Raw genomic sequence first — 144179 nt, 5'->3', positions numbered from 1 at the left:
TAACTCCTGTTGGTGGAGACAATGAGGAAGACGATGATAAGACTCAAATACCTGATTGGAGCGACAACTTTAGTTTTTTGTCAGGGCAGGAACAGGTTGGCTCTGAGGACGACGGGTGTGATAACGCACAGGGTGATGATGATGAGGTCGGAGATCCCACTTACTGTCAACCCACAGTCAGCCAAGAGATGAGGTCAGCAGAGGAGGTGGAGGAAGATGCTAGTGACGACGAGGTCAGGTTGCGCCTTCCTGGACAGAGACGTAGTACTGGAAGCACGTCAACAACTGCATTCTCAAACACAACTCTTCCTCTCACCACAAGTCGTGGTGGTTCTTCAGGTCGCATGGGTGCTAAGCCTTGCATAGCCTGGGCATTTTTTCAGATCGATAAAGATGACCCAACTCGTGTTATCTGTAACATTTGTCAGCAAAAGCTAAGTAGAGGCCAAAAAATACATAGTTTGAGTACTTCATGCATGAACCGGCACATGGACATGAAGCATAAGCTGCAGTGGGAAGCTCAGTGTGCTACAATGCGGCCTAGCCGGCCGGGCCAACCACCGTCTGCCATATCTTGTGCATCCGCGGCCTCTTCATCCTCTGTGACTGGGGGGACAGCAGTCACACCTGTTTTGGGGCGCAGACCTGCCACCTCTTTACCCGCAACAGCCAGCGTGATTGGCAGGTCATCATTTTCTTTGGAGGTGGTAACACCAGCTGGTCTTGAGCGCTGTCCGACATCGATAGCACCACCTTTGGATCAAGGCAACCTAACATGTCCGCCTGCATCTTCCTCACAGACCGGCAGTTTGCCGGGGACACCCTTATCAACCCCGTCTAAGCACAATAGCCAGCCCTCGGTCCCTCAGATGTGGACAAGTAAAAGACCATTTCCTCCTAGCCATGAGAAAGCTAAGAGGTTGAATTTCACCATCTGCAAGCTCTTGGCTACAGAAATGCTGCCTTTCCGCCTGGTGGACACAGAGGATTTTCAAGACCTTATGTCCGTCGCAGTGCCCCAGTACCAGATGCCCAGTCGGCACTACTTCTCAAAGAAAGGTGTGCCTGCGCTCCACCAGCATGTCGCACACAACATCACCGCTTCTTTGAGAAACTCTGTGTGTGACAGGGTGCATTTCACCACAGACACTTGGACGAGTAGGCATGGACAGGGGCGTTACATGTCGCTGACTGGGCACTGGGTAACTATGGTGACAGCAGGACAAGGGGCTGCTGTCCAAGTCTTGCCGTCCCCACGAGTTGTGCGTCAATCCTCTTTATGTCAAAGTTCCTCCACTGCTTCTGCCTCCTCAACCTCCTCTCGGTCTTCCACCTGCACCCAAAGCCTGTCTGGTCATGCCACAAGCTTTCTAACTGCGCAGAAGGGATCCTGCACACCTCCTTACTATGCTGGCAGTAGGGCTCAACGTCATCAGGCGGTTTTTACATTGAAATGTCTGGGAAATGTGAGTCACACAGCTGAGGAGTTGTGGTCAGCTCTGGAGAACCAATTTCATGAATGGTTGTCTCCACTGGACCTGAAACCAGGGAAGGCCGTGTGCGACAATGCTGCAAACCTGGGTGCGGCCCTTCGCCGGGGCAATGTCACACACGTGCCTTGTATGGCTCACGTGTTGAACCTGGTTGTCCAGCAATTTTTAGCCCACTATCCCAGACTAGATGGCCTTCTGCAGAGGGCACGGTCGCTGTGTGCTCACTTCCGCCGTTCGCATCCCGCAGCTCAGCGACTTAGATCTCTACAGAAGTCGTTGGGCCTGCCACTTCACCGGCTAAAATGCGATGTGCCTACCCGGTGGAATTCAACTCTGCACATGTTGCAGCGACTGTGGCAGCACCGACAAGCCCTGGTGCAATACGTTCTGACGTATAGCCTGGGCCAACGAGATTCAGAGGTGGGGCAAATCACGCTGGAGGAGTGGTCTCAGATCAGGGACCTATGCACCCTTCTGCACAGTTTTGAAATGGCGACGAAGATGTTTAGTGCTGACGATGCCATTATCAGCATGACTATTCCGGTGATTTACATGCTGGAGCACATGTTAAACAGAATTCGGAGTCAGGTGGTGGCACAAGAGGAGGTGGAGGAAGTAGAGGAGGAGGAGTTGTATGCGGAAGGGCTAACATCTGCAAGGTCCAGACGGTCGGCAGCACCAAGGCGGCAGGCATGTGAGGGTGGGGGAGATGATTTTACCAGGGCGCATGGTAGCAGCCAAACTAGTGAGGAAGGTGCAGGAGCCCAGGAAGAAGTGGAGGACGAACTGATGGAAGACTCATCAGATGAGGGAGACCTTGATCACATTTCTGTTGTGCGAGGTTGGGGGGAAAGGACAGAGGAAGGAAGCATGATTGTTACCTCGCCACCAACACAACAGGGACTTGGTGCTCCTGGATGCGCAACACACATGAGTGCCTTCTTGCTGCACTACCTGCAACATGACCCTCGAATTGTGAGAATTAGAAATAATCCTGACTACTGGGTTGCCACACTGTTAGATCCCCGGTACAAAAGTAAATTTGCAGAAATTATTCCTGCCATAGAAAGGGATGCACGCATGCAGGAGTATCAGCAGAGACTGTTGCAGAATCTTACATGTGCTTTTCCACAAAATACCAGTGGTGCACGTAGTGAATCTCACAGTTCCAACTTGCCAACCGTGGGACCGTCAAGTGTTCAGCACTCAAACCGTAACAGAACCACAGTATCTGCTGGTAACATCAATTTTGCGGAATCATTTCACCACTTTTTTAGCCCATCCTTTGCAAGGCCACAGGAGACAAGAAGTCTGACACATAGTCAACGCCTAGAGACGATGGTACAGGAGTATCTCCAAGTAAACATTGAAGCCACGACTGTGTCACTGGACCCTTGCTCTTTTTGGGCTTCCAATCTGGATAAATGGCCGGAGCTAGCCACTTACGCCTTGGAGATCTTGTCATGCCCCGCAGCCAGCGTTCTGTCTGAACGTGTGTTCAGCGCTGCTGGTGGTGTGCTGACAGATAAGCGCACGCGGCTCTCCACTGATAATGTAGACAGACTCACTTTCATAAAGATGAACAAATCATGGATCCGAAACGACTTTTCTTCCCCTGTGTCATCCTGGGGAGAGTAAAAGCTTGATGATTGGTTAAAATCACCCTACCAACCGTTTTAAGCTTTCAAATTACTAATCATGTTTATCTGTATCTTGACTGGAAAATAATTTGGGCTTTGTAGCAGTGTGCAGCACTGATCCTATTAGGCCATCTATAATAAGCTTCACCAGATTTAAAATTAAAAATAATTTTTAGCTGCATCTAGCCCGGAAAATAATTTTGGGGCTCCGAGATGCGCAAGACACATAAGTGCCTTCTTGCTGCACTACCTGCAGCATGACCCTCATATTGTCAGAATTCGAAGTAATCATGACTACTGGGTTGCCACACTCTTAGATCCCCCAAACTTTTCGATCAACCTTTTCATTTTAATAAAGACCAAAAAAATGGTCATTTTTGAAATTATAAGCATTAGCAGGTTGTTAGAAACTGAAATCAAACAGTTTTCAACTCAAAACTTTATTCTAGGTGATGTTACATTTTCACATAGGACCCCTTGTTCGAAAGGAGCTTCTGAACTCTCTCGTCCATTGAATTTGTCAGGTTTTGGATGGTTTCTGCTTCAATTGTTTTGCATGAGGACAGAATACCCTCCCAGAGCTGTTGCTTAGATGTGAACTGCCTCCCGCCATCATAGACACTCCTTTTAATGATGCTCCAAAGGTTCTGAATGGGGTAGAGGTCAGGGGAGCATGGGGGTCACACCATAAGTTTGTCCCCTTTTATGCCCATATCAGCCAGAGATGCAGATGTTTTATGTGCAGCATGAGATGGTGCATTATCATGCAGAAAAATGATCTTGCTGTGAAATACACGGTTCTTCTTCTTGAACCATGGCAGGAAGTGCTGTTTGAGAAAATCCACATACATTATGGAGTTCATCTTTAGCGCCTTCAGGGATCCTAAAGGGGCCGACAATCTCTCTCCCCATGATGCCAGCCCAAAACATTACTCCACCTCCTCCTTGTTGGCGCTGTAGCCGTGTTTGCGTGGGGTGTCCATCAACCAGCCATCCTCCACTCCATTCATCTGGACCATCGAGCGCTGCACGGCACTCATCCGTGAACAAAACAGTTTTGAAATCAGTCTTCATGTAATGTTTGGCCCACTGGAGCCGTTTCTGCTTGTGTGAAGTGGATAGAGGAGGTCGACAGGATGGCGTATGCACAGCTGCAAACCTCTGAAGGACCCTGCATCTTGTTGTTCGGGGGACGTTGGAGGCACAAGCAGCTTCAAAAACTTGTCTGCTGCTATGACAAGGCTTTTTTGCCGCTGCTCTTTCAACCTGACGTAATTGCCTGTAGGAAAGAGTCCTCAATTTGCCCTTATCAGCACGCACACGTGTGTACTGTGAATCAGCTACATACTTCTTGATTGCCAAGACACTTCATCCTGATCATCGCACAATGTTGATTGTAGTCATGCCTTGACCTAAACACTTCACAATTTGTTGCTTCTCAGCAGCCGACACATCCTTTTTCTTTCCCATTTTGGCAGAAAATGTAGGCTGCTTAATAATGTGAGAGAGCCTTCTTAAGTAGTCTTGCCTTTTATTGGACACACCTGCCAAACTAATTAGCACAGGTGTCTGCAATTGCTTACAGTGATATAAAGAGCCCTGACACACATCACCATCAATGAGTTTAACTGACAAACAAACAAATTCTTCCCTTATCACTCCTAAACACTTTTTGCATAATAATTTGGAACGCGGTGTACATGTGCTTTTCCACAAAACACCAGTGGTTCACGTAGTGAATCTTACAGTTCTAACTTGCCAACCGTGGTCTGTATGGAATTGTTCAATAAAGGGCCCAAAATTAAGATAACATAGATGGGAGAGGTCTCTATGAATAGGAATTCCTAAGTATTTGATACCCTGTGAGGGCCAGGCAAAGGGAAAGTTGGACTGGATGGAATCCTATATGGATTTAGGGAGGGAGACATCGAGGGCCTCAGACTTCGCTGCATTGATTTTAAAATTTTACCATGTAACAAAGTGATCTATTTCAGCCATAACAGCAGGGATGGATATATGTGATTGAGTGATATATACTAGGACATCATCAGCAAATAGAGAGCACTTGTACTCGGTGCCTCCCACCTCAATCCACCTAATATTGGGGTTATGGCGAATTGATGAGAGCAGGTGCTCCGTCACTAGGATGTATAAGAGAGGGGACAGAGGACATCCCTGCCTTGTCCCATTGGTGATTGTGAAAGGTGATGAAAATGTTCTGACGCACCCCCTGGGCCTTGGGACACCCGGAGCCGGACCCTTTTTGGTGGATGCTGGTGGTTGTAGTCTTCGTGGCGGCGATCCGGTTCCGTGGCTCAGGGCGGTCAAACCAGTGGCGGAACTATTTATGTGGTTTTGATGTTTAAATGTCCGACTACGCCACCCGTGGATTGCGGTCAGAGTGAACCGCCGCTACAGGGCAGACCGCTAAGGCTGGTGTTGTGGGTGCAGCAGAGCGTAGCATAACTCCCCACGGGAGGAGTATAGCCTCAGGGCAGTGTATGCGGAGGATGGGGGTGATGGTGCAGGGCAGCAGCAGTAACGACACGGAGTCAGTGATGCAGTTCAGGGCCTTTACTCACAGTTCTTATTATCCAGACCACGTCTGCAGGTAACGGCTGCCCACGTCGTACTGTGCTCACCAGGTGAGGGGCTCAGACAACTCCCAGATAACTTTGGAGCGCTTCACAGGACCCCCTTTGTGTGTCCTTTGTCTGGCCTTTCTTACCAACACTTCTGTCCGGCTGCCTCGGGCCTCCTCTTGGTAAACTTGGCGCCAGTTTCCCTGAACCTATGTGGTGCCTTCCTAGTGGGTGGAGCAAGGGGCTGCGCCACATAAAATGTCAGAGCCTCCGGTTTCTAGCTGAGGGTCGTTTCCTGCATCCACTAGTTCGGGGACCGGTCTCCCCCTTTGGCCTGACCCCTCCACGCAGGTGGATTCGGGCGTGCGGTGGCGACTCGCCCGTCCGCACCCCTGGGATCCCTTCATTCCTCGTTCCTGGAGCCTTCTCCGCTCCTCTTCCTTCCTTCTCCCTCTTGCAGGCCTGGGCCTCTGTTACTAGGCCCGCCTCCGGAGCAGAGCTCATGCAGAGCCCCTGCTCCCTGCCACTTCTGCTCAGACTTCTCTGCACTGAACTAAGATGGTGTCCACCTTTTATACTCCCTTCTCAATGCACCCAGGAACTGCTTCCTCCCTGCTCCTGCACTGCAGGGTTCCCCTTCCTCAGTGTTCCCTCCCCCCACTCCAGCCAGGGACAGGGACTGTCGTGCCCATCTCAGGGGCATATTGGTCGCCCTGCCCCACGGCAATGTGGTGTAATGCATGCAGGTGTCGGGTCCTGATCCACACTCCATCCTTATCTGAGAGTGAGATATCACACCTCTGGGTGAGGTGCAATACGTCTGTAGCAACCGAGCCCTCGGTGCTACAGTTCCATTTATCTTCAGCCTAGGTGACGTATTGTGATACAGGGCCGTGATTTTGGCTATAAAAGGGTCCCCTAGACCCCTAACCCAAGCTTTTTAAGAGAATCATATATGGCGTGCCAGGAGACTCTATGGAATGCTTTCTCAGCATCCAACGAGAGTATCTACTTACAAATTTTTAACTGCATCTAGCCCAGGAAATACTTTGTGCCTAGTAGCAGTGTCTGCTAGTCAGCGGATTATCCCGGCTGTTAAGCAAGCTACACCACCTGTAGTTTGGACACTTAATTTTTTCAAAGGAAATGCTTCGGGACCACGGGATACTCAGTGAAGAGCATCAGGAGGCACCCCAAGGCATAGGGGCTGGGACTGGCACTAGGATGCCTTGCGGTGGACAGCCGAGCTCGATCCTTATAAAAGCTTTTTAACTGCAGCAGCTTTAGTGGATGCTACTGGAGCTGGAATTACGCGGCTGCTGGCATGAGACTTGCCCTCCAATAGATCCTTGTAAATGGATTTAAAGTGTATTCATTCAAATTAGAGGGACAATTTAAATTAAAAAGCTTAGAGCTGCCTCCACCACAGGGGGGCTCTCTCGACCCACCAGCGGACAGGCACCAGTATTGGGAGAGGGGGGCTGGCCGTCAGGGTTCACCGCGGCTCTGGCACAAACCCGGCGACACGGAGGTGGCACGGGCAGGAGCGGACTGGCCGTCTCGGCTTCTCACTTTTTGGATTTTAGAAGGGCATGACATGCCTATATCTGTGTCTCCCCCTCCTTTTACTCCTCCACCTCTTTTCTTTTCGCATGACTATATGTACTTGTCACTTTTCCATGTGTTAGTTGTGTCTTCTGAGCAGTTTGTCAGCTTTTGGACACCTTTGAAGGTGTTTTCTATGTGTTTCTATGTGTTTTTGTTTGCCTGCCATTGGTTTTAACGGTGTTCGAAGGTGTTCGACGAACAGTTCGACGAACAGTTCGGCGAACACACGGGTGTTCGACGAACCGAACCGAACTCGAACACTACGGGGGTGGCTCAACACTACTCTCCATTACTAACCTGGGCTTGATGTCAGCTGGCATTATAAGCTGACATCAACCCCAACCCTATTACCCCCTGCCACCGCACCAGGGCAGCGTGGAAGAGCGAGGCTAAGTGCCAGAATTGGCGCATCCTATGGATGCGCCATTTCTGGGGCGGCTGAGGGCTGGTGTTTCTAGCCTGGGAGGGGGCCAATATTCATGGCTCCCTTCCTGGGCTATTAATATCAGCCCCCAGCTGTCTGCCTAGCCTTTGCTAGCTATTAAATTAGGGGGGACCCCACGTCATTTTTTTGGGGGGGTCCTCTATTTTAATAGCTAGTAAAGGCTAGGTATTTAGCTGGGGGCTGATATTAGTAGCCTGGGAAGCTCCGTGGGTATTACCCCCTTCCCAGGCTTCAAACATCTGCCCCAGCTGTCTGCTTAACCTCCGCTAGAGACTAAAATTACGGGGAACCCCACGCCAATTTTTTTTAATAATAAATCCTTTATTTTAATACTAAATGACAAGTACAGTAACCAACACTGTCACTGTACTTATTATATATGTGACTGGCATGTTTCTATCTATCTAATCTATGTGTGAAGCTCTATTCTGTCTGTTATAAATTGTCGGGTACAGATGCTGAATTGCCGGCCGGCTTTTTTAAAGAGACGGTGCATGAAAACACTATTGTTTTTTTTAATAAATCCTTTGCAGTAAATGACAAGTACAGTAAGCAACACTGTCACAGTACTTCATATATATGTGACTGACATATTTCTATCTATCTAATCTATGTGTGAAGCTCTATTCTGTCTGTTATAAATTGTCGGGTACCGCTGCTGAATTGCCGGCCGGCTTTTTTAAAGAGACGGTGCATGAAAACACTATTATATTTTTTAATAAATCCTTTACACTAAATGACAAGTACAGTAAGCAACACTGTCACTGTACTTCGTATATATGTGGCTGACATGTTTCTATCTATCTAATCTATGTGTGATTCTCTATTCCTTCTATTCTAAATTGTTGGGTACAGATGCTGAATTGCCGGCCGGCTTTTTTAAAGAGACGGTGCATGAAAACACTATTATTTTTTTAAATAAATTCTTTGCAGTAAATGACAAGTACAGTAAGCAACACTGTCACAGTACTTCATATATATGTGACTGACATGTTTCTATCTATCTAATCTATGTGTGAAGCTCTATTCTGTCTGTTATAAATTGTCGGGTACCGCTGCTCAATTGCCGGCCGGCTTTTTTAAAGAGACGGTGCACGAAAACACTATTATATTTTTTAATAAATCCTTTACACTAAATGACAAGTACAGTAAGCAACACTGTCACTGTACTTCATATATATGTGACTGACATGTTTCTATCTATCTAATCTATGTGTGATGCTCTATTCCTTCATGTCTAAATTGTCGGGTACCGGTGTATGCCGCTGCTGAATTGCCGGCCGGCTTTTTTAAAGAAAGCGTCTTCTGAGCAGTTTGTCAGCTTTTGGACACCTTTGAAGGTGTTTTCTATGTGTTCCTATGTGTTTTTGTTTGCCTGCCATTGGTTTTAACGGTGTTCGACGGTGTTCTAAGGTGTTCGACGAACAGTTCGACGAACAGTTCCTCGAACATCCCGGTGTTCGACGAACCGAACCCGAACACTACGGGGGTGGCTCAACACTACTTATAATGCCAGCTGACATCAAGCCCAGGTTAGTAATGGAGAGGCGTCTATAAGACACCCCCATTACTAACCCCGTAGTCAAAGTTAAAAAAACACAAACACCCAGAATAAAGTCCTTTAATTGAAATAAAGACACAATTCTTTATTGTTCTAAATTAAACCATACTTACAATCACGCCCATTCCAGCTGAAGCCAACGATCCCCTGCAATAAAAGAAAAATAATAAAGCAACATAATCCTTACCTTTCCATGGTTCCCACGACAGCTTCAGCTCTGCTACATCGAGATGACAGGCTGGACCACAGCAGAAAGCTGCCATCCAGCCTGTCATCCCGCAGACACTGAGAAGCGCAGGCTTGCTTGCGCTCCTCAGCGTCTCTCTGTGACGGCATCCAGATGAGCCGAGTTCATGTCCAATGAACTCGGCACACCTCATGCACGTCACTGACAGCGTGGGAAAATTCTCACGCTGAAGCGCTGAGTGCAGGAGAATTCTCCCACGCTGTCAGTGACGTGCATGAGGTGAGCTCATGTCCAATGAACTCAGTTCACCTCTTGCACGTCACTGACAGCGTGGGAAAATTCTCCTGTACTCAGCGCTTCAGCGTGAGAATTCTCCCACGCTGAAGCGCTGAGTGCAGGAGAATTTTCCCACGCTGTCAGTGATGTGCATGAGGTGAGCCGAGTTCATTGGACATTAACTCGGCTCATCTGGATGCCCTCACAGAGAGACACTGTGGAGCGCAAGCAAGCCTGCGCTTCACAGTGTCTTCGGGATGACAGGCTGGATGGCAGCGTTCTGCTGCGGTCCAGCCTGTCATCTCGATGTAGCAGAGCTGAAGCTGTCATGGGAACCATGGAAAGGTAAGGATGATGTTGGTTTATTATTTTTCTTTTATTTCAGGAGATCGTTGGCTTCAGCTGGAATGGGCGTGACGGTAAGTATGGTTTAATTTAGAACAATAAAGAATTGTGTGTTTATTTCAATTAAAGGACTTTATTCTGGGTGTTGTTTTTTTTTTAAATACTTTACTAGAAATTCATGGTGGTCATGTCTAATATTGGTGTGACCCCATGAATTTCGGGCTTAGGGCCAGCTGATAATGCCAAGCTGGCCCTAACCCCTTTATTACCCAGTGAGCCATCGCACCAGGGCCCTGGATGAGTTGGGTACAGCGCCAGAAGATGGCGCTTCTATGAACGCGCCATTTTCCGGGGTGGCTGCGGACTGCAATTTGCAGCGGGGGTAGCCCCGAAAGCTTGGTCCTCCCTGCGCTGCGGATTCCAGCCCCCAGCTGCCTAGTTGTACCTGGCTGGACACAAAAGCAGGGCGAAGCCCCACGTCAATTTTCTTTAAATTATTTCATGAAATAATTAAGAAAAAAAGGGCTTCCCTACATTGTTGTGTCCGGCCAGGTACAAATAGGCAGCTGTTGGTTGGGGGCAGCCCGGTCCTGCCTGCTGTACCTGGCTGGACCCAAATATAGTGCGAAGCCCCACCTCAATTTTTTTTAAATTATTTCATGAAATAATTAAAAAAAAAAGGTTTTCCCTATATTGTTGTGTCCGGCCAGGTACAAATAGGCAGCCGGTGGTTGGGGGCAGCCCGTTCCTGGCTGCTGCACCTGACTGGACACAAGTATAGTGCGAAGCCCCACGTCAATTTTTTTTTAATTATTTCTTGAATTTCCTGAAGTAATTTAAAAAAATTGAAGTGGGGCTTCGCACTATATTTGTGTCCAGCCAGGTACAGCAGGCAGGAACGGGCTGCCCCCAACCACCAGCTGCCTATTTGTACCTGGCCGGACACAACAATATAAGGAAGGCCTTTTTTTCTTAATTATTTCATGAATTTCCTTAAATAATTAAAAAAAATTGAAGTGGGGCTTCGCACTATATTTGTGTCCAGCCAGGTACAGCAGGCAGGAACGGGCTGCCCCCAACCACCAGCTGCCTATTTGTACCTGGCCGGACACAACAATATAGGGAAGGCCTTTTTTTCTTAATTATTTCATGAATTTCTTTAAATAATTAAAAAAAATTGACGTGGGGCTTCGCACTATATTTGTGTCCAGCCAGGTACAGCAGGCAGGAACGGGCTGCCCCCAACCACCAGCTGCCTATTTGTACCTGGCCGGACAGAACAATATAGAGAAGGCCTTTTTTTCTTAATTATTTCATGAATTTCATGAAATAATTAAAAAAAAAATACGTGGGGCTTCGCCCTATTTTTGTGTCCAGCCAGGTATAACTAGGCAGCTGGGGGCTGGAATCTGCAGCGCAGGGAGGCCCAAGCTTTCTGGGCCCCCCCCCCCGCTGCAAATTGCAGTCCGCAGCCACCCCGGAAAATGGCGCGTTCATAGAAGCGCCATCTTCTGGCCCTGTACCCAACTCATCCAGGGCCCTGGTGCGGTGGCTCGCTGGTAATAAAGGGGTTAGGGCCAGCTTGGTATTATCAGCTGGCCCTAAGCCCAAAATTCATGGGGTCACGCCAGTATTAGACATGACCGCCATGAATTTCTAGTAAAGTATTTAAAAAAAACACAACACCCAGAATAAAGTCCTTTAATTGAAATAAACACACAATTCTTTATTGTTCTAAATTAAACCATACTTACCATTAGTGTTGAGCCACCCCCGTAGTGTTCGAGTTCGGTTCGGTTCGTCGAACACCCGTGTGTTCGCCGAACTGTTCGTCGAACTGTTCGTCGAACACCTTCGAACACCGTTAAAACCAATGGCAGGCAAACAAAAACACATAGAAACACATAGAAAACACCTTCAAAGGTGTCCAAAAGCTGACAAACTGCTCAGAAGACACAACTAACACATGGAAAAGTGACAAGTACATATAGTCATGCGAAAAGAAAAGAGGTGGAGGAGTAAAAGGAGGGGGAGACACAGATATAGGCATGTCATGCCCTTCTAAAATCCAAAAAGTGAGAAGCCGAGACGGCCAGTCCGCTCCTGCCCGTGCCACCTCCGTGTCGCCGGGTTTGTGCCAGAGCCGCGGTGAACCCTGACGGCCAGCCCCCCTCTCCCAATACTGGTGCCTGTCCGCTGGTGGGTCGAGAGAGCCCCCCTGTGGTGGAGGCAGCTCTAAGCTTTTTAATTTAAATTGTCCCTCTAATTTGAATGAATACACTTTAAATCCATTTACAAGGATCTATTGGAGGGCAAGTCTCATGCCAGCAGCCGCGTAATTCCAGCTCCAGTAGCGTCCACTAAAGCTGCTGCAGTTAAAAAGCTTTTATAAGGATCGAGCTCGGCTGTCCACCGCAAGGCATCCTAGTGCCAGTCCCAGCCCCTATGCCTTGGGGTGCCTCCTGATGCTCTTCACTAAGTATCCCGTGGTCCCGAAGCATTTCCTTTGAAAAAATTAAGTGTCCAAACTACAGGTGGTGTAGCTTGCTTAACAGCCGGGATAATCCGCTGACTAGCAGACACTGCTACTAGGCACAAAGTATTTCCTGGGCTAGATGCAGTTAAAAATTTGTAAGTAGATACTCTCGTTGGATGCTGAGAAAGCATTCCATAGAGTCTCCTGGCACGCCATATATGATTCTCTTAAAAAGCTTGGGGTAGGGGTCTAGGGGACCCTTTTATAGCCAAAATCACGGCCCTGTATCACAATACGTCACCTAGGCTGAAGATAAATGGAACTGTAGCACCGAGGGCTCGGTTGCTACAGACGTATTGCACCTCACCCAGAGGTGTGATATCTCACTCTCAGATAAGGATGGAGTGTGGATCAGGACCCGACACCTGCATGCATTACACCACATTGCCGTGGGGCAGGGCGACCAATATGCCCCTGAGATGGGCACGACAGTCCCTGTCCCTGGCTGGAGTGGGGGGAGGGAACACTGAGGAAGGGGAACCCTGCAGTGCAGGAGCAGGGAGGAAGCAGTTCCTGGGTGCATTGAGAAGGGAGTATAAAAGGTGGGCACCATCTTAGTTCAGTGCAGAGAAGTCTGAGCAGAAGTGGCAGGGAGCAGGGGCTCTGCATGAGCTCTGCTCCGGAGGCGGGCCTAGTAACAGAGGCCCAGGCCTGCAAGAGGGAGAAGGAAGGAAGAGGAGCGGAGAAGGCTCCAGGAACGAGGAATGAAGGGATCCCAGGGGTGCGGACGGGCGAGTCGCCACCGCACGCCCGAATCCACCTGCGTGGAGGGGTCAGGCCAAAGGGGGAGACCGGTCCCCGAACTAGTGGAGGCAGGAAACGACCCTCAGCTAGAAACCGGAGGCTCTGACATTTTATGTGGCGCAGCCCCTTGCTCCACCCGCTAGGAAGGCACCACATAGGGTCAGGGAAACTGGCGCCAAGTTTACCAAGAGGAGGCCCGAGGCAGCCGGACAGAAGTTTTGGTAAGAAAGGCCAGACAAAGGACACACAAAGGGGGTCCTGTGAAGCGCTCCAAAGTTATCTGGGAGTTGTCTGAGCCCCTCACCTGGTGAGCACAGTACGACGTGGGCAGCCGTTACCTGCAGACGTGGTCTGGATAATAAGAACTGTGAGTAAAGGCCCTGAACTGCATCACTGACTCCGTGTCATTACTGCTGCTGCCCTGCACCATCACCCCCATCCTCCGCATACACTGCCCTGAGGCTATACTCCTCCCGTGGGGAGTTATGCTACGCTCTGCTGCACCCACAACACCAGCCTTAGCGGTCTGCCCTGTAGCGGCGGTTCACTCTGACCGCAATCCACGGGTGGCGTAGTCGGACATTTAAACATCAAAACCACATAAATAGTTCCGCCACTGGTTTGACCGCCCTGAGCCACGGAACCGGATCGCCGCCACGAAGACTACAACCACCAGCATCCACCAAAAAGGGTCCGGCTCCGGGTGTCCCAAGGCCCAGGGGGTGCGTCAGAACATTTTCATCACCTTTCACAATCACCAATGGGACAAGGCAGGGATGTCCTCTGTCCCCTCTCTTATACATCCTAGTGACGGAGCACCTGCTCTCATCAATTCGCCATAACCCCAATATTAGGTGGATTGAGGTGGGAGGCACCGAGTACAAGTGCTCTCTATTTGCTGATGATGTCCTAGTATATATCACTCAATCACATATATCCATCCCTGCTGTTATGGCTGAAATAGATCACTTTGTTACATGGTAAAATTTTAAAATCAATGCAGCGAAGTTTGAGGCCCTCGATGTCTCCCTCCCTAAATCCATATAGGATTCCATCCAGTCCAACTTTCCCTTTGCCTGGCCCTCACAGGGTATCAAATACTTAGGAATTCCTATTCATAGAGACCTCTCCCATCTATGTTATCTTAATTTTGGGCCCTTTATTGAACAATTCCATACAGACCACGGTTGGCAAGTTAGAACTGTAAGATTCACTACGTGAACCACTGGTGTTTTGTGGAAAAGCACATGTACACCGCGTTCCAAATTATTATGCAAAAAGTGTTTAGGAGTGATAAGGGAAGAATTTGTTTGTTTGTCAGTTAAACTCATTGATGGTGATGTGTGTCAGGGCTCTTTATATCACTGTAAGCAATTGCAGACACCTGTGCTAATTAGTTTGGCAGGTGTGTCCAATGAAAGGCAAGACTACTTAAGAAGGCTCTCTCACATTATTAAGCAGCCTACATTTTCTGCCAAAATGGGAAAGAAAAAGGATGTGTCGGCTGCTGAGAAGCAACAAATTGTGGAGTGTTTAGGTCAAGGCATGACTACAATCAACATTGTGCGATGATCAGGATGAAGTGTCTTGGCAATCAAGAAGTATGTAGCTGATTCACAGTACACACGTGTGCGTGCTGATAAGGGCAAATTGAGGACTCTTTCCTACAGGCAATTACGTCAGGTTGAAACAGCAGCGGCAAAAAAGCCTTGTCATAGCAGCAGACAAGTTTTTGAAGCTGCTTGTGCCTCCAACGTCCCCCGAACAACAAGATGCAGGGTCCTTCAGAGGTTTGCAGCTGTGCATATGCCATCCTGTCGACCTCCTCTATCCACTTCACACAAGCAGAAACGGCTCCAGTGGGCCAAACATTACATGAAGACTGATTTCAAAACTGTTTTGTTCACGGATGAGTGCCGTGCAGCGCTCGATGGTCCAGATGAATGGAGTGGAGGATGGCTGGTTGATGGACACCCCACGCAAACACGGCTACAGCGCCAACAAGGAGGAGGTGGAGTAATGTTTTGGGCTGGAATCATGGGGAGAGAGATTGTCGGCCCCTTTAGGATCCCTGAAGGCGCTAAAGATGAACTCCATAATGTATGTGGATTTTCTCAAACAGCACTTCCTGCCATGGTTCAAGAACAAGAACCGTGTATTTCACAGCAAGATCATTTTTCTGCATGATAATGCACCATCTCATGCTGCACATAAAACATCTGCATCTCTGGCTGATATGGGCATAAAAGGGGACAAACTTATGGTGTGACCCCCATGCTCCCCTGACCTCTATCCCATTCAGAACCTTTGGAGCATCATTAAAAGGAGTGTCTATGATGGCGGGAGGCAGTTCACATCTAAGCAACAGCTCTGGGAGGGTATTCTGTCCTCATGCAAAACAATTGAAGCAGAAACCATCCAAAACCTGACAAATTCAATGGACGAGAGAGTTCAGAAGCTCCTTTCGAACAAGGGGTCCTATGTGAAAATGTAACATCACCTAGAATAAAGTTTTGAGTTGAAAACTGTTTGATTTCAGTTTCTAACAACCTGCTAATGCTTATAATTTCAAAAATGACCATTTTTTTGGTCTTTATTAAAATGAAAAGGTTGATCGAAAAGTTTGGGGGATCTAAGAGTGTGGCAACCCAGTAGTCATGATTACTTCGAATTATGACAATATGAGGGTCATGCTGCAGGTAGTGCAGCAAGAAGGCACTTATGTGTCTTGCGCATCTCGGAGCCCCAAAATTATTTTCCGGGCTAGATGCAGCTAAAAATTATTTTTAATTTTAAATCTGGTGAAGCTTATTATAGATGGCCTAATAGGATCAGTGCTGCACACTGCTACAAAGCCCAAATTATTTTCCAGTCAAGATACAGATAAACATGATTAGTAATTTGAAAGCTTAAAACGGTTGGTAGGGTGATTTTAACCAATCATCAAGCTTTTACTCTCCCCAGGATGACACAGGGGTAGAAAAGTCGTTTCGGATCCATGATTTGTTCATCTTTATGAACGTGAGTCTGTCTACATTATCAGTGGAGAGCCGCGTGCGCTTATCTGTCAGCACACCACCAGCAGCGCTGAACACACGTTCAGACAGAACGCTGGCTGCGGGGCATGACAAGATCTCCAAGGCGTAAGTGGCTAGCTCCGGCCATTTATCCAGATTGGAAGCCCAAAAAGAGCAAGGGTCCAGTGACACAGTCGTGGCTTCAATGTTTACTTGGAGATACTCCTGTACCATCGTCTCTAGGCGTTGACTATGTGTCAGACTTCTTGTCTCCTGTGGCCTTGCAAAGGATGGGCTAAAAAAGTGGTGAAATGATTCCGCAAAATTGATGTTACCAGCAGATACTGTGGTTCTGTTACGGTTTGAGTGCTGAACACTTGACGGTCCCACGGTTGGCAAGTTGGAACTGTGAGATTCACTACGTGCACCACTGGTATTTTGTGGAAAAGCACATGTAAGATTCTGCAACAGTCTCTGCTGATACTCCTGCACGCGTGCATCGCTTTCTATGGCAGGAATAATTTCTGCAAATTTACTTTTGTACCGGGGATCTAACAGTGTGGTAACCCAGTAGTCAGGATTATTTCTAATTCTCACAATTCGAGGGTCATGTTGCAGGTAGTGCAGCAAGAAGGCACTCATGTGTGTTGCGCATCCAGGAGCACCAAGTCCCTGTTGTGTTGGTGGCGAGGTAGCAATCATGCTTCCTTCCTCTGTCCTCTCCCCCCAACCTCGCACAACAGAAATGTGATCAAGGTCTCCCTCATCTGATGAGTCTTCCATCAGTTCGTCCTCCACTTCTTCCTGGGCTCCTGCACCTTCCTCACTAGTTTGGCTGCTACCATGCGCCCTGGTAAAATCATCTCCCCCACCCTCACATGCCTGCCGCCTTGGTGCTGCCGACCGTCTGGACCTTGCAGATGTTAGCCCTTCCGCATACAACTCCTCCTCCCCTACTTCCTCCACCTCCTCTTGTGCCACCACCTGACTCCGAATTCTGTTTAACATGTGCTCCAGCATGTAAATCACCGGAATAGTCATGCTGATAATGGCATCGTCAGCACTAAACATCTTCGTCGCCATTTCAAAACTGTGCAGAAGGGTGCATAGGTCCCTGATCTGAGACCACTCCTCCAGCGTGATTTGCCCCACCTCTGAATCTCGTTGGCCCAGGCTATACGTCAGAACGTATTGCACCAGGGCTTGTCGGTGCTGCCACAGTCGCTGCAACATGTGCAGAGTTGAATTCCACCGGGTAGGCACATCGCATTTTAGCCGGTGAAGTGGCAGGCCCAACGACTTCTGTAGAGATGTAAGTCGCTGAGCTGCGGGATGCGAACGGCGGAAGTGAGCACACAGCGACCGTGCCCTCTGCAGAAGGCCATCTAGTCTGGGATAGTGGGCTAAAAATTGCTGGACAACCAGGTTCAACACGTGAGCCATACAAGGCACGTGTGTGACATTGCCCCGGCGAAGGGCCGCACCCAGGTTTGCAGCATTGTCGCACACGGCCTTCCCTGGTTTCAGGTCCAGTGGAGACAACCATTCATGAAATTGGTTCTCCAGAGCTGACCACAACTCCTCAGCTGTGTGACTCACATTTCCCAGACATTTCAATGTAAAAACCGCCTGATGACGTTGAGCCCTACTGCCAGCATAGTAAGGAGGTGTGCAGGATCCCTTCTGCGCAGTTAGAAAGCTTGTGGCATGACCAGACAGGCTTTGGGTGCAGGTGGAAGACCGAGAGGAGGTTGAGGAGGCAGAAGCAGTGGAGGAAAAATGACATAAAGAGGATTGACGCACAACTCGTGGGGACGGCAAGACTTGGACAGCAGCCCCTTGTCCTGCTGTCACCATAGTTACCCAGTGCCCAGTCAGCGACATGTAACGCCCCTGTCCATGCCTACTCGTCCAAGTGTCTGTGGTGAAATGCACCCTGTCACACACAGAGTTTCTCAAAGAAGCGGTGATGTTGTGTGCGACATGCTGGTGGAGCGCAGGCACACCTTTCTTTGAGAAGTAGTGCCGACTGGGCATCTGGTACTGGGGCACTGCGACGGACATAAGGTCTCGAAAATCCTCTGTGTCCACCAGGCGGAAAGGCAGCATTTCTGTAGCCAAGAGCTTGCAGATGGTGAAATTCAACCTCTTAGCTTTCTCATGGCTAGGAGGAAATGGTCTTTTACTTGTCCACATCTGAGGGACCGAGGGCTGGCTATTGTGCTTAGACGGGGTTGATAAGGGTGTCCCCGGCAAACTGCCGGTCTGTGAGGAAGATGCAGGCGGACATGTTAGGTTGCCTTGATCCAAAGGTGGTGCTATCGATGTCGGACAGCGCTCAAGACCAGCTGGTGTTACCACCTCCAAAGAAAATTATGACCTGCCAATCACGCTGGCTGTTGCGGGTAAAGAGGTGGCAGGTCTGCGCCCCAAAACAGGTGTGACTGCTGTCCCCCCAGTCACAGAGGATGAAGAGGCCGCGGATGCACAAGATATGGCAGACGGTGGTTGGCCCGGCCGGCTAGACCGCATTGTAGCACACTGAGCTTCCCACTGCAACTTATGCTTCATGTCCATGTGCCGGTTCATGCATGAAGTACTCAAACTATGTATTTTTTGGCCTCTACTTAGCTTTTGCTGACAAATGTTACAGATAACACGAGTTGGGTCATCTTTATCGATCTGAAAAAATGCCCAGGCTATGCAAGGCTTAGCACCCATGCGACCTGAAGAGCCACCACGACTTGTGGTGAGAGGCAGAGTTGTGTTTGAGGATGCAGTTGTTGACGTGCTTCCAGTACTACGTCTCTGTCCAGGAAGGCGCAACCTGACCTCGTCGTCACTAGCATCTTCCTCCACCTCCTCTGCTGACCTCATCTCTTGGCTGACTGTGGGTTGACAGTAAGTGGGATCTCCGACCTCATCATCATCACCCTGTGCGTTATCACACCCGTCGTCCTCAGAGCCAACCTGTTCCTGCCCTGACAAAAAACTAAAGTTGTCGCTAAAATCAGGTATTTGAGTCTTATCATCGTCTTCCTCATTGTCTCCACCAACAGGAGTTACAGTTTGGGAATGAGGGTCTACATTATGGTCAGAACCTTCTGCGTCTGGTCCTGGATCCGACTCATAAAGATTCTGGGCATCAGTGCAGATCATTTACTCATCTGGATTCACAGAAGCGCTGGAGTCGACCTCTGATTCCCAGGCTATAGTATGAGTAAACAGCTCTGCAGACTCAACCATCTGTTCTACCTCATACTCAGACGGGCAGCTGGAGATTTGGGAGCTGTGAGGAAGCAAGTGCGATTTGGGTGACACCTTTGAGGACTGGAGTATTTGTGATGTTGAAGTTGATGTGGAGGAGAGCCCACTTAAAGGAGCACTTGATATCCGTTGAAGCACCTGCTGTTTTTGTGCCTCATCTGGAATTTGTAGCGATTGGCGTGGCCGTAAGAAAGGGATCTTATCACATTGTCCGCTAAAACAAGTAGACATTTTAGTTTGGCTGGAAGATGGTCTTTCTTCTGCACCTACCCCACGGACACAACCTTTTTTCCCCTTCCCAACACGCCTATTCCCCTTTCCACCAGCAGCAGGCCTTTTTCCACTCATTTTGGTGGTTAACTAATTCACAACTCTGGAGTTGTTTGCACAAAAAAACAATGGATGGTAACCGAGCAGAGCTGAGTGGCCAAACTGTGGTATTAGGCCAAAACTATTGGCTGGGTTAGATGCAGAAAAAAATTATTTTTAATTTGCAACCTGATGGAGGTCAGTATAGATGGACTAATAGACCAAGTCCCACACACCGCTAGAAGCCCAAATATTTTTTCAGAGCTAGATGCAGAAATTTTTTTTATTCAATTTGCAACCTGATGGAGGTCAGTATAGATGGACTAATAGACCAAGTCCCACACACTGCTAGAAGCCCAAATATTTTTTCAGAGCTAGGGGCAGAAAAAAATTATTTTTAATTTGCAACCTGATGGAGGTCAGTATAGATGGACTAATAGACCAAGTCCCACACACTGCTAGAAGCCCAAATATTTTTTCAGAGCTAGATGCAGAAAAAAATTATTTTTAATTTGCAACCTGATGGAGGTCAGTATAGATGGACTAATAGACCAAGTCCCACACACCGCTAGAAGCCCAAATATTTTTTCAGAGCTAGATGCAGAAAAAAATTATATTCAATTTGCAACCTGCTGGAGGTCAGTATAGAAGGACTAATAGAACAAGTCCCACACACTGCTAGAAGCCCAAATATTTTTTCAGAGCTAAATGAAGAAAAAAATTATTTTTAATTTGCAACCTGATGGAGGTCAGTATAGATGGACTAATAGAATGATGCTATGCCCAAAAGATTTTACTTCACTAGGTGCAGTAAAAAAATTGGTATTCTATACACAGGTGGTATATCTTGCAACACAGATAGGCTACTCCACTGACTAACACACTCTGCAATAGGCCAAAAAGGATTAGCTTTGCTAGATTCAGCCAAATGCTGTGAAAAAAACTTGCACAGCACTGGCACAGACCTGCCTGGCAAAAACTGATAGGAACTGATGTAACCTAGTCCTGAAAAGGACTCCAATTACAATTAGTCTTTACTCCCACAATCTATCTATTTAAGAGCACAGACCTGCCTGATAAAAGTCATAGGAAATGCTGTAACCTAGTCCTTAAAAGGACTGCAATCACAACTATTCCCTACTCCCAAGCTATCTGTATATTTGTGCGAAAATTGGCTTGAAATTAACAAGGTATAGCGCACACAGCAACAGCGGTGCCGTCTAACACGCAGCTGCAGCAGTGAGAAAATGGTGGCGACGGGGAAAATGGCTTGGTCTTATAGGGCAAGGACATGTGACATACACTGACAATCACACATGCCCTTGCTTGTGTGAAAAAAAGCACTTCGCTCCGTGTGTGCGCTGCTGATAGGCTGACAGATTGCACCTCCCCACTGCAAATGCGGGAAAGAGAAAAAAAAATGGAGATCTTCATTGTTCCTGCAGAGATCCATCCCCTGCCCCTCCCCCCGCCCCGCTGTACACTCAAACTGCGTATTAACATTAATTTTCATCATTACTGAGAAAAAATCCAGTTATGATTTTGGTGCACGAACAGTTATCGAACATAACCTCGAACAGCCGAATTTTTCTCAAATTGTTCGTGTTCGCCGACCGGCTCGAACACCGCCCAAAACAGCTCGAATTTGAGATTGGCGAACAGTTCGAGTAGAACAACGCTCATCTCTACTTACCATCACGTCCATTCCAGCTGAAGCCAACGATCTCCTGAAATAAAAGAAAAATAATAAACCAACATCATCCTTACCTTTCCATGGTTCCCATGACAGCTTAAGCTCTGCTACATCGAGATGACTGGCTGGACCGCAGCAGAACGCTGCCATCCAGCCTGTCATCCCGCAGACACTGAGAAGCGCTGGCATGCTTGCGCTCCTCAGTGTCTCTCTGTGACGGCATCCAGATGAGCCGAGGTCATGTCCAATGAACTCGGCTCACCTCATGCACGTCACTGACAGCGTGGGAAAATTCTCATCTGAAGCGCTGAGTGCAGGAGAATTCTCCCACGCTGTCAGTGACGTGCATGAGGTGAGCTCATGTCCAATGAACTCAACTCACCTCATGCACGTCACTGACAGCGTGGGAAAATTCTCCTGCACTCAGCGCTTCAGCGTGAGAATTCTCCCACGCTGTAAGTGACGTGCATGAGGTGAGCTGAGATCATTGGACATGAACTCACCTCATGCACGTCACTGACAGCGTGGGAAAATTCTCACGCTGAAGCGCTGAGTGCAGGAGAATTTTCCCACGCTGTCAGTGACATGCATGAGGTGAGCTGAGTTCATTGGACATGAGCTCACCTCATGCACGTCACTGACAGCGTGGGAGAATTCTCCTGCACTCAGGGCTTCAGCGTGAGAATTTTCCCACGCTGTCAGTGACGTGCATGAGGTGAGTTCATGTCCAATGATCTCAGCTCACCTCATGCACGTCACTGACAGCGGGGGAAAATTCTCCTGCACTCAGCGCTTCAGCGTGAGAATTCTCCCACGCTGAAGCGCTGAGTGCAGGAGAATTTTCCCACGCTGTCAGTGACGTGCATGAGGTGAGCCGAGTTCATTGGACATGACCTCGGCTCATCTGGATGCCGTCACAGCGAGACACTGAGGAGCGAAGCAAGCCTGCTCTTCTCAGTGTCTGTGGGTTGACAGGCTGGATGGCAGCGTTCTGCTGCGGTCCAGCCTGTCATCTCGATGTAGCAGAGCTGGAGCTGTCCTGGGAACCATCAAAAGGTAAGGATGAGGTTGCTTTATTAATTTTCTTTTATTGCAGGAGATCGTTGGCTTCAGCTGGAATGGGTGTGATGGTAAGTATGGTTTAATTTAGAACAATAAAGAATTGTGTGTTTATTTCAATTAAAGGACTTTATTCTGGGTGTTGTGTTTTCTTTTAACTTTCACTATGGGGTTAGTAATGGGGGTGTCTTATAGACTCCTCTCCATTATTAACCTTGGCTTGATGTCAGCTGGCATTATAAGCTGACATCAACCCCAACCCTATTACCCCACTGCCACCGCTACAGGGCAGTGGGAAGAGCGAGGCTAAGTGCCAGAATTGGCGCATCCTATGGATGCGCCATTTCTGGGGCGGCTGACGGCTGGTGTTTCTAGCCTGGGAGGGGGCCAATATTCATGGCACCCTTCCTGGGCTATTACTATCAGCCCCCAGCTGTCTGCCTAGCCTTTGCTAGCTATTAAATTAGGGGGGACCCCACGTCATTTTTTTGGGGGGTCCCCCATTTTAATAGCTAGTAAAGGCTAGGTATTCAGCTGGGGGCTGATATTAGTAGCCTGGGAAGCTCCGTGGGTATTACCCCCTTCCCAGGCTTCAAATACCTGCCCCAGCCGTCTGCTTAACCTCCGCTAGAGACTAAAATTACGGGGAATCCCACGCTAATTTTTTTTTTAATAAATCCTTTATTTTAACACTAAATGACAAGTACAGTAACCAACACTATCACTGTACTTATTATATATCTGACTGACATGTTTCTATCTATCTAATCTATGTGTGATTCTCTATTCTTTCTGTTCTAAATTGTCGAGTACAGATGCTGAATTGCCAGCCGGCTTTTTTAAAGAGACAGTGCATGAAAACACTATTATTTTTTTAAATAAATCCTTTACACTAAATGACAAGTACAGTAAGCAACACTGTCACTGTACTTCATATATATGTGACTGACATGTTTCTATCTATCTAATCTATGTGTGAAGCTCTATTCTTTCTGTTATAAATTGTCGGGTACCGCTGCTGAATTGCCGGCCGGCTTTTTTAAAGAGACGGTGCATGAAAACACTAATATTTTTTTTAATAAATCCTTTACACTAAATGACAAGTGCAGTAACCAACACTGTCACTGTGCTTCTTATATGTGTGACTGACATGTTTATATCTATCTAATCTATGTGTGATGCTCTATTCCTTCTTGTCTAAATTGTTGGGTACCGGTGTATGCCGCTGCTGAATTGCCGGCCGGCTTTTTTAAAGAGAGTGTCTTCTGAGCAGTTTGTCAGCTTTTGGACACCTTTGAAGGTGTTTTCTATGTGTTTTTGTTTGCCTGCCATTGGTTTTAACGGTGTTCGACGGTGTTCTAAGGTGTTCGACTAACAGTTCGACGAACAGTTCCTCGAACATCCCGGTGTTCGACGAACCGAACCCGAACACTATGGGGGTGGCTCAACACTATTCATAAATGAGATTGCGAAGCTTCCCGGCATTCCCTCCGATGTTTTGTCTGATCGTGGGACCCAGTTTGTTTCCAAGTTCTGGAAGGCATTCTGTTCTCGACTGGGGGTGCAGCTGTCCTTTTCCTCTGCCTTCCACCCTCAGTCGAATGGTCAGACCGAGCGTGTCATTCAGAACCTGGAGACATACCTCAGGTGTTTTTTCTCTGAAAATCAAGAGGAGTGGGCATCCTACTTACTACTGGCAGAATTTGCCATCAATAATCATCGTCAAGAATCCACTGGCAGGTCATAGTTTTTCAGTGCATACGGTTATCATCCTCAGTTTGGTACCTTCAGTGGGGGAGAAGCTTCAGGAGTTCCTGAGGAGGAACGGTTTGCTTCATTGCTCTCCTCAGTATGGGAGAGTGTTCTGTGTAATTTAAAGACCATGAAAGACAGGTATAAACTTATGGCTGACAGAAAACGCTTTCCAGGTCCGGACCTTAATTTGAAAGACTTAGTATGGTTGTCTACCAGGAATATAAGATTGAAAGTTCCTTCTTGGAAGCTGGGACCTAGGTTTATTGGTCTCTATAAAATAACCGCCGTCATTAACCCAGCAGCGTTTTGTCTTGAACTTCCTCAGGCCCTTAAGGTCCACAATGTGTTCCACAGGTCCTTAATTAAAAGGTATGTGGAACCTCTCGAACCCTCACCCACACCACTACCCTCAGTTATGGTTGATGGTAATCTGGAGTTCCAGATTTCGAGGATTGTAGATTCTCATTTCCAACGTCATTCTCTACAATACTTGCTGCACTGGAAAGGCTATGGTCCAGAGGAGAGGATGTGGGTTTCAGAGTCAGAGGTGAACGCTCCTAGACTGGTTCCCTCATTCCACACCTCTTTTCCTGAGAAATCCGGTCCTGAGTGTCCGGAGGCCACTCGTAGAGGGGGTGGTACTGTCAGAGGTGACAGCCATTCGCCCTGCAGTGGGTTGCAGGAGATCTCTACTTTTGGCATTGCAGACAGGTTCTTAGATAAGAGGCTGTCTTTAGGACCAAGTGGCTACCTCTCTCTTGCTACTTAGCTCTCTGGCTTGGGTGTATATGACGCGCCCCCTGGGCCAGTGCTGTTAGGGATACCCGGAGCCGGATCAGATGGGGGTTGTAGTCTCCGAGTGGCTGTGACCCGGTCCGTGCCCAGGGTGTCAAACTCAGTGTGTGGCAGTCCTTATAGATGTTACTAGATGTTCTTTTATGTCGACTACGCCACCCGTTGATTTGCGGTCACTACGGCCGCCGCTGCAGCAGGGTCCGCTGAGGCTGGTGATGTGAGTGCAGCTTAGGTAGTATAACCCCCAACGGGAGGGGTATAGCCTCAGGGGGTCAGCCGTGGAGGATGGTGGTTGTGAAGGTGCAGCAAGGAGACTCAGAGGCATAAAATGCAGTTCCAGGGTTTTACTTACTGGTGTTGCTCGGGTCACTGTGTACAGCAGTGACCACCCAAGCCGTGCTGCGTCCACCAGGTCCTGGACTCGGTCAACTCCCAGGCAACTCCGGAGTGTGGTCCTGAGCTCCTTTCTGTCTCTCCCTTCTTCTGGCCGTTCCCACCAGGGATCCACCTAAGTCCGGCTCCCTCGGGCCTCTTGTTGGTCAAGCCTCCTCTGGGCTCCCTGACCCTATTCTTGGTCTGCCTTCCGGGTGGATTTAGTGGGTGATCGTGGCAGATCCTGCCCACGACCTCCGGTTCCTGGCTAAGGTGTGCTGTAGCCTCTGCCAGCTTGGGATCCGGTACCCTGTTGCCGACCTTTCACCCTTTTGTCCTTATTTTGGGATCTTGGGGTCCCCTCTGCGCCTCTGGGTCTCTCTTCCTTCTCCTCTGCTCTGCTTCTCAGGCTCTCAGACAGACTGTCTGACTGACTGACTGTGGCTGACTGACTGACTCTGATCTAAGATGGTGCCCACCTTATATACTCCCTCTATGTGTGAGCTCAGGTGACCAGCACCCAATGAGCTCCTAGCTTTACCCAGGCTGCTCCCCCTATCTGCCCCTACACTACTGGGATGTTCCACCCCCCTCCCACTCCAGCCAGGAACAGACACTGTCGTACCTGCACATTTCTCTAGTGGGAGTACCATCGGTCTGTTCCCCGGAAATGGGATGTGTGTAGTGCATGCAGCTAACTGAGCTCAGTTCCACACTCCATCCTTACCCGGGAGTGGAATACCACACCTCTGGGTTGAGGTGCAATACCCCTGTAGCAGCCGAATCCTCAGGGTGCTACATTCTCCCCTGGTAAATCACAGCACGTCCTCGGGCTGTAAGATATAAAAAACATCCAAAACATACAATTTTTTTTTTTTCATAAACATCATAAACATATAAAACAATATATATATATCATAAAACTTTTCATATAAAACTCCTCATTAGAAACATTCTTGTTCCTCCGGCCACGGTGCAACTTGTGACCGGGTAAAGTGCGACAGTCTCTTTTGGAAGAAAACAGTTTCCTATAAAACCGGTAGGGGGCGCCTTAAAAAGCGCAACTATATACAAGGGGAATATGGCCGCTCTCAGTCCTCGGCCAGGTATTAGGAAAGGAATGACCGCTCTCAGTCCTCGGTCAGTGGGAATAGGGACACACGGGATTCAGTTCAATTGGCTGGTCCCAACGGGGACTATATTTTAACTAGAACAGTTCTTATACCCTGACGGGTAACTATGTACAGTCTCTCTCTACCATACTTCAACGACGGCGTCCTCCTGCTCCTTCTTGTTGGTTGGTTTCAGTTTCAGACCCGTCCGGGTCCTCTTGCTCCTCCTCACACCGCAGCTCCTCCTCCGTCAGGCGATGTACATGGAGTGTGTAGGGTCCTTTGGCACACTTGTGCCGGGTGAAGGTGACCTCGTCCCCTACATACAGGTCACGACCTCTGTGTCCCTCCGGCAGATGGCTTTCTACGTCTCTGCGGGTTACAAAGACGTCGCCGGGGGTCTGATGGTCTATAATGAAGCCCCATCCGTGCTGCATGTTGAATTTTATCACAGTCCCGGTGGAAGGGGGACCATGAGCTGCACGGGGATTCCTCCTGGTCCGGCTCTTCTGCTCCGCGCTCCTTATCTGCGCTTGCTGTTCCCGGACCCGCCTCTCTCTCCGCTCCCTCTCGAAGACCTCGAGCTGCTGCCGGCAGCACTCTGCACGCTCCGCTGCGGCCGCCCGAGTCTCTTGAGTGAACCCCATGAGGTCTTCTCCGGTGGGGTCCCACTCGAACTGTGCCTCCTCCAGCGGGGGCGAGGTCCTCTTTACGGGCTTCGGAGCCGGAATCAGGGGCTCGCACATGGGCCTTGCTCTCTGGAGTTCCAGCTGAATGTACTCCTGGGGCCATATGAAGGGCTGCCCATCCGGGCACGTATGCTGGGCAAATAGATTTTCACCCAGGTGCGGCACTCTAGATGTTGAGGGCGCGTTGATGGTAGTGGCGCCCGGGTCGACCAGGCCTTGCGACCAGGCTTGGGGCACCCTAAAGGCAAAGGGCACCGTAAGAACGGCGGCGCCCGTGGTTACTCGGCCCTGCGGCCAGGCCGGTGGCTCCGCGGAGGTAGGGGGCGCTGTTGGTATTGCGGCGCCCGGAGGTACTAGGCCTTGCGACCAGGCCGGTGGTATTTCCTGCTTGGCCACGCTCGAGGTCGAGGCATGTGACGTCACAGGGGTCGCGGCCGCGGTTTCCGGTTGAGGCCTAGTCTGCGGCGGTGACGATGCAGCGACGGGCACGGCAGGGGGAATTTCGGGCTCTGCGACGGGGAGCTGGGGCAGGCACGCGGTTTCCCGGCTCGGGGTAGAGACGTCCCCTTTACCTGCCTCCGTCCGTTCAGCTCCCTTCTCGGCGCCATCTCCTGCCTTCATTCCTCCTGCGCCATCCTCAGAGGCGGTCTGTCTCCTCGTCTCAGGTGGCGTGCTCCGCTGACGGGTGCCGGTCTGCTGGGCCATCTCTCGGCTCCACTCCGCCAACGTCTCTCGCTGTACCAGGGCCATCCTCCATGCGAGGCCCTCCAACGCGGTCTGTGCACACTCCCGGTCTCGGGGGAGCTGTGCTAGGATCTCCAGCAGGCCTTCTGGAGTGGCGACCTGCAACAGGCTCCTGACCACTGGGTCGGTGCTGCCTGACTCTCCCTCCATCTCCGGGTAGGCTCTCTCTGGACTCTCTTCCAGACGTCTTGTCTCCGGGTGCGCTCTCTCCAGACTCCTCCAGGCGACACCCATCTTTGCTCCTTTGTTCTGTCTCCGCCCACATTGAGGGTGGTCCCGGGGCAACTTAGTGATTGTCAGTTCCAGGGGCCGTTCTCTCACGCTGATGGACACTTCCAGCATCACAGTCTCTGTTGGTGGGCGCGGTTTCCGCTTTTGGCGCCATTCTTCGACCTGGCCCACGATGGGAGGTGGCCTTTTGCCACCCTCTGGCACGCCCATAATGGCGTCCGCTCTGCCAAGGCGGGAAATCCTTGGAAATGGCGGGAATCGTCTCCCAGTGGCGGGAAACTCCATGGATGGCGGGAAAAAGCTGCAAATGGCGGATAACCGGCGGGAAACGACCTGTGATGGGGCCCGATGGCGGGGACCCTCAGGAACCGGCGGGAGACTTCTTTTTGAGGTAACGGTGAACTTCTCTTCAGGCACGCAGTACCCGGTTGTTGCGGGCACGTAATCCTGCCGACTACGCCAAAGTTGACGTGCCCCCTGGGCCAGTGCTGTTAGGGATACCCGGAGCCGGATCAGATGGGGGTTGTAGTCTCCGAGTGGCTGTGACCCGGTCCGTGCCCAGGGTGTCAAACTCAGTGTGTGGCAGTCCTTATAGATGTTACTAGATGTTCTTTTATGTCGACTACGCCACCCGTTGATTTGCGGTCACTACGGCCGCCGCTGCAGCAGGGTCCGCTGAGGCTGGTGATGTGAGTGCAGCTTAGGTAGTATAACCCCCAACGGGAGGGGTATAGCCTCAGGGGGTCAGCCGTGGAGGATGGTGGTTGTGAAGGTGCAGCAAGGAGTCTCAGAGGCATAAAATGCAGTTTCAGGGTTTTACTTACTGGTGTTGCTCGGGTCACTGTGTACAGCAGTGACCACCCAAGCCGTGCTGCGTCCACCAGGTCCTGGACTCGGTCAACTCCCAGGCAACTCCGGAGTGTGGTCCTGAGCTCCTTTCTGTCTCTCCCTTCTTCTGGCCGTTCCCACCAGGGATCCACCTAAGTCCGGCTCCCTCGGGCCTCTTGTTGGTCAAGCCTCCTCTGGGCTCCCTGACCCTATTCTTGGTCTGCCTTCCGGGTGGATTTAGTGGGTGATCATGGCAGATCCTGCCCACGACCTCCGGTTCCTGGCTAAGGTGTGCTGTAGCCTCTGCCAGCTTGGGATCCGGTACCCTGTTGCCGACCCTTCACCCTTTTGTCCTTATTTTGGGATCTTGGGGTCCCCTCTGCGCCTCTGGGTCTCTCTTCCTTCTCCTCTGCTCTGCTTCTCAGGCTCTCAGACAGACTGTCTGACTGACTGACTGTGGCTGACTGACTGACCCTGATCTAAGATGGTGCCCACCTTATATACTCCCTCTATGTGTGAGCTCAGGTGACCAGCACCCAATGAGCTCCTAGCTTTACCCAGGCTGCTCCCCCTATCTGCCCCTACACTACTGGGCTGTTCCACCCCCCTCCCACTCCAGCCAGGAACAGACACTGTCGTACCTGCACATTTCTCTAGTGGGAGTACCATCGGTCTGTTCCCCGGAAATGGGATGTGTGTAGTGCATGCAGCTAACTGAGCTCAGTTCCACACTCCATCCTTACCCGGGAGTGGAATACCACACCTCTGGGTTGAGGTGCAATACCCCTGTAGCAGCCGAATCCTCAGGGTGCTACATATACATACCTGGTGTGTCTGAGAGGGAGTTGCCAGCTATATTCATTTCTACTTGTGAGGCTTATCAGGAGCAGTACTTCATCCTCTCTGGAGCTTGAGGCCGTGTGCATATTTGGACTCATCTAAAGCTAACCAATTTCCCCCTGCTTTGTCTTTCCTTGTTGTCTATCATGTTTAGTGGAGGTTGACTAGTGCTCATCTCCTTCCATCCTAGCCATAGCCATACGCCAGGGAAAATAGGGCGAGTCACGTGTGCGCCGATTGCTGAAGAGGCAATATAGGGACGATAGTTGAGACAGGGTGACGCTAGACCAGACTAGGAGGTCTCCACTTCCCCCTTTCCCTAGTGTCTGGGTTCCCTTTTCCCTCTGTGTTGCCATAACACCTGGCGTGACACATGCATTACTTACAGTAGGATGCGTTATTTTCCATGGTCTCCTAAAATGTCATGAATATCAGGACTGTTCCAGGCCTCTATTCCTCTTGTGGAGTTTTAGTGTTTGTCTACTTTGGCTTAACTTCAAAGCTTCAATAATTGTAGTTCTTCATCTTTATCTCCCTTCTGTGATTCCCGCTGGCATAATCTTTGCAATTCTGATGTCATTACAGATGGATATCTAAATCTTTCAAGCAGGAGAGGCTTATCAGATTGTCCAGCTGATGTTCCATTTCATCCGATGAGTCTTTAGATGCATTTGTCATCGAACAATAAAAAAAACGAAGAACCTTTTTGAGAACTTCCAAGGATGCCATCTTGGTTTTGGTTCAAATCACATGGGAAGCCATTTTGATCAGCATCTCAACTATGATTTTTAATAGTCAAAAGCCTGAGGGCATATTGAGCAATGACTCAGGTTTGGAATTTAATTAATTCAGGTCTCAAAACTTCTTTATATGGTAGAAAAAAATTATACTTCTGGGCTGCACCTGAATTCAATAATACTTGTTTGTGCAGTTTGTTTTCCTGATGTCCATCTTTATGATTCTATGATGTAATGTAATTTTTCTTTTGTCATATCATCTAGTGATGAATGAATCTGCCAAAATTTGGATTTGGCAGTTTGTTTGAATTTGGCAAGGAAATGTAATTGTCATAAAACTTATTTGCCGAAAATTGAATGTTCCTTATGTTCTGTGGTCTCTCCAGATCTCAAAGTATAATAACTGTAAGGTGTAAAAAAAAAAAAAAAAACTCACAGCAACTTACCATCTAGTTCACCGTTTTTCTGGCTTTTTCTGTCAGTATCTCACCAGAAATCTTTCTCCAGTTGGGAATGAATGGTTAAGAATTATACTAGTGGGTATTGCCACTCTCCGTACTACCCATGCCCAGTTTTGTTGCATGAACACTTTGATATACAGTATATTAATTATTTATGCATTTTAAACAAAAAAAACTAAAAATTTAATTTGGCTTCTAAATTTTTCATTTTAGGATTAATGATGAGCGAGCACTAAAATGCTCGGGTACTGACTCCCATGTCACTGCTGTTAACAACATTGTCAGAGTATTGCACCACTTTTATGGACTCACAATAAAACATACAAAAACAAAACCAAAATGGATTTTCCTGGAAAATATATTAAGGAACATCCTTTGCAGGGTAATGACTTGTATAGAAGGCAAAATAAATAACCAAAACCAAAAATACTCCTCCACACCTTGGGCTATGTTCAAACGTTGCGTTTTTGATGCATTTTTGCACTGTTGCATTGCTTTCAACCAAGACAAATGCATTCACCAGGAAATGTAATTTTAACATTTTACAAACTTATCTGGCCATGTGGTGTGTGACACATCATCAGACACATGCATACAGTGCTGAAAAGACATGGGAAGAGCATGGGGAAGACCACTGGAAGCATCTCTGACTTCCAGGTCACTGCCTAAAAGTGTGCCCATCATAAGTGATCCTTGGCACATGCGAAGATGCCTCCCGCCAGCCACCTGTCGTTGCAGACTTGCAACAATCACCATCCACGTCCTTGTCCCACTGCAGCGTCCAGCCACCCACCCGCCCACAGGCTGCAATACTATACTGCCAAATTTTTGACAGCTGCTTGCAGTTGAACTGTGGCCTATTAAGCTCGTGGAGGCGGAAGCTTTTCACAACCTCATGCCGGCGGCCGGATGTCCTTACTCAGTCCCCAGCTGACACTATATTGCCCGGTATCACCTCCGCCTTCCACAAGCACGGGTCCCACAACATTACCCGTGCCCTCCCCAGTGCACTTACTGGGAAGGACCGCCTAACCACAAACACATGGACAGGTGAATGTGGCCAGGGATGGTACGGAGCCAGTCCACAACTTTTTTTTGCTGACATTTGTATTTAGCTCGGTGAAAGGACTGGCATAGAGGGAAACCCTATCTACCCTGCATGTCATTTCTCACAGGAAGTCCTGCAATGCAGCTTGTTGCAGAAGCAATGGCAGCCGGTCCAACATCAACTCGCCCTTGTCGTTGGTGGTTTGACACACACACAAACATCTCTCTTTGCGCATTTAATTTCTTGAATACAGAGTTGGACAATGGCCTGATCTGTAATGCGGTTTGAGAAATAACATGCATAAGCATGGCCGATCCACATTAAAAAAGCAGCCATAGAGTGTCCGGGAACCTTTCCACACACTTTTCTTAGCCAGGATGGTCCCACCAGAGAATCCTCTGGTGTGCCTTGGCTTCTACCTCAGGAGAGTTCATGATAGCGCTAACTTTGCAGCTGCTATGGGGCTCTTGAGCGTGGGAGAAAGGTTAGCCTTCAGAATCAAATCCTCTGGTGGGCACAATGTTTTTCATTCTTAAACAGCTTCTCAGTGGGAGTTGTATTTCACGACAGCCATATTCTTTAGCTCGGAGAAAGGACTGGCATAGAGGGAAACCGTATCTACCCCGGCTGTCATTTCTCCGTCACCAGGTTCTGCCCATTGTCACACACGACCATGCCTGGCTGTATGTTCAGAGGTGAGAGCCACAGATCAGGCTGCTGTGTTACAGCTTTCAACAACACTGCAGTGCTGGGCGGTTTGTCAATTAAGCATTAAGCATGTTATCTTCACCACAGCCTGATGCCGCTTGGCCAAGGCAGTGCTGCAGTGCTGTCAGCTTGTGACTGATGTGGTCATTTCGGAGATGGAGGAGGAGGTGCATGAGCTGAAAAATGCGATTGCATTGTTGTTAAATTGGTGACGCTGTTTTTTATACTAAAGAAAGATCCTATTGTTCTGTTTTTTTTTAAGTTTTTTTTTAAGACAAATGCATTCACCGGGAAATGTCATTTTAACATTTTACAACCTTAGCTGGCAATGTGGTGTGTGACACATCATCAGACACTTCCTGTTTTATTTATGATGGATTGACTCTGAAAGTCATAAAGCCTATTTTTATAGGGACATCAGACGGCCCTTACTATTCTTAAAAGGCCAGCAGTCGGCCCTAGCTATTGTTAGAGAGCCATCAGCCGGCTATGCTTTGTTGTTCCCATTATTAACAAGTGGGTCTCCTATTAATTATTGTGTATCCAGTGACTGCAAAGGCTGCCAAAAATTTGGATGCAACCCAATACCCCTTTGAAGAGACATAGAGGAGGGTCACAGTAAAAAAAATGTTCCCATTATAAAGGAGCTGGTCTCCTATTAGTGGTAATGCCCATGCTGTGACTGCAAGGGCTGCCAAAATTTGGGAAAAACCCCACTAAGAATTTAAAAACACAGAGAGCAGTAACAAGGTACAACATGCTCCCATTAGAAAGGAGAGGGTCTGCTATACAGTTATAGGGTATGCAGTGAGTCCAAAGGCTGACAATTTTAGGAAAAACCCCACTAAGAATTTAAAGACACACAGAGTAGGGCCACAGTAACAAAGTATGACATGTTCCAATTAGAAAGGAGAGAGTCTGCTATACAGCTATAATGTATGCAGTGAGTCCAACGGCTGACAATTTTAGGAAAAACCCCACTAAGAATTTAAAAACACATGGAGCAGGGCCAAAGAAACAAGGTACGACATGTTCCCATTAGAAAGGAGGGGGTCTGCTATACAGTTATAGGGTATGCAGTGAGTCCAACGGCTGACCAATTTTAGGATAAACCCCACTAAGAATTTAAAGACACAAAGAGCAGGGCCACAGTAACGACAAATTCTCATTAGAAAGGAGAGAGTCTCCCATAGTGTTGGCCTATGCAGTGAATGCAAGGGCTGTCAAAAATTTGAAGGCATTTCAATGCCCCTTGGAAGAGACGTGGAGGAGGGCCTCATAAAAAAATGTTCCCATTAGAAAGGTGCGGGCCTCCTATACTTGTAATGCCCATGCAGTAAGTGTATGGGCTAACAAGCATTTACCCCTGGGGGGGTATACATGAACATACTGTATAAAAAATTTTTTTACAGGCATCATAAACATCCTTTAAAAAAATTAGGTGGGTGTTGCATCACGTACCACGGTCATCCTGGTGATATGGTGGTGGAGGATGAGGAGAAGGAGGAGGACAAGAGCAAATAGCCAAAATCAGGAAGCATATACCCATATGTGAGTGTGAAAAGATGCATGGGAATACACCTCTCAAGAAAAGACACTGGATTGGAGTTTATGTTTCGCTGCTATCATTTGGTGGTGTTGAGATGTCTGGCCCAATCCAGTCCTTGTTCATTTTTATAAGAGTCAGCCTGTCAGAATTTTCAGTTGACAGGCAGATGCGAATCTCAGTCATAATTCCACCAGCGGCACTAAAAACCCACTCTGATAAAACACTGGCGGCAGGGCAGGCCAGGACCTCCAAGGCATAGAGAGCCAGTTCATTCCACGTATCCAGCTTGGATACCTAATAATTATAAGGCACAGCGGAATCACGGAGGACATAAGTACGGTCGGCAAGGTACTCCCTCAGCATCTTCCCAAACTTTGCACTCCTTGTGAGAGTACCCCACGCCTCAGGGCCTGTCCGATGGGAGGGTCTGAGAAAACTCTCCCAGAATTTTGACAGTGTTCCCCTGCCTCTGCTGGATTGAAGTTGTGTCTCTCTCACCTGTACTCCTTGGTTGTCCAACGAAGTGTGACCGCTGTCACCAGCGTTTTCAGATGGGAATTTTTTTAATAGTTCCGCATCAAGGGCCTTCTGGTACAGCCCCATTTTTGTAGACCTGTCCGCCTCAGGAATAAGAAATATAAAGTTCTCCTTGTATCATGGGTCTAGAAGTGTCACAAACCAGTAATGGCTGTCACCCAAAATTTTGAGAACGCGAGGGTCATGGGAAAGGCAGCGTAGCATAAACTCAGCCATGCGTGCCAGACTGCTAACAGGCAAGACTTCCGTGTCCTCACCAAGAGGATGACTTACCATGCTCTCCTACTCCTCCTCCTCCTCCTCCTCTCTGTTATCTGGCCATCCACGCTAAACAGATGGTATGACAGCTGTGCAGGTAGTACCCTCTATAGTGCATGAAACTAGCTCCTGTCCTTCCTCCTCCTCCTCTTCCTCATTGTCACCCAATCCACGTTGGGATGAGATGAGGCTTGGCTGTGTGTAATCACCCTGTATGGTTCCTTGCTCCATCTCATCGTGCTCTGCCAGCAATGCATCCTCTTTGATTGTGAGCAGAGAGCGTTTCAGAAGACAGAGAAGGGGGATGGTGACGCTAATTATGGCATCATCGCCGCTCACCATCTTGGTGGAGTCTTCAAAGTTTTGGAGGATGGTACATATGTCCGACATCTATGTCCACTCCTGAGTAGAGATGAGCGGTGTTCGACTCGAACTGTTCGCCAATCTCAAATTCGAGCTGTTTTCTGCGGTGTTCAAGCAGTTCGGCAAACACGAACGATTTGAAAAAAATTCGGCTGTTCAAGGTTATGTTCGATAACTGTTCGTGCACGAAAATCATAACTGGATTTTATCTCAGTAATGCTGAAAATTAATGTTAATATGCAGTTTGAGTTTACAGCGGGGCGTTGGGAGGGGCAGGGGATGGATCTCTGCAGAAATAATAAAGATATCCATTTTTTTTTCTCTTTCCTGCATTTACAGTGGGGAGGTGCAATCTGTCAGCCTATCAGCAGCGCACACATGGAGCGAACTGCTTTTTTCACACAAGCAAGGGCATGTGTCATTGGCAGTGTATGTCACATGTCCTTGCCCTATAAGACCCAGCCATTGTCCCCGTCGCCACCATTTTCTCACTGCTGCAGCTGCATGTTAGACGGCACCGCTGTTGCTGTGTGCGCTCTACTTTGTTAATTTCAAGCCAATTTTCTCACAAATCTACAGATAGCTTGGGAGTAGGGAAGAGTTGTTATTGCAGTCCTTTTAAGGACTAGGTTACATCATTTCCTACGACTTTTATCAGGCAGGTCTGTGCTCTTAAATAGATAGGTTGTGGGAGTAAAGACTAATTGTAATTGCAGTCCTTTTCAGGGCTTGGTTACATCAGTTCCTATCACTTTTTGCCAGGCAGGTCTGTGCCAGTGCTGTGCAAGTTTTTTTCACAGCATTTGGCTAAATCTAGCAAAGCAAATCCTTTTTGGCCTATTGCAGAGTGTGTTAGTCAGTGGAGAAGCCTATCTGTGTTGCAAGCTACACCACCTGTGTATAGAATACAAATTTTTTTACTGCACCTAGTGAAGTAAAACCTTTTGGGCATAGCATCATTCTATTAGTCCATCTATACTGACCTCCATCAGGTTGCAAATTCAATCTAATTTTTTCTGCATCTAGCTCTGAAAAAATATTTAGGCTTCTAGCAGTGTGTGGGACTTGGTCTATTAGTCCATCTATACTAACCTCCAATAGGTTGCAAATTAAAAATAATTTTTATCTGCATCTAGCTCTGAAAAAATATTTAGGCTTCTAGTAGTGTGTGGGGCTTGGTCTATTAGTCCATCTATACTGACCTCCATCAGGTTGCAAATTCAATATAATATTTTTCTGCATCTAGCTCTGAAAAAATATTTAGGCTTCTAGAAGTGTGTGGGACATGGTCTATTAGTCCATCTATATTAACCTCCACCAGGTTGCAAATTAAAAATAATTTTTATCTGCATCTAGCTCTGAAAAAATATTTGGGCTTGTAGCAGTGTGTGGTACTCATTGTATTAGGCCATCTATACCAAGCTCCACCAGCTTTGAAATTAATAATAATTTTTAGCTGCATCTAGCCCTGAAAATAATTTTTCTTCCCAATAGTGGTAGCAATAGAAATATGGGGCGCGCCCCTGGCTAACAAAAATATACGCTTCATAACAAAAAACACCAGCCTAGCGCACTGCATTAATAAGATGGCATCATCGTCTCTCCCAGTGCAAGGCCTACTACGCAGGCTAGCATTCCTGTGCCTAAAACACAATGTATGGGTCCGCGCTAGCCACTATGCTGAGGGGTCTAAAGCTGCTGCTATCGCTTTATAACAATTCAATTGGCAGATTTTCACAGAGCTCTTCCCCAACGTCCACCCATCGAGCAACAGTTGCCCACCCTCCCTATGGGATCTAGTGGCGAATAGTTGATGCCATTAATCAGAGCGTCAGTTGCCCTGTCGACGTGGCAAGCATACGGTAAGGCATGTGAAGAGTGGACTCGACTAGTAGCAGGCAGACGGGTTGACCAATGTGAACAAGCCAGATCACAAGTCACCATAGAATTTCTCCACCAGCTAATGATGAGGGGCATATCAGGGGCATCAGCGCAGCGGTGTCTGACCGGAGTAGCATTTCACTTCCAACTACTGAATTGGGGAGATGTGACAAAGATTCATCATCAGACAATCAATAAAAGGGTGGAAAAGGGGTCAGCCAAGTCAGGAGTGTAGACGTCCCGTCCCGTGTCACTAAAACTGATTTCTCACATCATATCCCTAACACCATTAACATGACACTCAATTTGAAGCAACACTACTGTCTACTGCATTTGTGATCGCCTTCTTCGGGGCGCTATGCATAAGCGAATTAGTCCCTCAGTCCAAAATTACCACCAGTGGAGGCTTATTACACCAGGACGTAGTCATAGCCAATAATGCAATACGTCTACGCATACGCCAATCGAAAACGGTTCCAGAAGGCAGGGGCACTTGGGTACTTCTACAACCCACAAACGGTACATTGAGTTGTTTAACAATAGTAAAAACATATCTAACCATCAGATCACAAAGTAATTTCTTCCTATCACACATTGATGGAACGCCATTATCAAGATACCAGTTCCAAGCTATATTTAATAAATGCATAACAGCGGCAGGGAACGACCCCAAAGATAACGGGACACACTCATTCCGCATAGGCACGGCCATGGAAGCAGCAAGAGCAGGACTGTCAGAAACGGAAGTTCAGAGGATAGGGAGATGGCGATCCACGTGTTTGGCAAGATACATAAGACCGGACTTGTTATCCTAACGTGGTTTGCTTCTTTTACAGGTGACGCTAAGCCAACAGTGTGGGTGATAGGCCACTCATATATATATTGGGCAGAAAAAAGGGCAAAATTAGAGTTTCATAACACATTTTTCGACTGGAGAGGTATTAGAGGCCTGCTATGGCCACAGGTACTAATGGAGGTAATCAAGGTAGGGCGAGAGGCAAGAGGTCTGGTCATCTTAGTTATACAGGCCGGGGGAAACAACCATTGTCATCACAAGAGCGCATAACTAATGGGAATAATGAAACTAGAAACTGAGCGCTTCAGAGAATTTTTCACAAAACTAGCTATAGTATGGTCAGAGATTGTGCCAATAGCGGTATGGCAAGGTACGCGAGACATCACGGCCATCGAACGGACAAGGCGGGTAATAAATATTCGGATGGCAAAATTTAGAAGTGACAGAGGCGGTGTAGTGATACGACACCGACAACAGAAAGGAGATAAAGCAGGCCTCATACGGCCCGACGGTGTTCACTTAATGGATATTGGACTGGACATATTCCTGTCAGGACTCCAGGACGGAGTGGAACAAGCGTTAAGAGTGATGGGTGGGGGTCAGAGTCCTGCATACGAGTACGCAGGATCCTCCGTGGCCTGGAAATAGAAAGGACATGTTGGAGAGTTACACTTGTTGTCCAACTTGCCGGAGTGGAGACCCAGGGCATGCTGCAACAAGCTGAATTATTTTAGAAATAAAATGCCTTTCTAATGGAATGAGTATAAAGAGTTAATAAAGCTGTGACCGATCCTCACCCATCCAGTTGTAAGAGTTACATTATTGTATTGTCAAGGAAAGGGGAGCGGTAGGGGGGCTGAACGTCTGGGTTTGGTTGGGGTTCCCCACAGTCTGCCTAGGCTAGATGCATTTAAAAATTCTTATTAGATACACAGGCGGTGCAGCTTGCTCCGCAGCTGGGCTACTATGCCCAAGGTATTGCCTAGGCTAGATGCAGTTAAAAATTCTACGCTGACTAGCAGACACTGAAGATTTGGAGCAGACCTCTGAGTAAACAGCTCTTCAGACTCAACCATCTGTGTTACCCCAAGCCATAGTGTATATAGTTTCTTACAGTTAAAAGGGGGGGGGAGCGACCCAACCCACCTGGAATTGACGATGCCAACGTCACGTAAGACACAGCAAGGGGACTCCAAAAAGAGTCTCCATTTTTTCCCAAAATTGTGGCACAGACACCACTTAACCCTAGAACGCATACCTGGGGCCTCGCAGGCCCGCCCTGTTAATTATTTTCTATTTTCTGCAAGATTACTTTAGTTAGAATTTTGAAACTCTAGGTATTCTTCATTTATATAGTTGTTTGTCATTTGAGTTTGAGTTATTCCATGTTATTTGCACAAGGGCCTAAAAGGCCCCAGATATATGAAAGTGTAGATTTTTATGGTCATGCGTTCTAGGGTTAAGTGGCATCAATTGCCCCACAGTTGCTTAAAACGGTTGGTGAGGTGATTTTACCAAATCCTCAAGCTTTTAGTCTCTCAAGGATAACACAGGGGTAGAAAAGTCCTTGCGAATCCATGATTTGTTCATCTTTATGAACATGAGTCCGTCTACATTCTCAGTGGACAGCCTTGTGTGCTTATCTGTCAGCACACCACCAGTACCGCTGAACACACTTTTAGAGAGAACGCTGGCTGCAGGGCATGACAAGATCTCCAAGGCGTGAGTGGCGAGATCCGGCCATTTTTCCAGATTGGAATCCCAAAATGAGCAAGGGTCCAGTGACACAGTCATGGCTTCGATGTTCACTTTGAGATACTCCTGTACCATCCTCTCTAGGCGTTGACTATGTGTCAGACTTCTTGTCTCCTGTGGCCTTGCAAAGGATGGTCTAAAAAAGTGGTGAAACGATTCCACAAAATTGCTGTTACCAGCAGATACTGTGTTACTGTTACGGTTTGAGTGATGAAGACTCGACACTCCCATGGTTGGCAAGTTAGAACTGTGAGATTCACTACGTGCACCACTGGTGTTTTGTGGAAAAGCACATGTAAGATTCTGCAACATCGTCTGCAGATACTCCTGCATGCGTCAATCCCTTTTTATGGCAGGAATTATTTCAGCAAATTTACTTTTGTACCGGGGATCTAAGAGTGTGGTAACCCAGTAGTCAAGATTACTTCGAATTCTGACAATCCGAGGGTCATGTTGCAGGTAGTGCAGCAAGAAGACACTCATGTATCTTGCGCATCCAGGAGGACCAAGTTCTTGTTGTGTTGGTAGCGAGGTAAGAATCATGTTTCCTTCCTCTGCCCTCTCCCCCCAACCTCACACAACAGAAATGTGATCAAGGTCTCCCTCATCCGATGAGTCTTCCATGCCCATCGCCAGTTCGTCCTCCACTTCTTCCTCGGCTCCTGCACCTTCCTCAACAGTTTGGCTGCTACCATGCGCCCTGGTTAATCCCTCTCCCCCACCCTCCCATGCCTGCCAGCTTGGTGCTGCCGACCTTCTGGACCTTCGAGATGTTATCCCTTCCGCATACTACTCCTCCTCTACTTCCTCCACCTCCTCTTGTCCCACCACCTGACTCTGAATTCTGTTTAATGTGTGCTCCAGCATGTAAATCACCGGAATAGTCATGCTGTTAATGGCATCGTCGTCAGCACTAAACATCTTTGTCGCCATTTCAAAACTGTGCAGAAGGGTGTGTGGCGCCCCTTAGGGGTGAGTCGCCACAGAGTTACTGCATCTCACCCAGAGGTGTGGTATCTCACCCTCAGGTAAGGAAGGCGTATGGCTCGGGACCCTAACACCTGCATCCAACACATACCCGCAGTGAAGATAGGGCGAGATTGCTCCGAAGGGAAAGCACAGTCCCAGGTCCCTAGCTGGTGGGAGGGTCCTATGTAGTGGGTGCTTAGGGGAGCAGCTTAGGGGAGCACATGACAGGGAGAGTATAAATAGGAAGCCATCTTAGATAGAGCAAGCCAGTCAGAGGAGGAAAAGTGACAGGAGCAGAGGCTCTGCATGAGCTCTGCTCCGGAGGCGGGCCTAGACTGGGAGGCCCAGGACTGAAGGAGAGTAGAGAGGAGTGGGAGCAGGAAGGCTCCAGGAACCGAAGGGACCCTAGGGCTACAGACCGTGCAGAAGGCCACCTGTACTCCCGCTGCTACCAGGAGGTAGAGGGGTCAGGCCAGATAAGGGGAACCGGTCCCTCAAATAGCAGAGAAACAGCAAGGCTCAACTAGAAACCGGAGGCTGCAGCATTTTATGTACTGTAGGCCAAAGTCCACACCAGTCTCACTAAGAATGTAGCCACATAGGACCCAGGAGACGGAACACACGTCGCCCGCCAAGGCCCAAGGATACCGGATAGAAGTGTCACTGGGTGTGAGGTGCAGGGAGAAGGCCAGAGAAAGGACACACAGAAGGGGGTCCTGCTAAGTACTCCAGAGCTATCTGGGGGTGGACTGAGCCCCTCACTGAGTATGCACAGCACGACGGGGAGATTGCTCTGGTACCTGTAATCTGGACTGCAAAAACTGTGAGTAAAGATCTTGGGACTGCATCACACGAACTCTGTGTTCATTACTGACTCCCTGCACTACAACCACCATCATCCACCCACACTGCCCTGAAGCTACACTGTTCCTGTGGGGAGTAATAATACCATTGCTGCAAAACCACCAGCTTCAGAGGACTGTTCCGCAGCAGTGGCCCCTTTGGCCACACTCCACAGGTGGCATAGTCGGACATGATAAAATCCATATATACAAATTACCCTTGGATTGACCGCCCTGGGTCACGGACTGGGTCACCGCCACAGTAACTACAACCCCCAGCGTCTACCGGCCAGGCTCCGGGTACCCCACGGCCCAGGGGGCACATCAACTTCATAGGTCCCTGATCTGAGACCACTGCTGCAGCGTGATTTGCCCCACCTCTGGATCTCGTTGGCCCAGGCTAAACGTCAGAACGTATTGCACCAGGGCTTGTCAGTGCTGCCACAGTCGCTGCAACATGTGCAGAGTTGAATTCGAACGTGTCGGCACATCGCATTTCAGCCGGTGAACTGGCAGGCCCAACGACTTCTGTAGAGATGTAAGTCGTTGAGCTGCGGGATGCGAACGGCGGTAGTGAGCACACAGTGACCGTGCCTTCTGCAGAAGGCCATCTAGTCCGGGATAGTGGGCTAAAAATTGATGAACAACCAGGTTCAACACGTGAGCCATACAAGGCACGTGTGTGACATTGACCCGGCGAAGGGCCGCACCCAGGTTTGCAGCATTGTCGCACACGGCCTTCCCTGGTTGCAGATCCAGTGGAGACAACCATTCACGAAACTGGGTCTCCAGAGCTGACCACAACTCCTCAGCTGTGTGACTCACATTTCCCAGACATTTCAAAGTAAACACTCATGCCGTTGAGCCCTGCTGCCAGCATAGTAAGGAGGTGTGCAGGATTCCTTCTGTGCAGTTAGAAAGCAGGTGGCATTACCAGACAGGCTTTGGGTGCAGGTGGAGGACCGAGAGGAGGTTGAGGAGGCAGAAGCAGTGGAGGAACTTCGAGATAAAGAGGATTGACGCACAACTCGTGGGGACGGTAAGACTTGGACAGCAGCCCCTTGTCCTGCTGTCACCATAGTTACCCAGTGCCCAGTCAGCGACATCTAACGCCCCTGTCCATGCCTACTCGTCCAAGTGTCTGTGGTGAAATGCACCCTGTCACACACAGAGTTTCTCAAAGAAGCGGTGATGTTGTGTGCGACATGCTGGTGGAGCGCAGGCACACCTTTCTTTGAGAAGTAGTGCCGACTGGGCATCTGGTACTGGGGCACTGCGACGGACATAAGGTCTCAAAAATCCACTGTGTCCTCCAGGCGGAAAGGCAGCATTTCTGTAGCCAACAGCTTGCAGATGGTGAAATTCAACCTCTTAGCTTTCTCATGGCTAGGAGGAAATGGTCTTTTACTTTTCCACATCTGAGGGACCGAGTGCTGGCTGTTGTGCTTAGACGGGGTTGAGTAGGGTGTCCCCGGCAAACTGTCAGCCTGTGAGGAAGATGCAGGCAGACATGTTAGGTTGCCTTGATCCAAAGGTGGTGCTCTCGATGTCGGAGAGCGCTCAACACCAGCAGGTGTTTCCACTTCCCAATGAACTGACGACTTGCCAATCACACTGGCTGTTGCGGTAAAAAGGTGGCAGGTCTGCGTCCAAAAACATGTGTGACTGCTGTTCCCCCAGTCACAGAGGATGAAGAGGCTGCGGATGCACAATATGGGGTAGACTGTGGTTGGCCCAGCCCGCTAGGCCGCATTGTAGCACAGTGAGCTTCCCATTGCAACTTATGCTTCATATCCATGTGACGGTACATGCATGAAGTACTCAAACTATGGATTTTTTGGCCTCTACTTAGCATTTGGTGACAAATATTACAGATAACACGAGTTGGGTCATCCTTATCGATCTGAATAAATGCCCAGGCTATGCAAGGCTTAGAGCCCATGTGACCTGAAGAGCCACTACGACTTGTGGTCAGAGGCAGAGTTGTGGTTGAGGATGCAGTTGTTGACATGCTTCCAGTACTCCGTCTCTGTCCAGGAAGGCGCAACCTAACCTCATCGTCAATAGCATCTGTGATGCCACGCTGCGCTTGGTATCACAGCTCCTAGAAGAGTGTATTGATGGAATCCTCCACAAGAGGCCCCCATAAACATTCACACATTTCCACCTTCCTCCTCAGACCAGCAGAGGGAGCCCGTTTGGGATATAAATAGGGAAGGTGGAGCTAGGCAGTTCAGTTCCTCTGAAGAGTTCCTGCAGTAGAGAAGCCTAAGAGAGGTCAGTCTGCAGTGGAGCTCAGTCTAGTCTAGAGAACTCAGTTAATAGTTCAACAGTGGAGCACGAGGCTCCTGCTAGCTAGATTCAGGGAGCCCAGATCGAGCTTAAGGTGTGCCGGCGCCATAAGATCGGTGAAGCGCGGCAAGCTGCCGTTAGTGTGTATAGCCTAGTGAGGGCCCGAGTAGGCCGAAGGTGAGTGGCGAGTTAGTACACAAGGGGCAGAGGAGCTAAACCAGCTCACCACGAAGCATTTACCGGACACCGGATCCGAGCTTACCGGAGTCTCTATGACCCAGTAAGGCATAACCGGAATCCCTGGAGAGCTACAAGTCCCAGGATCGCTAAGGTGCTGATACGTAACAGAGCCAGGAGACGCTTAGGCCCCGCATACTGGGAGCGTGAACTCCAAGAGAAGGCCCTACCACAAGGTCAGCCAGCGCAGGACAGAGACAAAGTTAGGCCTAGCTCCAGGCAGGTCAGAAACTTACTACGCAGAGGCAAGAAATAGGAGGCCCTACACCCGCTCATTGGGAAGGATCCTGATATGCACCCTTCATCCTACCTTGCTCCGTGATGTGCCTGAATTTCCACCAGTAAAAGGTACTGAAGTGACTACCGTGTCCGTTCCCGCTCTTGCTCTGACCCAGCTGGGTCTTGCCTGTCCTGCATTCCCCCTGCATACCTAGCTCCACCTGTGGGGAGCTATACCATAGAGCTGCCTTATCACCGGCCTCAGTGGACTGCGCAGCACTGGTGCTTCTCACCAGATACCACAGGTGGTGTCACGAACTCTTATAAAATTAACAATTATCTACTCTTTTAAAGAGTGACCCCAGGGTATGGGCCAGGGAGCCGACCACCGCGACATCCCCAAGGCCAGGCAAAGGCCTGGGTACCGAGTCATCCCCATCCCCTGGGCTAGTCACATCCTCCTCCACCTCCTCTGCTGACCTCATTGACTGGCTGACTGTGGGTTGACTGTGGGTTGACAGTAAGTGGGATCTCCAACCTCGTCATCGTCACCCTGTGTGTTCTCACACCCGTCGTCCTCAGAGCCAACCTCTTCCTGCCCTGACCGAAAAGTCAAGTTGTCGCTCCAATCAGGTATTTGAGTCTCATCATCGTCTTCATCATTGTCTCCACCAACAGGAGTTACAGTTTGGGAATGAGGGTCTACATTATGCTCAGAACCTTCTTCATCTGGTCCTGGATCCGACTTATAAAGATTCTGGGCATCAGTGCAGATCATTTCCTCATCTGGATTAACAGAAGCTCTGGAGCAGACCTCCGTTTCCCAGGCTATAGTATGAGTAATCAGCTGTGCAGACTCAACCATCTGTGTTACCCCATACTCAGACGGGCAGCTGGAGACTTGGGAGCTGTGAGGAAGCAAGTGCGATTGGGGTGACACCTCTGAGGACTGGAGTATTTGTGATGTTGAAGTTGAGGTGGTGGAGAGCCCACTTGAATGAGCACTTTATATCCGTTGAAGCACCTGCTGTTTTTGTGCCTCATCTAGAATTTGTAGCGATGGGCGTGTCCGTAAGAAAGGGATCGTATCACATTGTCCACGAAAAGAAGTAGACATCTTAGTTTGGCTGGAAGATGTTCTTTCTTCTGCAGATGTTACTCCCCCCCCAACGTGGGGGGGCTCGACCCACCAGCGGACAGGCACCAGTATTGGGAAAGGTGGGCTGGCCGTCAGGGTCCACTGCGGCTCTGGCACAAACCCGTCGACACGGAGGTCGCACGGCAGGGAACGGACTGGCCGTGTCGGCTTCGCAATTTTTTGGATTTTAGAAGGGCATGACATGCCTATATCTGTGTGTCCCCCTCCTTTTACTCCTCCACCTCTTTTCATTTCGCATGACTATATGTACTTGTCACTTTTCCATGTGTTAGTTGTGTCTTCTGAGCAGTTTGTCAGCTTTTGGACACCTTTGAAGGTGTTTTCTATGTGCTTCTATGTGTTTTTGTTTGCCTGCCATTGGTTTTAACGGTGTTCGAAGGTGTTCGTCGAACAGTTCGACGAACAGTTCGGCGAACATACGGGTGTTCGAGGAACCGAACCGAACTCGAACACTACGGGAGTGGCTAAACACTACTCCTGAGGTCTTATGTGTGGAGTCTGAACTGAATACCGATGGCCTTGTTGATGCTGGTACTCAACAACTGCCCTCTTCTGCTCACAAATCCTTCCCAACATCTGCAGTGTAGAGTTACAATGCGTGGGGAAATCACACAACAGTCTGTGAGCCGGAAGCTGCTGAAACACTGCAAGGGCTGCAAAAGCTGTAGCTGACTTTCTAAAATGGGCACACAGGCGGCGTACTTTAACAAGCAGATCTGGCAGCTACTGGTAGCATTTGAGAAACCGCTGAACCACGAAGCTAAGCACATGGGCCAGGCAGAGCCACCACCAGGTTCTGGCCATTGTCACACACGACCATGCCTGGCTGTAGGTTCAGCGGTGTGTGCCACAGATCTGCCTGCTCTTTTAGAGCTGTCCACAACTCTTCAGCATTGTGCGGTTTTTCACCTAAGCATATTATCTTCAGCATAGCCAGTTGCCGCTTGGCCGAGGAAGTGCTGCAGTGCTTCCAGCTTGTGACTGATGTGGTCATTTCAGAGATGGAGGCTGAAGAGGAGGAGGAGGCTGAGGAGGATGAGGTGCAGGAGCTGTAGACCGTGGGGGCAACCCTGATTGACCTAGGATCCGCAATCCTCGGCGTCGGGAGGATGTGTTCCGTCCCAATGTCCGACTGGGTCCCAGCTTCCAGTATGTTGACCCAGTGTGCCATCAGCGAGATGTACCATCCTGCCCACAAGCACTTGTCCACATATCCGTGGTTAGGTGGATTTTACCGGTAACTGCGTTGTTGAGAGAACGACTAATGTTTTTGAACTAGTGTTGAGCCACCCCCGTAGTGTTCGAGTTCGGTTCAGTTCGTCGAACACCCTTGTGTTCGCCGAACTGTTCGTCGAACTGTTCGTCGAACACCTTCGAACACCGTTAAAATCAATGGCAGGCAAACAAAAACACATAGAAACACATAGAAAACACCTTCAAATGTGTCCAAAAGCTGACAAACTGCTCAGAAGACATAACTAACACATGGAAAAGTGACAAGTACATATAGTCATGCGAAAAGAAAAGAGGTGGAGGAGTAAAAGGAGCGGGACACACAGATATAGGCATGTCATGCCCTTCTAAAATCCAAAAAGTGAGAAGTCGACACGGCCAGTCCGTTCTTGCCCCTGCCACCTCCGTGTCGCCGGGTTTGTGCCAGAGCCGCGGTGGACCCTGACGGGTGGACCCTGACGGCCAGCCCCCCTCTCCCAATACTAGTGCCTGTCCGCTGGTGGGTCGAGCCCCCCCGCGGTTGGGGGGGAGTAACATCTGCAGAAGAAAGACCATCTTCCAGCCAAACTACCATGTCGACTTCTTTTCGTGGACAATGTGATATGATCCCTTTGTTACGGACACGCCCATCGCTACAAATTCCAGATAAGTCACAAAAACAGCAGGTTCTTCAGCGGATATCAAGTGCTCCTTCAAGTGGGCTCTCCTCCACCTCAATTTCAACATCACAAATACTCAAGTCCTCAGAGATGTCACCCCAATCGCAGTTGCTTCCTCACAGCTCCCAAGTCTCCAGCTGCCCGTCTGAGTATGGGGTAACACAGATGGTTGAGGCTGCAGAGCTGTTTACTCAAACTATAGCCTGGGAAATGGAGGTCTGCTCCAGAGCTTCTGTTAATCCAGATGAAGAAATGATCTGCACTGATGCCCAGAATCTTTATAAGTCGGATCCAGGACCAGATGAAGAAGGTTCTGATCTTATGGTGCCGGCACACCTTAAGCTCTATCTGGGCTCCCTGAGTCTAGCTAGCTGGAGACTCGTGCTCCACTGCTGAACTATTAACTGAGTTCTCTAGACTAGACTGAGCTCCACTGCAGACTGACCTCTCTTAGGCTTCTCTACTGCAGAAACTCTTCAGAGGAACTGAACTGCCTAGCTCCACCTTCCCTATTTATATCCCTAATGGGCTCCCTCTGCTGGTCTGAGGTGGAAGGTGGAGATGTGTGAATGTTTATGGTGGCCTCTAGTGGAGGATTCCATCAATACACTCTTCTAGGATCTGTGATACCAAGCGCAGCGAGGCGTCACAGATGCTATTGACGACGAGGTTAGGTTGCGCCTTCCTGGACAGAGACGGAGTACTGGAAGCACGTCAACAACCGCATCCTCAATCACAACTCTGCATCTGACCACAAGTTGTAGTGGCTCTTCAGGTCGCATAGGCTCCAAGCCTTGCATAGCCTGGGCATTTATTCAGATCGATAAGGATAACTCGTGTTATCAGTAATATTTGTCACCAAAAGCTAAGTAGAGGCCAAAAAATCCATAGTTTGAGTACTTCATGCATGTACCGTCACATGGATATGAAGCATAAGTTGCAGTGGGAAGCTCACTGTGCTACAATGCGGCCTAGCAGGCTGGGCCAACCACCGTCTGCCCCATCTTGTGCATCCGCGGCCTCTTCATCCTCTGTGACTGGGGGGACAGCAGTCACACATGTTTTTGGACGCAGACCTGCCACCTCTTTACCTGCAACAGCCAGTGTGATTGGCAGGTCGTCAGTTCATTGGGAAGTGGAAACACCTGCTGGTGTTGAGCGCTCTCTGACATCGAGAGCACCACCTTTGGATCAAGGCAACCTAACATCTCCGCCTGCATCTTCCTCACAGACCGACAGTTTGCCGGGGACACCCTACTCAACCCCGTCAAAGCACAACAGCCAGCCCTCGGTCCCTCAGATGTGGAAAAGTAAAAGACCATTTCCTCCTAGCAATGAGAAAGCTAAGAGGTTGAATTTCACCATCTGCAAGCTCTTGGCTACAGAAATGCTGCCTTTCCGCCTGAAGGACACAGTGGATTTTCGAGACCTTATGTCCATCGCAGTGCCCCAGTACCAGATGCCCAGTCGGCACTACTTCTCAAAGAAAGGTGTGCCTTCGCTCCACCAGCATGTCGCACACAACATCACCGCTTCTTTGAGAAACTCTGTGTGTGACAGGGTGCATTTCACCACAGACACTTGGACGAGTAGGCATGGACAGGGGCGTTACATGTCGCTGACTGGGCACTGGGTAACTATGGTGACAGCAGGACAAGGGGCTGCTGTCCAAGTCTTGCCTTCCCCATGAGTTTTGCGTCAATCCTCTTTATCTCGAAGTTCCTCCTCTACTTCTGCCTCCTCAACCTCCTCTCGGTACTCCACCTGCACCCAAAGCCTGTCTGGTAATGCCACCTGCTTTCTAACTGCGGAGAAGGAATCCTGCTCACCTCCTTACTATGCTGGCAGCAGGGCTCAATGGCATCAGTGTTTACTTTGAAATGTCCGGGAAATGTGAGTCACACAGCTGAGGACTTGTGGTCAGCTCTGGAGACCCAGTTTCATGAATGGTTGTCTCCACTGGACCTGCAACCAGGGAAGGCCGTGTGCGACAATGCTGCAAACCTGGGTGCGGCCCTTCGCCGGGGCAATGTCACACACGTGCCTTGTATGGCTCATGTGTTGAACCTGGTTGTCCATAAATTTTTAGCCCACTATCCCGGACTAGATGGCCTTCTGTAGAGGGCACGGTCGCTGTGTGCTCACTTCCGCCGTTCGCATCCCGCAGCTCAACGACTTACATCTCTATAGAATTCGTTGGGCCTGCCAGTTCACCGGCTGAAATGCGATGTGCCGACACGGTGGAATTCAACTCTGCACATGTTGCAGCGACTGTGGCAGCACCGACAAGCCCTGGTGCAATACGTTCTGACGTATAGCCTGGGCCAACAAGATCCAGAGGTAGGGCAAATCACGCTGCAGGAGTGGTCTCAGATCAGGGACCTAAGAAGTTGACGCGCCCCCTGGGCCGTGGGGTACCCTGAGCCGGGCCGGTAGACGCTGGGAGTTGTAGTCACTGTGGCGGTGACCCGGTCCGTGACCCAGGGCGGTCAATCCAATGGTAATTTGTATATATGGATTTTATAATGTCCGACTACGCCACCTATGGAGTGCGGCCAAAGGGGCCGCCGCTGCGGAACAGTCCTCTGAAGCTGGTGGTTTTGCAGCAATGGTATTATTACTCACCACAGGAAGAGTGTAGCTTCAGGGCAGTGTGGGTGGATGATGGTGGTTGTAGTGCAGGGAGTCAGTAATGAACACAGAGTCCGTGTGATGCAGTCCCAAGATCTTTACTCACAGTTGTTGCAGTCCAGATTACAGGTACCAGAGTAATCTCACCCGTCGTGCTGTGCGTACTCAGTGAGGGGCTCAGTCCACCCCCAGATAGCTCCGGAGTACTTAGCAGGACCCCCTTCTGTGTGTCCTTTCTCTGGCCTTCTCCCTGCACCTCACACCCAGTGACACTTCTATCCGGTATCCTCGGGCCTTGGCGGGCGACTTGTGTTCCGTCCCCTGGGTCCTATGTGGCTAGCTTCTTAGTGAGACTGGTGTGGACTTTTGCCTGCAGTACATGAAATGCTGTAGCCTCCGGTTTCTAGTTGAGCCTTGCTGTTTCTCCTCTAGTTGAGGGACCGGTGCCCCTTATCTGGCCTGACCCCTCTTCCTCCTGGTAGCAGCGGGAGTACGGGTGGCCTTCTGCACGGCCCGTAGCCCTAGGGTCCCTTCGGTTCCTGGAGCCTTCCTGCTCCCACTCCTCTCTTCTCTCCTTTAGTCCTGGGCCTCCCAGGCGAGGCCCGCCTCCGGAGCCGAGCTCATGCCGAGCCTCTGCTCCTGTCACTTTTCCTCCTCTGACTGGCTTGCTCTTTGTAAGATGGCTTCCTGTTGATACTCTCCCTGTCATGTGCTCCCCTATGCTGCTCCCCTAAGCACCCACTACATAGGACCCTCCCACCAGCTAGGGACCTGGGACTGTGCTCTCCCTTCGGAGCAATCTCACCCTACCCCCACTGCGGGTATGTGTTGGATGCAGGTGATAGGGTCCCGAGCCATACGCCTTCCTTACCTGAGGGTGAAATACCACACCTCTCGGTGAGATGTAGTAACTCTGTGGCGACTGAACCCTCAGTGGCGCCACACACCCTTCTGCACAGTTTTGAAATGGCGACGAAGATATTTAGTGCTGACGACGATGCCATTATCAGCATGACTATTCCGGTGATTTACATGCTGGAGCACACATTAAACAGAATTCAGAGTCAGGTGGTGGGACAAGAGGAGGTGGAGGAAGTAGAGGAGGAGTCGTATGCGGAAGGGATAACATCTCCAAGGTCCAGACGGTTGGCAGCACCAAGGCGGCAGGCATGGGAGGGTGGGGGAGAGGGATTAACCAGGGCGCATGGTAGCAGCCAAACTGTTGAGGAAGGTGCAGGAGCCGAGGAAGAAGTGGAGGACGAACTGGCGATGGGCATGTAAGACTCATCAGATGAGGGAGACCTTGATCACATTTCTGTTGTGCGAGGTTGGGGGGAGAGGGCAGAGGAAGGAAGCATGATTCTTACCTCGCCACCAACACAACAAGGACTTGGTCCTCCTGGATGCGCAAGACACATGAGTGCCTTCTTGCTGCATTACCTGCAACATGACCCTCAGATTGCAGAATTCGAAGTAATCCCGACTACTGGGTTGCCACACTCTTAGATCCCCGGTACAAAAGTAAATTTGCCGAAATAATTCCTGCCATAAAAAGGGATTGATAATGCAGAGGAGAACGCAGCACAACTGGACCGGGGTGCACGAGTAGGATCCAACACCGTAGTATAAATAGTAAAATCTCGGCACACCAATAGTCAGAATTTTACTGAATTTTATTTTATTTAGAGCAGTCCACATATACGTTTCGGTCCGATAATTGGACCTTCATCAGTGTACTGCAGGTGAGAAAGATCAAAGAAAGAGATTGTCAATTTTATAAATGACAATTGAAACACAAGTGTAACAACATAGGTCAAGTTAGTTAAATGCATTAACAGATTCCATCAACAATATCAAAGCTGAATAGTGTATAACCGATGAACACTTACTGAGTGTGGAATAGAGGAAGGGGAAAAAAATAGAAACGAAGAACGCTGTGTTCTTAATGGGGAACCTGTGGGTAAAAGGGACATTGGTGGTTTCAGTGAGATAGCCCGAACAGTAGAAATCGCTAGACTGGTCAATAATACCTGGAAGATCCTGCTATACCTGAGCGCAGATAGAGTTGAAGTGATGGCATGCGGTATCCACCGCTAATGACCGGCATGGTGCCATGAGGAAGCACGCCGTATGTAACTAGAGGGTGGGCGGGTTCAGAAGCAAGCGGTAGCCAATCAGAAGACGAGAGTATGATTGACGTATTGACCATATCCGGTGACAATACCGGAAGTGACGTTAGCGACTACGGGGAACGCTCGTAATTGGTGGAAGTACGCGCATGCGCTTATGCGTGCGTGTCAGCCGATAGGAGAGTGCGTTCCACAGAGTAGGAAGAGGAAAAAAACAGCTGATCTGTGCATTCCACCTTAGGGGAGTCGTAGATTACGTGATGGGTGTAGAGAGAAGAGGCAGGAGGAGGGCGGATGGCGGAATATATGGAAATCTGGAATGGAAGAAGATAACAGTTAGTGTTAATAGAGGTAGACATCTCAGGTAGACAGTGATAATATTTGATAAGACATCACACGGTAAATAATAAATGATACCCAGCAAAGATCCATAAGATGATCATAGTGCCGATCAAGTGTCACATGAAAGCAAGAGGGTCATAGTCTCTGTTAAGCCCTCTAGGGGCTAGGGATTGTAGTTCATGTATCCAGTAAGCCTCTCTTTGTTTCAGTTTCTGGATGCGGTTGCCACCGCGCCGAGGCTGCTGGATATGCTCAATTACCTGAAACCTTAGTTGTGTGACACTATGTCCTGCTGTGACGAAATGATGGGGGATAGGTAGCAGTAAGTTTTAGCATCTGATCGTAGATTTATGTTTGGATATCCTATCCTTGATGGGTTGAGTTGTTTCCCCAACGTATATTAAACCACAGGGGCATTTTATGAGGTATACCACAAAACTGGTGTCGCATGTGAAAAAACCTTTAACCGGGTATTTTTTACCGGTTTGGGGATGATGGATGTTATTACCTTTGCGGCTGACACGCACGCATAAGCGCATGCGCGTACTTCCACCAATTACGAGCGTTCCCCGTAGTCGCTAACGTCACTTCCGGTATTGTCACCGGATATGGTCAATACGTCAATCATACTCTCGTCTTCTGATTGGCTACCGCTTGCTTCTGAACCCGCCCACCCTCTAGTTACATACGGCGTGCTTCCTCATGGCACCATGCCGGTCATTAGCGGTGGATACCGCATGCCATCACTTCAACTCTATCTACGCTCAGGTATAGCAGGATCTTCCAGGTATTATTGACCAGTCTAGCGATTTCTACTGTTCGGGCTATCTCACTGAAACCACCAATGTCCCTTTTACCCACAGGTTCCCCATTAAGAACACAGCGTTCTTCGTTTCTATTTTTTTCCCCTTCCTCTATTCCACACTCAGTAAGTGTTCATCGGTTATACACTATTCAGCTTTGATATTGTTGATGGAATCTGTTAATGCATTTAACTAACTTGATCTATGTTGTTACACTTGTGTTTCAATTGTCATTTATAAAATTGACAATCTCTTTCTTTGATCTTTCTCACCTGCAGTACACTGATGAAGGTCCAATTATCGGACCGAAACGTACATGTGGACTGCTCTAAATAAAATAAAATTCAGTAAAATTCTGACTATTGGTGTGCCGAGATTTTACTATTTATAAAAAGGGATTGATGCATGCAGGAGTATCTGCAGACGCTGTTGCAGAATCTTACATGTGCTTTTCCACAAAACACCAGTGGTGCACAAAGTGAATCTCACAGTTCTAACTTGCCAACCGTGGGACTGTCGAGTCTTCATCACTCAAACCGTAACAGTAACACAGTATCTGCTGGTAACAGCAATTTTGTGGAATCGTTTCACCACATTTTTAGACCATCCTTTGCAAGGCCACAGGAGACAAGAAGTCTGACACATAGTCAATGCCTAGAGAGGATGGTACAGGAGTATCTCCAAGTGAACATCGAAGCCATGACTGTGTCACTGGACCCTTGCTCATTTTGGTATTCCAATCTGGAAAAATGTCCGAGGCTCGCCACTCACTCCTTGGAGATCTTGTCATGCCCTGCAGCCAGTGTTCTCTCTGAACGTGTGTTCAGCGCTGCTGATGGTGTGCTGACAGATAAGTGCACAAGGCTGTCCACTGAGAATGTAGACAGACTCACGTTCATAAACATTAACAAATCATGGATTCGCAAGGACTTTTCTAGCCCTGTGTTATCCTTGGGAGACTAAAAGCTTGAGGATTTGGTAATATCACCTCACCAACCGTTTTAAGCAACTGTATGGCAATTGATGGCACTTAACCCTAGAACACATGACCATAAAAATCTACACTTTCATATACCTGGGCCTTTTAGGCCCGTGTGCAAATAACATGGAATAACTCAAACTCAAATGACAAACAACTATATACATGAAGAATACCTAGAGTTTCAAAATTCTAACTAAAGTAATCTTGCAGAAAATAGAAAACAATTAACAGGGCGGGCCTGCGAGGCCCCAGGTATGCGTTCTAGGGTTAAGTGGTGTCTGTGCCACAATTTTGGGAAAAAATGGAGACTCTTTTTGGAGTCCCCTTGCTGTGTCTTACGTGACGTTGGCATCGTCAATTCCAGGTGGGTTGGGTCGCTCCCCCCCCCTTTTAACTGTAAGAAACTACATACACTATGGCTTGGGGTAACACAGATGGTTGAGTCTGAAGAGCTGTTTACTCAGTGGTCTGCTCCAAATCTTCAGTGTCTGCTAGTCAGCGTAGAATTTTTAACTGCATCTAGCCTAGGCAATACTTTGGGCGTAGTAGCCCAGCTGCGAAGGAAGCTGCACCGCCTGTGTATCTAATAAGAATTTTTAAATGCATCTAGCCTAGGCAGACTGTGGGGACCCCCAACCAAACCCAGACGCTCAGCCCCCCTACCACTCACCTTTCCTTGACAATACAATAATGTAACTCTTACAACTGGATGGGTGAGGATCGGTCACAGCTTTATTAACTCTTTATACTCATTCCATTAGAAAGGCATTTCATTTTTAAAATAATTCAGCGTGTTGCAGCATGCCCTGGGTCTCCACTCCGGCAAGTTGGCCAACAAGTGTTACTCTCCAACATGTCCTTTCTATTTCCAGACCACGGAGGATCCTGCGTACTCGTATGCAGGACTCTGACCCCCACCCATCACTCTTAACGCTTGTTCCACTCCGTCCTGGAGTCCTGACAGGAATATGTCCAGTCCAATATCCATTAAGTGAACACCGTCGGGCCGTATGAGGCCTGCTTTATCTCCTTTCTGTTGTCGGTGTCGTACCACTACACTGCCTCTGTGTCTTCTAAATTTTGCCATCCGAATATTTATTACCCGCCTTGTCCGTTCGATGGCCGTGATGTCTCGTGCACCTTGCCATACCGCTATCGGCACATTCTCTGACCATACTATAGCTAGTTTTGTGAAAAATTCTCTGAAGCGCTCAGTGTCTAGTTTCATTATTGCCATTAGTTATGCGCTCTTGTGATGACCTAGGTTGTTTCCCCCGGCCTGTATAACTAAGATGACCGGACATCTTGCCTCTCTCCCTACCTTGATTACCTCCATTAGTACCTGTGGCCATAGCAGGCCTCTAATACCTCTCCAGTTGAAATATGTGTTATGAAATTCTAATTTCCTCCCGCCTGGGCGGACTTTCACCCTTTTTTCTGCCCAATATATATACGAGTGGCCTATCACCCACACTGTTGGCTTAGCGTCACCTGTAAAAGAAACAAACCACGTTAGGATAACAAGTCCGGTCTTATGTATCTTGCCAAACACGTGGATCGCCATCTCCCTATCCTCTGAACTTCCGTTTCTGACAGTCCTGCTCTTGCTGCTTTCGTGGCCGCGCCTATGCGGAATGAGTGTGTCCCGTAATCTTTGGGGTGGTTCCCTGCCGATGTTATGCATTTATTAAATATAGCTTGGAACTGGTATCTTGATAATGGCGTTCCATCAATGTGTGATAGGAAGAAATTACTTTGTGATCTGATGGTTAGATATGTTTTTACTATTGTTATCCGACTCAGTGTACCATTTGTGGGTTGTAGAAGTACCCAAGTGCCACTGCCCGCTGGAACCGTTTTCGATTTGTGTATGCGTAGAGGTATTGCATTATTGGCTATGACTACGTCCTGGTGTAATAAGTCTCCACTGGTGCTAATTTTGGATTGAGGGACTAATTCGCTTATGCATAGCGCCCCGAAGAAGGCGATCACAAATGCAGTAGACAGTAGTGTTGCTTCAAATTGTGAGTGTCATGTTAATGGTGTTAGGGATATGATGTGAGAAATCAGTTTTAGTGACACGGGACGGGACGTCTACACTCCTGACTTGGCTGACCCCTTTTCCACCCTTTTATGGATTGTCTGATGATGAATCTTTGTCACATCTCCCCAATTCAGTAGTTGGAAGTGAAATGCTACTCCGGTCAGACACCACTGCCCTGACGCCCCTGATATGCCCCTCATCATTATCTGGTGGAGAAATTCTATGGTGACTTGTGATCTGGCTTGTTCACATTGGTCAACCCGTCTGCCTGCTACTAGTCGTGTCTACTCTTCCCATGCCTTACCGTATGCTTGCCACCTCGACGGGGCAACTGACGCTCTGATTAATGGCATCAACTATTCGCCACTAGATCCCATAGGGAAGGTGGGCAACTGTTGCCCGATGGGTGGGCATTGTGGAAGAGCTCTGTGAAAATGTGCCAATTGTTATAAAGCATTAGCAGCAGCTTTAGACCCCTCAGCATAGTGGCTAGCGCGGAACCATACATTGTGTTTTAGGCACAGGAATGCTCGCCTGGGTAGTAGGCCTTGCACTGGGAGAGACGATGATGCCATCTTAATAATGCAGTGCGCTAGGCTGGTGTTTTTTGTTATGAAGAGTATATTTTTGTAAGCCAGGAGCGCGCCCCATATTTCTATTGCTACCACTATTGGGAAGAAAAATTATTTTCAGGGCTAGATGCAGCTAAAAATTATTATTAATTTAAAAGCTGGTGGAGCTTGGTATAGATGGCCTAATACAATGAGTCCCACACACTGCTAGAAGCCCAAATATTTTTTCAGAGGTAGTTGCAGAAAAAAATTATATTCAGTTTGCAACCTGATGGAGGTCAGTATAGATGGACTAATAGGACAAGTCCTACACACTGCTAGAAGGCCAAATATTTTTTCAGAGCTAGATGCAGAAAAATATTATATTCAATTTGCAACCTGATGGAGGTCAGTATAGATGGATTAATAGAACAAGTCCCACACACTGCTAGAAGGCCAAATATTTTTTCAGAGCTAGATGCAGAAAAAAATTATATTCAGTTTGCAACCTGATGGAGGTCAGTATAGATGGACTAATAGAACAATCCCACACACTGCTAGAGGCCCAAATATTTTTTCAGAGCTAGATGCAGAAAAAAATTATATTGAATTTGCAACCTGATGGAGGTCAGTATAGATGGACTAATAGAACAAGTCCCACACACTGCTAGAAGGCCAAATATTTTTTCAGAGCTAGATGGAGAAAAATATTATATTCAATTTGCAACCTGATGGAGGTCAGTATAGATGGACTAATAGAACAAGTCCCACACACTGCTAGAAGGCCAAATATTTTTTCAGAGCTAGATGCAAAAAAAAATTATATTCAGTTTGCAACCTGATGGTGGTCAGTATAGATGGACTAATAGAACAAGTTCCACACACTGCTAGAAGGCCAAATATTTTTTCAGAGGTAGATGCAGAAAAAAATTATATTCAGTTTGTAACCTGATGGAGGTCAGTATAGATGGACTAACAGAACAAGTCCCACACACTGCTAGAAGGCCAAATATTTTTTCAGAGCTAGATGCAGAAAAAAATTATATTCAATTTGCAACCTGATGGAGGTCAGTATAGTTGGGCTAATAGAACAAGTTCCACACACAGCTAGAAGCCCAAATATTTTTTCATAGGTAGATGCAGAAAAAAATTATATTCAGTTTGCAACCTGATGGAGGTCAGCATAGATGGACTAATAGAACAAGTCCCACACACTGCTAGAAGGCCAAATAATTTTTCAGAGCTAGATGCAGAAAAAAATTATATTCAGTTTGCAACCTGATGGAGGTCAGTATAGATGGACTAATAGAACAAGTACCACACACTGGTAGAAGGCCAAAAATTTTTTCACAGCTAGATGCAGAAAAAAATTATATTGAATTTGCAACCTGATGGTGGTCAGTATAGATCGAGTACTAGAACAAGTCCCACACACTGCTAGAAGGCCAAATATTTTTTCAGAGCTAGATGCATAAAAATATTATATTCAATTTGCAACCTGATGGAGGTCAGTATAGATGGACTAATAGAACAAGTCCCACACACTGCTAGAAGGCCAAATATTTTTTCAGAGCTTGATGCAGAAAAAAATTATATTCAATTTGCAACGTGATGGAGGTCAGTATAGATGGACTAATAGAACAAGTCCCACACACTGCTATAAGGCCAAATATTTTTTCAGAGCTAGATGCAGGAAAAATTATATTCAGTTTGCAACCTATGGAGGTCAGTATAGATGGACTAATAGAACAAGTACCACACACTGGTAGAAGGCCAAATATTTTTTCAAAGGTAGATGCAGAAAAAAATTATATTCAGTTTGCAACCTGATGGAGGTCAGTATAGATGGACTAATAGAACAAGTCCCACACACTGCTAGAAGGCCAAATATTTTTTCAGAGCTAGATGCAGAAAAAAATTATATTGAATTTGCAACCTGATGGTGGTCAGTATAGATCGAGTAATAGAACAAGTCCCACACACTGCTAGAAGGCCAAATATTTTTTCAGAGCTAGATGCAGAAATATATTATATTCAATTTGCAACCTGATGGAGGTCAGTATAGATGGACTAATAGAACAAGTCCCACACACTGCTAGAAGGCCAAATATTTTTTCAGAGCTAGATGCAGAAAAAAATTATATTCAATTTGCAACCTGATGGTGGTCAGTATAGATGGACTAATAGAACAAGTTCCACACACTGCTAGAAGGCCAAATATTTTTTCACAGGTAGATGCAGAAAAAAATTATATTCAGTTTGCAACCTGATGGAGGTCAGTATAGATGGACTAATAGAACAAGTCCCACACACTGCTAGAAGGCCAAATATTTTTTCAGAGCTTGATGCAGAAAAAAATTATATTCAATTTGCAACCTCATGGAGGTCAGTATAGTTGGGCTAATAGAACAAGTTCCACACACAGCTAGAAGCCCAAATATTTTTTCAGAGGTAGATGCAGAAAAAAATTATATTCAGTTTGCAACCTGATGGAGGTCAGTATTAGTGTTGAGCCACCCCCGTAGTGTTCGAGTTCGGTTCGGTTCGTCGAACACCCGTGTGTTCGCCGAACTGTTCGTCGAACTGTTCGTCGAACACCTTCGAACACCGTTAAAACCAATGGCAGGCAAACAAAAACACATAGAAACACATAGAAAACACCTTCAAAGGTGTCCAAAAGCTGACAAACTTCTCAGAAGACACAACTAACACATGGAAAAGTGACAAGTACATATAGTCATGCGAAAATAAAAGAGGTGGAGGAGTAAAATGAGGGGGAGACACAGATATAGGCATGTCATGTAGTGCAGGAGCAGGGAGGAAGCAGTTCCTGGGTGCATTGAGAAGGCAGTATAAAAGGTGGGCACCATCTTAGTTCAGTGCAGAGAAGTCTGAGCAGAAGTGGCAGGGAGCAGGGGCTCTGCATGAGCTCTGCTCCGGAGGCGGGCCTAGTAACAGAGGCCCAGGCCTGGAAGAGGGAGAAGGAAGGAAGAGGAGCGGAGAAGGCTCCAGGAACGAGGAATGAAGGGATCCCAGGGGTGCGGACGGGCGAGTCGCCACCGCACGCCCGGATCCACCTGCGTGGAGGGGTCAGGCCAAAGGGGGAGACCAGTCCCCGAACTAGTGGAGGCAGGAAACGACCCTCAGCTAGAAACCGGAGGCTCTGACATTTTATGTGGCGCAGCCCCTCGCTACACCCGCAAGGAAGGCACCACATAGGGTCAGGGAAACTGGCGACAAGTTTACCAAGAGGAGGCCCGAGGCAGCCAGACAGAAGTGTTGGTAAGAAAGGCCAGACAAAGGACACACAAAGGGGGTCCTGTGAAGTGCTCAAAAGTTATCTGGGAGTTGTCTGAGCCCCTCACCTGGTGAGCACAGTACGACGTGGGCAGCCGTTACCTGCAGACGTGGTCTGAATAATAAGAACTGTGAGTAAAGGCCCTGGACTGCATCACTGACTCCGTGTCGTTACTGCTGCTGCCCTGCACCATCACCCCCATCCTCCACATACACTGCCCTGAGGCTATACTCCTCCCGTGGGGAGTTATGCTACGCTCTGCTGCACCCACAACACCAGCCTCAGCGGTCTGCCCTGTAGCGGCGGTTCACTCTGACTGCAATCCACGGGTGGCGTAGTCGGACATTTAAACATCAAAACCACATAAATAGTTCCGCCACTGGTTTGACCGCCCTGAGCCACGGAACCGGGTCGCCGCCACGAAGACTACAACCACCAGCATCCACCAAAAAGGGTCCGGCTCCGGGTGTCCCAAGGCCCAGGGGGTGCGTCAGAACATTTTCATCACCTTTCACAATCACCAATGGGACAAGGCAGGGATGTCCTCTGTCCCCTCTCTTATACATCCTAGTGACGGAGCACCTGCTCTCATCAATTCGCCATAACCCCAATATTAGGTGGATTGAGGTGGGAGGCACCGAGTACAAGTGCTCTCTATTTGCTGATGATGTCCTAGTATATATCACTCAATCACATATATCCATCCATGCTGTTATGGCTGAAATAGATCACTTTGTTACATGGTAAAATTTTAAAATCAATGCAGCGAAGTCTGAGGCCCTCGATGTCTCCCTCCCCAAATCCATATAGGATTCCATCCAGTCCAACTTTCCCTTTGCCTGGCCCTCACAGGGTATCAAATACTTAGGAATTCCTATTCATAGAGACCTCTCCCATCTATGTTATCTTAATTTTGGGCCCTTTATTGAACAATTCCATACAGACCACGGTTGGCAAGTTAGAACTGTAAGATTCACTACGTGAACCGCTGGTGTTTTGTGGAAAAGCACATGTACACCGCGTTCCAAATTATTATGCAAAAAGTGTTTAGGAGTGATAAGGGAAGAATTTGTTTGTTTGTCAGTTAAACTCATTGATGGTGATGTGTGTCAGGGCTCTTTATATCACTGTAAGCAATTGCAGACACCTGTGCTAATTAGTTTGGCAGGTGTGTCCAATGAAAGGCAAGACTACTTAAGAAGGCTCTCTCACATTATTAAGCAGCCTACATTTTCTGCCAAAATGGGAAAGAAAAAGGATGTGTCGGCTGCTGAGAAGCAACAAATTGTGGAGTGTTTAGTTCAAGGCATGACTACAATCAACATTGTGCGATGATCAGGATGAAGTGTCTTGGCAATCAAGAAGTATGTAGCTGATTCACAGTACACACGTGTGCGTGCTGATAAGGGCAAATTGAGGACTCTTTCCTACAGGCAATTACGTCAGGTTGAAAGAGCAGCGGCAAAAAAGCCTTGTCATAGCAGCAGACAAGTTTTTGAAGCTGCTTGTGCCTCCAACGTCCCCGAACAACAAGATGCAGGGTCCTTCAGAGGTTTGCAGCTGTGCATACGCCATCCTGTCGACCTCCTCTATCCACTTCACACAAGCAGAAACGGCTCCAGTGGGCCAAACATTACATGAAGACTGATTTCAAAACTGTTTTGTTCACGGATGAGTGCCGTGCAGCGCTCGATGGTCCAGATGGATGGAGTGGAGGATGGCTGGTTGATGGACACCCCACGCAAACACGGCTACAGCGCCAACAAGGAGGAGGTGGAGTAATGTTTTGGGCTGGAATCATGGGGAGAGAGATTGTCGGCCCCTTTAGGATCCCTGAAGGCGCTAAAGATGAACTCCATAATGTATGTGGATTTTCTCAAACAGCACTTCCTGCCATGGTTCAAGAACAAGAACCGTGTATTTCACAGCAAGATCATTTTTCTGCATGATAATGCACCATCTCATGCTGCACATAAAACATCTGCATCTCTGGCTGATATGGGCATAAAAGGGGACAAACTTATGGTGTGACCCCCATGCTCCCCTGACCTCTACCCCATTCAGAACCTTTGGAGCATCATTAAAAGGAGTGTCTATGATGGCGGGAGGCAGTTCACATCTAAGCAACAGCTCTGGGAGGGTATTCTGTCCTCATGCAAAACAATTGAAGCAGAAACCATCCAAAACCTGACAAATTCAATGGACGAGAGAGTTCAGAAGCTCCTTTCGAACAAGGGGTCCTATGTGAAAATGTAACATCACCTAGAATAAAGTTTTGAGTTGAAAACTGTTTGATTTCAGTTTCTAACAACCTGCTAATGCTTATAATTTCAAAAATGACCATTTTTTTGGTCTTTATTAAAATGAAAAGGTTGATCGAAAAGTTTGGGGGATCTAAGAGTGTGGCAACCCAGTAGTCATGATTACTTCGAATTCTGACAATATGAGGGTCATGCTGCAGGTAGTGCAGCAAGAAGGCACTTATGTGTCTTGCGCATCTCGGAGCCCCAAAATTATTTTCCGGGCTAGATGCAGCTAAAAATTATTTTTAATTTTAAATCTGGTTGAGCTTATTATAGATGGCCTAATAGGATCAGTGCTGCACACTGCTACAAAGCCCAAATTATTTTCCAGTCAAGATACAGATAAACATGATTAGTAATTTGAAAGCTTAAAACATTTGGTAGGGTGATTTTAACCAATCATCAAGCTTTTACTCTCCCCAGGATGACACAGGGGTAGAAAAGTCGTTTCGGATCCATGATTTGTTCATCTTTATGAACGTGAGTCTGTCTACATTATCAGTGGAGAGCCGCGTGCGCTTATCGGTCAGCACACCACCAGCAGCGCTGAACACACGTTCAGACAGAACGCTGGCTGCGGGGCATGACAAGATCTCCAAGGCGTAAGTGGCTAGCTCCGGCCATTTATCCAGATTGGAAGCCCAAAAAGAGCAAGGGTCCAGTGACACAGTCGTGGCTTCAATGTTTACTTGGAGATACTCCTGTACCATCGTCTCTAGGCGTTGACTATGTGTCAGACTTCTTGTCTCCTGTGGCCTTGCAAAGGATGGGCTAAAAAAGTGGTGAAATGATTCCGCAAAATTGATGTTACCAGCAGATACTGTGGTTCTGTTACGGTTTGAGTGCTGAACACATGACGGTCCCACGGTTGGCAAGTTGGAACTGTGAGATTCACTACGTGCACCACTGGTATTTTGTGGAAAAGCACATGTAAGATTCTGCAACAGTCTCTGCTGATACTCCTGCATGCGTGCATCGCTTTCTATGGCAGGAATAATTTCTGCAAATTTACTTTTGTACCGGGGATCTAACAGTGTGGCAACCCAGTAGTCAGGATTATTTCTAATTCTCACAATTCGAGGGTCATGTTGCAGGTAGTGCAGCAAGAAGGCACTCATGTGTGTTGCGCATCCAGGAGCACCAAGTCCCTGTTGTGTTGGTGGCGAGGTAACAATCATGCTTCCTTCCTCTGTCCTCTCCCCCCAACCTCGCACAACAGAAATGTGATCAAGGTCTCCCTCATCTGATGAGTCTTCCATCAGTTCGTCCTCCACTTCTTCCTGGGCTCCTGCACCTTCCTCACTAGTTTGGCTGCTACCATGCGCCCTGGTAAAACCATCTCCCCCACCCTCACATGCCTGCCGCCTTGGTGCTGCCGACCTTCTGGACCTTGCAGATGTTAGCCCTTCCGCATACAACTCCTCCTCCTCTAATTCCTCCACCTCCTCTTGTGCCACCACCTGACTCCGAATTCTGTTTAACATGTGCTCCAGCATGTAAATCACCGGAATAGTCATGCTGATAATGGCATCGTCAGCACTAAACATCTTCGTCGCCATTTCAAAACTGTGCAGAAGGGTGCATAGGTCCCTGATCTGAGACCACTCCTCCAGCGTGATTTGCCCCACCTCTGAATCTCGTTGGCCCAGGCTATACGTCAGAACGTATTGCACCAGGGCTTGTCGGTGCTGCCACAGTCGCTGCAACATGTGCAGAGTTGAATTCCACCGGGTAGGCACATCGCATTTTAGCCGGTGAAGTGGCAGGTCCAACGACTTCTGTAGAGATGTAAGTCGCTGAGCTGCGGGATGCGAACGGCGGAAGTGAGCACACAGCGACCGTGCCCTCTGCAGAAGGCCATCTAGTCTGGGATAGTGGGCTAAAAATTGCTGGACAACCAGGTTCAACACGTGAGCCATACAAGGCACGTGTGTGACATTGCCCCGGCGAAGGGCCGCACCCAGGTTTGCAGCATTGTCGCACACGGCCTTCCCTGGTTTCAGGTCCAGTGGAGACAACCATTCATGAAATTGGTTCTCCAGAGCTGACCACAACTCCTCAGCTGTGTGACTCACATTTCCCAGACATTTCAATGTAAAAACCGCCTGATGACGTTGAGCCCTACTGCCAGCATAGTAAGGAGGTGTGCAGGATCCCTTCTGCGCAGTTAGAAAGCTTGTGGCATGACCAGACAGGCTTTGGGTGCAGGTGGAAGACCGAGAGGAGGTTGAGGAGGCAGAAGCAGTGGAGGAACTTTGACATAAAGAGGATTGACGCACAACTCGTGGGGACGGCAAGACTTGGACAGCAGCCCCTTGTCCTGCTGTCACCATAGTTACCCAGTGCCCAGTCAGCGACATGTAACGCCCCTGTCCATGCCTACTCGTCCAAGTGTCTGTGGTGAAATGCACCCTGTCACACACAGAGTTTCTCAAAGAAGCGGTGATGTTGTGTGCGACATGCTGGTGGAGCGCAGGCACACCTTTCTTTGAGAAGTAGTGCCGACTGGGCATCTGGTACTGGGGCACTGCGACGGACATAAGGTCTCGAAAATCCTCTGTGTCCACCAGGCGGAAAGGCAGCATTTCTGTAGCCAAGAGCTTGCAGATGGTGAAATTCAACCTCTTAGCTTTCTCATGGCTAGGAGGAAATGGTCTTTTACTTGTCCACATCTGAGGGACCGAGGGCTGGCTATTGTGCTTAGACGGGGTTGATAAGGGTGTCCCCGGCAAACTGCCGGTCTGTGAGGAAGATGCAGGCGGACATGTTAGGTTGCCTTCATCCAAAGGTGGTGCTATCGATGTCGGACAGCGCTCAACACCAGCTGGTGTTACCACCTCCAAAGAAAATGATGACCTGCCAATCACGCTGGCTGTTGCGGGTAAAGAGGTGGCAGGTCTGCGCCCCAAAACAGGTGTGACTGCTGTCCCCCCAGTCACAGAGGATGAAGAGGCCGCGGATGCACAAGATATGGCAGACGGTGGTTGGCCCGGCCGGCTAGGCCGCATTGTAGCACACTGAGCTTCCCACTGCAACTTATGCTTCATGTCCATGTGCCGGTTCATGCATGAAGTACTCAAACTATGTATTTTTTGGCCTCTACTTAGATTTTGCTGACAAATGTTACAGATAACACGAGTTGGGTCATCTTTATCGATCTGAAAAAATGCCCAGGCTATGCAAGGCTTAGCACCCATGCGACCTGAAGAGCCACCACGACTTGTGGTGAGAGGCAGAGTTGTGTTTGAGGATGCAGTTGTTGACGTGCTTCCAGTACTACATCTCTGTCCAGGAAGGCGCAACCTGACCTCGTCGTCACTAGCATCTTCCTCCACCTCCTCTGCTGACCTCATCTCTTGGCTGACTGTGGGTTGACAGTAAGTGGGATCTCCGACCTCATCATCATCACCCTGTGCGTTATCACACCCGTCGTCCTCAGAGCCAACCTGTTCCTGCCCTGACAAAAAACTAAAGTTGTCGCTCCAATCAGGTATTTGAGTCTTATCATCGTCTTCCTCATTGTCTCCACCAACAGGAGTTACAGTTTGGGAATGAGGGTCTACATTATGGTCAGAACCTTCTGCGTCTGGTCCTGGATCCGACTCATAAAGATTCTGGGCATCAGTGCAGATCATTTCCTCGTCTGGATTCACAGAAGCGCTGGAGTCGACCTCTGATTCCCACGCTATAGTATGAGTAAACAGCTCTGCAGACTCAACCATCTGTTCTACCTCATACTCAGACGGGCAGCTGGAGATTTGGGAGCTGTGAGGAAGCAAGTGCGATTTGGGTGACACCTTTGAGGACTGGAGTATTTGTGATGTTGAAGTTGATGTGGAGGAGAGCCCACTTAAAGGAGCACTTGATATCCGTTGAAGCACCTGCTGTTTTTGTGCCTCATCTGGAATTTGTAGCGATTGGCGTGGCCGTAAGAAAGGGATCTTATCACATTGTCCGCTAAAAGAAGTAGACATTTTAGTTTGGCTGGAAGATGGTCTTTCTTCTGCAGATGTTACTGTTGCTTTAACACCTACCCCACGGACACAACCTTTTTTCCCCTTCCCAACACGCCTATTCCCCTTTCCACCAGCAGCAGGCCTTTTTCCACTCATTTTGGTGGTTAACTAATTCACAACTCTGGAGTTGTTTGCACAAAAAAACAATGGATGGTAACCGAGCAGAGCTGAGTGGCCAAACTGTGGTATTAGGCCAAAACTATTGGCTGGGTTAGAAGCAGAAAAAAATTATTTTTAATTTGCAACCTGATGGAGGTCAGTATAGATGGACTAATAGAGAAAGTCCGACACACTACTAGAAGGCCAAATATTTTTTCAGAGCTAGATGCAGAAAAAAATTATATTCAGTTTGCAACCTGATGGAGGTCAGTATAGATGGATTAATAGAACAAGACCCACACACAGCTAGAAGCCCAATATTTTTTCAGAGGTAGATGCAGAAAAAAATATATTCAGTTTGCAACCTGATGGAGGTCAGTATAGATGGACTAATAGAACAAGTCCCACACACTGCTAGAAGCCCAAATATTTTTTCAGAGGTACTGTAGATGCAGATAAAAATTAGTTTTAATTTGCAACCTGATGGAGGTCAGTATAGATGGACTAATAGAGAAAGTCCCACACACTGCTAGAAGGCCAAATATTTTTTCAGAGGTAGATGCAGAAAAAAATATATTCAGTTTGCAACCTGATGGAGGTCAGTATAGATGGATTAATAGAGAAAGTCCGACACACTACTAGAAGGCCAAATATTTTTTCAGAGGTAGATGCAGAAAAAAATATATTCAGTTTGCAACCTGATGGAGGTCAGTATAGATGGATTAATAGAACAAGACCCACACACAGCTAGAAGCCCAATATTTTTTCAGAGGTAGATGCAGAAAAAAATATATTCAGTTTGCAACCTGATGGAGGTCAGTATAGATGGACTAATAGAACAAGTCCCACACACTGCTAGAAGCCCAAATATTTTTTCAGAGGTACTGTAGATGCAGATAAAAATTAGTTTTAATTTGCAACCTGATGGAGGTCAGTATAGATGGACTAATAGAATGATGCTATGCCCAAAAGATTTTACTTCACTAGGTGCAGTAAAAAAATTGGTATTCTATACACAGGTGGTATATCTTGCAACACAGATAGGCTACTCCACTGACTAACACACTCTGCAATAGGCCAAAAAGGATTAGCTTTGCTAGATTCAGCCAAATGCTGTGAAAAAAACTTGCACAGCACTGGCACAGACCTGCCTGGCAAAAACTGATAGGAACTCATGTAACCTAGTCCTGAAAAGGACTGCAATTACAATTAGTCTTTACTCCCACAACCGATCTATTTAAGAGCACAGACCTCCCTGATATAAGTCGTAGGAAATGCTGTAACCTAGTCCTTAAAAGGACTGGAATCACAACTATTCCCTACTCCCAAGCTATCTGTATATTTGTGCGAAAATTGGCTTGAAATTAACAAGGTATAGCGCACACAGCAACAGCGGTGCCGTCTAACACGCAGCTGCAGCAGTGAGAAAATGGTGGCGATGGGGAAAATGGCTTGGTCTTATAGGGCAAGGACATGTGACATACACTGCCAATGACACATGCCCTTGCTTGTGTGAAAAAAAGCACTTTGCTCCGTGTGTGCGCTGCTGATAGGCTGACAGATTGCACCTCCCCACTGTAAATGCGGGAAAGAGAAAAAAAAATGGAGATCTTCATTGTTCCTGCAGAGATCCATCCCCTGCCCCTCCCCCCACCCCGCTGTACACTCAAACTGCGTATTAACATTAATTTTCATCATTACTGAGAAAAAATCCAGTTATGATTTTGGTGCACGAACAGTTATCGAACATAACCTCGAACAGCCGAATTTTTCTCAAATTGTTCGTGTTCGCCGAACGGCTCGAACACCGCTCAAAACAGCTCGAATTTGAGATTGGCGAACAGTTCGAGTAGAACAACGCTCATCTCTAGTCAGTATAGATGGACTAATAGAACAAGTCCCACACACTGCTAGAAGGCCAAATAATTTTTCAGAGCTAGATGCAGAAAAAAATTATATTCAGTTTGCAACCTGATGGAGGTCAGTATAGATGGACTAATATAACAAGTCCCACACACTGCTAGAAGGCCATATATTTTTTCACAGCTAGATGCAGAAAAAAATTATATTGAATTTGCAACCTGATGGTGGTCAGTATAGATCGAGTACTAGAACAAGTCCCACACACTGCTAGAAGGCCAAATATTTTTTCAGAGCTAGATGCAGAAAAAAATTATATTCAATTTGCAACGTGATGGAGGTCAGTATAGATGGACTAATAGAACAAGTCCCACACACTGCTAGAAGGCCAAATATTTTTTCAGAGGTAGATGCAGAAAAAAATTATATTCAGTTTGCAACCTGATGTAGGTCAGTATAGATGGACTAATAGAACAAGTCCCACACACTGCTAGAAGGCCAAATATTTTTTCAGAGCTAGATGCAGAAAAAAATTATATTCAGTTTGCAACCTGATGGAGGTCAGTATAGATGGACTAATAGAACAAGTCCCACACACTGCTAGAAGGCCAAATAATTTTTCAGAGCTAGATGCAGAAAAAAATTATATTCAGTTTGCAACCTGATGAAGGTCAGTATAGATGGACTAATAGAACAAGTCCCACACACTGCTAGAAGGGCAAATATTTTTTCAGAGCTAGATGCAGAAAAAAATTATATTGAATTTGCAACCTGATGGTGGTCAGTATAGATCGAGTAACAGAACAAGTCCCACACACTGCTAGAAGGCCAAATATTTTTTCAGAGCTAGATGCAGAAATATATTATATTCAATTTGCAACCTGATGGAGGTCAGTATAGATGGACTAATAGAACAAGTCCCACACACTGCTAGAAGGCCAAATATTTTTTCAGAGCTAGATGCAGAAAAAAATTATATTCAATTTGCAACGTGATGGAGATCAGTATAGATGGACTAATAGAACAATTCCCACACACTGCTAGAAGGCCAAATATTTTTTCAGAGGTAGATGCAGAAAAAAATTATATTCAGTTTGCAACCTGATGGAGGTCAGTATAGATGGACTAATAGACCAAGTCCCACACACTGCTAGAAGCCCAAATATTTTTTCAGAGCTAGATGCAGAAAAAAATTATATTCAATATGCAACCTGATGGAGGTCAGTATAGATGGACTAATAGAATAAGTTCCACACACAGCTAGAAGCCCAAATATTTTTTCAGAGGTAGATGCAGAAAAAAATTATATTCAGTTTGCAACCTGATGGAGGTCAGTATAGATGGACTAATAGAACAAGTCCCACACACTGCTAGAAGGCCAAATATTTTTTCAGAGCTAGATGCAGATAAAAATTATTTTTAATTTGCATCCTGATGGAGGTCAGTATAGATGGACGAATAGAACAAGTCCCACACACTGCTAGAAGGCCAAATATTTTTTCAGAGCTAGATGCAGACAAAATTATTTTTAATTTGCAACCTGATGGAGGTCAGTATAGATGGACTAATAGAACAAGTCCCACACACTGCTAGAAGGCCAAATATTTTTTCAGAGCTAGATGCAGACAAAAAAATATTTTGAATTTGCAACCTGATGGAGGTCAGTATAGATGGACTAATAGAACAAGTCCCACACACTGCTAGAAGGCCAAATATTTTTTCAGAGCTAGATGCAGAAAAAAATTATATTCAATTTGCAATCTGATGGAGGTCAGTATAGATGGACTAATAGAACAATCCCACACACGGCTAGAAGCCCAAATATTTTTTCAGAGGTAGATGCAGAAAAAAATTATATTCAGTTTGCAACCTGATGGAGGTCAGTATAGATGGTCTAATAGAACAAGTCCCACACACTGCTAGAAGGCCAAATATTTTTTTCAGAGCTAGATGCAGATAAAAATTATTTTTAATTTGCAACCTGATGGAGGTCAGTATAGATGTACTAATAGAACAAGTCCCACACACTGCTAGAAGGCCAAATAATTTTTCAGAGCTAGATGCTGATAAAAATTATTTTTAATTTGCAACCTGATGGAGGTCAGTATAGGTGGACAAATAGAACAAGTCCAACACACTGCTAGAAGGCCAAATATTTTTTCATAGCTAGATGTAGAAAAAAATTATATTGAATTTGCAACCTGCTGGTGGTCAGTATAGATCGAGTAATAGAACAAGTCCCACACACTGCTAGAAGACCAAATATTTTTTCAGAGCTAGATGCAGAAAAATATTATATTCAATTTGCAACCTGATGGAGGTCAGTATAGATGGACTAATAGAACAAGTTCCACACACAGCTAGAAGCCCAAATATTTTTTCAGAGGTAGATGCAGAAAAAAATTATATTCAGTTTGCAACCTGATGGAGGTCAGTATAGATGGACTAATAGAACAAGTCCCACACACTGCTAGAAGGCCAAATATTTTTTCAGAGCTAGATGCAGATAAAAATTATTTTTAATTTGCAAAGTGATGGAGGTCAGTATAGATGGACTAATAGAACAAGTCCCACACACTGCTAGAAGGCCAAATATTTTTTCAAAGGTAGATGCAGCCAAAAATTCTTTTTAATTTGCAACCTGATGGAGGTCAGTATAGATGGACTAATAGAACAAGTCCCACACACTGCTAGAATGCCAAATATTTTTTCAGAGCTAGATGCAGACAAAAAAATATTTTGAATTTGCAACCTGATGGAGGTCAGTATAGATGGACTAATAGAACAAGTCCCACACACTGCTAGAAGGCCAAATATTTTTTCAGAGCTAGATGCAGATAAAAATTATTTTTAATTTGCAACCTGATGGAGGTCAGTATAGATGGACTAATAGAACAAGTCCCACACACTGCTAGAAGGCCAAATATTTTTTCAGAGCTAGATGCTGATCAAAATTATTTTTAATTTGCAACCTGATGGAGGTCAGTATAGATGGACTAATAGAACAAGTCCCACACACTGCTAGAAGGCCAAATATTTTTGTAGTGCAATTTCTCTTGAGCGTACTGATACCCCATATGTGAGGGAAAACCACTATTTGGGGGCACTGCAGTGTTCGGAAGGGAAGGAGTGCCATTAGACTTTTTGAATGTAAAATTTGTTTGAATAATTAGCGGACGCCATGTAGCGTTTGGAGAGCTCCTGATGTGCCTATACAGTGGAAACCCCCCACAAGTAACACCATTTTAGAAACTAGACCACTTAGGGAATTTATCTAGATGTGTGGTGAGCATTTTTAACCCCAAGGTGCTTCACAGAAGTTTATAATATTGAGCTGTAAAAATAAAATTTTCACATTTTTCCCACAAAAACGTTTTTCATCCCTTAATTTTGCGTTATCATAACGGTAATAGGTGAAATTACACCATGTAATTTGTTCTACAATTTCTCCTTAACATGCTGATACCCCATATGTGGAGGAAAACCACTGTTTGGATGCACGGCAGGGTTGGAAGGGAAGGAGCACATTTGACTTTTTGAATGTAAAATTTTCTTGAATAATTAGCGGACGCCATGCTGCATTTGGGGAGCCCCTGATGTGCCTAAACAGTGGAAACCCCCCACAAGTGACACCATTTTGGAAACTAGACCCCTTAGGGATCTTATCTAGATGTGTGGTGAGCACCTTGCACCCCCAGGTGCTTCACAGAAGTTTATAATATTGAGCCATAAAAATGAAATTTTTAAATTTTTCCCACAAAAAAATGTTTTTCATCCCCTAATTTTGCATTATCATAAGGATAACAGGACAAATTGCGCCATGATATTTGTTGTGCAATTTCTCCTGAGTACGACGATACCCCATATGTGAGGGAAAACCTTTGGTGTACGGCAGGGATTGGAAGAGAAAGGAGCTCTATGTTGGCTGGGATAGGTTGCAGACACCATGTCACATTTGAAGAATCGCTGACATGCCGAAACAGCAGAAACCTCCACAAGTGACCCCATTTTGTAAACTACACCTCTCAAGGAATTCATCTAGGGAAGTAGTGAGTATTTTTAACTTTTTAATTTATACCATTGGGCAGTGAAGAAAACATAATTATATTTTTGCCACAAAAAATGTTTTACCCTCAGATTTTACATTTTCACACAGAGCAACGGGCAAAAATGGTGCCCAAATGTGTCACACAATTTCTTCTAAAAGTGGCAATACCCCATATGTGGCTGTGTCATTCTGCTTAGCCATACTACGAGATCTGGGAGGGATGAACGATATTTGACAATTGGAGAACAAATTATTGCAGAAAAGGCATTTGTATTTGGGAGCGCAAAATTTTCTGAATTTCTTTTGGGGGGCAAGGGCCATTTCGCTTTTCCAAAGCCTTTCTGCTACCAGTAACTTGGAATACTTTTAACAGATGACAGACCTGAGTGGGGACTAGCTTTTTTTGAGGACTGAGTTGAAGCTTTTTTTGGGAACATTTTACGTAACATTTATCCGGCGCTCTAGGCTGAGCACTTACATCGGGGTTTCCATCTAAATTTCCAAGTGATGTAATTCAGATGAAACCCCTGTGGGATCCATTCACTGTAATGAGGCAGCAGAGTTACTCTGGATTCTGTCTTGCCTCTGTTTAGCAGTGTCCTTTTTTTCAGAAGTGCACAAAACTGTGGCCAATCGCACTTTTATACACGCCTAAAAAACTGACACCGTGGGATCACAGGCCAGACGGCATCCAGAGTGGCATATATCTGCCTCATTACAGGGAATCTTCCATCATGGATTCCGTCTGAATCACGTATTTCAGAGATTTACACCGAAACTCTGGTGTAAGTGCTCAGGGCAGAGCGCAGGATAAATGTGAGCAGAGCCTTACTGCGATCTTTGGGAGACATAATAAACAAATCAGAAGCAGGAGAAGAATTGGTTTTATTTATTTTTATGCCGTTCCTCATGCGGTATAAGTGATGAGATTACTTTATTCTTCGGGTCGGTGCGATTACAGAGATACCAGATTTATATCGGGTTTTTATGACAGCTGTCACACACTAAAAGACGCTTTTTTTGCAAAATCTAGTTTTTGCATGGCCATATTTCGAGAGTTATAATTTTTCCATATTTAGGCCGAAAGAGTCATGTGATGGCTTGTTTTTTGCGGGACGAGTTGACATTTTTATTGGTACCAGTTCTGGGTACGTGACATTTTTTGATCACTTTCTATTCTGTTTTTTGGGAGGTAAAATTAACAAAAACTAACAATTCAGGAATTGTTTTTTGAGGGCTTTTTTTATGCTGTTCTGCGTGTGGTAAAACTGATAAGGCAGCATTATTCTTCGGGTCAGTATGTTTACAGCGATACTACACTTACTGTATATTTTTTTTATGTTTTGGCGCTTTTACACAATAAAACAATTTTATAGAAAAAATATTTTTTTTGCATCGCTTTATTCTGAGAGCTATAACTTTTTTATTTTTCGGCTGATGGAGCTGTATGGTGCTTTTTTTTGAGGAACAAGATGATGTTTTCAGCGGTACCATTTTTATTTCTATTTTGCTTTTTGATCGCATTTTTTTCCACTTTTTGTTTGGCGATATGATGAAAAAGCATAGTTTTTTGCTCCGTTTTTTGTTTATTTTTATTGCGGTGTGCACAGAAGGAGTTAATTAGTGTGACAGTTTTATAGATCGGGTTTTTTCGGATGCGGCAATACCAAATATGTGTACTTCTTTTGTTTTTGCATAAATATACGGATTTATTGGTTTAATATTTTATTTATTTATTTTTATTTATTTTGTGATTTTTTTTTAACAGTTTGAAAACTTTTTTAGACTTTTTTTTACATTTTTACTTAGTCCCTTTATGGGACATTAATTTTTATTTTTCTAATCACTGTTCACTTGCAATGCAATAGACATGTATTGCATTGCATGAGAGCTTTGCTGACAGTTTCACAGTCAGTGTCTCCTGCTAGACTTCAGCTGCAGGCTGAGTCTAGCAGGACACCATATATGGCAGATCCGGAGGCGGTCATGTGACCTCCGACTGCCATGACAACGGCAGGTCTTTAAGACATCAGGGGGCTGTCGGAGAGGTAAGTGGATGACCCCCTCTCTTCTCACTATCTTCTATATGCCGCCATCACTATATATCACGGCACAAAGAAGATAGCAAAGGGTTAACATCATTGGGACCTGATCCAATCAGGTCCCGATGATGTCCCCTGTCAGAGCTGTCACTCTGCACCAGAACCCCAGCGCTTGCAGGACCCCGAGGGTCCTGAGGGCTGCGGGACCACCGACCGTTCATAAACGTCGGCACTGCACAGTGCCCAGGCAGCGCCGACGTTTATGTACAGTGGGCGGTCTGGAAGTGGTTAAATGCCTGGCCTGTAGGTAAGTAGTTTGAACAGCAATCTGGTGTGAATTGCTTCACTGACACACTAAAGGAAATTTTTAATGGAGGCCAGAAATGGCAGTATTTTCTGACAACGTATATGTGATCCATGTGACGGAGAAAACAGAGTTTTAAATACCTGGCCTGTAGGTAACTATTTTGAACAGCAATCTGGTGTCAATTGCTTCACTGACGCACTGAAATTTTTTTTAATGCAGGCCAGAAATGGCAGTATTTTCTGAAAACGTATATGTGATCCATGTGACGGAGAAAACACAATTTTGAATAGCTGTATTTTTTGCACTGTAATATGGAAAGGACCTGGCTGTATTCTGCAGTGCCACCAAGCAAATGGCGCAGAAAAAACGTGTTCTCTGGATTGCTTTTTAAGCAAATTATGAGGATTAAGATGCAAAAAAAATTAAACCTGGTCCCTGAGGCCTGGGCCTATTTCTAGAAATATAAAAGCAGCAGAAGGCAGAACTGGAATGGAGCCTCTTGTGCTATGTGCACTACAGTCTGTTATATACCCTGCCTGCCGGCCTATATACACTGCCTGCCTGATATCTCTGCAGATGGATTAGTTAGTCCTCAAAGGACTGTTAAGATGGATATGTGTAATGTATGGTTTTTCTCCTTACACTACCTAATACACGATTAAATCTCTCCCTGACACAGCAGCAGCTCTCCCTACACTGTCTGATCCGGAGTGACTGTGACGAGCATGGCGGCGCCATGTCTTATATAGACCTGATGACGCTGTGCGGCCAGCCAATCACTGTAATGCCCACAACCAACATGGCTACGGCATTACAGTGCATGGCAGGCAATCCCTGCATGTTCATTGGCTCTCTAAAGAGCGCCAGACATGCAGGGAGGGAAACCAAGTTCCCACCCGAGCAACCCAGAAGTACTCGCCGAGCGCCGAGCTTGTGGAGCACCATGCTCGGGCGAGTACCGAGTAGTGGCGAGCGCGTTCGATCTTCACTATTTAGTATCTAATAGAATTTAGGTATTTTTGTACTTTATCACTGGTCTTAATAGGTCTACAAAAGTATTAAAGGCTTTGGAGACTCCCCTGCCAAAGGATAACAATCTTGCATATATATTGTGCCCATATTATCACCCATTCATTAAAATGGTGTCAGTTGTCCACAAAGACATTGTGTTGTCCCTCCTTCTCTTTTGTAGGTGCACATTGAATTTTCTTGGTAGTGCCCCCATTGCTGGTGGTAAATTCAATCATCACAAAGGAAATAAAATAAAGGAGATAACTGCTTTCTTAAGAGCTTGTTGTTATAAACTCCTACATTCTAAGTTATGCCTCCTCTGTAGTGATGAGCGAGCATGCTCGCTACTGCTCGGTGCTCGCCCGAGCATCTCACTGCTCGAGATGCTCGGCGCTCACCGAGTATTTCCGGGGTTGCTCGGCGGGAGCTTGAGTCTCCTCCCTGCATGAACATGCAGGGATTTCCTGCCACTCACTGTAATGCCGCAGCCATGTTGGTTGTGGCATTACAGTGATTGGCTGGCTGCACAGCGACATCGGGTCTATATCAGACCTGGTGCCGCCATGCACGTCACAGTCTCTCTGGAATCAGACAGTGTAGGGAGAGGTGCTGCTGAGCTATTGAGAGATTTGCTTGTTTCTAGTTAGTGTAGGTGTACCAAACTATATTAGAGACACATATCCATCTCAACAAACAGTCCTTCTGAGGACTAATCCATCTGCAGAGATATCAGGCAGGCAGTGTATATAGGCAGGCAGGCAGTGTATATAGCAGACTGCAGTGTACATAGCACAAGAGGGTCCATTCCGGTTCTGTCTGCTGCTGCTGTTGGATATTTCTAGAAATAGGCCCAGGTCTCAGGGGTCAGGAATAATTTTTTTTGGATCTTAAACCTCATTATTTGCTAAAGAAGCAATCCAGAGAAAACAGTTTTTCTGCACCATTTGCTTGTTGACACTGCAGAATACAGCCAGGTCCTTTCCATATTACGGCACTAAAAATCCAGCTATTTAAAACTGTGGTTTGTCCGTCACACGGATCACATATACTTGCGCTGAAAATACTGCCATTTCTGGCCTCCATTAAAAATTTGTTTCAGTGTGTCAGTGAAGCAATTGACACCCGTTTGCTGTTCAAAATAGTTACCTAAAGGCCTGGTATTTAAAACTGTGATCTCTCCGTCACACGGATCACATATACGTTTTCTGAAAATGTCAAGCTAAAATATATACTGTACATTATAGAAAATCAATTAGTTTCTTTTAATAGATTACCTAATCAGTGTGAATTAATATAGAGATGATGGAATAATCTGTGTATGTACGTATGCAAATGTGTATGTGCACATGGATTATGTTAATAGTTAATGAATATATAACTAACAGTTTCTGTTCTTATTATAGGCATGAACAATTAAATGATTTCCTGGGAATGACGTATACATGTGCATGACTGATAACAGAGAGATTCATGTCGAGTTGGCAAAGATGAGAGACGACTTCACCCCTACCATCAGAATTCCTAAGGCATTACTGAGGCCAAGAGATACATGGATGAGCAAATTGCAGTGTGCCAAGTTATCAGAAAGAGCAATGAATTTTACTAATCCCACCTAGGAGTAGAATACTATATAACACCATGTCTACATAATAAAGTATGCCATTTTCCGTGGCTCAGTCTCTGAGTGAAGTTTTTCGACCAGATAAGCAAATTTGGTTGATTAGCCTCTTTTCATGCACTCGGACATCATTAATTTGGAGGAGAGCAGTTATTAGTGTATCTTAACCTTCGTCCGGCTGAGTAGGTACAATTGTAACTATTCCGTTTTAAAATTGCAATAACTTTTTTTCGAAAAGCCGTAGAGGGCTGAAATTTCGTGACATCTCTGCAGTTTTGGTCCAGAATATATTGGCCAAATTCCAATAAAATATCTCCACCCCCTTCCGAGATAAGGGGTCAAGATATTTTTGCATCCATAACAAGCTGCATAGGTCCAAATGTACCCTCATATATTTTGAATGAAGATAATGCAAGGAAAAAAGAATAATATTTTTTTTAATGATAATGCTATTTTATTATTAAAAACAAGTAAAAAAACTGTTCATTAACATTATAAAAGAAAATGTAAGAAACTTTTTTTATTGATTTTCTTCGCAAGTAATGCATGTTGTCTTTGCTACCGAGTGTTCATCGCAAATGGGTTTCACACAAACAACACAAGACTTTCTAGTCTTACGTTGTTTTTGCCTCAGGTCTCGGCAGACATACAGTAGCAACTACAAACAACAGGGGAGGGTCCTCGACTACCATGAGGTATTTGAGGGCCAGCTGCTGCTTGCAATGCTACCAGAATGCATCGTCCAAGCACCATTTCTACTGCACCTCGAACAAAATGGTTTCTCATCATCATTCGGTTTGTACTACGATCTTCAATTGCAGGTATACACAGCTGATTTGTGAGATCTTTCAGTAACTTTCTTCGTTGATCCTTTGTCCTGAAGCTTGGATTGTGTTCTCTGTAGATGATATAGGATGCTAACTAGTGTTGAGCCACCCCCGTAGTGTTCGAGTTCGGTTCGGTTCGTCGAACACCCGTGTGTTCGCCGAACTGTTCGTCGAACACCTTCGAACACCGTTAAAACCAATGGCAGGCAAACAAAAACACATAGAAACACATAGAAAAGACCTTCAAAGGTGTCCAAAAGCTGACAAACTGCTCAGAAGACATAACTAACACATGGAAAAGAGACAAGTACATATAGTCATGCGAAAAGAAAAGAGGTGGAGGAGTAAAAGGAGGGGGAGACACAGATATAGGCATGTCATGCCCTTCTAAAATCCAAAAAGTGAGAAGCCGACACGGCCAGTCCGTTCCTGCCCGTGCCACCTCCGCGTCGCCGGGTTTGTGCCAGAGCCGCGGTGGACCCTGACGGCCAGCCCCCCTCTCCCAATACTGGTGCCTGTCCGCTGGTGGGTCGAGCCCCCCCACGTTGGGGGGGGAGTAACATCTGCAGAAGAAAGACCATCTTCCAGCCAAACTAAGTTGTCGACTTCTTTTCGTGGACAATGTGATGCGATCCCTTTCTTACAGACACGCCCATCGCTACAAATTTCAGATGAGGCACAAAAACAGCAGGTGCTTCAGCGGATATCAAGTGCTCCTTCAAGTGGGCTCTCCTCCACCTCAATTTCAACATCACAAATACTCCAGTCCTCAGAGGTGTCACCCCAGTCGCACTTGCTTCCTCACAGCTCCCAAGTCTCCAGTTGCCCGTCTGAGTATGGGGTAACACAGATGGTTGTGTCTGCAGAGCTGTTTACTCATACTATAGCCTGGGAAACGGAGGTCTGCTCCAGAGCTTCTGTTAATCCAGACGAGGAAATGATCTGCACTGATGCCCAGAATCTTTATAAGTTGGATCCAGGACCAGATGAAGAAGGTTCTGAGCAGTATCTGCAGGTGTCTGCAGTATCCTCATACTGTGCTGACAGGAAGTGGGAGGAGGCCTGACAGGAAGTGGTGGAGGCGGAGCCTGCCGTGTGCTGCAAGAGTTGTGCTGTGTGTGGAGAGAGCTCCTGGGAAGGGAGGAGAGCCAGGCGGAGGTGACCGAGCGGACCGGGAGGACCAGTAGGAGGCGACTGGAGGGACGAGCGCAAGAGAGCGCTGTGGCAGCGTGCAGTGCCGGCCAGCGGAGGGTGCCAGGTGGTGGTGACCAGGAGGTGATCAGGAGGACCGGTAAGAGGCGACCGGAGGGACAAGCGCGCTGTGATAGCGTGCAGCGTCCCTAGAGGAGGTGAGTGAGGGGCTGGAGGCCGCGATAAGCGGCCCTACTGAACCCAAGTGTGTACTGTACTGTATTGTATTTGTATCTGTATTGTAATTGTATTGTATTCCCCAGTCCATATTTAATTGATTACCCCCCCGCCCATATTTAATTGATCACCCCCGTCCATATTTAAATTGATTCCCCTGAACACCCCCATCCATATTTAACTGATCCCTCTGACCACATTAAATTGACCCCACGTCCTCATTTAATTGATCCCCGACCACCCCCCGTCCATATTAAAGTGATCCCCCTGACCACATTTAAATGATTGACCCCCCCAGCCCATAATTGAGTGATCCCCCTTGTCCTATTTAATAGATTCCCCTTGTCCACTTTTACTCATCCCCAGTCCCTATCTATTTGCCTTATCCCCCACCATATTTAATTAACCCCTGTCCATAATTAATTGATTGATTCCCCAGACCACAATTAATTATTTCCCCAGTCCATATTTATTGATATTATTGATACTTATTGATCCCCAGTCCTTAGTTAATTGACCCACCGTCCATACCTATTTATTTGCTTTACCCCCCATCCTATTTAATTAAACCCCCTGTCCATAATTAATTGATTGATTCCCTAGTCCACAATTAATTATTTCCCCAGTTCATACTTATTGATCCCAGTTTATAGTTAATTGACACACCGTCCATACTTAATTAATCCACCTGACCCACTCAGCTGATCCCCCGTCCATACTTAATTGATACTTAATTGATCCCCCGTCCATACTTAACTGATCCCGCGCCGATATCTAATCGATACACTTGCACATGCCTAATTGATCCCCGTCCATACACCTATATATAAATAATTGTGTTTTGTACTTGTACATATATACTGACTGTATCCCCATATTTAGAATGACGTCCATGTTGGCCGGAGCCGTGCAGTGTACATCTTGTGCAATGTATGCATTCCCTGAGCTACCGCTCAGGGATCCATACTGCTGCGAGAGATGTGAGCATATCGTGCACTTGGAAGCCCAAATCCTGGATCTAAGTGCTCAGATAGCGGTACTGAGGAGCATCGACAACATGGAACGGAGTTTGCTGCTCACCGAGCAGACACTCAATGGGTCAACACTGGGGGTGGAGCTTAGTGGGGAAGCGCAGGCTGAACAGGCAGGGAGCTGGGTAACAGTTCGAAGGGATAGAGGGAAGAAGTATAGGAAGGCTGGTTCAGAACCGGCATTATTGGAGCACGACAGATCCTCTGACCGCCGGGGGAGTGTATGCTCCAGTAATGAGGGGGAGGGGGGAAGTGTAGGGCAGGCTAGACAGGTCCTGGTAGTGGGTGACTCTATTATTAGGGGGACAGACAGGGCAATCTGTCACAAAGACCGGGATCGCCGAACGGTGTGCTGCCTCCCTGGCGCTCGAGTCCGGCACATCGCGGATCGGGTTGACAGGTTACTGGGTGGGGCTGGCGAAGACCCAGCGGTCATGGTCCACATTGGCACCAATGACAAAGTGAGTGGAAGATGGAGGGTCCTTAAAAATGATTTCAGGGATCTAGGTAGGAAGCTTAGGGCAAGGACCTCCAATACTACCAATCCCGCGAGCCACACAGGAGCGCCAACGGGAGGTTAGGGAGGTGAATAAGTGGCTAAAGAGTTGGTGCAAGGCAGAAGGGTTTGGGTTCATGGAGAACTGGGCCGACTTCGCTGTCGGCTACAGGCTCTACCGTAGGGACGGGCTGCATCTCAATGGGGAGGGTGCAGCGGTGCTGGGGAAGAAGATGGCTAATAGGTTGGAGGAGTTTTTAAACTAGAGACGGGGGGAAACCAAGGAAATAGGTGGGATGTGAGGCAAGCAAGGGGGAAGGGGAGAAGTGAATATAATGAGGGTGGAGAGGGGGGTGGGGATAGTACAGTTAGATCATTAGAGAAGAATAGGATGCTAAATAACCCCAAAGGTTTATCTTGCATGCTGACCAACGCAAGAAGCCTGACCAATAAGCGGATGAGCTGCAGGCGCTTATATCGGAGGAGAGGTATGACATCGTAGGTATAACAGAGACTTGGCTAGACGATAGCTACGACTGGGCGGTAAATTTAACAGATTATAGTTTATTTAGAAGGGACCGGAAACAGGGGAAGGGCGGAGGAGTCTGCTTATATGTAAAGTCACGTCTAAAGCCCAGACTAAGGGAAGATATAGGAGAGGGAGAAGAGGGGGTCGAGTCCATGTGGGTAGAGATAGAGGGGGCAAAAAATAATAATAAAATATTACTGGGGGTCTGCTATAAGACACCCAATATAACAGAGGAGAATGAGAAACTGCTATTAGGACAAATAGACAAAGTAGCAAAACATAATGAGGTGATTGTAATGGGGGACTTCAACTACCCGGATATTGACTGGGAAACAGAAACCTGTAGATCGCAGAAAGGAAAAAGGTTCTTGACAAATATCAAGGATAATTATCTCTCCCAACTAGTGCAGGAACCAACGAGAGGGAAGGCCGTGTTGGACTTAATATTGACTAATAGGCCTGATAGAATAACTGAGGTACAGATAGGGGGGCACCTAGGTAATAGTGATCATAATATTATCAATTTCAAAATGCCCTTCAGTAGGGTTATCAATAAGGGAACAACTAAAACATTAAACTTTAGGAGGGCGAAGTTTGATCAGCTGAAAGAAAACCTTCAACTTATAGACTGGGACAAAGTTCTTAATCAAGGAAATACGAATAGTAAATGGGAAACCTTCAAAAGAATTCTGAATACTCAGTGCGAAAGGTATATACCGTATGGGAATAAAAGGGCCAGAAATAAGAGGAAACCAATATGGTTGAACAAGAACGTAAAAGGGGCGTTAAATAGCAAAAAAGAGGCATTCAAGAGATTAAAACAGGAAAACAGCAAGGAGGCACTAATGTGTTACAAAGAAAAAACGAGAACCTGCAAAAAACAAATAAAATAGCAAAGGAGGAAACAGAGAGACGTATTGCTAGGGAAAGTAGATCAAATCCCAAACTGTTCTTTACGTATATAAATAGTAAAAGGATTAAATCAAATAATATTGGACCGATAAAAAGTGATGAAGGCAAAATCATAGAGAAAGATGAGGATAAAGCTAATCTATTAAATAATTTTTTTTCGTCAACTTTCACAAAGGAAAAAGAACTAACAGGCGAAATGAGAAGTGACAAACTTAATCCTCCACTAAGTATGACAAATCTAACACAAGCTGAGGTACAGAAACGCCTCAGTAACATTAAAATAAACAAATCACCAGGACCTGATGGCATTCACCCACGGGTACTAAGGGAACTAAGTAATGTGATAGACAGACCCTTATATCTTATATTTAAGGACTCTGTTGAGACTGGGTCTGTGCCACTTGATTGGCGACAGGCGAATGTAGTGCCAATATTCAAAAAGGGAGCGAAAAGTGACGCCGGAAACTATCGGCCGGTGAGTCTGACGTCCGTTGTGGGCAAAATTTTTGAAAGCTTCATTAAAGAGGCAATTACGGAGCATCTTGATGCTAATAATCTTTTAATCCCGAACCAACATGGATTCATGAGGAATCGCTCCTGCCAAACAAACCTGATTGACTACTACGAGGAGGTTAGCTCTCGAGTAGATCAGGGGGAACCAGTGGATGTCGTGTATCTCGACTTCTCAAAAGCGTTCGATAGCGTGCCACATAATAGGTTGATATACAAAATGAGAATGATGGGGCTGGGGGAAAATGTCTGCAAGTGGGTAGCTAACTGGCTAAAGGATAGAAGGCAGAGGGTGGTTATAAATGGAATATTCTCAGATTGGGTAAGCGTCACTAGTGGGGTACCACAGGGGTCTGTACTAGGCCCAATGTTATTTAATATCTTTATTAACGACATAGTCAATGGGATAAATAGTAAAATATCAATATTTGCAGATGACACAAAGTTATGTAAAACAATTAATACAAAAGAGGACAGTGCAGACCTACAGAGGGATTGGGATAAGCTGGGTAGGTGGAGCATTAAATGGCAAATGAGGTTTAACGAGGAGAAATGTAAGGTCATACATATGGGAAGGAAAAATGGAAGTCACCAGTACTCACTGAATGGGAAATCATTGGGGAATTCAGAGATGGAGAAGGACTTGGGCATCTTGATTGATAGCAAACTAAATTGGAGTGCCCAAAGTCAGGCGGCTGCTGTAAGGGCAAACAGGGTAATGGGATGTATCAGAAGAGGTATAGCTGCAAAGGATGAGAACATTGTTCTTCCACTGTACAAAGCACTGGTCAGACCACACTTGGAATACTGTGCTCAGTTATGGGCCCCACTATATAGAAAGTATATAAATGAGCTTGAAAAGGTACAAAGGAGGGCAACAAAATTAATAAAGGGAATGGAGGGACTGCAATACCCAGAGAGGTTGGCAAAACTAGGACTATTCAGCCTGGAAAAGAGAAGGTTGAGGGGGGACATAATAAATGTGTACAAATATGTTAGGGGACAGTATAGAGACCTTGGCCGGGATTTGTTCAAAAGGAGGGATATTACGGTAACAAGAGGGCATTCACTAAGACTGGAAGAGAAAAGGTTTCAGCACCAGCATAGGAAGGGGTTCTTTACGGTAAGAGCAGTGAGAATATGGAATTCACTGAGTGAGGAGACGGTAATGTCGGATTCACTAAACCAGTTCAAGCGGGGACTGGATGCATTTCTAGATACCAGGCAGATTTCTGCATATACTTAAAAATAAAATAAAATAGTAAGTTGATACAGGGATTTATTCTGACTGCTGGTTTCAGAGTCGGGAGGGAATTTTTCCTCAGGTGAAGATTGGCTAAATCATTTGGGGTTTTTGCCCTCCTCTGGATCAACTTTAGCAATTACAGAAATAACAGGTCGAACTTGATGGACGCAAGTCTTTATTCGGCTTTACTAACTATGTATAATGTAGACCCTCGTTCCCAAATTGTAACTCCTGTGGGTGGAGACAATGATGAAGACGATGATGAGACTCAAATACCTGATTGGAGCGACAACTTGATTTTTCGGTCAGGGCAGGAAGAGGTTGGCTTTGAGGACGACGGGTGTGATAACACACAGGGTGATGATGACGAGGTTGGAGATCCCACTTACTGTCAACCCACAGTCAGCCAGTGGATGAGGTCAGCGGAGGAGGTGGAGGAGGATGTGACTAGCCCAGGGGATGGGGATGACTCGGCACCCGGGCCTTTGCCTGGCCTTGGGGATGTCGCGGTGGTCGGCTCCCTGGCACGTACCCTGGGGCCACTCTTTAAAAGGGTGGATAATTGTTAGTTTTATAAGAGTTCGTGACGCCACCTGTGGTATCTGGTGAGAAGCACCAGCGCTGCAGCAGTCCATTGAGACCCGTGATAAGGCAGCTCGATGGTATAGCTCCCCACAGGTGGAGCTAGGTCTCAGGGCAGCGTATGCAGGGGGAATGCAGGACAGGCGAGACCCAGCTGGGTCAGAGCAAGAACGGGAACGGACACGGTAGTCACTTCAGTACCTTTTACTGGAGGAAATTCAGGCACATCCCGGAGCACTGTAGGGTGAAGGGTGCATATCAGGATCCTCCCCAATGAGTGGGTGTAGGGCCTCCTGTTTCTTGCCTCTGCGTAGTAAGTTTCTGACCTGCCTGGAGCTAGGCCTAACTTTGTCTCTGTCCTGCGCTGGCTGACCTTGTGGTAGGGCCTTCTCTTGGAGTTCACGCTACCAGTATGCGGGGCCTAAGCATCTCCTGGCCCTGTTACGTATCAGCACCTTAGCGATCCTGGGACTTGTAGTTCTCCAGGGATTCCGGTTATGCCTTACTGGGTCATAGAGATCACGATAAGCTCGGATCCTGTGTCCGGTAAATGCTTCGGGGTGAGCTGGTTAAGCTCCTCTGCCCCTTATGTACTAACTCGCCACTCACCTTCGGCCTACACGGGCCCTCACTAGGCTATACATACTAATGGCAGCTTGCCGCGCTTCACCGATCTTATGGTGCCGGCACACCTTAAGCTCTATCTGGGCTCCCTGAATCTAGCCAGCAGGAGACTCGTACTCCACTGCTGAACTATTAACTGAGTTCTCTAGACTAGACTGAGCTCCACTGCAGACTGACCTCTCTTAGGCTTCTCTACTGCAGAAACTCTTCAGAGGAACTAAACTGCCTAGCTCCACCTTCCCTATTTATATCCCTAACGGGCTCCCTCTGCTGGTCTGAGGTGGAAGGTGGAGATGTGTGAATGTTTATGGGGGCCTCTTGTGGAGGATTCCATCAATACACTCTTCTAGGATCTGTGATACCAAGCGCAGCGGGGCGTCACAGATGCTATTGTTGATGAGGTTAGGTTGCGCCTTCCTGGACAGAGACGGAGTAGTGGAAGCACGTCAACAACTGCATCCTCAACCACAACTCTGCCTCTGACCACAAGTCATAGTGGCTCTTCAGTTCGCATAGGCTCTAAGCCTTGCATAGCCTGGGCATTTATTCAGATCGATAAGGATGACTCAACTCGTATTATCTGTAATATTTGTCACCAAAAGCTAAGTAGAGGCCAAAAAATCCATAGTTTGAGTACTTCATGCACGTACCGTCACATGGATATGAGTTGCAGTGAGAAGCTGTGCTACAATGCCTAGCAGGCTGGGCCAACCACCGTCTGCCCCATCTTGTGAATCCGCGGCCTCTTCATTCTCTGTGACTGGGGGGACAGCAGTCACACATGTTTTTGGACACAGACCTGCCACCTCTTTACCTGCAACAGCCAGTGTGATAGGCAGGTCGTCAGTTCATTGGGAAGTGGAAACACCTGCTGGTATTGAGCGCTCTCTGACATCGAGAGCACCACCTTTGGATCAAGGCAACCTAACATGTCCGCCTGCATCTTCCTCACAGACCGACAGTTTGCCGGGGACACCCTACTCAACCCCGTCTAAGCACAACAGCCAGCGCTCGGTCCCTCAGATGTGGAAAAGTAAAAGACCATTTCCTCCTAGCCATGAGAAAGCTAAGAGGTTGAATTTCACAATCTGCAAGTTGTTGGCTACAGAAATGCTGCCTTTCCGCCTGGAGGACACAGTGGATTTTCGAGACCTTATGTCCGTCGCAGTGCCCCAGTACCAGATGCCCAGTCGGCACTACTTCTCAAAGAAAGGTGTGCCTTCGCTCCACCAGCATGTCGCACACAACATCACCACTTCTTTTAGAAACTCTGTGTGTGACAGGGTGCATTTCACCACAGACACTTGGACGAGTAGGCATGGACAGGGGCGTTACATGTCGCTGACTGGGCACTGGGTAACTATGGTGACAGCAGGACAAGGGGCTGCTGTCCAAGTCTTACCGTCCCCACGAGTTGTGCGTCAATCCTCTTTATCTCGAAGTTCCTCCACTGCTTCTGCCTCCTCAACCTCCTCTTGGTCCTCCACCTGCACCCAAAGCCTGTCTGGTAATGCCACCTGCTTTCTAACTGCACAGAAGGAATCCTGCACACCTCCATACTATGCTGGCAGCAGGGCTCAACGGCATCAGTGTTTTCTTTGAAATGTGTGGGAAATGTGAGTCACACAGCTGAGGAGTTGTGGTGCCTTGTATGGTTCACGTGTTGAACCTGGTTGTCCATAAATTTTTAGCCCACTATTCCGGACAAGATTGCCTTCTGCAGAGGGCACGGTCGCTGTGTGCTCACTTCCGCCGTTCGCATCCCGCAGCTCAACGACTTACATCTCTACAGAAGTCGTTGGGCCTGCCAGTTCACCGGCTGAAATGCGATGTGCCGACACGCTGGAATTCAACTCTGCACATGTTGCAGCGACTGTGGCAGCACCGACAAGCCCTGGTGCAATACGTTCTGACGTATAGCCTGGGCCAACGAGATCCAGAGGTGGGGCAAATCACGCTGCAGGAGTGGTCTCAGATCAGGTACCTATGAAGTTGACGCGCCCCCTGGGCCGTGGGGTACCCTGAGCCGGGCCGGGAGACGCTGGGGTTTGTAGTCACTGTGGCGGTGACCCGGTCCGTGACCCAGGGCGGTCAATCCAAGGGTAATTTGTATATATGGATTTTATAATGTCCGACTACGCCACCTGTGGAGTGCGACCAAAGGGGCCACCGCTGCGGAACAGTCCTCTGAAGCTTGTGGTTTTACAGCAATGGTATTTTTACTCCACACAGGAAGAGTGTAGCTTCAGGGCAGTGTGGGTGGATGATGGTGGTTGTAGTGCAGGGAGTCAGTAATGAACACAGAGTCCGTGTGATGCAGTCCCAAGATCTTTACTCACAGTTGTTGCAGTCCAGATTACAGGTACCAGAGCAATCTCACCCGTCGTGCTGTGCGTACTCAGTGAGGGGCTCAGTCCACCCCCAGATAGCTCCGGAGTACTTAGCAGGACCCCCTTCTGTGTGTCCTTTCTCTGGCCTTCTCCCTGCATCTCACACCCAGTGACACTTCTATCCGGTATCCTCGGGCCTTGGCGGACGTCTTGTGTTCCGTCCCCTGGGTCCTATGTGGCTACCCTCTTAGTGAGACTGGTGTGGACTTTTGCCTGCAGTATATGAAATGCTGCAGCCTCCGGTTTCTAGTTGAGACTTGCTGTTTCTCCTCTAGTTGAGGGACCGGTTCCCCTTATCTGGCCTGACCCCTCTACCTCCTGGTAGCAGCGGGAGTACGGGTGGCCTTCTGCACGGCCCGTAGCCCTAGGGTCCCTTCGGTTCCTGGAGCCTTCCTGCTCCCACTCCTCTCTTCTCTCCTTCAGTCCTGGGCCTCCCAGGCGAGGCCCGCCTCCGGAGCAGAGCTCATGCAGAGCCTCTGCTCCTGTCACTTTTCCTCCTCTGACTGGCTTGCTCTTTCTAAGATGGCTTCCTATTTAGACTCTCCCTGTCATGTGCTCCCCTAAGCTTCTCCCCTAAGCACCCACTACATAGGACCCTCCCACCAGCTAGGGACCTGGGACTGTGCTCTCCCTTAGGAGCAATCTCGCCCTACCCCTACTGCGGGTATGTGTTGGATGCAGGTGTTAGGGTCCCGAGCCAGACGCCTTCCTTACCTGAGAGTGAGATACCACACACCCTTCTGCACAGTTTTGAAATGGCGACGAAGATGTTTAGTCCTGACGACGATGCCATTATGAGCATGACTATTCCGGTGACTTACATGCTGGAGCACACATTAAACAGAATTCAGAGTCAGGTGGTGGGACAAGAGGAGGTGGAGGAAGTAGAGGAGGAGTCGTATGCGGAAGGGATAACATCTCCAAGGTCCAGACGATTGGCAGCACCAAGGTGGCAGGCATGGGTGGGTGGGGGAGAGGGATTAACCAGGGCGCATGGTAGCAGCCAAACTGTTGAGGAAGGTGCAGGAGCCAAGGAAGAAGTGGAGGACGAACTGGCGATGGGAATGGAAGACTCATCAGATGAGGGAAACCTTGATCACATTTCTGTTGTGCGAGGTTGGGGGGAGAGGGCAGAGGAAGGAAGCATGGTTCTTACCTCGCTACCAACACAACAAGGACTTGGTACTCATGGATGCGCAAGACACATGAGTGCTTTCTTGCTGCACTACCTGCAACATGACCCTCAGATTGTCAGAATTCGAAGTAATCCCGACTACTGGGTTGCCACACTCTTAGATCCCCGGAACATAAGTAAATTTGCCGAAATAATTCCTGCCATAAAAAGGGATTGACGCATGCAGGAGTATCTGCAGACGCTGTTGCAGAATCTTACATGTGCTTTTCCACAAAACACCAGTGGTGCACGTAGTGAATCTCACAGTTCTAACTTGCCAACCATGGGACTGTCGAGTCTTCATCACTCAAACCGTAACAGTAACACAGTATGTGCTGGTAACAGCAATATTGTGGAATCGTTTCACCACTTTTTTAGACCATCCTTTGCAAGGCCACAGGAGACAAGAAGTCTGACACATAGTCAATGCCTAGAGAGGATGGTGCAGGAGTATCTCCAAGTGAACATCGAAGCCATGACTGTGTCACTGGACTCTTGCTCATTTTGGTATTCTAATCTGGAAAAATGGCCGGAGCTCGCCACTCACGCCTTGGAGATCTTGTCATGCCCTGCAGCCAGTGTTCTCTCTGAATGTGTGTTCATCTCTGCTGGTGGTGTGCTGAAAGATAAGCGCACGCGGCTGTCCACTGAGAATGTAGACAGACTCGCGTTCATAAAGATGAACAAATCATGGATTCGCAAGGACTTTTCTACCCCTGTGTTATCCTTGGGAGACTAAAAGCTTGAGGATTTGGTAATATCAACTCACCAACCGTTTTAAGCAACTGTGGGGAAATTGATGCCACTTAACCCTAGAACGCATGACCATAAAAATCTACACTATCATATACCTGGGGCCTTTAAGGCCCGTGTGCAAATAACATGGAATAGCTCAAACTCAAATGACAAACAACTATATACATGAAGAATACCTACAGTTTCAGAATTCTAACTAAAGTAATCTTGCAGAAAATAGAAAACAATTAACAGGGCGGGCCTGCGAGGCCCCAGGTATGCGTTCTAGGGTTAAGTGGTGTCTGTGCCACAATTTTGGGAAAAAATGGAGACTCTTTTTGGAGTCCCCTTGCTGTGTCTTACGTGACGTTGGCATCGTCAATTCCAGGTGGGTTGGGTCGCTCCCCCCCCTTTTAACTGTAAGAAACTACATACACTATGGCTTGGGGTAACACAGATGGTTGAGTCTGAAGAGCTGTTTACTCAGAGGTCTGCTCCAAATCTTCAGTGTCTGCTAGTCAGCGTAGAATTTTTAACTGCATCTAGCCTAGGCAATACTTTGGGCGTAGTAGCCCAGCTGCGAAGCAAGCTGCACCGCCTGTGTATCTAATAAGAATTTTTTAAATGCATCTAGCCTAGGCAGACTGTGGGGACCCCCAACCAAACCCAGACTCTCAGCCCCCCTACCGCTCCCCTTTCTTTGACAATACAATAATGTAACTCTTACAACTGGATGGGTGAGGATCGGTCACAGCTTTATTAACTCTTTATACTCATTCCATTAAAAAGGCATTTTACTTCTAAAATAACTCAGCTTGTTGCAGCATGCCCTGCAAGTTGGCCAACAAGTGTAACTCTCCAACATGTCCTTTCTATTTCCAGGCCACGGAGGATCCTGCGTACTCGTATGCAGGACTCTGACCCCCACCCATCAGTCTTAACGCTTGTTCCAATCCGTCCTGGAGTCCTGACAGGAATATGTACAGTACAATATCCATTAACTGAATACCGTCGGGCCGTATGAGGCCTGCTTTATCTCCTTCCAGTTGTCGGTGTCGTACCACTACACCGCCTCTGTCTCTTCTAAATTTTGCCATCCGAATATTTATTACCCGCCTTGTCCGTTCGATGGCCATGATGTCTCGCGCATCTTGCCATACCGCTATAGGCACAATCTCTGACCATACTATAGCTAGTTTTGTGAAAAATACTTTGAAGGGCTCAGGGTCTAGTTTCATTATTGCCATTAGTTATGCGCTCCTTTGATGACCTAGGTTGTTTCCCCCGGCCTGTATAACTAAGATGACCGGACATCTTGCCTCTCTCCCTACCTTGATTACCTCCATTAGTACCTGTGGCCATAGCAGGCCTCTAATACCTCTCCAGTTGAAATATGTGTTATGAAACTCTAATTTCCTGGGCGGACTTTCACCCTTTTTTCTGCCCAATATATATACGAGTGGCCTATCACCCACACTGTTGGCTTAGCATCACGTGTAAAAGAAACAAACCACGTTAGGATAACAAGTCCGGTCTTATGTTTCTTGCAAAACACATGGATCGCCATCTCCCTATCCTCTGAACTTCCGTTTCTGACAGTCCTGCTCTTGCTGCTTCCATGGCCGCGCCTATGCGGAAGGAGTGTGTCCCGTAATCTTTGGGGTGGTTCCCTGCCGCTGTTATGCATTTATTAAATATAGCTTGGAACTGGTATCTTGATAATGGCGTTCCATCAATGTGTGATAGGAAGAAATTACTTTGTGATCTGATGGTTAGATATGTTTTTACTATTGTTACCCGACTCAGTGTACCGTTTGTGGGTTGTAGAAGTACCCAAGTGCCCCTGCCCGCTGGAACCGTTTTCGATTTGTTTATGCGTAGACGTATTGCATTATTGGCTATGACTACGTCCTGGTGTAATAAGCCTCCACTGGTGGTAATTTTGGATTGAGGGACTAATTCGCTTATGCATAGCGCCCCGAAGAAGGCGATCACAAATGCAGTAGACAGTAGTGTTGCTTCAAATTGTGAGTGTCATGTTAATGGTGTTAGGGATATGATGTGAGAAATCAGTTTTAGTGACACGGGACGGGACGTCTACACTCCTGACTTGGCTGACCCCTTTTCCACCCTTTTATGGATTGTCTGATGATGAATCTTTGTCACATCTCCCCAATTCAGTAGTTGGTAGTGAAATGCTACTCTGGTCAGACACCGCTGTGCTGACGCCCCTGATATGCCCCTCATCATTAGCTGGTGGAGAAATTCTAGGGTGACTTGTGATCTGGCTTGTTCACATTGGTCAACCCGTCTGCCTGCTACTAGTCGTGTCCACTTTTCCCATGCCTTACCGTATGCTTGCCACGTCGACGGGGCAACTGACGTTCTGATTAATGGCATCAACTATTCGCCAGTAGATCCCATAGGGAAGGTGGGCAACTGTTGCCCGATGGGTGGGCGTTGTGGAAGAGCTCTGTGAAAATCTGACAATTGAATTGTTATAAAGCGTTAGCAGCAGCTTTAGACCCTTCAGCATAGTGGCTAGCGCGGACCCATACATTGTGTTTTAGGCACAGGAATGCTAGCCTGGGTAGTAGGCCTAGCACTGGGAGAGACGATGATGCCGTCTTATAAATGCAGTGCGCTAGGCTGGTGTTTTTTTTATGAAGCGTATATTTTTGTAAGTCAGCTGCGCGCCCCATATTTCTATTGCTACCACTATTGGGAAGAAAAATTATTTTCAGGGCTAGATGCAGCTAAAAATTATTATTAATTTAAAAGCTGGTGGAGCTTGGTATAGATGGCCTAATACAATGAGTACCACACACTGCTAGAAGCCCAAATATTTTTCAGAGGTAGATGCAGAAAAAAATTATTTTTAATTTGCAACCTGATGGAGGTCAGTATAGATGGACTAATAGAACAAGTCCCACACACTGCTAGAAGCCCAAATATTTTTTCAGAGCTAGATGCAGAAAAAAATTATATTCAGTTTGCAACCTGATGGAGGTCAGTATAGAAGGACTAATAGAACAAGTCCCACACACTGCTAGAAGCCCAAATATTTTTTCAGAGCTAGATGCAGAAAAAAATTATATTCAGTTTGCAACCTGGCGGAGGTCAGTATAGATGGACTAATAGAACAAGTCCCACACACTGCTAGAAGCCCAAATATTTTTTCAGAGCTAGATGCAGAAAAAAATTATATTCAATTTGCAACCTGATGGAGGTCAGTATAGAATGACTAATAGAACAAGTCCCACACACTGCTAGAAGCCCAAATATTTTTTCAGAGCTAGATGCAGAAAAAAATTATATTCAGTTTGCAACCTGATGGAGGTCAGTATAGAAGGACTAATAGAACAAGTCCCACACACTGCTAGAAGCCCAAATATTTTTTCAGAGCTAGATGCAGAAAAAAATTATATTCAGTTTGCAACCTGGCGGAGGTCAGTATAGATGGACTAATAGAACAAGTCCCACACACTGCTAGAAGCCCAAATATTTTTTCAGAGCTAGATGCAGAAAAAAATTATATTCAATTTGCAACCTGATGGAGGTCAGTATAGAATGACTAATAGAACAAGTCCCACACACTGCTAGAAGCCCAAATATTTTTTCAGAGCTAGATGCAGAAAAAAATTATATTCAATTTGCAACCTGGTGGAGGTCAGTATAGATGGACTAATAGAACAAGTCCCACACACTGCTAGAAGCCCAAATATTTTTTCAGAGCTAGATGCAGAAAAAAATTAGATTCAATTTGCAACCTGATGGAGGTCAGTATAGAGGGACTAATAGACCAAGTCCCACACACTGCTAGAAGGCCAAATATTTTTTCAGAGCTAGATGCAGAAAAAAATTATACTCAATTTGCAACCTGATGGAGGTCAGTATAGATGGACTAATAGAACAAGTCCCACACACTGCTAAAAGCCCAAATATTTTTTCAGAGCTAGATGCAAAAAAAAATAATATTCAATTTGCAACCTGATGGAGGTCAGTATAGATGGACTAATAGAACAAGTCCCACACACTGCTAGAAGGCCAAATATTTTTTCAGAGCTAGATGCAGAAAAAAATTATATTCAATTTGCAACCTGAAGGAGGTCAGTATAGATGGACTAATAGACCAAGTCCCACACACTGCTAGAAGCCCAAATATTTTTTCAGAGCTAGATGCAGAAAAAAATAATATTCAATTTGCAACGTGATGGAGGTCAGTATAGATGGACTAATAGAACAAGTCCCACACACTGCTAGAAGCCCAAATATTTTTTCAGAGCTAGATGCAGATAATAATTATTTTTAATTTGCAACCTGATGGAGGTCAGTATAGATGGACTAATAAACCAAGTCCCACACACTGCTAGAAGCCCAAATATTTTTTCGGAGCTAGATGCAGATAAAAATTATTTTTTATTTGCAACCTGATGGAGGTCAGTATAGATGGACTAATAGAACAAGTCCCACACACTGCTAGAAGCCCAAATATTTTTTCAGAGCTAGATGCAGAAAAAAATTATATTTAATTTGCAACCTTATGGAGGTCAGTATAGATGGACTAATAGAATGATGCTATGCCCAAAAGGTTTTACTTCACTAGGTGCAGTAAAAAAATTGGTATTCTATACACAGGTGGTGTAGCTTGCAACACAGATAGGCTACTCCACTGACTAACACACTCTGAAATAGGCCAAAAAGGATTAGCTTTGCTATATTTAGCCAAATGCTGTGAAAAAAACTTGCACAGCACTGGCACAGACCTGCCTGGCAAAAACTGATAGGAACTGATGTAACTTAGTCCTGAAAAGGACTGCAATTACAATTAGTCTTTACTCCCAACCTATCTATTTAAGAGCACAGACCTGCCTGATAAAAGTCATAGGAAATGCTGTAACCTAGTCCTTAAAAGGACTGCAATTACAACTATTCCCTACTCCCAAGCTATCTGTAGATTTGTGCGAAAATTGGCTTTAAATTAACAAGGTATAGCGCACACAGCAACAGCGGTGCCATCTAACACGCAGCTGCAGCAGTGAGAAAATGGTGGCGACGGGGAAAATGACTGGGTCTTATAGGGCAAGGACATGTGACATACACTGCCAATGACACATGCCCTTGCTTGTGTGAAAAAAAGCAGTTCACTCCGTGTGTGCTCTGCTGATAGGCTGACAGATTGAACCTCCCCACTGTAAATGCGGGAAAGAGAAAAAAAAATGGAGATCTTCATTATTCCTGCAGAGATCCACCCCCTGCCCCTCCCCCCGCCCCACTGTACACTCAAACTGCGTATTAACATTAATTTTCATCATTACTGAGAAAAAATCCAGTTGTGATTTTGGTGCACGAACAGTTATCGAACATAACCTTGAACAGCCAAATTTTTTTCAAATCGTTCGTGTTCGCCGAACGACTCGAACACCGCCCAAAACAGCTCGAATTTGAGATTGGCGAACAGTTCGAGTCGAACAACGCTCATCTGTAATGCTAACACAGTGACGTCAATCATATTGTAGAAAAATGCCAGAGGCCAACGTAATGTTCATCGTTTCACAGTGTACTCTCCCAACATTTTATCCATAACATCAACTCCGCCTTTTGTTTTGTTGTAGTATTTTATTATGTCTGGCTTGGCTGCTAGTGTCTCTTCAACTTCTCTCGTCATGTACATAGATGATAGAAGCACGACTGATTTGTTCTTCTTTGGTACATATGAACAGACTGTTGCATCATGATTGTAGGCAAAATTTGTCGAGTTTACAGGCCTTTCTTTGGCAGGCTGCATGTTGCTAGGTAGGAGCCTTTTGTTTTTTCTCACTGTACCAACTAGTGTCATGTTCCAGGAGTTCAATACCTTAGCTAGTTCTATGGTTGTAAAGAAGTTATCGGTGGTGACATTTCTTCTAGAGCCTTTATACGAGCTCACTAGGTCCAATACTGTTCGTTCACCAATGTTTACTTGTCGAGGACCATCAGTTGGTTTCCCAGTGTAGAACTGACCTTGTAATGGGTAGGCGTTTGATGAGTCACAAGCCCAGAAAATCTTTATGCCATATTTAGCTGGTTTTGAAGGTATATACTGGGTAAATTTAGTATGGCCTCTAAATGGAAATAATTGCTCGTCGACGGTGATACAATTATATGGCTTGTAGGCTCTCTCCAGCTTTCTGTTCAGCATTGTCCAGATGTCCCGTATTGGTGCAGCTTTATCTGTTTGCACACGCTCTGCACGTGTATTTTCGTTGTCAAATCTGATAAATCTGATTATCATCTTGAAGCGGTCACGAGACATGGCTGCACGTATAAGAGGCAGAGCAGCAACATTCCACATTTCCTCCAGATTCTCTTTGTTGTCTCTGTGCACACCAGCAGCAAACAGTATGCCCAAAAATGCATGGAGTTCAGTTTCAGTAAATTGCTTGAATGTTTTTTGTGGTGGCTGTTCAGAAGAATCAGGAAAACGTTGTACCAGTTCATTGTTGTAAGCATCACAAACTCTCTTGGCCTTTCGATTCGTTTCTCGTAATATGATGTCACACATCTCGGGAGGCATGATTGACTTGAATAGCTCTTTTGCTGTATACAGGTTGCTGATTGCTGCAGGGCCACCTCTTTGTCGTAGGACATTATGAGATTTTGCTTGTGCATTTGGCAGTGGATCACTACACCATTGAGTTTTATCCTTAGCAGTCCAAATGTCGCCTGCACTTTGAGGCACAGACTCATCCTCAACACTTTCGCCTGAGTCGTATTCTTTTTCCTGCTCTATGACCATTTCTTGTTCAATGTCTGAATCTTCTTCAGTAACATCCACTTGTGGTACATAGTTTTCATCATCAGATGCAACATATGGTTCTTCCTCATGCTCAGAATCAGATTCTTCTAGCATTCGCATTATTTCGTCAGACGTAAATCTGTAAATATGAAAAATAAATAATTTTCCGAAATACTACACAATACTACATTATTGTCTTTTCTCAAAATGATACTAGCCTGCAAACACGTTTTCTTGGATTATGGCGGAAACTAGATCCAGCATCACTATCACTCATGATGACTTGGTAGATGAATTTTGGCTTCATAATTTAGTTCAGTAACACGTGGCAAGTAGAATGAAACTCGATTCTAAAGTACAGAAAAAAAAGTAAATTATTTCTAGTGATAATTATTTATAAATGTCATTTATATATTATGTAAACCGTATACGGTTTCAGAATTTTCATTCCATCTTCGACTGTTTTTTCGACCAATAGGAAAATTGTAACAGACCCACCATCTTTATTTTGTGCTGAATATAAGTAAAACAACGTAAAACAATATGTAGATACTAATTATTATCCATTTTTCCTATAAAAATCATACCTATAGTGATAAGTTTCATACAAAATATATGTAAGCCAAGTCCAGGCTCAAAGATAATTTCTGACTGTTTTGTCCCCACATAAGGCGAATGAAGGTATAACTCGCTGTTAGATGCTGTGAGACTTTCCTACCTTCGTATCCAAGAAATTGTAGACTTCACAAGCCTAGAAATGTGTGTGCTCACAGCAATGAGATGAACAGCAAAATGGCTACTGAGAGGAGGGAGGCAAGAAGAGAAGTAGAAGCCACTCCCAGTTTGAATCAATTTAATTGACAGCAACATAAGTGAGCAGTAACAACACTGGCCAATAGATATCAGCATAACATTTGTAGCTGAATGGACTTTAGTTTCTGAAACCAAGTAAAGGAGAAAGTCTTCCCACAGTGGAGGTATATATGAAGGTACAATTGTACCTCTGCAGCCTGTTAACGTTGTAAAATTATGCAGCCTGACGAAGGTTAAATTAGTGAAACCTCCACAAAAATACTGCCATTTCTGACCTTCATTAAGAATTTGTTTCAGTGTGTCAGTGAAGCAATTGACACCAGTTTGCAGTTCAAAATAGTTACCTACAGGCCAGGTATTTAAAACTGTGTTTTCTCCGTCACATGGATCACATATACGTTTTCAGAAAATACTGCCATTTCTGACCTCCATTAAAAATTTGTTTCAGTGTGTCAATGAAGCAATTGACACCAGTTTGATGTTCAAAATAGTTACCTACAGGCCAGGTATTTAAAACTGTGGTTTGTCCGTCACACAGATCACATATAAGTTTGATCCAAATTCAGTAATTTGTAGTGAGCGTGGAAGATATTGTCCTCCATTTAAAATGGGCAAAGCACATGGCAAGGGACGGGGAACTGGATGTGATGGTGATGATGGTGCATGCAGATGCCGAGGCCGTGGACAAGCTGAAATTGTGCCACAACAAACACCCACATCTTCTTACTCGACCTTCCTGTCACAATTTATAGGGAACTGCAGAACACCACTATTGAACACAGAGCAGTGTGAAAAGGTTATTGGTTGGATAGCAGATAATGCTTACAATCACTTAGCCACCACCACCACCACCACCTTGTCTTCCACACGGTCAAGTCTCAGTAGCTGTGAGTCTGGAAAGCATATTCTTCACCCTGAACCTCCTTCCTGCCACCATGCCGAGTGCCCAGAGACAATTGATCCCACACTTGGACACTCCGAACAGCTGTTCACCAGTGTTGAGCGAACATGCTCGACACTGCTCGGTACTCGCCCGAGCATCACGCTACTCGGGATGTTCAGCGAGCACCGAGCATTTCCGGGTTACTCGGGCGGGAGCTCGGGTCTCCGCCCTGCATGTTTGGCGCTCTTTACAGAGCCAATGAACATGCAGGGATTGCCAGCCAGTCACTGTAATGCCGCAGCCATGTTGTTTTTGGGCATTACAGTGATTGTCTGGCCGCACAGCGTCACCTCGAGTATTTAAAACTGGGCGCCGCCATCTTGGACACTGTCGCTCCGGATCAGACAGTGTAGGGACAGCGCTGCTGATTTAGGGAGAGATATATCCTGCAAAATAGTTAGTGTAGGGTCTGTAAAGGCTGCAAGATCAAACAAACAGTCCTTCTCAGGACTAATATCCATCCCAGGTATATCAGGCAGGCAGGCAGGCTGTATAGGAGACACAGTGGTTATACCAGCAAACGCTGCATTACAGTCCTGTGTGCTGCTTCTGTTGCTGAAATTGCTGGACTTAGCTCCAGGTCCCGGGGGCCAGGAAAAATCCTTTTTTTTTATCAAAATCCTCTTTTTTTTTTCCTCCTTCACAATGTACAAATACCCATCTTATTAACCTTTTGGTGTCCCCCCCCACCAAAAAAAAAGTGTGCCTCTGATTTTTCAGACACAAATATATCTGTTGAAAATAGTCTGGTGTAGGCCAGAGAAAAAGAAGTGTGGTTTTGCAGTTCTATGGGCCATTTGTATCTAAAAAAAACAGTTTGAGTGTGTCGCTCACTGTTCAGCCGCAAATATATATATATTTTAAAAAGCCTGGTATACACCAGTAAATTATTACTGTGGTTTTGATGTTCCACGGTAAAACATCTCTATTATCCTGTTTTTGGCATTTTTTGCTGTATAAAATATTATTAGTGTCTCCCTGATTTTTCAGACACAAATATATCTGTTGAAAATAGTCTGGTGTAGGCCAGAGAGACAGAAGTGTGCTTTTGCTGTTCCATGGTAAAAAATCTCTATTATCCTGCTTTTTGCATTTTTTGCTGTAAAAAAAAAAATAATAGTGTCTCCCTGATTTTTCAGACACAAATATATCTGTTGAAAATAGTCTGGTGTAGGCCCAAAAAATACAAGTGTGGTTTTGCAGTTCCACGGTACAAACCTCTGTATTATCCACTTTTGGGCCATTTGTATCTAAAAAAAACAGTTTGAGTGTGTCGCTCACTGTTCAGCCACAAATATATATATATTTTAAAAAGCCTGGTATACACCAGTAAATTATAACTGTGGTTTTGCTGTTCCACGGTAAAAAATCTCTATTATTCAGGTTTTGGTAGTTTTTTCCGTAAAGAAAAACAGTAGTGTCTCCTGACTGTTGTGACACAAAAATATATCTGTTGAAAATAGTCTTGTGTAGGCCCGACATCCCAGTGTGGTTTCGCAGTTCCACGGGTCAAATCGCTGTACTATCCAGTAGAGATGAGCGTTGTTCTACTCGAACTGTTCGCCAATCTCAAATTCGAGCTGTTTTGGGCGGTGTTCAAGCCGTTCGGCGAACATGAACGATTTGAGAAAAATTCGGCTGTTCGAGGTTATGTTCGATAACTGTTCGTGCACCAAAATCATAACTGGATTTTTTCTCAGTAATGATGAAAATTAATGTTAATACGCAGTTTGAGTGTACAGCGGGGTGGGGGGAGGGGCAGGGGATGGATCTCTGCAGGAACAATGAAGATCTCCATTTTTTTTTTCTCTTTCCCGCATTTACAGTGGGGAGGTGCAATCTGTCAGCCTATCAGCAGTGCACACACGGAGCGAAGTGCTTTTTTTCACACAAGCAAGGGCATGTGTCATTGGCAGTGTATGTCACATGTCCTTGCCCTATAAGACCAAGCCATTTTCCCCGTCGCCACTATTTTCTCACTGCTGCAGCTGCGTGTTAGACGGCACCGCTGTTGCTGTGTGCGCTATACCTTGTTAATTTCAAGCCAATTTTCGCACAAATCTACAGATAGCTTGGGAGTAGGGAATAGTTGTGATTGCAGTCCTTTTAAGGACTAGGTTACAGCATTTCCTATGACTTTTATCAGGCAGGTCTGTGCTCTTAAATAGATAGATTGTGGGAGTAAAGACTAATTGTAATTGGAGTCCTTTTCAGGACTAGGTTACATCAGTTCCTATCAGTTTTTGCCAGGCAGGTCTGTGCCAGTGCTGTGCAAGTTTTTTTCACAGCATTTGGCTGAATCTAGCAAAGCTAATCCTTTTTGGCCTATTGCAGAGTGTGTTAGTCAGTGCAGTAGCCTATCTGTGTTGCAAGATATACCACCTGTGTATAGAATACCAATTTTTTTACTGCACCTAGTGAAGTAAAATCTTTTGGGCATAGCATCATTCTATTAGTCCATCTATACTGACCTCCATCAGGTTGCAAATTGAATATAATTTTTTTCTGCATCTAGCTCTGAAAAAATATTGGGCTTCTAGCTGTGTGTGGGACTTGTTGTATTAGTCCATCTATACTGACCTCCATCAGGTTGCAAACTGCATATATTTTTTTCTTCATCTACCTCTGAAAAAATATTGGGCTTCTAGCTGTGTGTGGGACTTGTTCTATTAATCCATCTATACAGACCTCCATCAGGTTGCAAACTGAATATATTTTTTTCTGCATCTACCTCTGAAAAAATATTGGGCTTCTAGCTGTGTGTGGGACTTGTTCTATTAATCCATCTATACAGACCTCCATCAGGTTGCAAACTGAATATATTTTTTTCTGCATCTACCTCTGAAAAAATATTGGGCTTCTAGCTGTGTGTGGGACTTGTTCTATTAATCCATCTATACAGACCTCCATCAGGTTGCAAACTGAATATATTTTTTTCTGCATCTACCTCTGAAAAAATATTGGGCTTCTAGCTGTGTGTGGGACTTGTTCTATTAATCCATCTATACAGACCTCCATCAGGTTGCAAACTGAATATATTTTTTTCTGCATCTACCTCTGAAAAAATATTGGGCTGCTAGCTGTGTGTGGGACTTGTTCTATTAATCCATCTATACAGACCTCCATCAGGTTGCAAACTGAATATATTTTTTTCTGCATCTACCTCTGAAAAAATATTGGGCTTCTAGCTGTGTGTGGGACTTGTTCTATTAATCCATCTATACAGACCTCCATCAGGTTGCAAACTGAATATATTTTTTTCTGCATCTACCTCTGAAAAAATATTGGGCTTCTAGCTGTGTGTGGGACTTGTTGTATTAGTCCATCTATACTGACCTCCATCAGGTTGCAAACTGAATATATTTTTTTCTGCATCTACCTCTGAAAAAATATCGGGCTTCTAGCTGTGTGTGGGACTTGTTCTATTAATCCACCTATACAGACCTCCATCAGGTTGCAAACTGAATATATTTTTTTCTGCATCTACCTCTGAAAAAATATTTGGCCTTCTAGCAGTGTGTGGGACTTTCTCTATTAGTCCATCTATACTGACCTCCATCAGGTTGCAAATTAAAAATAATTTTTATCTGCATCTAGCTCTGAAAAAATATTTGGCCTTCTAGCAGTGTGTGGAACTTTCTCTATTAGTCCATCTATACTGACCTCCATCAGGTTGCAAATTAAAAATAATTTTTATCTGCATCTAGCTCTGAAAAAATATTTGGCCTTCTAGCAGTGTGTGGGACTTTCTCTATTAGTCCATCTATACTGACCTCCATCAGGTTGCAAATTGAATATAATTTTTTTCTGCATCTAACCCAGCCAATAGTTTTGGCCTAATACCACAGTTTGGCCACTCAGCTCTGCTCGGTTCCCATCCATTGTTTTTTTGTGCAAACAACTCCAGAGTTGTTAATTAGTTAACCACCAAAATGAGTGGAAAAAGGCCTGCTGCTGCTGGAAAGGGGAATAGGCGTGTTGGGAAGGGGAAAAAAGGTTGTGTCCGTGGGGTAGTTGTTAAAGCAACAGTAACATCTGCAGAAGAAAGACCATCTTCCAGCCAAACTAAAATGTCTACTTCTTTTAGCGGACAATGTGATAAGATCCCTTTCTTACGGCCACGCCAATCGCTACAAATTCCAGATGAGGCACAAAAACAGCAGGTGCTTCAACGGATATCAAGTGCTCCTTTAAGTGGGCTCTCCTCCACATCAACTTCAACATCACAAATACTCCAGTCCTCAAAGGTGTCACCCAAATCGCACTTGCTTCCTCACAGCTCCCAAATCTCCAGCTGCCCGTCTGAGTATGAGGTAGAACAGATGGTTGAGTCTGCAGAGCTGTTTACTCATACTATAGCCTGGGAATCAGAGGTCGACTCCAGCGCGTCTGTGAATCCAGACGAGGAAATGATCTGCACTGATGCCCAGAATCTTTATGAGTCGGATCCAGGACCAGACGCAGAAGGTTCTGACCATAATGTAGACCCTCATTCCCAAACTTTAACTCCTGTTGGTGGAGACAATGAGGAAGACGATGATAAGACTCAAATACCTGATTGGAGCGACAACTTTAGTTTTTTGTCAGGGCAGGAACAGGTTGGCTCTGAGGACGACGGGTGTGATAACGCACAGGGTGATGATGATGAGGTTGGAGATCCCACTTACTGTCAACCCACAGTCAGCCAAGAGATGAGGTCAGCAGAGGAGGTGGAGGAAGATGCTAGTGACGACAAGGTCAGGTTGCGCCTTCCTGGACAGAGACGTAGTACTGGAAGCACGTCAACAACTGCATCCTCAAACACAACTCTGCCTCTCACCACAAGTCGTGGTGGCTCTTCAGGTCGCATGGGTGCTAAGCCTTGCATAGCCTGGGCATTTTTTCAGATCGATAAAGATGACCCAACTCGTGTTATCTGTAACATTTGTCAGCAAAAGCTAAGTAGAGGCCAAAAAATACATAGTTTGAGTACTTCATGCATGAACCGGCACATGGACATGAAGCATAAGTTGCAGTGGGAAGCTCAGTGTGCTACAATGCGGCCTAGCCGGCCGGGCCAACCACCGTCTGCCATATCTTGTGCATCCGCGGCCTCTTCATCCTCTGTGACTGGGGGGACCGCAGTCACACCTGTTTTGGGGCGCAGACCTGCCACCTCTTTACCCGCAACAGCCAGCGTGATTGGCAGGTCATCATTTTCTTTGGAGGTGGTAACACCAGCTGGTGTTGAGCGCTGTCCGACATCGATAGCACCACCTTTGGATCAAGGCAACCTAACCTGTCCGCCTGCATCTTCCTCACAGACCGGCAGTTTGCCGGGGACACCCTTATCAACCCCGTCTAAGCACAATAGCCAGCCCTCGGTCCCTCAGATGTGGACAAGTAAAAGACCATTTCCTCCTAGCCATGAGAAAGCTAAGAGGTTGAATTTCACCATCTGCAAGCTCTTGGCTACAGAAATGCTGCCTTTCCGCCTGGTGAACACAGAGGATTTTCGAGACCTTATGTCCATCGCAGTGCCCCAGTACCAGATGCCCAGTCGGCACTACTTCTCAAAGAAAGGTGTGCCTGCGCTCAACCAGCATGTCGCACACAACATCACCGCTTCTTTGAGAAACTCTGTGTGTGACAGGGTGCATTTCACCACAGACACTTGGACGAGTAGGCATGGACAGGGGCGTTACATGTCGCTGACTGGGCACTGGGTAACTATGGTGACAGCAGGACAAGGGGCTGCTGTCCAAGTCTTGCCGTCCCCACGAGTTGTGCGTCAATCCTCTTTATGTCAAAGTTCCTCCACTGCTTCTGCCTCCTCAACCTCCTCTCGGTCTTCCACCTGCACCCAAAGCCTGTCTGGTCATGCCACAAGCTTTCTAACTGCGCAGAAGGGATCCTGCACACCTCCTTACTATGCTGGCAGTAGGGCTCAACGTCATCAGGCGGTTTTTACATTGAAATGTCTGGGAAATGTGAGTCACACAGCTGAGGAGTTGTGGTCAGCTCTGGAGAACCAATTTCATGAATGGTTGTCTCCACTGGACCTGAAACCAGGGAAGGCCGTGTGCGACAATGCTGCAAACCTGGGTACGGCCCTTCGCCGGGGCAATGTCACACACGTGCCTTGTATGGCTCACGTGTTGAACCTGGTTGTCCAGCAATTTTTAGCCCACTATCCCAGACTAGATGGCCTTCTGCAGAGGGCACGGTCGCTGTGTGCTCACTTCCGCCGTTCGCATCCCGCAGCTCAGCGACTTACATCTCTACAGAAGTCGTTGGGCCTGCCACTTCACCGGCTAAAATGCGATGTGCCTACCCGGTGGAATTCAACTCTGCACATGTTGCAGCGACTGTGGCAGCACCGACAAGCCCTGGTGCAATACGTTCTGACGTATAGCCTGGGCCAACGAGATCCAGAGGTGGGGCAAATCATGCTGGAGGAGTGGTTTCAGATCAGGGACCTATGCACCCTTCTGCACAGATTTGAAATGGCGACGAAGATGTTTAGTGCTGACGATGCCATTATCAGCATGACTATTCCGGTGATTTACATGCTGGAGCACATGTTAAACAGAATTCGGAGTCAGGTGGTGGCACAAGAGGAGGTGGAGGAAGTAGAGGAGGAGGAGTTGTATGCGGAAGGGCTAACATCTGCAAGGTCCAGACGGTCGGCAGCACCAAGGCGGCAGGCATGTGAGGGTGGGGGAGATGGTTTTACCAGGGCGCATGGTAGCAGCCAAACTAGTGAGGAAGGTGCAGGAGCCCAGGAAGAAGTGGAGGACGAACTGATGGAAGACTCATCAGATGAGGGAGACCTTGATCACATTTCTGTTGTGCGAGGTTGGGGGGAGAGGACAGAGGAAGGAAACATGATTGTTACCTCGCCACCAACACAACAGGGACTTGGTGCTCCTGGATGCGCAACACACATGAGTGCCTTCTTGCTGCACTACCTGCAACATGACCCTCGAATTGTGAGAATTAGAAATAATCCTGACTACTGGGTTGCCACACTGTTAGAACCCCGGTACAAAAGTAAATTTGCAGAAATTATTCCTGCCATAGAAAGGGATGCACGCATGCAGGAGTATCAGCAGTGACTGTTGCAGAATCTTACATGTGCTTTTCCACAAAATACCAGTGGTGCACGTAGTGAATCTCACAGTTCCAACTTGCCAACCGTGGGACCGTCAAGTGTTCAGCACTCAAACCATAACAGAACCACAGTATCTGCTGGTAACATCAATTTTGCGGAATCATTTCACCACTTTTTTAGCCCATCCTTTGCAAGGCCACAGGATACAAGAAGTCTGACACATAGTCAACGCCTAGAGACGATGGTACAGGAGTATCTCCAAGTAAACATTGAAGCCACGACTGTGTCACTGGACCCTTGCTCTTTTTGGGCTTCCAATCTGGATAAATGGCCGGAGCTAGCCACTTACGCCTTGGAGATCTTGTCATGCCCCGCAGCCAGCGTTCTGTCTGAACGTGTGTTCAGTGCTGCTGGTGGTATGCTGACAGATAAGCGCACGCGGCTCTCCACTGATAATGTAGACAGACTCACGTTCATAAAGATGAACAAATCATGGATCCGAAACGACTTTTCTACCCCTGTGTCATCCTGGGGAGAGTAAAAGCTTGATGATTGGTTAAAATCACCCTACCAACCGTTTTAAGCTTTCAAATTACTAATCATGTTTATCTGTATCTTGGCTGGAAAATAATTTGGGCTTTGTAGCAGTGTGCAGCACTGATTCTATTAGGCCATCTATAATAAGCTCCACCAGATTTAAAATTACTAATCATGTTTATCTGTATCTTGACTGGAAAATAATTTGGGCTTTGTAGCAGTGTGCAGCACTGATCCTATTAGGCCATCTATACTAAAGCTTCACCAGATTTAAAATTAATAATAATTTTTAGCTGCATCTAGCCCGGAAAATAATTTTGGGGCTCCGAGATGCGCAAGACACATAAGTGCCTTCTTGCTGCACTACCTGCAGCATGACCCTCATATTGTCAGAATTCGAAGTAATCATGACTACTGGGTTGCCACACTCTTAGATCCCCCAAACTTTTCGATCAACCTTTTCATTTTAATAAAGACCAAAAAAATGGTCATTTTTGAAATTATAAGCATTAGCAGGTTGTTAGAAACTGAAATCAAACAGTTTTCAACTCAAAACTTTATTCTAGGTGATGTTACATTTTCACATAGGACCCCTTGTTCGAAAGGAGCTTCTGAACTCTCTCGTCCATTGAATTTGTCAGGTGTTGGATGGTTTCTGCTTCAATTGTTTTGCATGAGGACAGAATACCCTCCCAGAGCTGTTGCTTAGATGTGAACTGCCTCCCGCCATCATAGACACTCCTTTTAATGATGCTCCAAAGGTTCTGAATGGGGAAGAGGTCAGGGGAGCATGGGGGTCACACCATAAGTTTGTCCCCTTTTATGCCCATATCAGCCAGAGATGCAGATGTTTTATGTGCAGCATGAGATGGTGCATTATCATGCAGAAAAATGATCTTGCTGTGAAATACACGGTTCTTCTTCTTGAACCATGGCAGGAAGTGCTGTTTGAGAAAATCCACATACATTATGGAGTTCATCTTTAGCGCCTTCAGGGATCCTAAAGGGGCTGACAATCTCTCTCCCCATGATTCCAGCCGAAAACATTACTCCACCTCCTCCTTGTTGGCGCTGTAGCCGTGTTTGCGTGGGGTGTCCATCAACCAGCCATCCTCCACTCCATCCATCTGGACCATCGAGCGCTGCACGGCACTCATCCGTGAACAAAACAGTTTTGAAATCAGTCTTCATGTATTGTTTGGCCCACTGGAGCCGTTTCTGCTTGTGTAAAGTGGATAGAGGAGGTCGACAGGATGGCGTATGCACAGCTGCAAACCTCTGAAGGACCCTGCATCTTGTTGTTCGGGGGACGTTGGAGGCACAAGCAGCTTCAAAAACTTGTCTGCTGCTATGACAAGGCTTTTTTGCCGCTGCTCTTTCAACCTGACGTAATTGCCTGTAGGAAAGAGTCCTCAATTTGCCCTTATCAGCACGCACACATGTGTACTGTGAATCAGCTACATACTTCTTGATTGCCAAGACACTTCATCCTGATCATCGCACAATGTTGATTGTAGTCATGCCTTGACCTAAACACTCCACAATTTGTTGCTTCTCAGCAGCCGACACATCCTTTTTCTTTCCCATTTTGGCAGAAAATGTAGGCTGCTTAATAATGTGAGACAGCCTTCTTAAGTAGTCTTGCCTTTCATTGGACACACCTGCCAAACTAATTAGCACAGGTGTCTGCAATTGCTTACAGTGATATAAAGAGCCCTGACACACATCACCATCAATGAGTTTAACTGACAAACAAACAAATTCTTCCCTTATCACTCCTAAACACTTTTTGCATAATAATTTGGAACACAGTGTACATGTGCTTTTCCACAAAACACCAGTGGTTCACGTAGTGAATCTTACAGTTCTAACTTGCTAACCGTGGTCTGTATGGAGTTGTTCAATAAAGGGCCCAAAATTAAGATAACATAGATGGGAGAGGTCTCTATGAATAGGAATTCTTAAGTATTTGATACCCTGTGAGGGCCAGGCAAAGGGAAAGTTGGACTGGATGGAATCCTATATGGATTTGGGGAGGGAGACATCGAGGGCCTCAGACTTCGCTGCATTGATTTTAAAATTTGACCATGTAACAAAGTGATCTATTTCAGCCATAACAGCATGGATGGATATATGTGATTGAGTGATATATACTAGGACATCATCAGCAAATAGAGAGCACTTGTACTCGGTGCCTCCCACCTCAATCCACCTAATATTGGGGTTATGGCGAATTGATGAGAGCAGGTGCTCCGTCACTAGGATGTATAAGAGAGGGGACAGAGAACATCCCTGCCTTGTCCCATTGGTGATTGTGAAAGATGATGAAAATGTTCTGACGCGCCCCCTGGGCCTTGGGACACCCGGAGCCGGACCCTTTTTGGTGGATGCTGGTGGTTGTAGTCTCCGTGGCGGCAACCCGGTTCCGTGGCTCAGGGCGGTCAAACCAGTGGCAGAACTATTTATGTGGTTTTGATGTTTAAATGTCCGACTACGCCACCCTGGATTGCGGTCAGAGTGAACCACCGCTCCAGGGCAGACCGCTGAGGCTGGTGTTGTGGGTGCAGCAGAGCGTAGCATAACTCCCCACGGGAGGAGTATAGCCTCAGGGCAGTGTATGCGGAGGATGGGGGTGATGGTGCTGGGCAGCAGCAGTAATGACACGGAGTCAGTGATGCAGTCCAGGGCCTTTACTCACAGTTCTTATTATCCAGACCACGTCTGCAGGTAACGGCTGCCCACGTCGTACTGTGCTCACCAGGTGAGGGGCTCAGACAACTCCCAGATAACTTTGGAGTGCTTCACAGGACCCCCTTTCTGTGTCCTTTGTCTGTCCTTTCTTACCAACCCTTCTGTCCGGCTGCCTCGGGCCTCCTCTTGGTAAACTTGGCGCCAGTTTCCCTGACCCTATGTGGTGCCATCCTAGCGGGTGTAGTGAGGGGCTGCGCCACATAAAATGTCACAGCCTCCTGTTTCTAGCTGAGGGTCGTTTCCTGCCTCCACTAGTTTCGGGGACCGGTCTCCCCCTTTGGCCTGACCCCTCCACGCAGGTGGATTCGGGCGTGCGGTGGCGACTCGCCCGTCCGCACCCCTGAGATCCCTTCGTTCCTCGTTCCTGGAGCCTTCTCCGCTCCTCTTCCTTCCTTCTCCCTCTTCCAGGCCTGGGCCTCTGTTACTAGGCCCGCCTCCGGAGCAGAGCTCATGCAGAGCCCCTGCTCCCTGCCACTTCTGCTCAGACTTCTCTGCACTGAACTAAGATGGTGCCCACCTTTTATACTCCCTTCTCAATGCACCCAGGAACTGCTTCCTCCCTGCTCCTGCACTACAGGGTTCCCCTTCCTCAGTGTTCCCTCCCCCCACTCCAGCCAGGGACAGGGACTGTCGTGCCCATCTCAGGGGCATATTGGTAGCCCTGCCCCACGGCAATGTGGTGTAATGCATGCAGGTGTCGGGTCCTGATCCACACTACATCCTTACCTGAGAGTGAGATATCACACCTCTGGGTGAGGTGCAATACCTCTGTAGCAACTGAGCCCTCAGGGTGCTACAGTTCCATTTATCTTCAGCCTAGGTGACGTATTGCGATACAGGGCCGTGATTTTGGCTATAAAAGGGTCCCCTAGACCCCTACCCCAAGCTTTTTAAGAGAATCATATATGGCGTGCCAGGAGACTCTATGGAATGCTTTCTCAGCATCCAACGAGAGTATCTAATTACAAATTTTTAACTGCATCTAGCCCAGGAAATACTTTGTGCCTAGTAGCAGGGTCTGCTAGTCAGCGGATTATCCCGGCTGTTAAGCAAGCTACACCACCTGTAGTTTGGACACTTCATTTTTTCAAAGGAAATGCTTCGGGACCACGGGATACTCAGTGAAGAGCATCAGGAGGCACCCCAAGGCATAGGGGCTGGGACTGGCAGTAGGATGCCTTTCGGTGGACAGCCGAGCTCGATCCTTATAAAAGCTTTTTAACTGCAGCAGCTTTAGTGGACGCTACTGGAGCTGGAATTACGCGGCTGCTGGCATGAGACTTGCCCTCCAATAGATCCTTGTAAATGGATTTAAAGTGTATTTATTCAAATTAGAGAGACAATTTAAATTAAAAAGCTTAGAGCTGCCTCCACCACAGGGGGGCTCTCTCGACCCACCAGCGGACAGGCACCAGTATTGGGAGAGGGGGGCTGGCCGTCAGGGTTCACCGCGGCTCTGGCACAAACCCGGCGACACGGAGGTGGCACGGGCAGGAGCGGACTGAACGTGTCGGCTTCTCACTTTTTGGATTTTAGAAGGGCATGACATGCCTATATCTGTGTCTCCCCCTCCTTTTACTCCTCCACCTCTTTTCTTTTCGCATGACTATATGTACTTGTCACTTTTCCATGTGTTAGTTGTGTCTTCTGAGCAGTTTGTCAGCTTTTGGACACCTTTGAAGGTGTTTTCTATGTGTTTCTATGTGTTTTTGTTTGCCTGCCATTGGTTTTAACGGTGTTCGAAGGTGTTCGACGAACAGTTCGACGAACAGTTCGGCGAACACACGGGTGTACGACGAACCGAACCGAACTCGAACACTACGGGGGTGGCTCAACACTACTATCCAGTCTTGGGCCTTTGGTATCTAAAAAAAAAGCAGTTAGAGTGTGTCGCTCACTGTTCAGCCGCAAATATCTCTATTTAAAAAAGTGTGGTATACGCCAGTAAACAATAACTGTGGTTTTCCTCTTCCACGGTTCTAATCTACTCTTTATTACCCTTTTTCCATTGATAGTGCAAGTGTAAGCTATTTTACTTCATTTACAATGGGCAAGGCGCGTGGCAAGGGACGTGGAAGTGGACGTTCTGGTGATGGTTCGTGCAGAGGACGGGGCCGTGGCCAAGGTGAAAATGTGCCACAACCAACAGCCACATCTTCTCGCTCCCACTTCTTGACCGAATTACTAGGGAAGCACAGAACAACACCAGTATTGAGAACTGATCAGTGTGAACAGGTTATTAATTGGATAGCAGACAATACTTCCAGTTACCTGGGCACCACCACCTCCGGTCTGTCTTCCACACGGTCAACTCTTAGTAGCCGTGAGTCTCGACCGCATACTCCTCCTCACCCTGATGCTCCTTCCTCCCACCATGCCGAGTGTCGTCAGACAGCAAGTGATCCCACACTTGGACACTCTGAAGAGCTGTTCACTGGTCCATTTCCATATTTGGGCCCCTCGCCTGATACGCTTGAAGTGGTGGCAGAGGAGATCCCATGTTGCGATGCCCAAATATTTGAACAGCCACGGCCACAGGAAGTCGACGTTGGCAATCTGTCACAAGAGGTGGACGATGACGAGACACAATTGCCAGGAAGTGAGGAGGAGGATCGTGGGGCGCAAGTGGAAGAGGAGGAGGTGGTGGATGATCTAGTAACTGACCCAACGTGGAAGGAGGACATGCAGAGTGAGGCCAGCAGCACACAGGGGGAGGGAGGCAGAGTACCCCAACAGGCAGGAAGAAGCAGTGTGGTGGCCGCAGACAGAAGGCAGGCAACCGTTCCCCGTATCACCAACAAGAGGGACGTTGCCAGTACAAGCGGTAGGTCTTCCAGAGTCTGGAATTTTTTTAAAGACTCTGCTGATAACCCCAAAAAGGCCATATGTTCCACCTGCCATGCCAGCATCAGCAGGGGTGACAAAACTACCTGCCTGACCACCACCAGCATGATCAGGCACATGGCAGCAAAGCACCCGACTTTGTGGGGCGAAATCCAGGGTCCACGACCAGTGTCAGCGGGAGTCACCACTGCTTCTTCCACTGTTGTGCATGCAATAGAACCCCCTGTTGTGTGTGCAAGGCAATACCCTGTCCATACTGCATGTAAAAATGCCCCCTCCTGTCAGTCTTCACTTGTTATGGCAGTTTCTCAAGAAACAGCATCAACGTCCACGTCCACGTCCCACCGCAGCGTTCAATTGTCCATATCCCAGACCTTTGAATGAAAGTGGAAATTCGCAGCTAACGCCCCACAGGCCACAGTCCTAAATTCGCACATTTCACGACTGCTTGCATTGGAAATGCTGCCTATTAGGCTGGTGGAGACGGAATCCTTCCGCAATCTTATGGCGATGGCCGTCCCTCGGTACTCGGTCCCCAGCCGACACTATTTTGCCCGGTGTGCCATCCCCGCACTACACAAGCACGTGTCCCAAAGCATCTGCCGTGCCCTCAACAACGCAGTTACTGGGAGAGTCCACCTGACAACGGACACGTGGACAAGTGCTTGTGGCCAGGGACGGTACATCTCTCTGACGGCACACTGGGTAAACATAGTGGAAGCCAGGACCCAGTCGTACCTTGGGACGGAACACATCCTCCCCACACCGAGGATTGCGGGCCCTATGTCAGTCAGAGTTGCCCCCACAGTGTACAGCTCCTGCGCATCCTCCTCCTCCTCCTCATGTTCAGCCTCCATCTCAGATATCACCACATCAGTTACAAGCTGGAAGCATTGCAGTACTGCCTCCGCCAAGCGGCAACAGGCTGTGCTGAAACTCATAAGCTTAGGTGATAAACCTCACACTGCTTGTGAGTTGTGGACAGCTGTGAAAGAGCAGGCAGATCTGTGGCTGAGACCGCTGAACCTACATCCCGGCATGGTCGTGTGTGACAATGGCCGTAACCTGGTGGGGGCTCTGAGGCGAGGTGAGATCACACACGTACCATGCCTGGCTCATGTGCTTAACCTCGTGGTTCAGCGGTTTCTTAAATCGTACCCCGAATTGCCAGATCTGCTCGTGAAAGTACGCCGCCTGTCAGCTCATTTTCGCAAGTCGGCTACAGCTTCCGCCGCCCTTGCTGTGCTGCAGCAGCGTTTGCAGCTTCCGTCACACCGACTGGTGTGTGATGTCCCCACACGTTGGAACTCTACCCTCCACATGTTGCAAAGGATTTGTGAGCAGAAGAGAGCAGTTGTGGAGTACCAGCTGCAACTAGGCCGTCGATATGCAGGTCAGACTCCACACATAAGACCTCAGGAGTGGACCTGGATGTTTGACATATGTATCATCCTGACAAACTTTGAGGAGGCCACCAAGATGGTGACTGGCGATGACGCCATCATTAGTGTCAGCATCCCACTTGTCTGTCTTTTGCAACGCTCTCTGCAGAGAATTAAAGAGGAGGCATTGCAGCCAGAGTATGATGAGATGGATCAAGAAGCCGTAGCGGGCGATTACACACAGCCCAGCCTAATCTCATCCCAACGTGCACTGGGGGACAATGAGGGAGAGGAGGAGGAGGAGGAGGAGGAGGAAGAACAGGAGCTGCTATCATGCGTTGTAGACGGTAGTACCTGCACAAGTGTCATACCGTCGGTTCAGCGTGGGTGGCCTGAGGACAGGGGGGAGGAGGAAGAGGAGGAGGGGGAGGAGAGCATGGTGAGTTGTCATCTTGGTGAGGACACGGAAATCTTGCCCGTTACCAGTCTGGCACGCATGGCTGACTTTATGTTACGCTGCATTAACCGTGACCCTCGCGTTGTCAAAATGTTGGGTGACAGTCATTACTGGTTGGTGACACTTGTAGACCCCCGCTACAAGGAGAACTTTCACTCTCTTTTTCCTGTGGTGGAGAGGTCTACAAAAATGGGGCAATACCAGAAGGCCCTTGCTGCAGAACTCTTAAAAAAATTCCCATCTGAACACGCTAGCGGCAGAGGTCACAGTTCGTTGCCCAACCAAGGCGTACAGGCAAGAGAGATGCAACTCCAATCCAGCAGAGGCAGGGGAACACTGTCAACGTTCTGGGACAGTTTTCTGACACCCGCCCAGCTTACAGGCCCTGAGGCGCGGGGTACTCTCACAAGGAGTGGAAAGTTTCAAAAGATGGTGAGGGAGTACCATGCCGATCGTACCAGCGTCCTCCGTGATTCCTCTGTGCCTTTTAATTATTGGGTATCCAAGCTGGACACTTGGAATGAACTCGCTCTGTACGCCTTGGAGGTCCTGGCCTGTCCTGCCGCTAGCGTGTTATCGGAGCGTATTTTTAGTGCCGCTGGGGGAATTATAACGGATAAGCGCACTCGCCTGTCAACTGACAGTGCTGACAAGCTGACCCTTATCAAAATGAACAAGGGCTGGATTGGGCCAGACTTCTCATCACCACCAAATGACAGCAGAGTAACATAAAGTCAAATCCACTGTGTTATTTCGGGAGGTGTATTCACATGCACCGCTTCACACCCACACATGGGTATACGCTTCCTCGTTTCGACTGTTTAATCTTCTTCTCCTTATCCTCAGCCTCCACCACCACTATACCACCAGGGTGCCAGCATTGCAAGTTCCTCCGTACTAATTTTTGGCAGCTTTTGCTGGGAAAGCATAAGCAAATACCATGGGACACCCACTCCCCAATAATGGGACTTATGTTTGTAATATGCTGTACTGCATGGCTCTTGTAAGGGGCATTGCAAGTTGCTCCGTCCTAATTTTTGGCAGCTTTTGCTTGCAAGGCATAAGCAAATACTATGGGACACCCACTCCCCAATAATGGGACTTATGTTTGTAATATGCTGTACTGCATGGCTCTTGTAAGGGGCATTGCAAGTAGCTCCGTCCTAATTTTTGGCAGCTTTTGCTGGAAAAGCATAAGCAAATACTATGGGAGACCCACTCCCCAATAATGGGACTTATGTTTGTAATATGCTGTACTGCATGGTTCTTGTAAGGGGCATTGCAAGTTGCTCCATCCTAATTTTTGGCAGCTTTTGCTTGCAAGGCATAAGCAAATACTATGGGACACCCACTCCCCAATAATGGGACTTATGTTTGTAATATGCTGTACTGCATGGCTCTTGTAAGGGGCATTGCAAGTTGCTCCGTCCTAATTTTTGGCAGCTTTTGCTTGGAAAGCATAAGCAAATACCATGGGAAACCCACTCCCCAATAATGGGACTGGGACTTATGTTTGTAATATGCTGTACTGCATGGCTCTTGTAAGGGGCATTGCAAGTTGCTCCGTCCTAATTTTTGGCAGCTTTTGCTGGGAAAGCATAAGCAAATACCATGGGACACCCACTCCCCAATAATGGGACTTATGTTTGTAATATGCTGTACTGCATGGCTCTTGTAAGGGGCATTGCAAGTTGCTCCATCCTAATTTTTGGCAGCTTTGCTGGGAAAGCATAAGCAAATACTATGGGAGACCCACTCCCCAATAATGGGACTTATGTTTGTAATATGCTGTACTGCATGGCTCTTTTAAGGGGCTTTGCAGTGCAGTTCAGGGTCTTTACTGATGATTATAAGGTAGACCCTCCCGGGAGTACTGGCTAGCATAAGAGGCCTGGTCAGTCTGTGAGCAAGCAGGAGTTCCCCTGGCAAGGTGGAGTTGTAGGACTCCCCGTCTGTCTGCACTCTTCCTGGCTACCTTGCTGTAAGTGGGTAGAAGTAGCCCACGTCCCTGAGTGTACCGTGTAGTGCTCACCCGTATGGCTGGTGACTTGGGGCCTTCTGTTAGCCTCCGCTCCACGACGGCGGTTCTGGTCCCTTGCTTGTGACTGAGCCTCCGGGCTTCTATGGCCAGAGGACCCGAAATCCCCTGCCGGCTGGTTTCTGCTGCTGGATATATAAGTCCTCACAGCTTCGGACTCCTGTGTCCGGTTCCTATTGTCTTCTGCCAGGGCGAGCTCTGCTCAGCTTCCAGCCCCTCGTCTTTAGCTCCTAGCTCCTACAGAGCTCCTTGCTGTTACTTTCCCTTGCTCTCACTCTGACTCTGACTGTTCTCTGTTCTCTGACTCACTCAACCCCACCCCAGATCCAGTTTATAAGGGCAGAATTCTCCCCTCCCAGAACTGGGGCAGGAGGATGTTGCATGTTTAAGGGATCCTGACCAGGAAACCTCCCACTTGCTCTCCGACGTAATCTCTATTACTGTGGTGACCAGACCCCTGGGGTGCCACACATGGCTCTTGTAAGGGGCATTGCAGTACCTCATAATTTTTGGAAAGCCTTCCATTCAATGCTTAGGCCAACAGTGCACAGGAGACCCAGTTGCTATAAATGGAAAAAAAGGTTTAGTTAACGCCCTCTGACCTCCATGTCATTTCCAAGGGGCATTGGAGTGCCTCGAAATTTTTGGTAGGCATTGCACTCACTGTATGCCCTATAACTGTGTAGCCGAACCACTCCTTTTGTTACAGAAACATATCCTACAAGACATACCTGGTTGACTGGCCTGATATTGATGTGAATGGTCCCTGTTCCTCCTGCTCTTTCTCCTTTGCCACTACCTCATCCATCATTTGTCACCTGAAGCTTTGTTTTAATGGGAGTCATAGAACTTGGATAGTAGCAGGAAAACATCCAGCAATCCTCGGAGGAGGAAGGATATGCGCCAAAACGTTGACCTCCTCAGGCCTAGCCGCTACTACATACATGCGCTTGCATTACAACAAAACAAAGCAGATGCTAACTTCTATCATCCTCATCATGCTCCTCACCTTGGCACTCTCAACTCCCCTGATGGAGAAGCCAGGGCCCACCGGAGGAGTCTGATAGTCCGGTGGGCTCGGCCAATGCTGCCTTAAAGCAGGCCAGGCTAAGAAAAGTGTGGGAAAGGTTACCGGTACAAATAGGGGTGGCTGGGGACCGAGTATGGACACCCGGCCACCCCCTGGAGGCTGGGGAGCAAGCGGGGACACCCGGCCACCAGTCGGCTGGGGACTGAGTATGGATACCAGGCCGCCGACACAGCCATGGCGTGGTGGCCAGATTCCGCCTCCACATGCCTAAAAGGCCCAATTTAAAGTGCAAGCAAGCAAGCAGTATGGTATTGCAGCCTGGGGGTGGGTGGGTGGCAGGCTGCATACTTGCGCTTGTATTGCAAGGAATGGGAGAGGTACAATTGAACACTGCCCTGGGACAAGGACTTGAATGGGGATAGTTGCAAGTCTGCAACGACAGGTGCAAGGTGGGAGGCATCTTCGCATGTACCACGAACAGGGGTTTGGCATGCACACACTACAGCGGAATAGGCTCTCCATCCCACTAAATGCACTGGGGAGGGCACAGGTAATGTTTTGGTATACGCGCTTAATCTTATGTATAAGGCACACCAGGACAAATAGGGGCGGCTGGGGACTGAGTATGGATACCTCACTGCCGAAGCAGCCATGAGGTAGTGGCCAGATTCGGCCTCCTCTAAACTAAAAGGCCCCATTTCAAGTGCAAGCTAGCAGTATGGAATTGCAGTCTGGGGGTGGGTGGGTTGCTAGGCTGCACACTTACACTTGCATTAAAAGAAAACATAGCAGTTGCTAACTTCTGTCATCATCATCATGCTCCTCACCTTGGCACTCTCAACTCCACCGATGGAGAAGTCAGGGCCCACCGGAGGAGTCTGGTTCTCTGGTGGGCTCGTCCAATGCTGCCTAAAGCAGGCCGGGCTAAGAAAAGTGTGTGAGGGGATGTTCCAAGGAGAAATGGGGGCGGCTGGGGACCGTTTATGGACACCCGACTGCCCCCAGGCGGCTGGGGACCGTGTGGACACTCGGCCGCGGGGCGGCTGGGGACTGAGTATGGACACCCGGCCGCCGGGCGGCTGGGGACTGAGTATGGATTCCAGGCCGCCAACACAGCCATGAAGTGGTGGCCAGATTCCACCTCCACATGCCTAAAAAGCTCAATTTCAAGTTCAAGCAAGCAAGCAGTATGGTATCGCAGCCTGGGGGTGGGTGGGTGGCAGGCTGCATACTTGCGCTTGTATTGCAAGGAATGGGGGAGGTACAATTGAACACTGCCCTGGGACTAGAACTTGCATGGGGATAGTTGCAAGTCTGCATCTTCTGATGCGGCAAGGATCACTTATGATGGGCACACTTTTAGACAGTGACCTGGGAGTCAGAGATGCTTCCAGGGGTCTTCCCCATGCTGTTCCCATGTCTTTTCAGCACTTTATGCACGTGTCACACAGCACATGGCCAGATAAGGTTGTAAAATGTTAAAATGACATTTCCCGGTGGATGCATTTGTCATAGTTGAAAGCAATACAAAAGTGCAAAAACGCATAAAAAATGCCACTTGTGAACATAGCCGAAGGTGTGGAGGAGTATTTTTGTTTTTGGTCATTTATTTTAACTTATACACAAGTGTTTTCCCTGGAAAGGATGTTCCTTAACATATTTCACAGGAAAAAAGTTTCACTTTCGTTTTATTGTGAGCCTGTAAAAGTGGCTTAATACCTCTGACCACGTTGTTGACAGCAGTGACCTGGGGGTCAGAAATGCTTCCTGGGGCGATCCCCATGCTGTCCCCATGTCATTTGAGCACTGTCACTATCGTTTTGGGCACTTGTTAGGCTTTTAAAAGACTGCCGGGGGTGCCACCGCAAAAATGCTCGAGTCTCCCATAGACTAACATTGGGCTCGTTGCTCGGGTCGAGCACCCGAGTATCACGGCGAGCTCGGCCCGAGCTTCGAGCACCCGAGCATTTTAGTGCTCGCTCAACACTACTGTTCACTTTTCCACTTATAGATTCAAGCCTCTCGTATGGTCCACTTGAAACGGGGCAAGAGGAGATCGCATGTAGCGATGCCAAAATATTTGAGCAGCCAGGGTCACATGAAAGCAACGGTGGGAAAGTGTCACAAGAGGTGGACCATAATTAGACGCAATTGCCAGAAGGAAAACATTAGGATCTTTCTTTAGTATAAAAAGCAGAGTTGCCAATGTAACCTCAATGTAATCATATTGTTTAGCTCCTGCACCTCCTCCTCCATCTCCGAAATGACCACATCAGTCACAAGCTGAAAGCACTGCAGCACTGCCTTGTCCAAGCGGCAACAGGCTGTGCTGAAGATAACATGCTTAATGCTTAGGTGACAAACTGCCCAGTGCTGCAGAGTTGTTGAAAGCTGTAACACAGCAGCCTGACCTGTGTCTCTCACCGCTGATCATACAGCCAGGCATGGTCATGTGGGACAATAGGCAGAACCTGGTGATGGAGAAATGACAGCTGGAGTAGATACGGTTTCCCTCTATGCCAGTACTTTCACTGAGCTAAAGAATATGACTGTGGTGAAATTCAACTCCCACTGAGAAGCTGTTTCAGATTGAAAAACATTGTGCCCACCAGAGGATTTGATTCTGAGGGCTAACCTTTCTCCCCCACTCAAGAGACCCATAACATCTGCAAAGTTAGCGCTATCATGAACTCTCCTGATGCAGAAGCCAAGACACCTCAGAGGATTCTCTAGTGGCACCATCCAACTCTGCCAGGAAGCAGTCCTGGCTAAGAAAAGTGTGTGGGAAGGTACCCGGACACTCTATGGCTGCTAGTTAACCGAGGTGGAAACCCACACAAACAAGGGGAGAACATACAAAATTCTTACAGATGTTGTCCTTGCTGGGATTTGAACCCAGGATCCCAGCGCTGCAAGACTTCAGAGCTAAACACTGATCCAATATGCTGCCGTTCACCCTCTAATATCTAACAGGCTGGAGAAAATTGCACCGACTTCCACTCTATCTTCAATTACTTTGTGAGAAACTAATGTATTTGGGCAGCCACTCAGTCTACCAATTAAAATTCCTCAGAAGGAAATTGGGGATGGCTTTGCTACTGGTACTGGGTTCAGTGCTAATACCATGGCGTCGTCCAATAATTTACTGGAAATATTCCAGGCTGGTAGGAGGCAAGCAAATTCCCACAGAAAGGTACAAGCAGTAATGTTCAGGGACCCACGCTTGTAGAAGGCGGAGACAACAACAGGAGAAATAGTGACGGCTGGGGACCGAGTATGGACATGAGGCATGAGGCTGTGAAAAGCTTCCGCCTCCACGAGCCAAAAATGCCACATTTCAAGTGAAAGCATCTTTAGAGGACTTCCTGGAAGAAATGACAAATTGGTAGATATGGCTTCCCAAGTCCTTTCGCCAAGCTAAACAATAAGGCTGTGGTGAAACACAATTCAGAAGAAAAAGCTGTGGACTGGCTCCGTACCGTCCGTGGCCACATTCACCTGTCCACATGTTTGTGGTTAGGCGGTTCTTCCATGTAAGTGCACTGAAGAGGTCATGGGTATGGTTGTGGAACCGGTGTTTGTGGAAGGCGGAGACGACACCGGGACAAATAGTGGCGGCTGGAAACCGAGTATGGATACCCGGTCGCCGCCACCATAAGATTGTGGACAGCTTCCGTCTCCAAGAGCCTAAAAGGCCACATTTCAAGTGCAAGCAGCTATCAAAAATTTGGCAGTAAAGTATTGCATAAATTGTATAAGTATAGTATAGTATTGTATAAATTAATAATAATAATAATATTGCAGCCTGTGGGTTGGTGGGTGGCTGGCTGCATACTTGCGCTTGCATTCTAAGGAATGGGGTAGTGACAACTGAACTCTGCACTGGGACAAGGACATGGACGGTGATTGTTGCAAGTCTGCAATGACAGGTGCATGGCAGGAGGCATCGTCGCATGCGCCATGGATCATTTATGATGGGCACACTTTTAGGCAGTGACCTGGGTGTCAGAGATGCTTCCAGATGTCTTCCCCCTGCTATTCCCATAACTTTTCAGCACTGTATGCATGTGTCTGATGATGTGTCAAACACCACATGGCCAGATAAGGTTTTAAAATGTCATTTCCCAGTGAATGCATTTGTCTTGGTTGAAAGCAATACAAAAGTGCAAAAACGCTACGTATGAACAAAGCCCAAGGTGTGGAGGAGTATTTTTATTTTTTTTTCATGTATTTTGTCTTATATACAAGTAATTACCCTGGAAAGGATGTTCCTTAACATATTTCCCAGTTAAATCAAATCCATTTTGGTTTCGTTTTGGTATGTTTTATTGTGAGTCCGTAATAGTGGCGCAATACTCAGACAACATTGTTGACAGCAGAGACAGGGATGTCAGAAATACTTCCAGGGGTCTTCCCAAAGCTGTTCCCATGTCATTTGAGCACTGTTCCCATCGATTTGGGGAATTTTTAGGTCCTCTGCAGACCGCCGGAAGAGCCGCCTGAAAAATGCTCGAGTTTCCCATAGACTTACATTGGGCTCTTTACTCGAGTCAAGCACCCGAGCATTCCAATTTTCTTGACCCGAGCATCAAGCACCTGAGTATTTTAGTGCTTGCCCATCACTACTCCTCTACCCTATATGGAAGATCACCTCAAAGCCTGATTTATAGATTAAGAAAAGTGTTCGGCGAGCGCTAAAATGCTTGGGTGCTCGATGCTCGGGTCGAGCAAATTGGAATGCTCGGGTGCTCGACCTGAGCAATGAGCCCAACGAAAGTCTGTGGGAACAACGTTGTCAGAGGTATTACGCCACTTTTACGGACTTACAATAACAATAAAACATACAAAAACAAAACTAAAATTAATTTTCCTGGGAAATATGTTAAGGAACATCCTTTCCAGGGTAATGACTTGTATATAAGGCAAAATAAATAACCAAAAACAAAAATACTCCTCCACACCTTGGGCTATGTTCACACATAATGTTTTTGATACGTTTTTGCCGTTTTGCATTGCTTTCAACTGTGACAAATACATTCAACGGGAAATGTAGTTTTAACATTTTACAACCTCATCTGGCCATTTGGTGTGTGAGACATGATCAGACTCATCCTGTTTCATTTATGAAGGAGGGACTCTGAAAGTCACAAAGCCTATTTTTATAGAGCCAGCAGTTGGCCCTCGCTATTCTTAGAGAGCCATCAGCCGGCTATGCTTTGTTGTTCCCATTATTAAAGAGTGGGTCTCCTATACTGTTACTGAGTATGCAGGGAGTGGCAGGGCTGGCCAAAATTTGTACGCACTCCAATACACTTTTGAAAATTTTGACGCACCCCAATACCGCTTTGAAGAGACTTAGAGGAGGGCCGCCTGAAAACAATGTTTCCATTATTAGGAAGTGGATCTCCCATACTGTTTGCCTATGCAGTGAATGCAAGGGCTGCCAAAAATTTGGACCTACTCCAATGCCCCTTGAAAGGATTAGAAAGGAGCGGGTCTCCTATACTTGTGATGCCCATGCACTAAGTGTATGGGTTGACAAACATTAAAAAAAATTATGTGGGTGTTGCATCACGGACCATGGTCACCCTGATGATATGGTGGTGAAGGATGAGGATGAGGAGAAGGAGGAGGACAAGAGCAAATAGCTTAAATCAGGAAGCGTATACCCATGTGTGGGTGTGAAAAGGTGCATGGGAATACACCTCCCAAAAAAAGATACTGGATTTGAGCTTATTTTACGCTGGTATCATTTGGTGGTGTTGAGAAGTCTGGCCCAATCCAGCCCTTGTACATTTTTATAAGAGTCAGCCTGTCAGCATTTTCATGAGACAGGCAGATGCGATTATCAGTTATAATTCAACCAGTGGCACTAAAAAACAGCTCTGATAAAAAGCTACCAGCATGACAGGCCAGGACCTCCAAGGCTTAGAGAGCCAGTTCATTCCATGTGTACAGCTTGGATACCCAATAATTATAAGGCACAGTGGAATCACAGAGGATGTTGGTACGGTCGGCAAGGTACTCCCTCAGCCTGTTCCCAAACTTTGCACTCCTTGTGAGTGTACCCCTTGCCTCAGGGCCTTTGCGATGGAAGGGGCTTGGAAAACTCTCCCAGAACTTTAACAGTATTCACCTGCCTCTGCTGGATTGAAGTTGTGTCTCTCTCCCATACTCCTTGTTTGTCCAATGAACTGTGACCTCTGCTGTCAGCATTTTCAAATGATTATTTTTTTAATAGTTCCGCAACAAAGGCCTTCTGGTACAGCCCCATTTTTGCAGACTTGTCCGCCTCAGGAATAAGAGATATAAAGCTCACCTTGTAGCGTAGGTCTAAAAGTGTCACCAACCAGTAATGACTGTTACCCAAAATTTTGAGAACGCTAGGGTCATTGGATAGGCAGCGTAAAATAAACTCAGCCATGCGTGCCAGACTGCTAACAGGCAAGACTTCCGTGTCCTCACCAAGAGGACGACTGACCATGGTCTCCTCCTCCTCCTCCCTGTCCTCAGGCCATCCACGCTGAATACATGGTATGACAGTTGTGCAGTACTGCAGTGTATAGCACATGAAACTAGCTCCTGTTCTTCCTCCTCCTCCTCTTCCTCATTGTCACCCAATCCATGTTGGGATGAGATGAGGCTGGGCTTTTGGAATCACACTGTATGGTTCCTTGCTCCATCCCATCATGCTCCGTCTGCAATGCATCCTCTTTGATTGTGAGCAGAGAGCATTTCAGAAGACAGAGAAGCGGGATGGTGACGCTAATTATGGCGTCATAGCCGCTCACCATCTTGGTGGACTACTCAAAGTTTTGAAGGATTGTACAGATGTCTGACATCCATGCCCACTCCTTATGTCTTATGTGTGGAGTCTGAACTGAATACCGAAGGCCTTGTTGATGCTGTTAGCCAACAACTGCCATCTTCTGCTCACAAATCCTTCCCAACATCTGCAGTGAAGAGTTCCAACGCTTCGGGACATCACACACCAGTCGGTGAGCGGGAATCTGCAAACTCTACTGAAGCATGACAAGGGCTGCGGAGGTTGTAGCCGACTTTCTAAAATGGGCACACAGGCGGCGTACTTTGACAAGCAGATCTGGCAGCTCCAAGTAGGTTTTGAGAAACCGCTGAACCACAAGGTTAAGCACATGGGCCAGGCATGGTACGTGTGTGAGCTCGCCTCGCCTCAGAGCCGCCACCAGGTTCCGGCCATTGTCACTCACGACCATGCCTGGATGTAGGTTCAGCGGTGTCAGCTACAGTTCTTCCTGTTCTTTCAGAGCTGTCCACAACTCTTCAGATTTGTGTGGTTTGTCACCTAAGCATATTAGCTTCAGCACAGCCAGTTGCCGCTTGGCTGAGGCAGTGCTGCAGTGCTTCCAGCTTGTGACTGATGTGGTCATTTCTCAGATGGAGGTTGAAGAGGAGGAGGGGGCTGAGGAGGATGAGGTGCAGGAGCTGTAGACTTTGGGTGCAACCTTGATTGACTTAGGGCCCGCAATCCTCAGCGTCGGGAGGATGTGTTCCGTCCCAAGGTCCGACTGGGTCCCGGCTTCCACTTTGTTAACCCAGTGTGCCGTCAGCGAGATGTACCGTCTCTGCCCCCAAGCACTTGTCCACGTGCCCGTGGTTAGGTGGACTTTCCCTGTAACTGCATTGTTGAGGGCACGACTAATGTTTTGGGACACATGCTTGTGTAATGCGGGGACGGCACACCAGTAGAAATAGTGGCAAGTGGGGACCGAGTACCAAGGGACGGCTGCCATCATCAGGTTGTGGAAAGCTTCCAGCTCCACGAGCCTAAAAGGCAACATTTCGAATGCAAGCAGTCGCGAAATGTGGGGATTTTGTCGTGCGGCCTGTGGGGCATTTGCTGCGTATTTGCTCTTGGGTTCCAAGGAATGGGGTATGGACAACTAAATGCTGCGCTGTGACAAGCACGTGCTTGCTGATAGTGCTAGTTGAGAGTTTGAAATGACAGGTGCAGGGAAGGAGGCATCTTCGCAAGCACTATGCAGAGGGGATTGGCTTGCACGCACAACAGCAGAAGAAGCAGTGGTGTCACCCGCAGACACTGTTCCTGGACCTTAGGGTTCTGCCCACAAAGTCGGGTGCTTTGCTGCCATGTGCCTTATCATGCTGGTTCTGGCCAGGCTGGTAGTTTTGCTACCCCTGCTGATGCTGCCCTGGCAGGTGGTGCAAATGGCCTCTTCGGGGTTATCTGCAGAGTCTTTAAAAAACATCCAGACTTGGGAAGACCTAACAGTTGTTTTGGCAACTTCCGTCGTGTTGGTGTTACGTGGAACAGTTGCCCGCCTTCTGTCTGTGGCCACCACACTGCTTCCTCCTGCCTGTTGGGGTGCTCTGTCTCCCTCCCCCTGTGTACTGCTGTCCTCGCTCTGCATGTCCTCCTGCCAGGTTGGGTCAGTTACCATATTATCCACCACCTCATCTTCCACTTCCACACACTCGTCCTCCTCCTGACTCTGTGGCAATTGTGTCTCATCATCGTCCACCTCTTGTGACACTTTCCCATCGTCGCCTTCGTATGATCATGGCTGCTCAAATATTTGGGCATCGCTACATGAGATCTCCTCTTGCCTCGCTTCAAGTGGACCGGGTAAGAGGCCCAAATCTATAAATGGAAAAGTGAACAGCTCTTCGGAGTGTCCAAGTGTTTGATCAGTTGTCTCTCGGCACTCGGCATGGTGGAAGGAAGGAGGATCAGGTTGAGGAATATGCATGGCTACTGAAACTTGACCATGTGAAAGACAGTTTGGTGGTGGTGGCTAAGTGACCGGAAGCATTATCTGCTATCTAGCCAATAACCTTTTCACACTGCTCTGTGTTCAATAGTGGTGTTCTGTGGTTTCCTATTAATTGGGACAGGAAGGTCGAGCGAGAAGATGTGGATGTTTGTTGTGGCACAATTTCAGTTTGACCACGGCCTCGGCCTCTGCATGCACCATTACTATCACCTTCATGTCTAGTTTCCTGTCCCTTGCCATGTGCCTTGCTCATTTAAATGGAGGACAATATCTTTCACGCTCACTATAAATGGCTAAATTTGGAGCGAACTTATATGTGATCCGTGTGACGGACAAACCACAGTTTTAAATACCTGGCCTGTAGGTTACAATTTTTAACATCAAACTGGTGTCAATAACTTCACTGACATACTGAAACAAAATTTTAATGGATGCTAGAAAGGGCAGAATTTTCAGCGCATTTATATGTGATCCGTGTGACAAAAAACCACAGTTTTAAATAATTGGCCTCTAGGTAACTATTTTTAACAGCGCCGACCTCGTGTCAATAAATTCACTGACACACTGGAACAAAATATCAATGGAGGCCAGAAATGGTAAAATTTTCAGCGCAATTTTATGTGATCCTTGTGACGGACAAACCACAGTTTTAAATAGCTGGATTTTTAGCGCTGTAATATGGAAAGGACCTGGCTGTATTCTGCAGTGCCAAGAAGCAAATGGCGCAGGTAAACGGTATTCTCTGGATTGATTTTTAAGCAAATAATGAGGATTAATCTAAAAAATATATATATTCCTGGCCCGTGAGACCTGGGGCTATTTCTACAAATATCTGTTAAAGCACCAGAAGACAGAACTGGAATGGACCTTCTTGCTATGTGCACTGCAGTCTGTTATATACCCTGCCTGCCTGCCTATATACACTGCCTGCCTGATATCCCTGCAGATGGATTAGTCCTCAAAAGGACTGTTTGTTAAGATGGATATGTGTAATGTGCGGTTTTTCTCTCTACACTACCTAATACACAAGCAAATCTCTCCCTGACGCAGCAGCACCTCTCCCTACACTGTCTGATTCTAGAGTGTCTGTGACGAGCATGGCGGCGCCAGGTCTGATATAGATCTGATAACGCTGTGCGGCCAGCCAATCACTGTAATGCCACAACCACCATGGCTGCGGCATTACAATTTATGGCAGGCAATCCCTGCATGTTGATTGCCGCTGTAAAGAGCACCAAACATGCAGGGAGGGGACCAGAGCTCCTGCCCGAGCAGCCCGGAAACACTCGCCAGACTTATCGAGCACCGTGATGCTGGGGCGAGTAACGGTTAGTGGCGAGCACGTTCGCTCATCACTAATTATGACGTTTTATTAGAGTATTTGGCTAATTATTTGTATTATTTGCAGTGATACCTTTGTAAGCGACCAGTGGCATTTCTAATTTTTATCTTTAATACAGTTCAATCTATGAAAAAAATTGTCAAAAATTGAAAAACAGATAAATTTAACACAGAAACTTTATTTAAACAATAGGTCAACTTACAGTATTTTCTTATGACACATTTCCTTTAACAATATTTAGAGAGATGCTCTCCTTTTGTCATTCTTTACTTTTCAGCTTGTCAGAAGGTATCTTACAATTAGCAGATCACAAAGCATCTCCCTTCTAGTACTCTAAGTAGCAACAAGCGCTGTACATGTACTGCACTTGTTGGGATCAAGTGTATGGAGTGGGCTCAGGAGATGTCCCTGCCCCATTCCTGGCAGATGATGAGTGTGATATGAAGCCATCATCTGCTTCTAACAGTAGCGAGTGGAGTCAAACTCCATATGCTTTTGTTAAGCTGTTAATCTCTTACAGAAGAATTTAAAACCTAGGGGTCGCACTGTTCCATGGGAACATCAGCCCCCCCCAACGATGTAATGGGTTGCCCTGATAGCTGGGGCTCTGCTGAAGAGCCCTGTGCCAGTTATGATGGTGCTCCTATGAAGACTACCTGTGGCTGGCTACATAGGAAACTGAGATTTTTCCTATTGCGTGCCACAATAAAAAATGTGTTAAAAAAACAATTTAGAATCATATCACTTTCCACCCATTAAAACAAAAATGTATCTATATATAGATATACTGTATATATCTATATATATATATATATAGATATAGATATATAAAGTATATATATAAAATAAATAAATATATATATATCTATATCTATATATAAATATATATATATATATATATATATATATATATACTAGATTCTAACGCATAGGGTATTCTAGAACATGTATGCGGCCGACCAGGTGCAATCAGCAGAGTGGTGTTTAAATTTGGCGCCAATATCGCTGATTGGTCACGGCTGCGCCGGCGGCCACGACCAATCAGCAGAGCGGTGTTTAAACTTGGCGCCAATCAGCAGACCGGTGTTTAAATTTGGCACCAATCAGCGAACCGTATTATTGAGGACCGGGCAGCGGCACCGTCCTTCCCTTCACACTTGCGGTCGGGAGATCAGCAGTCTAAGCCGCTGATCTCCTGACGGTAGCCGCATGGGGGTCAGCGGCGCCGCAGGTCGGGGTACTTATGCTGCTACCGCCACTCATCTCCCGGCTTAATCGCCGCTGACCTCTGTGCAGAGCGGTGTTTAAACTTGGCGCCAATCTTGCTGATTGGCCGCGACCAATCAGCGAATTGTATTAGTGAGGACCGGGGAGCGGCGCTGCCTGTGCGGCTACTTCCGCTGCAAGAAGCCAGGAGAAGTATCCCGACCGGCAGCGTCGCTCCCCGGTCTAGCAGCTGATCTCCCGACGGTAGCCGCATGGAGGTCAGCGGCGACGCTGGTCGGGGTCCTTTTGGTGCAAGCAGCCGGGAGATGAGCACCTCGTGCCGGTCATCTCCCGGCTGCATCGCCGCTGACCTCCGTCCTGCAGATGAGCCGCTAACGGCCGCCATCTTTTTCTGAAATCCCGCGTCGCTGATTGGCCGCGGCCGGATCAATCAGTGACGCGGGATTTCCTGGACAGACAGACTGACAGACAGACAGAAAGACAGACAGACAGATGGGATAAGACAATTATAAATATATATATATATATATATATATATATACAGGGTTGGCCATTTATATGTATACTAGATGGTGGCCCGATTCTAATGCATCGGGTATTCTAGAAGATGCATGCGGCCGACCGGGTGCGACTAAGCAGCGAAGCAGTGTTTAAATGGGTTGTGCACTACTTTAAATTAACTTCACAATGTATGCCCTCGGTGCCCCTAATGAATTTTGTCATTACGTCATGTTGTCAATCCTGCTTGTGACAACATCGCTGACGACGCACAGCCAGCACGTAATTCTCCCGCCTGCAGCCGGATCTTGCTTCCGTTTACATCACGACTATTTGCGGCTGCAGTCAGGGGTCTGCTATTCCGCGCACCACAGTGAATGACGGGCTGTGGCCGGGGTTATCCCCCATCGTGTCACATCCAGCATCCACAGCGCGGTCTGTCAATGTGGTTTGTATGGCTCCGTCATTCCTCTAATCCTGGTTTGTATGGCTGACTTATTTTGGATTGTACGCCTTCCTCATCTTAGCTTGTATGGCCTCCTTATCCTGGTTTTGTATGATGTCCTCATTCCCCCATGTCCACAGCACAGTTAAAAAACTAAACCCTAATACTCACCTAGTTTCCTTTTCTCTGCTCCAGCGCTGTCTGTCCTGTTTTCTGCAGCTCCTCGCAGGATCGGAGGCACAGCACGCGCTGTCAGATACTGCTGTGATTTGCTGCTGTCTGTAGATTCGCTGCTTTCCACGCCGGGACTAAGTGCGTGGAGAGGCACAATTCTGCATTCACTTTAGTAGCACATGCTGCAGATGTCGCTATGAAGATTTAACAATAATACACTGAATGCACAAAATAATTCTTTATTATTAACTATTATTGGTTATAGAACTTAATACAACTGAACAAAATTATTAAACAATGATCAAAATATATAAACTATTCCATGAATATATAACAATATTTTATAATAAATCATCAGACAAAAGAAGTAAGACCCTAGAATATATTTCTTAACAATATCAACCTAAAATATTTTTCTACACAACATTTTTGGTGAATACTTTTGGACTATCTGTAAGCAACTTTGACTTGTAAATGGGTATCCAAAACTTGCACCTTGACATTGGATCTCATTTTAACTCTTGAAAATGCAACATAGAGTTGTCCATGACCAAAAACGGGCTCCGGTAAATATATGCCAACACGGTGTAGAGTTTGACATTGTGACTTGTTTATTGTCATGGCAAATGCTGGTTTTACTGGAAACTGTCGACGTCGAAGCCTAACTGGAAGCCCGGTGTCTGAAGAACATAAATCAATACGTGGAATGAACACTTCGTGTCCTTTTGCAGATCCAGTGATCACTGTTGCTTGAATTATGTGGGAATGGAGTCCAGTAACAATAAGGCGAGTTCCATTACATAGACAATTTCTTGTATTTAGATTCCGCAGCAACATTACGATTGCTCCAACTTTAAGCTGTAGTCTGTGGGATGGCATTCCTGATGGCGTAACACTATTTAAAAATTCAACTGGATAATGCTCTCGTTCATCTTCATTGTCGACATCCACCGAATAATCACTTTTGTACAATTTATACTCTCCAGGCATTCTATCCATCATACGGGAATTTAGCAGAGCTACGTCATAGTTCTTGGGACAGAGAATTGCATAGGAAGAGGCCCTCTCAACACTGCTTTGGTCGTTCACATCTATTTCAACGCGTTGTCCAAAAACATCACTTACGATGCAGTCAGTGCACAACTTGTCTTCTGGTATTTCAATAATGTCTTCTCCAAGGTTATATTCATTGCTAAGTTCACCATTACCAAGTTTAAGAAGCCAGTTTCTGTACTCTGGGTCAGAAGATCGCATGTTGTTAATTAGTTGTAGTTTATTAAACTCTTTCCAAAGGTCTGACATTTTTAAGGTTGACTCGATAATATTTGTTCTTTGCATTGTCTAAAATCTCTGCCAAGGACAAAAACTTTACCTCCAAAAGGAATTTCATTTTTTTCAGCAATATTTGTAGTCATAACTTCACGCAGAAATCTGTCAATTAAGGTCAAAGCATATTTGGGTGCCATGGTGCACTCATCAAGTATCAAAAGATTTGCACTGTTCAACTGTTTTCCTGCAAATGTGTCTTGTTTGATTCTGGAAATGGAGATTTCATTGACTGGAACTGGTATCCCAAAGAGTGAATGCATAGTGCGACCTCCTCTTAAAAGGTTTTCTGCAATACCTGTTGTAGCCGATGGCAATACGACTTTTCCTAACCCTCTAACGTGATGCATTAAAACTTCATAGAGGTATGTTTTACCGCTGCCTCCAGGACCGTCAATAAAGAAACATTTTGGCGTTGGATCGGCTTGGTTTTCTACAGCGCTCACAAAAGTGTCTTATGCTATCCGTTGTTCTTGATTTAAGGAGTTTCTCTTCTCTGTTACCAACAATAATTCATAAGCTTCATCATACTCTTGAATTTGTGCAACATGACTTGCAGGCTGTGGCAAATTAAAGTCTGAAAACGTTTATCCATGCAGTAGTAGCACATTTTGGACATCTTGCATGGCATAAGATTCGCAATTTTGACATTTTCCACTTTTGTTGTGAAGACGTAAGCAGTAATCTTCAATTATATGTTCTTTGAAATTTGTCCAAAGTTGAGCCGGATTTGTAGGCGGTCCAAAGAAACAAATGTAGGCAAACAATTCACGAAGTTTCTTAGGCATATGTAGGTCTTCTAAAGTAAGTGTCCACATAGTATCATCCAATAGAAGTCCTAAAGCCAAAGCTGCAGCTTTAAATGTATCGTGCAATACTCCATTAACTGTTTTCAAATCTTCGTAACTTCTAGCTCCTTTAACATGCAGTAGTAACAGCCGAAGGCAATATCTTTCTTGACCCTTGACACTAACACTATACATGCATCCAATTATTCTGCTAAGTCCTTGTTGTCTTGGCTTCCAAGTTTTATTCCAAACGTAATGCTCTGGAATCTCTCGATACAAATACTGCCTTGCGTTTTCGTCACGTTGGTTCAGCAAAAAACATTCCATTAATGTTGACATTGTGCTTAAATTTTTTGAGACATCTTCGACTTGAGTATTTTCAAAGAAATAAAGCTGCTGTTGATTTGGTAAATGAATAGCTAAACGTATAATGGCATGGGACTGTGAATGCATTGGAAATGCAAATATTCTCCAAGCAGCTTCTGGAGCACTGACATATCTTGAGTCAACAAACCGTGATGACTCATCGTGATTGACTGTTTTTTGTTGTATTTCAACGTTAGCTTTGTCATGACCCTTGTAGATGTACTTGAAAAGATATTTAACACTTTTTATTGAAGAGCAGATTTCAACGTTGATTTGACAGTTGTAGCGTTTTAATAAGTACGGGTTGTATGGAACTATCCATGAGTTATTTATAATTTTTTTGTTGTGTACAATGTTATCAATCAGTTGTCTCCGGTAGGATGGGTAGCCATCCAAATCTTTAACAGTGTGCTGTTTCAACTGCTTTGGAAAACCTTTTGTACACTTTCCGTTTTCCATGCATGGACTTTTTGGATTTGCTACACCGCATGGACCATGAACCATATTACAGATTACAATATTATACAATTCAGGATACTTTAGTTGGTTAGGAATTTCAGCCCACACTATGTTGTCAATTTCGTCCTCCGTGCGAAATTTGGAATCCGCGTCTAAAATAATTAGTATATGCGCATGTGGGAGACCTCGTTTCTGAAACTCTATGACATGTACCATTGCTACGACTGTTCCAAAAAGGCCATTTTTGATGTCTTTAAAAAGGCTGCTGAGTTTTAGTTGAAATACGCGTGCAACTAAGTCCAGCCTGTGTTCAACTTGCTGCCAGGGTTGTAGATTTCCGGTAATTTCCGGCCATTTAGGGTTACAGGTCATAGTTAAAAAAATGTAAGGTCTTCCATACTTTGTTACTATTGCCATTGCATCTTGATAACGCTGTTGCATGTTGCAGGGGCTACCTTCAAAGGACGATGGGAGAATTACTGTTTTTCCAATTGGAATTCCTCTTTGAATGGATTGTTTTTGCAAATGTTCTTGAAGAATGCAGTAGTCTTCAACTTTAAGTTGTTTTTTGTTCATTCATATGAAATTGAGCCGATTAGCTTCAATTTTAACGTATGCGTCGACTAAGTACTGTTGTGTCAGTTTCCCACCGTTTAAAATAGGATTGAAGTAATTTCGCACAGACTGAAGAAAACTGTAGTACTGTAGTTGTGTAATTCTTCTTGAAGTTCCTTGCTGATGTAGGTTTTCATGCCACCATTGATCACCGCTTGGAAAGAATAGCAGATACAGAAGAGCATCAAGGTTGCTGTGCAAAATGCTAATACGTTGTGTTTTAGGAACAAAAGGGTTGTTTTTGTCTGGCTTAAGATGGACTAATATATCTCTTTGAAAAGGAGGCTCTCCATCATCATTTTGAAAAACAACTGCGACCTCACTTACACGTGGTTTGTTGTAACATCGGTGATCTTGTTGACATTCTTGTTTAATGGCCATGATAATAGAAGCCATTTCCGTCCCATTTTGTATAGCTCTCTGTTCCTTCTCAGCTTTGACGTCTTTTAGCATGCAATATGCGGCAGCAAATGGGCTGATTGTTTGTAAATGTACGGCAATTAGGTTCATCAGTTCTGCATTACACTTTTCATTTTCTTTTCGGTTCATCCTTTGTTCTGTTGCCTCATTTGGATCAAAGATGTATAATTGTGCAAATGTTGGTGGTTGTCCTAGTTCTGGGTGAAGTGTTCCAGTGCGGTGGTAGATCTGGCCATGAATTTTAAAACAATATGGTCCGAATCCAGGGGGCGGTGCAATGTTGGCACCAAATGAAGCAAATGCATGAGAACTGTTGATACTACTGATATTTACCATAAAATTTCTACTGTGTTCATGCGTTCCTTTCATCAACTGCTCAAACAGAACTGAGTAGTGACATCTTGGTAACATCACTTTTCCTTTTTGGCAGCATTGAGTAAACTGATTGTCAGATGGTTTTTCCTCGATGAAATTCAGAGAGTCGCATTTTGAACAAACTACATTCATCTTCCCACAGTAGTGTTGAATAATTATAGTTTCATTTTCTGTTACGTAACGTGCAAGTTGTTCAATGTTCTGCTGGGTTTGCCTTAGTTGGTAGAGCATTCATTTTTGAAAAATTTGTCGATCGTGTTGTTCTCGGTTTGTCTTGGATTCTGGAGATTCATTCAGCCGACATTGTCTATGGGATTCCGCATCGTGTTCCTGTCTAGCCACAGTGTGTTGTGGTGTTTCCCATTCCCGACGTTGTCTGTGAGATTCCACATCCTGGGCTTGTCTGGCGGCAGTGTGCTGTGGTGTCTCGTGTTTCCGACATTGTCTGTGAGATTCCGCATCCTGGGCTTGTCTGCCGGCACTGTGTTGTGGTGTCTCCTGGTCCCGAAGTTTTCTGTGAGCTTCCGCATCCTGGGCTTGTCTTCTGGCAGTGTGTTGTGGTGTCTCCTGTTGCCGATTTTTTCTGTGAGCTTCTGCATCCTGGGCTTGTCTGGCGGCAGTGTGTGGTGTTGTCTCCTGCTTCCGAAGTTTTCTGTGAGCTTCCGCATCCTGGGCTTGTCTGCTGGCAGAGTGTTGTGGTGTCTCCTGTTCCCGGCGTTTTTGGTGAGATTCTGCATCGTGGGCTTGTCTGGCGGCAGTGTGTTGCGGTTTCTCCTGCTTCTGGCGTTTTTTGTGAGATTTCGCATCCTGGGCTTGTCTGGCGGCAGTGTGTTGTGGTGTCTCCTGTTCCCGTCGTTTTTGGTGAGCTTCCACATCCTGGTCTTGTCTGGCGGCAGTGTGTTGCGGTGTCTCCTGTTCCCGGAGTTTTTTGTGAGATTTCGCATCCTGGGCTTGTCTGGCGGCAGTGTGTTGCAGTGTCTCCTGTTCCCGGCGTTTTTTGTGAGATTCCGCATCCTGGGCTTGTCTGGCGGCAGTATGTTGTGGTGTCTGTTGCTCTCGACGTTGTCGTTTTCTTGCTGCTTCTGATGCTTTTCTGTCTTCCTCCGTGGTGTATTTTCGCTTACGACCCATTATAAAACAGGAAGCGTAAAGAAGTATCTCTTCAGCGCGCTGTCACTGGCAGAACATGTTCAGTAAACCTGACTGAAGTCCCTCGCACAGTGTGACTGAAATCTCTCGCACAGTGTGAGTGAAGTCCCTCGCACAGTGTGACAGAAGTCCCTCGCACAGTGTGACAGAAGTCCCTCGCACAGTGTGACAGAAGTCCTTCGCACAGTGTGACAGAAGTCCCTCGCACAGTGTGAGTGAAGTCCCTCGCACAGTGTGACAGAAGTCCCTCGCACAGTGTAACTGAAGTCCCTCGCACATTGTGACTGAAGTCCCTCGCACAGTGTGACTGAAGTCCCTCACACAGTGTGACTGAAGTCCCTGGCACAGTGTGACAGAAGTCCCTCGCACAGTGTGACAGAAGTCCCTCGCACAGTCTGACTGAAGTGCCTCGCACAGTCTGACTGAAGTCCCTCGCACAGTGTGACTGAGAAAACCTGCTCAGTACGTTATGAGCAGCTTGTGAGTCACATGATCACATGGGTGGAGTTAGCCCTGCTATCTCCCGAAGGTGGCGTAGCTATTAGAAAAGTTGCGCTACTTGGCTGGAGAGCGTGTTTAAATTTGGCACGAAAATCTGTGATTGGTCGCGGGTGGTGTCCGCGACCAATCATAGAAGCAGGTTTTAAATCTCATGCGCCGTGTTACTCAGCAGCGGACAGTGTGTTTGAATTTAGCATAAAAATCTCTGATTGGTCGCGGCAGGAGTGCGCGACCAATCAGCGAATCGCATTGGTGAGGACCGGGGAGCGGCTGCCTGTGCGGCTACTTTCGGTGCGAGAAGCCGGGAAATGAGCGGCTGCTCGCAGCAGAAGTATTTGGAGCCGCAGCGCCGCTCCCCGGTCCTCCCTTCACACCCTAGCCGCATGGAGGTCAGCGGCGCTGGCTGTGCGGATACTTCCGCTCTGAGAAGCCGGGACCTGAGCGGCCGCTCGCAGCAGAAGTATCCCGACCCGCAGCACCGCTCCCCAGTCCTCCCTTCCGCATGGAGGTCAGCGGCGCTGTGTGTGCGGATACTTCCGCTCCCAGAAGCCGGGACATGAGCGGCCGCTCGCAGCAGAAGTATCCCGACCCGCAGCGCCGCTCCCCGGTCCTCCCTTCACACGCTAGCCGCTGATCTCCCGACAGTGGCCGCACGGTGTTAGTAAGGACAGGACATTTGTGTTTAAAATCGCTTATTGTTCGCGGGCGCTGCCCGCGACCAATCACCATTTTGGCCGCCACCTTTAAATATCGGGCGCGACCAATCACCGATCTTGGCGCCACATTTAAACACCGCTGTGCTGATTGGTCATGGACGCTTCCCGCGACCAATCACCGATTTGGGCACCACATTTAAACACTGCTGTGCTGATTGGTCGCGGACGCTGCCAGCGACCTATCGCCGATTTGGGTGCCACATTTAAATCGCGTCTGCGACCAATCAGCACAGCGGTGTTTAAATGTGTCTGCAAGATCGGTGATTGGTCGCGACCGCTATTTAAATGTGGCGCACAAATCGGTGATTGGTCGGGGTATTCGTCCGCGACCAATCACTGATATTGCCGCAAAAGTTAAACACCGCTGTGCTGATTGGTCGCGGACGCTGCCCGCGACCAATCACCGATTTGGGCGCCACATTTAAACACTGCTGTGCTGATTGGTCGCGGACGCTGCACGCGACCAATCACCGATCTTGGCGCCACATTTAAACACCGCTGTGCTGATTGGTCGCGGACGCTGCCCGCGACCAATCACCGATCTTGCCGCAAAAGTTAAACACCTCTGTGCTGATCACCGATTTGGGCGCCACATTTAAATCGCATCCGCGACCAATCAGCACAGCGGTGATTAAATGTGTCTGCAAGATCGGTGATTGGTCGCGGGCGCTATTTAAATGTGGCGCCCAAATCGGTGATTGGTCGCGGGCAGCGTCTGTGACCAATCAGCACAGCGGTGTTTAACTTTTGCGGCAAGATCGGTGATTGGTCGCAGTCGAAGACCGCGACCAATCATCGAATCGTATTGGTGAGGACCGGAGAGCGCCGCTGCTTGTGCGGCTACTTCCGCTGCGAGAACACGGGACATGAGCGGGCGCTCACAGCATAAGTATCCCGACCCGCAGAGCCACTCCCCGGTCCTCCCTTCACATCCTAGCCACATGGATGTCAGCGCCGCTGCCTGTATGGCTACTTCCGCTGCGAGAACCCAGAACATGAGCGGGAGCTCACAGCAGAAGTATCCCGACCCGCAGCACCGCTCGCCGGTCCTCCCTTGACATCCTAGCCGCATGGATGTCAGCGCCGCTGCCTGTACGGCTACTTCCGCTGCAAGAACCCGGGACATGAGCGCGGGAGCTTACAGCAGAAGTATCCCGACCCGCAGCGCCGCTCCCTGGTCCTCCCTTGACATCCTAGCCACATGGATGTCAGCGCCGCTGCGTGTACGGCTACTTCCGCTGCGAGAACCCGGGACATGAGCAGGCGCTCGCAGCAGAAGTATCCCGACCCGCAGCGCCGCTCCCCGGTCCTCCCTTGACATCCTAGCCGCATGGATGTCAGCGCCGCTGCCTGTACGGCTACTTCCGCTGCAAGAACCCGGGACATGAGCGCGGGAGCTTACAGCAGAAGTATCCCGACCCGCAGCGCCGCTCCCTGGTCCTCCCTTGACATCCTAGCCACATGGATGTCAGCGCCGCTGCGTGTACGGCTACTTCCGCTGCGAGAACCCGGGACATGAGCAGGCGCTCGCAGCAGAAGTATCCCGACCCCCAGCGTCCGAGGTCCTTCTGCTACTAGCGGCTGGGAGATGAGCGCCTCGCGCCGGTCATCTCCCGGCTGCATCTCCGTCCCGCAGATGAGCCGCTAACGGCCGCCATCTTTTTTCAAAAATCGGCCGCTGCCGGACCAATGAGCGACGTGGGATTTCCAGGACAGACAGACAGAAAGACAGACAGACAGACAGAAGGGATAAGACGATTATATATATAGACACCTAAATTAAATGGGAATGGTTGGTGATATCAACTTCCTGTTTGTGGCACATTAGTATATGGGAGGGGGAAAACTTTTTCAGATGGGTGGTGACTAGTGTTGAGAAAGCACTAAAATGCTCGGGTGCTCGAAGCTCGGGCCGAGCTCACTGTGATACTCGGGTGCTCGACCCGAGCAACGAGCCCAATGTTAGTCTATGGGAGACCCGAACATTTTTGCAGCAGCTCCCCCGGCAGTCTGTAGAAAGCCTAAAAAGTGCCCAAAACGATAGTGACAGTGCTCAAATGACATGGGGACAGCATGGGGATCGCCCCTGGAAGCATTTCTGACCCCCAGGTCACTGCTGTCAACAACGTGGTCAGAGGTATTAAGCCACTTTTACAGGCTCACAATAAAACGTTCAAAAATGAAAGTGAAAGTGCTTTCCTGTGAAATATGTTAACCCCTTAACGACCATGGGTCTTTCTGTTTTTGTGTTTTCCTTTTTTGCTCCCCTTCTTCCCAGAGCCAGAACTTTTTTAATTTTTGTTCAATATGGCCATGTGAGGGCTTATTTTTTGCAGGACGAGTTGTACTTTTAAACACCATCACTGGTTTTACCATATCGTGTGCTGGAAAATGGGAAAAAAATTCCAAGTGCAGTGAAACTGCAAAAAAAATGCAATTCCACAGTTGTTTTTTGGGTCCTTTTTTTACCACGTTCACAGATTGGTAAAACTGACCTGCCATCATTATTTTCCAGGTCATTACGAGTTCATAGACACCAAACATGTATAGGTTCTTTTTTATTTAAGTGGTGAAAAAAAAATCCAAAGCTTGCTAAAAAAAAACCAAAAAATGACGCCATTTTCCGAGACCCTTAGCTTCTCTATTTTTTGGGATCTGGGGCCAGGTGAGGGCTTATTTTTTGCGTGCCGGGCTGACGTTTTTATTGATACTATTTTGGAGTAGATCCGATGTTTTGATCGCCCGTTATTGCATTTTATTGCTAAGTTGTAGCGACCAAAAAAACTTAATTCTGGCGTTTAAAATTTTTTTCTCGTTACGCCGTTTACTGATTGTATTAATTCTTCTTTTATATTGATAGATCGGGCGATTCTGAACGCGGCGATACCAAATATGTGTATGTGGTTTTTTTATATATATATATATATATATTTTATTTTGAATGGGGCGAAAGGGGGGTGACTTAAACTTTTATATATTTTTTTTATTTTTTTTAAAACTTTTTTTTTACACTTTCTGCTTGCTTCTATAGTCTCCAGAGGAGACTACAGAAGCAGCAGTTGTCTGATTGCTTCTACTGCATACAAGCGATGAGCAGATCGCTTGTATGCAGGAGAAATGCTCACTTGCTATGAGCGCTGACCACTAGGTGGCGCTCAGCGCAATTGAGACATGACAACCAAAGGCGTCTGCTGCAGACCCTGAGTTGTCATGCCCACCCATTGGTGACCCGCGATCACGTGACGGGGTCACTGATGGGCGGGGCTTAGGACTCCCGGAAGCGCGAGTTAAATGCCACTGTCAGAGATTTAACATGTTAACAGCCGCGGGTGGATTGCGATTCCAATAATCAGCTGACATGTGCTCGCTTCAGTGCGGGCTCACCGCCGGAGCCCCCGCTGAACCGGCCTTCCCAAGCTGGTGCGTACTATTACTGACCAGGTCGGAAAGGGGTTAAGGAACATCCTTTCCAGGGTAAAGACATGTGTATAAGGTAAAATAAATAACCAAAAACAAAAATACTCCTCCACACCTTGGGCTATGTTCACAAGTAGCATTTTTTATGCGTTTTTGCACGTTTGTATTGCTTTCAACCGTGACAAATGCATTCACCGGGAAATGTCATTTAAACATTTTACAACCTTATCTGACCATGTGCTGTGTGACACATGCATACAGTGCTAAAAAGACATGGGAACAGCATGGGGAAGACCCCTGGAAGCATCTCTGACACCCAGGTCACTGCCTAAAAGTGTGCCCATCAGAAGTGATCCTTGCCGCATCAGAAGATGCAGACTTGCAACTATCCCCGTGCAAGTCCTTGTCCCAGGGCAGTGTTCAATTGTACCTCCCCCATAACTTGCAATACAAGCGCAAGTATGCAGCCTGCCACCCACCCACCCCCAGGCTGCAATACCATACTGGTAGCTTGCTTGCACTTGAAATTGGGCCTTTTAGGCATGTGGAGGTGGAATCTGGCCACCACGTCATGGCTGCGTCGGTAGCCTGGTATTCATACTCAATCCCCAGCCGCACGGCGGCCGGGTGTCCACGCTTGGTCCCCAGTCGCCAGGGGGCGGCCGGGTGTCCATACTCAGTCCCCAGCCGCCCCACGGCAGGGTGCCCACACACAGTCCCCAGCCGCGTGGGGGTGGCTGGGTGTCCATAAACGTTCCCCAGCCGCCCCTATTTGTCCCAGTGCGCCTTATACACAAGCGCGCATACCAAAACATTACCTGTGCCCTCCCCAGTGCATTTAGTGGGAAGGACAGCCTAACCACAAACACGTGGACAAGTGAATGTGGCCAGGAATGGTCCATCTCACTGACGCCTTCACACTGGGTTAATATTGTGGAAGCCGGGACACAGTTGGACACTGGGATGCAACACGTCCTCCAGACATAGAGGATTGCGGGTCCTGGGTCAATCAGGCTTCAACACAAAGTTCAGAAGGTAGACAGCAGCAGTGGTCGGCCTCCTACACAACGAGTAAATTCTTCATGATCATGAGGCCATCCACCTCCTTAGCTTTCTGTTCCTTGGAATGCAAGCGCATGTATGTAGTAGCAGCTAGGCCTGAGGTGGTCAGCGTTTTGGTGCATATTCTACCTCCTTCGAGGATTGCTGGATGTTTTCCTGCTACTATCCCAGTTCTATGACTGCCATTAAAACAAAGCTTCAGGTGATGAATGATGGATGAGGTGGTGGCAAAGGAGAAAGAGCAGGAGGAACAGGGACCATTCACATCAATATCAGGCCAGCCAACCACACATGTCTTGTAGGATATGTTTCTGTACCAAAAGGAGCGGTTCAGCTACACAGTTATAAGGCATACAGTGAATGCAATGCCTACCAAAAATTTCGAGGCACTCCAATGCCCTTTGGAAGTGAGATGGAGGTCAGAGGGCCTTAACTAAACCGTTTTTTCCATTTATAGCAACTGGGTCTCCTGTACACTGTTGGCCTAAGCAGGGAATGGAAGGCTTTCCAAAAATTATTAGGCACTGCAATGCCCCTTGAAACAGACGTGGATTACAGCGTATTAAAAACCTTCTACCCATTATTGGGGAGTGGGTCTCCCTTAGTGTGCACCTATGCATTGAAAAGCAAAAGCTGACAAAAATTAGGAGGAAATGCAATGCCCGTTGCAAGAGTCGTGGAGGTTAGAGGTAATTAAAAACAACATGTCAATGCCCCTTGGAAGAGCTGTGGAGTTCAGAGTGGTTTAACAAGACGGTTTTAATGCCCCTTAGAAGAGACGTGGAGTTCAGAGTGGTTTAACAAGACAGTTTTAATGCCCCTTGGAAGAGATGTGGAGGCCGCAGTAGCTTAACAAGATGCTTTTAATGCCCCTTGGAAGAGTGGTGGAGGTCGCAGTGGAATAAAAAGACAATATCAATGCCCCTTGGAAGAATGGTGGAGGGTACAGTGGAATAAAAAGACAATTTCAACGCCCTGTGGAAGAGACGTGGAGGTCACAGTAGCTTAACAAGACGATTTTAATGCCCCTTGGAAGAGTGGTGGAGGTCGCAGTTGAATAAAAAGACAATATTAACGACCCTTGGAAGAGACGTGGAGGTCACAGTAGCTTATCAAGACGATTTTAATGCCCCTTGCAAGAGCCATGCAGTACAGCATATTAAAAACATTATTCCCATTATTGGGGAGTGGGTCTCCCAAAGTCTTTGCCTATGCCTTCCAAGCAAAAGCTGCCAAAAATTAGGAAGGGAGAACTTGCAATGTACCTTACAAGAGCCACGCAGTACAGCATATTAAAAACATTATTCCCATTATTTGGGAGTGGGTCTCCCATAGTCTTTGCCTATGCCTTCCAAGCAAAAGCTGCCAAATATTAGGACAGAGGAACTTGCAATGCTGGCAACATGGACCACGGTTACCCTGGTGGTATAGTGGTCGTGGAGGCTGAGGATAAGGAGAAGAGCAAAAAACAGCCGAAATGAGGAATAGTATACCCATGTGTGGGTGTGAAGCGATGCATGGGAATACACCTCCCGATATAACACAGTGGATTTGACTTTATGTTACTCTGCTGTCATTTGGTGGTGATGAGAAGTCTGGCCCAATCCAGCCCTTGTTCATTTTTATAAGGGTCAGCTTGTCAGCATTGTCAGTTGACAGGCGAGTGTGCTTATCAGTTATATGTAGAGATGAAGCGAACCCTATCCGGACTTTTCCGTTTATCAGTGGGAAGGGGATGGATGAGGTGATCACGGGGAGTGCTCCGAGCCCTTCTATAGCCACGGCCGATACATCGATTGCTGTACCCCCTATGTCTGAATCGTTCGGCCAAGTCGGAGGCACGATTCACAAACTTAAAATTAGTCGAGCAAATCCGCCTCACCCTGAGAAACTGTCAGATCGGGACGGCTTTGATAGTAGAGGAGTCATGTGCGGATTAGAGATGAGCGTTGTTCGACTCGAACTGTTCGCCAATCTCAAATTCGAGCTGTTTTGGGCGGTGTTCGAGCCGTTCGGCGAACACGAACGATTTGAGCAAAAATTCAGCTGTTCGAGGTTATGTTCGATAACTGTTCGTGCACCAAAATCATAACTGGATTTTTTATCAGTAATGCTGAAAATTAATGTTAATACGCAGTTTGAGTGTACAGCGGGGTGGGGGGAGGGGCAGGGGATGGATCTCTGCAGGATTAATGAAGATCTCCATTTTTTTTTCTCTTTCCCGCATTTACAGTGGGGAGGTGCAATCTGTCAGCCTATCAGCAGCGCACACACGGAGCGAACTGCGTTTTTTCACACAAGCAAGGGCATGTGTCATTGGCAGTGTATGTCACATGTCCTTGCCCTTTAAGACCCAGCCATTTTCCCCGTCGCCACCATTTTCTCACTGCTGCAGCTGCGTGTTAGACGGCACCGCTGTTGCTGTGTGCGCTATACCTTGTTAATTTAAAGCCAATTTTCGCACAAATCTACAGATAGCTTGGGAGGAGGGAATAGTTGTGATTGCAGTCCTTTTAAGTACTAGGTTACAGCATTTCCTACGACTTTTATCAGGCAGGTCTGTGCTCTTAAATAGATAGGTTGGGAGTAAAGACTAATTGTAATTGCAGTCTTTTCAGGACTAAGTTACATCAGTTCCTATCAGTTTTTGCCAGGCAGGTCTGTGAAAGTGCTGTGCAAGTTTTTTTCACAGCATTTGGCTAAATCTAGCAAAGCTAATCCTTTTTGGCCTATTGCAGAGTGTGTTAGTCAGTGGAGTAGCCTATCTGTGTTGCAAGCTACACCACCTGTGTATAGAATACCAATTTTTTTACTGCACCTAGTGAAGTAAAACCTTTTGGCCATAGCATCATTCTATTAGTCCATCTATACTGACCTCCATCAGGTTGCAAATTGAATATAATTTTTTTCTGCATCTAGCTCTGAAAAAATATTTGTGCTTCTAGCAGTGTGTGGGACTTGGTCTATTAGTCCATCTATACTGACCTCCATCAGGTTGCAAATTGAATATAATTTTTTTCTACATCTAGCTCTGAAAAAAATTTGGGCTTCTAGCAGTGTGTGGGACTTGATATATTAGTCCATCTATACTGACCTCCATCAGGTTGCAAATTGAATATAATTTTTTTCTACATCTAGCTCTGAAAAATATTTGGGCTTCAAGCAGTGTGTGGGACTTGTTCTATTAGTCCATCTATACTGACTTCCATCAGGTTGCAAATTGAATATAATTTTTTTCTACATCTAGCTCTGAAAAAAATTTGGGCTTATAGCAGTGTGTAGGACTTGGTCTATTAGTCCATCTATACTGACCTTCATCAGGTTGCAAATTGAATATAATTTTTTTCTGCATCTAGCTCTGAAAAAATATTTGGGCTTCTAGCAGTGTGTGGGACTTGGTCTATTAGTCCATCAATACTGACCTCCATCAGGTTGCAAATTGAATATCATTTTTTTCTGCATCTAGCTCTGAAAAAATATTTGGGCTTGTAGCAGTGTGTGGGACTTGTTCTATTAGTCC

The sequence above is a fragment of the Phyllobates terribilis genome, unplaced genomic scaffold (assembly GCF_046119375.1).
Source record: "Phyllobates terribilis strain yellow unplaced genomic scaffold, ASM4611937v1 Scaffold_12__6_contigs__length_324123572, whole genome shotgun sequence".
NCBI classification, from domain to species: domain Eukaryota; kingdom Metazoa; phylum Chordata; class Amphibia; order Anura; family Dendrobatidae; genus Phyllobates; species Phyllobates terribilis.
The sequence above is the reverse complement of the archived record's forward strand: the minus strand, read 5'-3'. Positions refer to the sequence as shown.